The sequence below is a fragment of the Marmota monax genome, unplaced genomic scaffold, assembly GCF_021218885.2.
Source record: "Marmota monax isolate L192 unplaced genomic scaffold, Marmota_monax_Labrador192_F-V1.1 WCK01_AAM20220418_F8-fsc00006, whole genome shotgun sequence".
In the NCBI taxonomy this organism is placed as follows: Eukaryota; Metazoa; Chordata; class Mammalia; order Rodentia; family Sciuridae; genus Marmota; species Marmota monax.
Window position 1 is genome coordinate 20,638,374 of NW_026693712.1, and position 121,896 is coordinate 20,760,269.

General features: G+C 36.1%; 2 protein-coding genes across 14 annotated transcripts; one reads left to right on the forward strand and one right to left on the reverse strand.

The window, feature by feature from the left end:
* Positions 1-4,615: 4,615 nt before the first annotated feature.
* On the forward strand, positions 4,616-87,982 carry Fam13b (family with sequence similarity 13 member B). Of its 13 annotated transcripts, XM_046460060.2 has the most exons (25): positions 4,616-4,918; positions 19,949-20,115; positions 21,411-21,602; positions 22,034-22,246; positions 25,517-25,694; positions 25,988-26,129; positions 30,891-30,986; positions 34,153-34,313; positions 45,467-45,508; positions 46,154-46,309; positions 48,714-48,846; positions 63,485-63,549; positions 65,674-65,722; positions 67,074-67,221; positions 70,682-70,747; positions 72,780-72,990; positions 73,592-73,721; positions 74,772-74,853; positions 77,431-77,660; positions 78,824-78,907; positions 80,286-80,381; positions 82,911-82,994; positions 83,089-83,252; positions 83,982-84,083; positions 85,702-87,982. In XM_046460060.2, exons 3-25 carry the CDS (start codon positions 21,446-21,448, stop codon positions 85,823-85,825), a joined length of 2,913 nt encoding a protein of 970 aa, XP_046316016.1. In that variant the 5' UTR covers positions 4,616-4,918; positions 19,949-20,115; positions 21,411-21,445; the 3' UTR covers positions 85,826-87,982. The 13 variants fall into 13 exon arrangements, with proteins under 13 accessions (XP_046316016.1, XP_046316019.1, XP_046316020.1 ...); XM_046460063.2 differs by lacking the exon at positions 80,286-80,381; XM_046460064.2 differs by lacking the exon at positions 46,154-46,309.
* A 1,476-nt stretch (positions 87,983-89,458) lies between these two features.
* Pkd2l2 (polycystin 2 like 2, transient receptor potential cation channel) lies at positions 89,459-121,634 on the reverse strand. The gene is made up of 14 exons (XM_058584386.1): positions 121,604-121,634; positions 120,818-121,036; positions 117,748-117,881; positions 114,876-115,132; positions 111,797-112,018; positions 108,054-108,282; positions 105,020-105,190; positions 104,239-104,420; positions 98,055-98,175; positions 96,440-96,541; positions 94,768-94,832; positions 93,388-93,442; positions 89,925-90,037; positions 89,459-89,555 (listed from the first exon to the last, which is right to left on the reverse strand). The coding sequence occupies exons 1-14, from the start codon at positions 121,632-121,634 to the stop codon at positions 89,459-89,461; spliced, it is 1,998 nt and encodes a 665-aa protein (XP_058440369.1).
* Between the last annotated feature and the right edge of the window lie 262 nt (positions 121,635-121,896).

Genomic DNA, 121,896 nt, shown 5'->3' on the forward strand with positions numbered 1-121,896 from the left:
ACTCAAGAGGCTTAGGAAGGAAGACCGCAAATTCAAAGCCAGCCTGGACATCTTAGTGAGACCTTTCTCAAAATAAATAAAATAAGATAAAAAAGGGCTGGGGATGTAGCTAGGTGGTAGAGTGCCCCTGGTTGGATCCCCAGCATGGTTGTTGGTGGTAGAGGCTTTCGAGTTTCCTGTGTACCAGTTGTGGGCCATAAAGAGTTGCCAACATGTAGTGGCTTGGGAAGCTGAGGCAGGAGGTTTGTGAGTTCAAAGCCAGCCTCAGCAATTTAGTGCGGCCCTAAGCAACTCATCGAGACTCTGTCTCTAAGTAAAATATAAAAAAGGGCTAGGAAGGGCTGGAGTTGTAGTTCAGTGGTAGGTGCTTGTCTATTATGTGTGACTTGTTTATTATGTTTGACCCTCAGCACCACATAAAAATAAATAAATAAAGTAAAGGTATTGTGCCTATCTATAACTAAAAACATATTTTAAAAGTGTATGTGTGGGGGGCTAGGAATGTGACTCAGAGGTAAGCACCCCTGAGTTCAAAAAAAAAAGAAAGAGTTGCCACTAACCTAATATAGCACTATCAGAAAAAAAGCTCTTCTTCCAGACACTTTTTTTTACTTCCATCTATTGAAAAAGTCATATTAATTTGAATGAAACAATTTACTGACATCAGCAGGGAAACTGTCAAAATAAATACTTACACAAATCTATAAAGAGGAATATGAAAGGCACTCCCTAGGGTATGGAGAGCACAGTTTATACAACAAAAAGGGGTGGCCCCAGGATCTCTTACAAATGGACCAGAATGAGAGTTACCCAGATTCTATGTGACAGAGCCATTACAGAAATGATAGCCGTTAACACACAAGTGGTTGGAGGTGGGCTACCAGATTCCTTGAGGCTGAAAGGAGAAATATAAACTGCTGGAATAGTTTTCCAGATCAAGGGAATTATGGGTGAGAAACCACCAGCGAAGGGGGTTGATGGTGACATCTACAGTAACTATGAAACTATCCATGAGAAAAAGTCAGTTTTAGTTGCATGAGGTGATGCATGCATGTAATCCCAGTGACCAAGGAGGCTGAGGCAGGAGGATAGCAAGTTCCAGGTTAGCCTCAGCAACTTAATGAGGCCCTAATCAACTTATCAAGACCCCCCTCCCCAATAAAAAATAAAGATAGCTGGGGACTAAGCTTAGTGGTGAAGCACCACTGGGTTCAATCCTCAGTATCAAAAGAAAAAAGCCAGGGTTAAACATCTTTTAAATCCGGGAGTATTAAACCATCACCTGGAGGTAAAAGTTAAGAACGTTCTTGCTTTTTTTTCCTTTCCTCTCTCCCCTTCCCTTTGGCTTGTGTTAGCAAGCTGGGAGAGAAGGAGAAAGACTAGGTAAAGTTAGAGAAGACTATGCTCCTGTCTCCAGAACAAGCAGTGAGCCAGTTGTCCTCACCTGGAGAAGAAGGAAAGGTTTCACTCTTCGTGACTCCATGACCATAGAACTTTTTTTTTTTTTAAGCAGGGTTTAAACCCAGGGGCACTTAGTCACTGAGCCACATCCCAAGCCCTTTTTAAAAAAAATTGGTTTTAAAATATATATATATATATATATATATATTTTTTTTTTAAAGAGAGAGAGAGAGAGAATTTTTTAATATTTATTTTTTAGTTTTTGGCGGACACAGCATCTTTGTATGTGGTGCTGAGGATCGAACCTGGGCCGCACGCATGCCAGGCAAGCGCGCTACCGCTTGAGCCACATCCCCAACCCCTAAAAAACATATTTTAGAGACAGGGTCTCACTGAGTTGTTTAGGCCTTGACAAGTTGCTGAGACTGGCTTCCAACTCACCATCCTCCTGCCTCAGCCTCCCGAGCTGTTGGGAGCTTGCTTTGCATTGCCTGGTGACCACAGGACTTTCTATTTTTAGGAGAGACCATAGAACACATGGAATCTACTTGCGTTTTCAACTGGGTGTATGAAAGATCTATTCCCACTGGAATGAGTTTAAAGGGATGACAAGAAATAAAGTTCTTTTTAAAAAATTATACCCCATAAGCCCTATAAAATTGAACATTTTGGTTCTGTATCATCAAGTAGATCTACAAAATCTATCTTCCAAGAACATATATTTGCATTTTGGAGGGGGAAAATGGTCATTGAATCAATTCATTTGTTTTCTGAGAATACATACTTTGGGCTTAAGGCACTTAAATGCAAGGAAATCCTTGCCCTCTGGGAGCTTACATCTTGGGTTTCATGCAAAGTATGTTATGAACTTTAACAGTTATGTCAAAAAGGGACCTATGTTGCTTAAGTGGAGAAGAGTTAGGAGGGTTTTGATTCTAATGATTCACTCACAATTTTTACTTTTTTTTGGTGCTGGGAATTGAACCCAGGGCCTTGGGCATGCTAGGCAAGCACTCTACCACTAAGCCACATCCCTAGCCCTTATAATTATTATTTTTTAAAATTTTTAGTTGTAGTTGGACACAATACCTTGATTTCATTTATTTATTTTTATGTGGTGCTGAGAATTGAACCCAGTGCTTCCCATGTGCTAGATGAGCACTCTTACTGCTAAGCCAAAACCCAAGCCCCTAATTAAGATTTTGAAGCTATCATATTGCCCTCATTCTCCAAGCACAGAGTAAAACTTCTATTTGAGATGTTTAGAGAGAGATACAAGCCAAATGTACAGATTGCATCTTGACTGAGCTACCACGAAACCAGTCCTTAGTGGAGCAGATTTAAAAACTTACATTTCACTTCACTCAAGTTTAATCATGCTCCAAGAAATTCATTTGGATAAAACAACTTCATAATTCAACCCACTGAACAAAAGCCGATTTAGAAATCATGCTGTGAATTTATTCATTGATGAAGATTGTAGAGCTAGCACAATTAGTCCTACTAATGTGCCTTAGACAATCACTTCTCATCAGGTGTCTTGATTTACTTAAGAGAGCCTCTAAGTGATGAAAAGGCTACTTGCTGAAGTTTGGGATCAGAGTGTGGGCCTTTCTATGTTCATAAAGGACATACAAAATTTAAATTTGCTAGGATAAAAATTTCATGAAGGCAGAAATTTTATTTGCTGACATTATCTTAAGAGGCCAGAACACAGAAAGAACTCAGAATTTACATTTATATGTATGCATATACAAATATATACGAGTTATATATGCATATACATACATATCTTTATATATATATATATATATATATATATAGTTATATATATATAGTTATATATAATCTATACACACACACTTTTTTTTTTTCCTTCCCATCTCCCTGTTGCTGAGGATCAAACCCAGGGCCTTTCACATGGTAGTCAAGTGCCCTACCACTGAGGTATATCCCCATCCCCGAATTAAGACTGTTAATTGCCCTGGAAAAAGGTATTTGGACCTGGTCATAAGAATCAGTTACCTCTCTCTTGGACAGAGTGAGAGGCTTGCAACACATTCTTATTCAGATTCTGCTGGTTCTAGACTCTTTGTGGACCCCACCCTTCAGTTATGACAGCATCAATTTGGCATGTGACAATTAGGTTACAGATGATTTAGTCTCTCTGACGAAATTTGGGAGCCACCTTGGTCTCTGTAACACATTTACAGATCATCTCATAGGGTGACTTTTTATTTCTATAAATCTTGTCCCGAGTTCTGTGAGGGTTCTTATTTTATATTTTCCAGCTTACCGACTTGCAGCTCAGGCAGGTAGGGGACAACCGAATTGTGATAGTTCATATTTTTACAGACCCCCAGAGTTCTTTGTGCAGGTGTGGATCTACCCGCCCTCAAGGAGTCCAAAGGCGGAACACTGCGTTTTTCTCAATGGAAGATCTCAAAGCCCTTAACAGACTAAAGCAAAGAAGAGATTGGCTGACTATTCATTTGTTTGTGAGCCTGAGGGAGTTGCAGGGTTGGTCTGGGTGGCTACGTAAGCAAGGACAGACTTTTTTTTTTTTTTTTTTTTTTTGAGACAGGGTCTCACTAAGTTGCTTTGCTAATTTGAATTTGAGATTCTCTACCTCTTTTCGGCCCTGCCTCTGAAGCTCCAGTTTAGTATATGAAGCTCCCTGCGAGCATGCAGCTTTGCAACTTCCACATTCCGGAACCCTCTTGTTAACAGAGCTCTATGATCTCTGTGGAGTCTAGGTCAGGTCTTTGGGTGAACAGGGTGGGGGAGGGCGAGCAAGGCGCAGGTGCAGCCCGATAGTCCCCGTCTAACCCACACAGCTGGGAATGGGAACGTGAGTCACCACTCAGGCCTGCTAGGCAGCTTCCATACTCCTCATCAAGATGAGGGCGCCTCGTACTTTTCTGGCATTCTGAGGGGGGCAAGGTACCCTCGGCAGAGACCAGCCTTACCCTCAGACTTCCGGATTTTCCCTTTATCCCCCTACGTCCCCTTCCCAGTTTCCTTTCTCCTTCCCTCGGTCAGGCACGCGCCTAGCTTCTCACACCCTAACTCAAAAGTTCAAGTGTTGACTGGGGAAGTAACTCAATCCACAAGCCGGCTGACTGCGGCGCTGAGGCCAGGGAGCGTGGGACACTTAGCCGTCCGGGCGGCTCACTCGCCCCGCCCCTCCCACGCACGTCACGTCCGGCCAGGCCCCCGCCCTGCGTTCTCCTCTCGCTCGCCGTTAGGGAGGCTCTGCGCCTCAGCCGCTGCCTCCGTCGCCGCTCCCGCCCCTCCTTTCGCGTCTCCGCCGCTGCCACCGCCGGGGAAATCCGGGGGTTGCTACCGGGCTGGCCCCGTGCCATTGCCGTTGCTTCAGCTTTCCTCCAGCGGCCACCTCAGGAAGAGGCTTGTCGGCCGCGGAGTCACTTGGGGCCTCAGTTCTCGCTCTCTTGCTGTCGCTGCAGGTCCTGGAGAAGCGGCCGCGGCCGGGAAACGGGGCTTCGCGGTTCCAACGGTAGGTAAAAGGGCGGGTATTCGGATCTGCGCATGCGCGGGTCGCCCCTCGCTGCGGCCCTCCTCTCTTTGCCGCCCCCCAGCGCCAAGTCCCACCCGCGCGGGCTCCACTGTGTTGCGTTTTGGTGTACAGAACTGGGGCAGCGCCCTGCAGGTGGGCATTCGGTAGAGAGGACCCCGTTTCTGGTGGAGAAAGAAGAAGGTGGGGCTCCCGGGGGGGGTGTGGCAGTCTTCGATTTTCAGCCGTGGCTGTGCGCGTGAACGTCTGTGCCCCTCACCTCCTAGGTTCCCCAAAGTAGAAGACACAACGCCCCATGTTTGTTTGCTACCCTCCCCTGCCCTTAGGCCCTGCGCCACCTTGGTGCCCACTTCCTTCATGCTGGGCAGTGAAGTTGATGCAGGAAAAAAAAATGTGGTTTATTCCGGGCTCAGCTGCGCCCCTTTTAGAGGTCACGTGAGACCAGTGGTTGTTGACTTCCTTAAATCGCCTAGAGAATATATCCAAAATTGGGCTGTTGGTGCACTGGGGCTTCACGAAGAACGCAGTCTGCAGAAACCAGGCCAGAGGGGTCCCTTTGTAGTAGGGCATTACGTTTCAGATTGGGCGCCTGATTTCCTAGATAAGGTTTATAGGAATTGAATCAGTTGGCACACTTGTCCAGTGAGAAATTGTTAAACATTTTTTTTTGTAATCAATTAAAACCAAATTAATTTACAAAAAACGGTCACATAATTTTATTCGGTTCTCCATTACATTGTCTAAATCAGTGAAACAAAGTTGGACATTTACCATACTTTCAAGGATCTAAGCTAAAAATGGCATCCAAAACCATTGTAATGCTGGGGTGCGTTTGTTTCTAGAAGTAGACTTTTTTTTTGAATTTCGAATTATTTGACTTTCTCCAGCTGAATTCATGTGGGTTTATGTCTTCGTGTCTTAATCTTGAAATACTTGTTTGCCTGGGTTTCTCACAGGTACTCTGTACGTGGTAAATACTCGTTGAATGGAATTGAATAGTCATTTTTTGTATATCCGTTAGGTGCCCTTCTTACTTTCTTAATCTGTGTATTTTTTAATGTTAGGGTAATATTCTCTCCAGTTTAATGTCTTCCCAGTTAGGCATTTGTGTGTCTCAGCTTAAGTCCTTGGAAGATGTAGAAGGGCATATCACAATGGCATAAAATTCTTCATAGGGTGCAGAGACTATTGCATTGTGGTTTTATTAGAATGTCTTTTAAAGACAGAGTGGCTGAAATGAATATAGTGACTTGTGTTTCTCCACCAATAAAATGACAACTACTTTTTTTTTTTTTTTTTTGGTATCAGGGATTGAACCCAGGGGTTAACCACTGAGCACCATCCCCAGCTCTTTTTTTATTTTTTCTTTTAAGACAGGGTCTTGCTAATTTGTTCAGGGCCTGGCTAAATTGCTGAGGCTGGCTTTGAACTTGTGATCCTCTTGCCTCAGCTGAGCCACTGGGTTTAGAGGCATGCACCACTATGCCTGGTGACAACTACTTTTTTTTTTTTTTTTAAATTTTTAATTTATTTTTTAGTTTTTAGCGGACACAACATCTTTGTTTGTATGTGGTGCTGAGGATCGAACCGGGCCACATGCATGCCAGGCGAGCACGCTACGGCTTGAGCCACATCCCCGACAACTACTTTTATTATCATGTGCAAATAACCTTGACCCGTCTGTGCCTGGCTCCCCCAATGTATACCAATTTTAAAGTTGGGGGCTGTTTTGTGTAAATTGCCTTATAAATTGCCAAAGTGTTTTTTTTCTTTCCAGTATTGAGTATTGAACTCAGCAGTACTTTACCACTGAGCCATATCCTCAACAGTTTTTAAAAAATTTGAGTCAGGCTGGCCTTCACCTTGGGATCTTCCTGCCTCAGCCTCCTAAATTGTTGGGATTCCTGGCCTGTGTTAACTATGCCAGGCTAACTTTTAGGACTGGGGATGTGGCTCAGTGGTAGAGGGCTTCTGGTTTCAATCCCCAGTACTAAAAAAACTAAATTTTTTTTCTTTATTTTGTACCAGGATTGAACTCAGCGGCACTCAACCACTGAGCCACATTTCCAACCCTATTTCGTATTTTATTTAGAGACAGGGTCTCATTGAGCTGCTAAGTGCCTTGCCATTGATGTGGCTGACTTTGAACTCATCTCCCCAGCCTCTGGGATTACAGGCCTGTGCCACTGCGCCCTGTTTTAATTTTTTTTTAATGTGTTGCTGGGGATGGAACCCCAGGGCTTTGCATACTTAGGCAAGCCCTCTACCACTGAACTATACCCCATCCAAAATAATTTTTGAAAGAATTGTGGTAAAATAAAACCTAAAACTTTACCATTTATCGTTATTGTCAATCATTTATTGTGATAAAACACACCATACCATAGAATTTACCATTTTAATTCTTCCCCTCCCCAGTACCTGGGATTGAACTCAGGGCCTCACACATGCAAGGCAGGCACACTATCACTGAATTACAACTGCAGCCATGTTTATTTTGAGACAGTGTCTTACTAAGTTGTTTTGGCTTGCCTGAAACCTGTGAACCTCCTGCTTCAGTCTTGCAAGTATCTGGGATTATAGGTGTGTTATATTGCACTTGGCTTAACCATTTTTCAATGTATAATTCAGTGCCATTAAGTACAAAACAATGTGGTATCATATCACCATTTTGTTTTTTCAGTACTGTGGTTTGAACCCAGAGGCACTTTACCACTGAGCTACATTCCTGTCCCTTAAAATTTTTTTTTTTTTTTGAGACAGGGTCTCACTAAGTTGCTTAGAGCCTGCCTGAGTCTCCCAAGTCACTGAGATTATAGGCGTGTGCCATTTTACCCAGCTCCATAAGTTTTTTTATGTAGAAACTCTGTACCCACAGACAGTACTTTCTCATTCCCTCAAAAGTTACCCCTGGTAACCTCTGTTCTATTTTCTTTCTTTGTGAATTTGTCTAGGTTCTGTATGATTTAAAATCATATGATATTTATCCCTTCGTGTTATTTCTCTCTTTTCCTTTTTTTTTTTGAGTGGGAATTGAGTTTAGGGTGGGGTAATCACTGGGAGTCCCCAGCTCTCTTTTGTTGAAACAGGGTCTTGCTAAGTTGCTTAGATCTTGCAAAGTAGTTGCTGAGGCTGGCCTCAAACTTGGGATCCTCTTTCCTCAGCCTCCTGAGTTGCTGGGATTACAGGTTTAGGCAACCATGCCTGGGTCCAGCCCTTTTTAAATACTTATTCAGTGAGACAAGGTCTCACTGAATTGCCAGGGCTGTCCTTGAACTTGTGATCCTCCTTCCTCAGCCTCCCCAAGTCCCTGGGGAATTAGAAGTATGCACCACTGCTCTAAGCATGTTTTTAAGGTTTATTCACTCCCCCCCCCCCCCCCCTTTGGGCATGATAACCATACAGTCTACCACTGAAGTATAGGCCCAGCCCAGGCGGCCTGCCTCCACTTAAAATTGAACCCAGGGCCTCACATATGCCAGCCTCAGCAACTACCAAATGCTATATCACTGAGCTACAGAGGTATATTCCCAGACAGGCAGACAGGTTCATCTGTGTTTAAGTGTGTGTCAGAGTTTCCTTTTATCGTAAGGCTGAATAATTATTGTGTGTATGTATCACATTTTGTTTATCCATTCATCTGTTGGTGGATATTTGGGTGGAAATTGGTAATTGTGAATAATGTTACTGTCAGAATGGATATATGGATAACTTTTCAAGTTTCCGCTGTCAGTTCTTATATACACAGAATTGGAATTACTGGATCATGTGATAATTTTTATATTAAATATTGTTAAATTTATGTTGAGGGACTACTCTAAGCAAAAATAACCAAAACGGTTTTGACACCATTATGAAGGCACAAATAACTGGGACAGAAGCAAACCTCAAACAGATCAGCAAGCTTTCCTTTATTCTGCAGCGGAGTCAGTCAGTCAGGCACTGGAGAGGCTCACTTTCTAGGTAGAAAAATAGCCCTAGATTACAGGAGAGGTCTGAGGTTATATAGGTTACACACTGGGAGATGACTTAACCATTGAAGACTTTTAACAGAACATATCAATATGGGCACTCAGGAAACAGGTTGTGAGAATTTGAAATTTATTTTTATGGGCAAGAATAGAGGGTCCAGAGTTCAGCATTCAGTGTTTATCTCTTTCCCTCCAGGGTCTATTGTATTGTCACTGGGAAAGGATTTATTTGGGGAAGGATCAATGTTTTAGCTCCTTTTCAGAGACTCTCCTTTTTAGGCTTAATGGATATCTCTTTCCCAGGGATTGTCTTGTCACTGGGAAAGGACCGATGTTATCAGTGTGTTGCTTTCTTCCTCCTTCCCTCTTCCCAGGCCACACTGTTTTGGGGGTTGTCATTTCCATATCCTTCAACTACTGTACCATTTTTCAAAGTGACAGGACTATTTTTTATTCCCACCAACAAAAGCTTGACAGCTGCTACTTTGTTAATTAGTTTATTTATAATCCTGTTGGTTGTAAACTTGAATCTCCCACCCCCATCCTGCCCGAGTACTGGAGATTGAACCCAGACACTTGTGTTAGTGTGCTACATCCCCAGTATCTTTTACTTTGAAACAGAGTCTTGCTAAGTTGCCCACATGGCCTTGAACTTGTGATCCTTGTTCTTCCGGCCTTCCTAGTTGTCCTCACCAGTGTTTGGCTCTGGTAGTTTTGATTCGCATTTCCCTAAAGGCTAGTGGTGGGCATCTTTTTATGTGCATATCAATTACATATATATCCTCTTTGGAGAAGTGTCAATTCAGGTATTTTTGTTCAATTTTGAATTGGTTCATTTCATAGTTGTTGAGTTGTAGGTGTAGCTAGTCTTTTTTTTTTTTTTTTTGTGCAGTCCTGGGGATTGAATCCAGAGGTACTCCACTCTGAGCTATATCCCCAACCCTTTCAAAAATTATTTTTACTATTAGTGTTGTTATTATTATGGTAATGGGGATTTAACCCTGAGCTACATCTCCAGATCTTTTATTTTTTTGAGTCAGGGTCTTGCTGAGTTGCTTAGTGCCTCACTAAGTCACTAAGGGCTTCTCTTGCTGAGGCTGGCCTTGAAATTGTGATCCTCCTGTCTCGGCTCCCAAGTTGCTGGGATTGCAGGCATATGCCACCCTGCCTAGCAAGTTTTTTTTTTTGTTGTTCTAATTAGTTATACATGACAGTAGAATGCATTTTGACACATCACACATAAATGGAGTATAACTTCTCATTCTTCTGGTTGTACATGATGTAGAGTTACACAGGTTGTGTAATCATATATGCACATAGGGTAGTAATGTCCAATTCATTCTATTATCCTTCCTATCCACATGCTCCCTCCCTTCCCCTCACTCCCCTCTGTCTAAACCAAAGTACCTCTGTTCTTCCCTAGCTGCCCCCCCATTATGAATTAGCATCTGCATATCAGAGAAAACATTTGGCCCTTAGTTTTTTAAAATTATTACTATATATTTTTAGTTGTAGATGGACTCAATACCTTTATTTATTTATTTATTTAATTTATTTTTATGTGGTGCTAAGGATCATACCCAGTGCCTCACACATGCTAGCCAAGTACTCTACCACTGAGCTACACCCCAGCCCCTGACCCTTAGTTCTTTGGGTTTGGCTTATTTCACTTAGCATGATATTTCTCAGCTCCATCCATTTACTGGCAAATGGCACAATTTCATTCTTCTTTAAGACTGAGTAATATTCTATTGTGTATATATACTACACTTTCTTTATCTATTCATCTGTTGAAGGGCACCTAGGTTGGTTCCATAGTTTCATAGCTATTGTGAGCTGAGCTGCTATAAACATTGATGTGGCTGAGTCACTGTAGTATGCTGATTTTGAGTCCTTTGGGTGTAAACTGAGGAGTGGGATAGCTGGGTTAAATGGTGGTTCCATTCCAAGTTTTGTGAGGAATCTCCATACTGCTTTCCACAATGGTTGCACCAATTTGCAGTCCTTTTGAGTGTACTTTTTCCCCCACATCCTAACCAACATTTATCGTTTAGATTGTATTCTTGGTAATTGCCATTCTTCTGACTGGAGTGAGATGAAATCTTAGTGTGGTTTTGATTTGCATTTCTCTGATTGCTAATTGTTCAATTGAAAAATTGAACAGTTTTTCATATATTTGTTGATCAATTGTATTTCTTCTTTTAAGTGTCTGTTCAGTTCCTTAGCCCATTTATTGACTAGGTTATTTGTTTTTTTGGTGTTAAGTTTTTTGAATTCTTTATATGTCTTGGCGATTAATGGTCTATGTGTTAAAGATTTTCTCCCATTCTGTAGGTTCTGTCTCCACATTATTGTTTCCTTGGCTGAGAAGAAGCTTTTTAGTTTGATTACATCCCATTTATTCCTGTTTTTACTTCTTGTGCTTTGGGAGTCTTGTTAAGGAAGGCAGTTCCTAAACCAACATGGTGGCGATTTGGGCCTCCCTTTTCTTCTATTAGGCACAAGGTCTCTGTTCTAGTGCCTAAGTCTTTAATCCACTTTGAGTTTTGTGCAGGGTAAGAGGGGTTTAATTTCATTTTGCTCCTTATGGATTTCCAGTTTTCCCAGCACCATTTTTTGAAGAGGCTACCTTTTCTTCTATGAATGTTTTTGCTTTTGTCTAGTATGAGATAACTATATTTATGTGTTTGTCTCCGTGTTTTCTATTCTGTACCATTGGTCTATGTGTCTATTTTGATGCCAATGCCATGCAGTTTTTGTTACTATGGCTATGTAATATAGTTTGAGGTCTGATATTGTGATGTCTCCTGATTCACTTTTCTTGCTTAAAGGTTACTTTGGCTATTCTGGATCTCTTATTTTTCCAGATGAATTTCATGACTCTGGCAAGTCTGTAAAGTTATATTTTATATGAGTTGAATATTTTATTCAAAAGCCTAACATTTCTGAAAATGGATATAAATCTTGAGGGGGGTAGGGATTGAGTTCAGGGGCACTGTACCACTGAACTACATCTACAACCCTTTGTATTTCTTTTTTTTTTCTTTTAAAATTTTTATATATATTTTTAGTTGTTGATGGGCTTTATTTTATACATTCATTTATATGTGCTACTGAGAACTAAACCCAGTGCCTCACACATGCTGGGCAAGCACTTTAACACTGAGCCACAACCCCAACCCCACTTTGTATTTCTTATTTTGAGAACAGGGTCTTGCTAAATTTCAGGGGCTGGCCTTGAATTTGGGATTCTCCTGCCTCAGCCTCCTGAGTAGCTAGAATTATAGGCTTGAGTATCAGCCTGGCAATCATGGTGTTTTTTATTTTTTAAAGGGTCAGTAGTTGTGTTGATACATGAAGAGCTAATTTAGCATATAATTCTTTTTGACTTAAATAGAAAATCATGCTGAATTAGTGGATTAGTGACACCATAAGGCATATAAAGGAAGGGAACCCATTGGGAGCCATCTTGCTCTAGCACATTGCAATCTAATCCTTCCCAACACACACAAGATAACTCTTTAAGTAAGAAGACAAGACTTTTAATCGCCACCTTTCCTCATATCTTCATGAGTAGTATTAAGTAGAATGTGGTGGCACATGCCTATAATCTCAGTGACCTGGGAGGCTGAGGTAGGAGGGTTGCAGGTTCCAGGCCAGCCTTAGAAATTTGGTGAAGCTGTAAACAACTATATGAGGCCCTGTCTCAAAATAAAAAGATCTGGGGATGTAACTCAGTGGGAAAGCACCCTGGTTCAATCCCTGATATTGGGGGAAAACAAAACAAAACACAACAGTATTAAACATTTCCTCATTCTTCTAGCACTCTTTCCTGTCTTCCCTGCATCTGCCTGCAACATAATGATACGTGAACCATGTAGAACTCTACATCTGTCTATTGGCAAATATCTCAAGAGGTCACTTTTTAAAATTTATTTATTTTAGTTGTTGATGGATCTTCATTTTATTTATTTATTTATATGCGGTGCTGAGAATTGAACCTAGTGCCTCACACATGCTAGGCAAGTGCTGTGCCACTGAGCCACAGTGCCAGCCCATCAAAAGGTCATTCTTTGGGGGAACTTTCTTTGGATGGTTTTGGAGACCAAATCTATAGGTGTTCTACAGTCTCCTTAGGATTGTGAATGGTTTCTAAGTGGATATGTAAATAAAATTTTGCCTTTATTGTAGTTCTCATTCTAAATATTCTGGTTTCTTAAGATGTAAACTGACTTTCATTAGAAGGATTTTCAGAGGAAAAAAAGAAGGAAAGATTTGCAGATAGATCCAGGGACAATTTCTAGCATTTTTACAAATTCTGAAGTTTAGATGTGTGATTTTTTTTTGTTTGTTTGTTTACAATACTTTTATTTTTATTTTTAGTATACATAAAAGGGGAATAGTAATAGTGCCTGCTTCACAACATTGTTCTAGTTACAAGAAATAGCTTGTTAGGTGCTTGTAGAGATTCTCTAAGTAATAATTGCTTTACCATAGTTTTTGTTTTTGTTTTTGTGATCTTGGGGATTGAACCCAGGGATTAGAGCATGTTAAGTGCTCTGCCACTGAGCTGCATCCCCAGTTGTCTTCCTTCCTTGATTTATCTCTGGTTATTGCTGGAAGTAGATTTGGCACCATTTTTTTGATATTTTATTCAATTTTTAAAAATTTGAAATGTCTCTGCTTGTAAATCTTTTTTAAAAATATTTTTTAATTAGATGGATGCAATACCTTTATTTTATTATGTTTATGTGTTGCTGAGATCGAACCCAGTGCCTCACATGTGCAAGTGCTTTACCACTGAGCTACACCACCAGCCCTCTGCTTGTAAATCTTATTTTTGGTGTAGCCAGTATTTATTTCCTTCTCATTTATGTCTTTATTCAGTATATATTTTGAAAACTAAATTATGTGCCAGGCATTGTTCAATGTACAGATTGGAAAGCCTCAATCAAGGCCTCTGGGGATACAAAGATGAAATGACAGGGTCCCTGCCTTCAAGGATCTTTTATGAGAGACATGTTTTTAAATTCTATGGTATAATTGCTGAAAAAGTAAGAGTACATGTTAGCAATACAGGAGAGAACTCTCTGCCTCAGGAAATCAGGGATTTGCCTGACAAGAGAATTTGAAGTTTTGACTGGAAGATCTGAAGAAGTTTGGTGAACAAGACTGGGATGATCATGGTATTATGTAAGGGCTCCAAGCACAGAAAAATGGTAATGTTCAAAGTCTGGGAAGTATGAAATGTGAGCCTATGAACTTCAAGTAGTTAAATATTGCTAGAAAGAAGAGGGAGCTAGAGAAATGGCAAGAAAGGAGATTTTACTGGTAATTGAAGCACTTGTAGGTCATGCAATGCAATTTAGAGTTTATCTTGTATGCTGTAGTTTCTCAAAACTTTGTGTGCATCACAATCACCTTCAAAAACTTGTTAAATATACAGAGGCACAGGCCAGGCTTTCATGGATGCTGCATTTTGATTGAGGCCTTCCAGTCTGTACATTGAATAGATCCCTTTTCATCCCCAGATGGTTCTGATAAACACTGAATTTGGACGTCAATATTCGAGGTTACTGGTCTTTTGAGGTACTGGGGACTGGGGTTGTGGCTCAGCAGTAGAGTGCTCACCTATGCATGAGGCACTGGGGGTTTGATCTTCAGCACCTCATAAAGTCAAATGAAGACATTGTGCCCCCCTACAGCTAAAAATAAATAAATAAATAAGACATTGTGTCTACCTATAACTAAAAATAAAGAAATGAACAAATAATGATGCTTCTATTTACTTTTTTTTTTTTTTTTTTTAAAGAGAGAAAGAGAGGGAGAGAGAGAATATTTTATTTTTTAGTTATCGGCGGACACGACATCTTTGTTTGTATGTGGTGCTGAGGATCGAACCCGGGCTGCACACATGCCAGGCGAGCGCGCTACCTCTTGAGCCACATCCCCAGCCCCTCTATTTAGTTTTAATAAATGTTAATAATGTTTAAATAATTAATAATTTTTAAATGTTTAATGTTTTTAAAATGTTAATTTTTATGTGTGCTTATTATGTATGTAATACATATTACTGTATTGTTTTGTTTTACTTTAAAAACAATTTTTTTTTTTGTACTAGGAATCGAAACCAGGGTTGGTTTACCACTGAGCTCCACATCTTTTTACTTTTTATTTTGAGATGGGGTCTTGCTAAGTTGTTGAGGCTGGTTTTGATCTTGCAATCCTCTTGCCTCAGCCTCCTGAGTCTCTGGGTTTACAGATGTGTGCCACCATGAGCCTGGCTCGCACTTTTTAGAAATATACATAGATTCATGGAGACATGCTCATAATTTTTAAAAAATTTGAAATTAAGAAATTTATTATTAAAACAAATTCTGTCAATAACAAAATAAGAAATAATACACCTGAAACCAAAATAAATAAAATTAAAACTTTATTGGGACTAAGAATGTTTACCAATAAATTGCACTATTAAACTTGTTAATTTTCCTTATACCAGAAAATCCCCTGATGAAACAGACCTGGTGTATGCACAGAACTAAACCTTAAAGGAGGCTTGATATAGTTAAAATGAATAGCACCAACTTAACAAACATTTTAGGATCCTAGTATAAGAATTTGATTTATATAGAACTAACAAAACAGATATGGACTTCTCGTGGAATTTTGTAGTATTAGAAGCAGAAAATGAGTGTGAGGCCTATAATATAATAATTGGTAAAACGAGATGGGATGGTTATATGCCAAAATTAGCATAAAAACTTTTGAGAATTTAACATTTCTGTACTTCTGTTTTTTGAAATTATTATATTGAGCCGGGCATGGTGTTGAATGCTGAAATTCCCTTGGCTTGGGAGACTGAGGCAGGAGGATCATGAGTTCAGAGCCAGCCTCAATTAACAGTGAGGTGCTAATAAGCACCTCAGTGAGACCCTGTCTCTAAATAAAAATACAAAATAGGCCTGGGGATGTGGCTCAGCAGTTGATTACCCCTGAGTTCAATCCCCAGCACCAAAAAAAACCCCAAAAAACAAAAAACATGTATTCCCGTTGATAATAAAGACATAGGAAAGAAAATCATAAATTTTGGAGGTTTTTTTTTTTTTTTTTTTGTACTGAGGATTGAACATAGGGCCTCCTAACCACTACGCCACATCTTCAGCCCTTTTTATAGTTTTTTTTTTAAATTTCGAAACAAGATCTTGCTAATAAGTTGTTTAGGGCCTTACTAAGTTGCAGAGGCTGGCTTTGAACTTGCAATCTTCCTGCCTTAGGCTCTCATGCCACTGGGATTACAAGTATGCACATTACATCTGGTAAATTTTGGAGTTTTAATGCCTTTATATGAATTTCTGTTTTTGGTAGTTAGCATAAAGTCTGAAAATACATGATATTTAATAAATGTTTTTGTTAGTGATCAAGATACAATGCAATTTGTAGCTTTAGAATTTGTACAGAAATTAAGTTGAAGAGACTGTTAGTGAAACACTAGCAGATATATTTTTTGAAAGATTCAATAATTATGTTTTCTTTCTTTTTTAATTAGATCTTTATGGCTATACATAGTAGTTGGGTTCATCCCGACAAACTCAGGCATGCATGGACATTGATTTCAGTCCATGATCTCCCCTTTCCCTCCCATCCTCCCCACTCTATCCTCATACTTTTCTTCCTGATTTGGAGTCCAGAGCTTTACAGTGGGAAAAAATTGGGGAATATTGAGCAGAAGAATGTAGATTAGATTTCAGTGTTAATGACATCAGTTAGGAGACATGAGAGGATTTAGGCACTGAGGATTTTATCCACTTTTGTGACTATTTTGTTTTGATTTAAATTGCCTTAAATTATGACTGGAGGTTATAAAATAATTAACTGTGGCCATGAAACCCTTGAAAGTGTCTCAAAACTTAGCCACATAATCTAGCAATAGATTATCTCCAGGTGAAACTAATTTTTGTTTGACTGCTTTGAATAAGAACGGGATAATGAACTGTCTACATGAAATGCTTTACATTTAGTGGTATAACTAACACCATGATTTGGCAAATGTTGTCCTACAAAATATGCTTGATTCCATTGTTCATTATAGTTTTGTGGAATCCCCATGGAGGATTATTCCTGTAAGTAATATGTTAAAATGCATACAGGTAAACAGATTCTTAGGATAAGTATACCTGATATTTCCTCATTGTTGAAATAAATAGTTTACATTTTTTGTTTTGTTGTTTAAAGCAGAGAAATCTCCAGTTTTTTGAATAGTAGAGCCCTCTATTACTTTCCAGTTCTGAGTTCTGTGTTAGTATGTGATAAATTACTTAACAAAGTCAGTGTGAATTTAATAAATAAATTACTTAACAGTCAGTATGATTAAATAATAGATTCAAATGACTGTTTTCTAATCTAAGTAGCATCTGTGAACTTCAGACAAATAAGTGTATGTGTGGGTTGGGGAGGTAGGTAGCTCCGTGGCAGAGCGCTTCCCTAGCATTTCTTAGATCCCCAGCACTGCCAAAAAAAAAAAAAAGTGTACATGCAGTTGACATTTGCTTAGCCTTTGTATAAAATATCTCAAGACAACTTACGCTTTTATTAGTTTCTCAGGCCAGGAGAAACTGGCTGTTCTCTGTCTTTTGAGAATTTAATAATGTGATTTAGACGTTGCATTAGTTTTCAGGGTTTTCTTGACAAATCACTACAACTAGATGCCTCTAAAATGACTGATTTTTAACATATGGTTTAACATATTGGTTACATTTGTAATACCATCCTTGTTTAGTTTGAGTGAAAGAGGTGTTTGTTCCTTATCTACAATGATTTTTTTTTTTTTTTTTAATTTTAGAGCTATGCTAGTGAAAAGCTGAATGAATAGAGCAGGGATAAATTTTAGTTTTTCATAGTTTTGATTAAATTATGTAGAGTTAGACATAGCAATGTTCTACAAACTTAAATCTCTATTCTCAATATTTATCATTTTTATTGAGACCCACCTCCTAGTTTTTCTATCTTTGTGTACCAGTGAGTAGCCGTTTTAGTAATATATACAACTTCTTATTTAAAAAAAATTTTTTTTTTAGTTGTTGGACCTTTGTTTTATTCATTTATTTATATGCAGTGCTGAGAATCTAACCCAGTGCCTCGCACATTCTAAGCAAGTGCTCTACCACTGAATCACACACAACCCCAGCCCTACAACTTATTTTGACAGAAATTAAAAAAGTTTGTGGGGGCTGGAGATGTGGCTCAAGCGGTAGCGCGCTCGCCTGGCATGCGTGCGGCCCGGGTTCGATCCTCAGCACCACATACAAACAAAGATGTTGTGTCCGCCAAATACTAAAAAATAAATATTAAAAAAAAAAAATTTGTGTGTATATATATATATATGTACACACACACACATATTTATATATTTATATATGTGTGTGTATATATATGTATACACACACACACACACACACATATTTTTTTTTTTGCTGAGCATTGAACCCAGGGCCTTGCCTTCATGTGGTAAGTGTGCTCTCTACCACTGAGCCTATACCCCCAACTAACAGGATCTTCTAATGAGTCTTTATTTCATTTCTCATTGCAAAATCCTCCTTTTCTTTATGTTATATAGGTATCAATCTGACTTTTAATGTAAGTTTGTTAAATAAGTTCTTAAGGAAAACTTTTCTAAAGGATCTTTAATATAACTTAACTTTGAAGTTGTTTTTTAGATGAATAGATACGTAGATGAACTAACTACATATTTTAGCAGGAATTTCAGGCTGTTTTGGAAGTAATCATCTACTAAAGAGATTGGTTGGGGGAGTGTGGTTTTCCTTCCCCTCAAGTTTTGGTGTTCCTCACCAAGGGATATACCGCTAATAAGACTTCGAAAACTACACTGAATGATACTACTCTTCTACTTACCTGAATCTTAGGCAGAGTGGTTGCAGTGTAGTTTACAAAGCTTATTAAAGGATTTGTCTGTAGAATTTACAGAGGTTGATCAGACTAAACATTAAACACATTGCTAAACAAGTTTTTCCTCCTTTAGCCTATTTATGAGCATTTAGCATTATGCAAAGAAGACTGATTCTGTAGTACACACATATATAATTTACATAAATATATATATATATATAATTTTTGGGTTTTGGTACTGAGGATTGAACTTGACACTTTACCACTGAGCTATGGCCCCAGCCCTTTTTATTTTATTTTATTTATTTTTAAAATTTTGAGATGGGGTCTCACTAACTTGCTGAGGGCCTCACTAAATTGCTGAGGCTGTCTTTGAATCTGCAATTCTCCTTCCTCAGGCTCCTGAGTTGCTGGGATTATAGGTGCATGCCTAGCTCTCTACTACTTGCATGTATTATCTTAGTTTAATTTAATAGCCATGAAGGTATTTTATTTTATACAAGGAAACCTAGGCATAAAGACATGGAAGTTGTTTGTGGTGTGCTATATCTATAAAATGGTGGGTTTGGTAGTCAAATATCATAACAGAATTTTTCTGGTCCTCCCTTCCTCTTTATGATTCATTCTTTCATTTGTGCACGTTATAGAACCTCGGGTCTTGATGCATACTAGACAAGGCAGTCTTTCACTGAGCTATACCCCAGCCCTCTGTTCTTTCTGCTATTTTCCCATATGTACTCTTGGGTCTCTAAATCAGAAAGCTCAGATAGCCACTATTGTGTTGATTCTTCAATCTTCTGGAAATAGTACTGAGTAGATGAGGAATTAAGGAATGGGTTAGGGTGTTTGTGTCTAAATGAAGCGTCCATTGGAAAAAATGGATCAGTTGGTGCAATCTCTGTCAAAGATTCTCCCTTGCAATTCCTTTATTTATTCATCTTTATCAGAAAGATACTTATCCAGTTTAGCTATCATAATTTGAAACCTTTGCAAAATTTTGCCTTTTAAGTAGATTACACATTTTTTCAGGCCTTTCAGAATTAGTACCCTCCTAAATGATAGACTTTACTGCTTATTGTAGTCTCTCTTTACAGCTAAAAATGTGGGAAATTGAAATAATTGTTTTTCTTTCTAGATTAACTGCTGAAGTACTGATCGAGTTCTGCGTTTCTTCAATGAGGAACTACAGGCTGATCTTCTGCCATAATCTTAAACAACCATAAATGACAAAAGAATGCTTGCTCAGTGAGGGTAGCTGGTGCAGAAGCAATTTTTTAACCTTAGGTGTTTAAGTACTCAAAGGTAAGTTTTAAAATGGTACCATCTCATGCTCTATAAATTCAGAGATTTTAGAAGTTTGCCCTCTATAGCTGCCATTTTTTTAATAGTATCAGTTTGTCTTGTAGCTGCTATAAGGAGTGTTGAAGAATGGTTGCTGCTTGTCCAAAACTATGTAAATTTATGTCTTTTTCTTGTCCCTAAATGAATTTCTACTGTAACTATGAATTGGCTGGGTTGTTTCCTAATCATGTTGTAATCTTCTCTTGATGTAGGAGTATACAGTTGATCCAGTGGTGAACTTTAGAATCTTGAGAAGATACATATTTGTTATCTATAGTGTCTTTTTTCATTGTAAAAAGGTCTTTTAAAATTCTCCTTTCCTACATAAAATAATAAATGTTTATTGAATGAATCTTTATGGACCACTACTTTGTTTGGTACCAGGGCACTGGAGCTCTGAGCCACATCCCCAGCCCTATTTTGTATTTTATTTAGAGGCAGGGTCTCACTGAGTTGCTTAGTGCCTTGCTGTTGCTGAGACTGGCTTTGAACTTGTGATCCTCTTGCCTCAGCCTCCCGAGCCGCTGGGATTACAGCTGTGCACCATTGTGCCCAGCTTGACTACTATTTTTTTAATGCACAAATGATTGGAGCCGGTCACCTGAGGCATTACTTCCTCCTATTGCTTCGTTACTGATCCTAGTTCCTAGAAAGTTAAGGCAAATAAGTATTTCTTCTGAATGAGACTGATTCTGGAATTTTTTTTTTTAAATGTGTTATAGCTGCTTTGTCTTGTTGAAATAAGAGCCAATTAATCTTGTTCTTATTAGCCCATCATTTCTAAAAAGTGATTCTCGCCTGTTTGGGTGTTTACAAATTGAGGGCTTAGATGAGCTTCATATAGCAGATTCCAGAGGTGGATTAGGTTTGACTTTTTACCTGTTTCATTAATAAGGTTGGTTAGTAAAGGTCTTTCAGAGCAAGATTTGTCCCTTAATTTGTCTTTGGAACATTAATGCTTGTTGCTGAATTTTGGGTGATCAGTTTTGCCATTTGTTATTAAATGTGCAAACACTAAAAGCATTCAGAACTAACTTCGGAGTAGAGAAAATGCTTTCATAATTGTATTGAGTCAAATTTATTTGTAGAATTTATCATTGGTCGGTAACTGGAATATATTTAAATAGATGAAAACACATTCAGGTGTAAAGCATTTTTCTTTAATGTATACAGTCATATTGCCACTTGTTAATCATTATAGTCTTTTTTTTTCTTTTTTTCCTTTTTTTTTTTTTCCCTTGTCTTTCATTTGGCAGAAAAGACAGCTTTGATTTCTGGCTGCAAAAAAGATATGAGGAAGAGCTCCTCCCCTTCCTTGAGTAACTGCAACTCCGTTCTTGCTAACAAAATATTTGGAATTCCACTTGATGAGCTGCAGCAGGGAGGACATCCAGACAATGAGGTTCCGTTCATAGTCCGCCACGTTGTGGACTATATTGAGGAACATGGTATACATTTTCTTACTTTGAGGGCTAGCTTTTATTTTAATAAACACAACTTATCCCTCTTTGATCTTGGCTTAAAAATTTTTTTTGGTATGAAAAGTGCAAAACTGGATAAACAATAGAAATTCTTTTTAAGGTTTTAACATATGTTTCTTAAATTCATATACCTAGAAATGATGGTTTCTCAGCCTGGAACATTTTTTAGTGGGGGTGATAGAAATATTTTTAATGAATATAAGGGGTGGGATGAAATAGAGTATCCCTCAGAGATAGTGTGTTTCTAGGTGATTGATTTGACAGTTTTAATGAAAATCTGGGGAGCCAAGAAAGGCTTTCCAAAAGTATTAAGTATTTCAGGTTGATTGTAGAATGCATATATATGGTCAAGTAGTTGAAGTTGCAGCATTTTTAATTTTTGCTTTGAACTAATGTAGGCGGTCTGGAGCAACAAGGACTTTTTCAAGTCAATGGAAATGCTGAGACAGTGGAGTGGCTTCGGCAGAGATACGACAGTGGAGAAGAGGTGGATTTGGTTAAGGAAGCAGATGTTCCCTCAGCTATTAGTCTTCTTAGGTTTTTCCTTCAAGAACTTCCTGAACCTGTTATTCCTGGCAGTTTGCATATTCACCTGATGCAACTTTCTCAAGGTAAAATAATTCTTGTTAATCAGTTATTAATTTCAGAATCCTGGCCTTTTAGAAGTTTTTTTTTGGGGGGGAGGGAGGTTTGCTGAGAATTGAACCAAGGAGTGCCTTACTTCTGAGCTACATCCCAGCCCTTTTTATTTTGAGACAGGGTCTTGCCAGTTTGCTTAAAGGCCTTGCTAAATTATTGAGACTGGCCTCAAAGAACTTGTGATCCTCCTGCCTTAGCCTCCCAAATTGCTAGGAATACATATATAGTATTTCAGAGGTTAATTTCTTGTTTTCTCATTTGTTCTTTTGGGCTCCATGGTCTAGACAAGGAGATGGCAACTTCTTGGATCCCTAGTATTTTTTATTATTTTATGATTTTGTTAAACCAAAGTTAGAGGCAAAAGAGAAGGAGGAAAAGGATGGTATTACCTGTTTAGTCTTTTGGGAAGGTGATATATCTCTCCATTTATCATAGGTAAATATTGTTATTGTGTATTCATTCAGCTAACTCAGCTATTCATTGAATACTTTTTTTTTAATATTTTTTTTTTTAGTTTTTGATAGACCTTTATTTATTTGTATGCGGTGCTGAGAATTGAACCCAGTGCCTCACACATGCCAGGCAAGTGCGCTACCACTGAGCCACAGCCCCAGCCCCACATTGAATACTTTCTCTATGCTAGACACTATTCTAGATGCTGGTAGTGCATCACTAAACAAAACTAGTTAAAAATCTCTGCCCTCATGGAGATAAAATTTTAAAGGGGAGGTAGAGGAAAAATAGATGATAAACAAAATTATGTGATTATGATACAAGGTGATAAATGGCTATGCAACTGGAGAAGATGTTAGGTAGAATTTGTGTTGGTATAATCATTATATAATATTAATTGCTTATATTTCTTCTGGCTTATAATTTTCTTGTTTTTTTATTTTAATAAACACAACTTATCCCTCTTTGATTATTTTCTTAAAGAACTCTTTTCTGCTAAATGCTTAGGTTGTTAAATTTAATTTTCTACCACTTACATGTACAGGGATTTAAAACACATTAATCCAGGGACAGTTCTATTCAATTACAAGATCAAAGTACTGGCCCATTTGAATGGACACTTGGTAATATTACAAAGCATAAAGTTGTCATTGATTGCATTTTTAATGCCCCCCATAGACCTTTATTTTATTTATGTGGTGCTGAGGATCAAACCCAGTGCTTCACACATGCTAGGTAAGCACTCTACCACTGAGCCACAACCCAGCCCACATTTAAAATTTTAAGTAAAGTTCACATGACTATCATCTTTCCCTGATAAACTTTTTAGATTTGCAGAGATAGACAGTATCATGACTGTGGCCTTTTATATGTATATGTATATGTACATGTATATGTGTGTATGTGTATGTGTATATATATATATATATATATATATGTTGTTGATGGACCTGTATTTAACTTATTATATGCGGTGCTAAGAGTTGAAGCCAGTGTAATTTTGCAGAGATGGACATTTTCATGACCATCACTTTTTTTTTTTTGTAGTTGGTGATAGACCTGTATTTAATTTATTTATATGTGTTGCTGAGAATTGAGCCCAGTGCCTCACATATGCTAGGCAAGCACTCTACCACTGAGCTACAATCCCAGTCTGTGACCATAGCCTTTTACCAAGTTTTTCTGTGCTGGGCAATGATATTGACCAAATTATGTTGTTATATTGTGTGTATGTACAAATGTGTAACAACAAATTCCATCATTACATACAACTAGAATGTACTCATAAAATATGTGTGTGGGGGGAGTTTTTCTGTAAGTTAATTTTCAGGACCTGCAGAAATATACAAGATGAAATACTATTGGATTGATATTTGCTACTGGAGAAATTCTTTATTTTGAGAGTATCTTTGAGAAATTACCCATTCTCAACGGGACTTGAGATAAATCCCTGGGATTTAGTAGCCTGCTTTATGTTAGTGAAAACTTATTGACATGAAAAACACAAGGACTTGCTTCAGTGATAAAATTTACTTTTTCTGGGGGTGGGGGGGTGGTACCAGGGATTGAACTCAGGGGCACTAACCACTGAGCCCCATCCCCAGCCTTATTTTATTTAAAGACAGGGTCTCACTGAGTTGTTTTGTGCCTTGGTTTTTTTTGAGGCTGGCTTTGAACTCTCCCTTGATCCTCCTGCCTCAGCCTCCTGAGCTGCTGGGATTACAGGTGTGCGCCACTGCACCCTTCTCACTTTGTTTTTTACTTTATTTATTCTTTTGCGATATTGGTGTTGGAACCAGGAGTGTTCTACCTCTTAACTACATCCCCAGTCCCTTTTTATTATATTTTGAGACTGAGTCTTGCTAAGTTGTGGAAGGTGGCTTCCATCTTGCTATTCTTCTACTTCAACCTTCTGAATTGCTGGAAATACAGGCCGTGCCACCGTGCCTTATTAAGTTCCCTTGTTAAGAAAGAAACTGGCATACAGGGGCACAGTGGCTTATGCTTATATCCCAGCAACTCAAGAGACTGGGAGACTGAGGCAGGAGGATTGCAAGTTCAAGGCCAGCCTGGGCAACTTAGCAAAGTTCCTATCCCAAGATAAAAAGGGCTGGGGAGCCCCATTTCGGTAGTAGAGTACTTGTATAGCTTGTGTGACACTCCGGGCTCAATGCCACCCTAACCCAGCATCTATTTAGGGGAGAAAACTAGATGAGACACAGAAGACCTTTTAATTTAGTTCTATTGATAATATTGAAGTTAATTGTTCTTTCAGAATGTCAGGGGGAAGAAGAAAGATACATTGTCTTCTTGTGTTCATTCCTTGTTTTCTTTTTCATTCAAGTGGAAAAATATCACTGATACTATTAGTTTGTTGAATTGCATCTCTACTTTCCTCATTATTAGTTTGCATTAACTAGCATGGCCATTGTTTTTTGACTTCTTATATTTGGTACTAGTTTGGAAAAACAGGTATAGTCATGCAAGAGACAGTATGATGAGTACTTTTTAAAAATTAGAAAATTAAGGCCAATGAGTAATAGGTGAGGAAAAATCCCCTAGCAATTGAAAGCTTGAGTTCCTTTCTCCACCTCCTCCTTTCCAACACTTCTCCTACTTAATAAGTGAAATGCAAAGCCCTAAGGCATTTGGCCTCTAGTAGAGGAAGTGAAGAAGTTTTTGAGTTATTATAGTAAAAAGGTGATGTGGGTGGAGTAATGTGAATCTGGCAAAGTATCTGAGCTTTACTTTTTACTTCATTAAGAAAATCTGTCATTATGTTTTTATAGATTATAATAATGAAGACGAATTTGGAAGAAAGTTGAGATTCCTCTTGCAACAGCTTCCACCTGTTAATTACAGTTTGTTAAAGTTTCTGTGTAGATTTTTAGCCAATGTAGCATCACATCATGAAGAAATTTGGTCTGCAAATTCTTTGGCTGCTGTCTTTGGTCCAGATGTCTTTCAGTAAGTTCTTACACAAATATTTGTTTAGTTTTTAAAAATGGGTTTGTGGAAGAGAAGCATTATATTTTCTCTCAAAGATCATAGGATACTTGAGGAACCATTATCTTTTATAGTACATCTGATTAATCCTTGCATCGTTTTTATAAACAGTACAAATTAGGTAGGTTTTACAGATGGGAAAACTGAGGCACAGAATAATGCCGTAAGTTGCTCAGGTTTATAAGGTGACTCATTGGTTCTTTTCTAACTTTATGATTAATTTAATAACTCTCAATGTGGACTTTTCTTCTCAGCATTTACACAGATGTGGAAGATATGAAAGAGCAAGAAATTGTGAGCAGGATAATGGCGGGACTTCTGGAAAATTACTATGAATTTTTTGAAAATGAAGAGGAAGATTTTTCATCAAATGATTTGAGCTCAATTACAGAACAGGTGAGAAATTTTAAAATTTATTTGAAAATGAGAATTTTTGTTTTTAAGAATATTCTCTTTATGAGTTGCCATAAGTTTACACAGAATTTAAGTACTGAACTGGAGATGGTTCTCTTGATTAAAATATAGTCAGTAGGGTTTTTTTTGTTGCCTCTGAACAACTTTCTGTCTTCCATTTGGGCAATAGGGAAAAGTCATTTAGTTTCTATTTTAGTTTTTGCAGTGCTAGGGATTGAACCCAAGGCCTCAGGCATGCAGGCAAGATCTCTATCAGTGAACTGCATCCCAACCCTTTACAGACTCTCAGAAATTTGGAAATTTTTCTGGATTAAAATAACAGATCAAGATAGTATTGTAATCGTTCTCATTAATGGAAAGCATCTGGAAATTCATAGGTTAAGTTAGATAATTTTTTAATTCTGTTGACTCTAGAATATCAAAATCCATTTCCAAATGGTGTGGTACTGCATGCCTATAATCCCAGCGATATGGGAGGCTGAGGCAGATGGATCACAAGTTTGAGGCCAACTTTAGCAATTTAGTAAGACCCTGTCTCACCTTTTTATTTTTGAATAAAAAGCTGGACGTGGGCCTGGGTTGTGGTTCAGCAGTAGAGCGCTCTCCTAGCATGTATGAGGCACTGGGTTCAATCCTCAGCACCACATAAAAATAAATAAATTAAAGGTATTGTGTCCAACTACAACTAAAAAATATTGAAAAAAAATTTAAAAGGCTGGACATGGTAGAGCACTCCTGCAAGCCCAGCAGCTCACAGGGCTGAGGCAGGAGGATTGCAAGTTCAAAGCCAACCTCAGCAACTTAGCAAGGCCCTAAGCAATTTGGCAGGACCTGGTCTCAAAATTAAAAAGAAAAAGAAGAATGGGCTGGGGATGTGGCTCAGTGATAAAGGACCTCTGGGTTCAATCCCTAGTAAACCCCCTCCCCTGAAAATAAAAGGGGGAAAAATATATTTCTAAAGCTATTTTTTGTTCTTTGTTGTTATTACTATGCTCTGATGACTAGGTTGAGACTGTTCAAGGATCCTGTTTGCTTTTTTCCTTTCTGAAATGAGAATATTGAAGCTGAGTATTTGCACTTAGGTGGTTTGCCACCAAACTTCTGTTAAGTAAAAACTGTGAAGTTATTTATATTTGGGGTGGGGTTGATACTTTATTCTTTTATGGATAATAATGTACCTGGTTTAAAAAAAAGGTAAAATATACTGTTCCCTGTCTACTACTGATTTCTGATGTTTTCCCAGAGCATTTTAATGTAAATACAGGTACATATCTTCTCAGTTTAAAAAAAAAATTTTTAAATTTTTTTAGTTGTCAATGAGACCTTAATTTTTTTTATTTATATGTGGTTCTGAGAATTGAACCCAGTGCCTCTCATGTGCTAGGCAAGTTCGTTACCACTGAGCCACAAGGTAGCCCTTGACTCAGGGTTTTTTTTTTTTTAGTTGTCAATGGACCTTTATTAATTTATTTACATGTGGTGCTGAGAATCAAACCCAATGCCTCACGCGCTAGGCGAGCGTTCTACCACTGAGCCACAACCCCCAGCCCCCTCTCAGTTTTTTAACAGAAAAGTAGGATAGCACTACACTGATCTGTACCTTGTTTTATATCACTTAATAGTATGTCTTGTAGATTTTTCTTATCAGTATATAGAGAGCATGTTCTTTTATTTTTACCTCTGTGTAATTTCTATTGTATAGATAGAATTTTAGCATTTGATTTTATAGTCCTATTTCCACTTGAAAAGGTTTTCTCAGAACAGTTCTGGTTTATATCTATTTCTAGTATAATATTTAGTAACTCCAGCTGTCACTGTCAGATGTGTCCAGGTTTTAATGATAAATTGTATGACTATACTATTTGTTTAAATGAATGAATTACATTTTATTTATTTATTTTTGCAGTACTGGGGAATGAACCAGGAGCATTCTCTCTCTGAATAATATCCTTAGCTCTTTTTTAGTAATTTTGAGACAGAGTCTAAGTTATCCATGGTGGCCTCAAACTTAAAATCCTCCTGCTTTAGTCTGTCCAGTAACTGGAAATATAGATGTGCATCATCACTCTTAGGTACACACTATTAGGTGGTGGACATTTGGGTTGATTCCTTTTCTTTGGCTGCAATATTAAAGTAGCAGCTCTTGAAAGGTAGTTTATTATACAGATTGTCTTTTTTTTTTTTTTTTTTTTTTTTGTGGGAGGTAGTGCTTGGGATAGAACCCAAGGCCTTGTATATGCTCGCAAAGCACTCTGCCTCTGAGGTCTGTGTCCAGCCCCATCATACAGATTTTCATTATTTCTGATAGTTCTTGTATATGATTGTGTGAATTAGGAGTTTTATTTCTGAGTACTTATAACTTTTTTTTGTGTGTGGGATGTGGGGTACTGGGGATTGAACTCAGGGGCATTCGTCCACTGAGCCACATCCCAGGCCCTACTTTGTATTTTATTTAGAGACAGGGTCTTACTGAGTTGCTTAGCATCTTACTTTTGTTGAGGCTAGCTTCGAACTCGATATCTTTCTTCCTCAGCCTCCCGAGCCACTGGGATTTACTTACAGCTTTTGTTTAAAAGATTTTCTATTCTTTTGTAAACTTTTACTTTTTAACATTTGGGGTTCATACCTTCCTTAATTTTTAAGGTGAGCATTTTAATCTTTCGTTTTTCCTTCCCTTTCTCTCTTTTCCCCTTATTCTCTTCTGAATTCCTTTCCTTTTTTTTTTCTTCCTTTTTCTGTTTCTGCCTTTCCATCTCTATGTTTCAAGTCTCAGTGACTTTAAAGAAATAGTAACAGATGCCAGATAGCAGTCTGTAAGCTGAGAATGAAATCTCTGTGTGTGTATGTATAAATGGGTAGAATTTATGACCTGAACCAGTGATATTTAGACTTGACTTTTCTTTCTTTCTTTTTTTTTTTTTTTGGTAGTGGTTATTAAACCTAGGGCATTTTACCACTGAACTACAACCCCAGCCCTTTTTTTTTTTTTTATGTTTTTCTGTGAGACAGGGTCTTGATAAGTTGCTGAGGTTGGTCTTGGACTTGTGATCCTCATTCCTCAGCCTCCCAAGTCACTAGGATTACAGGCATATGCCACAGTTCCTGGAAGTATCTGAGGATTGAACCTAGGGCCTTTTTTTGTGCTAGGCAAGCACTTTGCTACTGAGGTATTATTTCCAACCACTTGATACTTTTTTTTTTTTTTTGGTACTGGGTATCAAACACTGGACTACATCCCCATCCCTTTTAAATTTTTTTTATTTTGTGGCACAGCCTCATTAAATTACCCAGGCCGGTCTTGATCCTCCTGCCTCAACTCCCAAGTAACTGGGATTATAGGCATGTACCATTGTGCTGAATTCCTTGATATATTTTTTTGAAAGTTTCCAGTTGTCGTATATAGTTCCTGACTTAAAAATTAAAGAACTAATGTTTCTCTTCTAAATTATTCTTGCTTAGGACTGGGGATGTAGCTCACTTGCCTAGTACTTGCCTGGGTTTAATTCCTAGTACCACCAAAAAAACCCTAAAAGATTAGAACTACTATCCAAATTATTCTTGCTTAAAAGAAAATGACAAGAAGATGACAAGTAGATAGATGTGCTTTAAACCTTAATGTATTTCCATGCCTGTAAGTAATCCCATCTGTTGAGAAAATTTGCATGTCATCTTTTTGTTCTTAAATTGTGTCTTAAGTCAGCATTTTTTTAGTAAATTAATGGCTGTTCAAAGTGAAATAATATACATATTTGAGTCACTAATTTTCTACATTTCTAAGATGATTTAACTTGTGAGAAATTGGTGATGCCAATTTGACCCAATGTCTTGACTCCTAAAATCTACAAGATATGCCTTACGTTTTATATTGTGGTATAATTATCATGTGGTTTCCTGATGTTGCTGAAATATATCTGTAGCTTATTTGTATTGCATCAGTGATTTTGTATTTTTTAAGCAGTAGTAAAATTGACTTAACATGTATTGTTTTATGTTAGAGTGAATTCTGCAGATTTAGCCATGGATATGAAAGAACATTTTTAGCTTTTTGAGTAGAATATGCCCAAGTAAATGGGATTGTGCCAGGGGTCCTAAGTGATTGTGATATGTGTGTGTGTGTGTGAGAGATATATATATTTAATCTAATCTTTGACTCATGTTGCTAATTACCAGAATTCATTTTCTTAACTATTTTTATTAATTTCTGAGTTAAAATGGGTTGCAAGTAACAAAAGTAGAGATTGTAAAGTTTGGTCTTTTTAAAGCAGATTTGATAAAGTAGATTTGTGTAGCAGAATGATCTGATAGTGTAGTTCTCTGAAAGTAGATGAGTGAAATAAAATATCCTCACACTTAGCATAATTTGCTTGTGTGTTTTGAGTTGGTCTAACTTAAATGTTCCTAATGTCTTATTCACATATTTAAAGATATAGGGAAACATGGCCCATCTGGCAGTGCTTTGCTTTTTCTCCTGATTTTGTATTTGAAGGAAGCAAAAATTTATGTAGCACTTCTTTTGGCATTTCATTCCACTAATACAAGTATTTGGCTGTTAAAATCCTGTCAGGGTGGTAGATATTTTTATTAATTACATGAGAGAGATGATTGGAGATGATTAATAGGTAGTGTTAAAAAAATGACACAGAGTCTAGGTGGACTTTATATGGAATCCTTAAATGAATACAAATCCAGTATAGTGATTTGAAGATGGAGGTGATAATAATGTTTCTTTGTACATTTGAGAAGGCAGGTAGCAGCGTTCTCCACAAACTGGAGTCTGGAGAGCAGGCATTTCACGAGGCCCTAGAGAAGGGAATTACAGCAGTCAAAGAAAGAAGAGATGTAAGTATGGATGAGGTTTTTCCATAAGTGAAGTTGAGGCTGCTGCATACAGAGGGCAAATTCAAAGTAACAGAATAGGGTGTTGGTAAGAAGGTCAAGTTGACCAGGCAAAGATCAAGAAAAACTTTGAGGATTCATGTGAAAGAGCATTTTACTCTAATGCTTACTCTTTTTAAAAAATATTTTTTTTTTAGTTATAGATGGGCACAATATCTTTATTTTTGTGTAGTGCTGAGGATTGAACCCAGTCCTCACACATGTGAGGCAAGTGTTCTACCACTGAGCTACAGCCCCAGCCCTAATGCTTAGTCCTGTTCAAAATAATTGAGTTGAATTCTTATAGAAGAAATTACATTAGAAGGCTGGAAGTTGGATTTGGGGAGAAGGAAAAAACACTAGATATTGTTCACGTCGTATCTTAGTATACTATTGGTAAAAAAATACCGGAGAATGTCAATTTATTTAAAACTTATTGAATATAATGTAATCAGTATAGTGGAGTAGTCTTTTAAGTTCTTAAGATCTATTGGCTGTAGGAACAAAATGATTTTAAAAAGTGTAATGTAACATATTACAATAGTAGTATCTATATAAAAAATGTGTGGACTGAATAAGTATTTATCCTCAGTTTAAAAAGCCATCTTTATTATTTTTTTTGATACTCTGCAGTTGTATTCAAACTTATTATTCAGCTGCAGTCATTCCCATTTTATAGTTGTGAAAACAGTATTTTCCCCTTCAGTATTTTTCTTGCTTAGGTTACCATGTTAATGTGTCTTAAGTACATTCTCTTGACTTTCACTAATTAATTAAATACGTAGATGAGAAAGAAGGATAATTTTAATTCTTTTAAAATTTTTTTTAAATATTTATTTTTTAGTTGTAGGTGGACACACAATCTTTATTTCATTTTTATGTGGTGTTGAGGATCGAACCTGGTACCTCATGTGTGCTAGGTAAGCACGCAACCACTGAGCCACAACCCCAGCCCAAATTCTTTAAAAATTGATTTGTCATTTTGAATTTTCATCTTTGTGTATAAATTATTTTTTTCTTTTTCTCTTAGTGATACCAGGGATTGAACATATGCAACATGCTAGGCAAGTGTTCTACCACTGAGCTATATCCCCAGCTTCCTTTGTGTATAAATCTTAACTTCTTGATTAATAACCACTTAGGCCAGTGATTATCAGTTTTTCCCATCATAGTTGTACATGACATGTGATAGATGAGGGGTGACATTTGCAAGCATAACAAACTTAGCAATCTGTTGCATATACTTTATATATGAAGTAAATAGTTTACAAAATGAGGTCATAAATTGTTAGAAGGGTCACTAAAAATTACTGACTAATGACTTTGATACACCAATGGTTTAGAGCTTTTGCTTATGGTTTAGATGGTCATTCTCTTCCTGCTGAAGTGTTTACATGTATTGTTTAATCCTTTCAATCCAGTTCTGTGAGGTAAGTAGTATAATATCTATATTAACTCATTCCTTGTAGCCACTATAACTTCTCCAAGTCTTAGGTATGAAATGGAAATATTATACTACAGTTTTTTCTGCCTCTGAAGCCTTTTAACTATCATGTTATACTTTAGATAGTCAATGTGTTTTTGATTAGGAATATCAGCATAATTAACTCTTTGGTTGCAGTTTTACTTTCTGACAGCATTCTACCAACTGTATTTGTATGTCCACCAAGTAAAATACCACTAATATATGTAGTAACTAAATTTATTCTAGATATGTCCATTGTGTTTGGCTAGAATGGACTGGAAGTGTACTTAAAAAAAAATATTGGTCCTGGGGATTGAATGTAAGGCCTTGCACATGATCTACCTCTGAGCTATACCCATAGCCCCCAAAAGTATACTTTCTTGCTTATATTTTTAATGACAAGTATTTGCTTATAAACTCTAAATAAAATACAAAATAGGGCTGGGGATGTGGCTGAGTGGTTGAGTGACCACAAGTTCAATCCCAGTTACCCCCTCCCCAAATGGATATTATGACCATGTATAGGTAATTTCTTCTTTGGGATAACTTCAAAATATTTCTCATTCAAAAATATTTAACTGATTTTCCTTCTTGAGTATTTTAGTGTGTTTTTATTAGAATAATTTCCTAATAGAGCCAGTTTGATGTTGGAAAACATTTTATAACTTGTGCTTAATGGTCAAAATCCAAGTTCTTCCTTGTTACAGTTCCAATTTATTTATGAAAAATTTAATCTGACTCATTTAGAAGTTTGCTGACAATTTCTAAAGCATAGCTAATACCTTAATGCAAAATTTTTGTGCCTTTCTATTTTCACACTTACTGTGTATTAAAATGACTTGTTTACTATACCTGGAAACCTGATAAAATAGAAGTCTTTTGTAACTAATTTTTTAAAAAAATATTTTTAGTTGTCATTAATCTTTATTTTGTTTATTTATCTCTGTGTGGTGCTGAGAATCAAACCTAGTGCCTCACATGTGCTAGGCAAGCACTCTGCCACTGAGCCACAACCCAGCCCCCTTTTTGTAACTATTATATTTACAAAACCAGTTAGAAAATGAAGCTTTCTTAATGTTAACTACAATGTGCAGGATTTTAATTAATTTGCAGTCTGATTCATGTGTCTAGTGATGTAGTTATTTAGTTATTACTTTCTGTTTCAAAATATTATATTTTTCTGGTTTATAATTTTATTTGTGGAATCAAACCTCGGGCCTCTTGCATGCTAGGCTGGCACTCTTCTTTGAGTCACTGTACCTCTCCCTACCACTGCCACCCTTTATTTTGAGACAGGGTCTAGAAACATTGTCCAGGCTGGCATGGAACTGGGGTCCCCTTGCCTCAGCTTTCTGAGTAGCTGGGATTGCACCCTGTTCCTACAATTTTTTTTTATTAGTTATATACATGACAGTACAATGACCTTGACATATCATACATTTGAATCACATGGGATACAATATCTCATTTTTCTGAGTATACAGGTTGCAGAATCACATTGGTCATGCATTCACATACCTACAATTTTTTTATATAAAAAAGTTGGTGGTCACTCCAAAAGAGAGATTAGTTTTAAGAAATGAAGAAATTTAAAAAGTTTGTGTTTATAACTTTCTTGAAGTGTTATGTCTCAGATATGTCATGAGTTTATTTTTATTCATATAGGTTAATGAACTTTCTGAGGAAGAAGAGGAAGATGAAAAGCTGGAACATATAGAAGAACTTCCAGAAGAGGGTACAGAAAAATCAAATGACGTGCCAGAGGTGGTACAATTAAGAATAACTGAAAACATCCTGGAATCAAGTAGTGTTACAGCATCAACAAGGTAAATATTTCAATTGATTGGACTTTACCTTTTGAGCATTTCCTTCTACACGTAGACTCCAACATGATATACAAATTATATCTACATGTAAAAGATTGACATTTTTGAATGAGAAACAAGAAGAAGAAAATTTAAGGAAGCACCCTTACTAAAGGAGTTTTCAGTTATTAAAGTTATACCTTCCTTCAAATATCAAACCTCTTTGGCCGAGGGTGTAGCTCAGTGGTAGAGCTAACATGTTTGAGGCCCTGGGTTCAACCCCTGGCAAAGTAAGAATTAAATACATAAATAAATATTCAGTCTTACATTTTTTTCATAAAATACGTTTTTTTATATTAAACTTGTTAAATATATAAAATTATAATTTTATATTAGCTTGGTAATATTTTGAAAATTCTACAGGTAGAATTGCTAGAGAAGCATATAGTAATTGAATTTACTTGTATTTCCAGCTTGTAGGCTACAATTAGGTTGAAGTCTGATTTTATTAAAATAGAGCTTTCTAATCCTTTTCATGATAAAACGAAAGTATTTACATGACAGGCTGAGTAAGTTTGGAAAATGGGGTAGGCACCATCCCATCAGATATCCAGGACCATTTTGTGCAGTGTTTAGGAAACTTCAGAGAATTCAAGAACTTCTGAAACATAGTTTTGGATTTGCTAAATTCTCTGCTAGTTTTTTATATGGCTCCGTGGTTTACTGATCCCTTTTAATTAAAAGGGCAAATCTATCTCTTTTGTCTGTTAGATATTTTTTTTTTTTATGTTTATTTTGATTCAATGCTGGTTAAAAAGCAGAGGAAATGATAATTTTGAGTCTGGAAAAAAATTGTCATTTAAAAATAACTGGTGGGCTGGGGATGTGGCTCAAGCAGTAGCGCGCTCGTCTGGCATGCGTGAGGCCCGGGTTCGATCCTTAGCACCGCATACAACATGATATATTCATCATACAACATGATGTTGTGTCCGCCGAAAACTAAAAAAAAATAAAAATAAAAAAAAATAAAAATAACTGGTAATGCCAAGCACAGTGACTCATGCCTATAATCGCAGCTACTTAGGAGGACAAGACAGGAGAATTGCAAGTGTAAGGCTAGCTTGGGCATATTAGAGGGATCCTATCTTAAAATAAAACAAAGGGCTGGGAATGTAGCTCAGTGGTGGATCCTTGTCTAGCATGCTTGAGGCTCTGAGGTCAGTCCTCAGTACTGCAAAACAAATAAACAAAAGAACACTGTTAGTAAGAATTTGGAAAATGAAATTGGCTAGAAGAACCAGTCTGCTAACAAAAGTGACTGGAAATTTGTTTATGATGGTCTATTTATTATTATTATTATTATTAATTTTTAACACAATACCTTTAATTAATTAATTATGTGGTGCTGAGGATTGAACCCAGTGCCTCACATGTGCTAGGCGAGTGCTCTACCACTGAGCTACAACCTGGCCCCTCTTATATTATAATTATATATTGAGGTAGTTATTCAGTATATGTGTATATATTAACTTAATGGTCTTTTTATTTTTTTGACATTTTGAGTTAGCTAGCTTGTCAATATTGTACTGCTACAAAATAAACCTTTGTTCATTGGCCCTTTTCTCGTTTTGAATTGTTTGAATGGATTCTTTGGCCTCAAGGAGTGTACCTTTATGGGTTTTGGTATTTCCAGACCACTTCAGAAAGACTTGATCCAATTTAAATTGCCCTTAGCAATACATCTACAGACAAAAACAGATATGTTCTACCCCTGCACCAACCATTGTGCTGGAGATTGAACCCAGGTGTGTTCTGCCTTTTTATTTTTTGGTTTGAGACAGGGTTTTCCTAAGTTGTGGAGGCTGGCCTTGAATACCTAGCCAGGCTAGCAGTATTTTCTTGAGGAAATGACAGCAGTAGATTTAAATGAGTGTTTTAAATTTAGTTAAGTTAGAGCTATGTTCTCCAATAAGGTATGTACTTAAACTAATAACAAGTGTATGTACTTAAACTAATTAGAATTAAACACAATTTAAATTAAAAAAATTTTTTTTTGGTACCAGTGATTGAACACAGGAGTGATTTACCACTGAGCTAACTCCCCAGCCCTTTTTTCTATTATTTTATTTATATATATATATATATATATGTGTGTGTGTGTGTATATATATATATATATATATATTTGTAGTTGTAGATGGACAGAATGCCTTTATTTTGTTTATTTTATTATTATTTTTTATAGTTGTGTATGGACAGAATACCTTTATTTTATTTGTTTATATTTTTGTGATGCTGAGGATCGAACCCAGTGCCTCACACATGCTTGGCAAGCGCTTTGCCACTGAACTACAGCCCCAGGCCTTATTTGTTTATTTTTAGTTTGGGTATTGAGGATTAGACCCAGGGATGCTAACACGGAGTCCCATCCCTAGCCCTTTTTTATTTTGAGACAGAATCTCACTAAGTTGCTGAGGTTGGTCTTGAATTTTGAATCCTGGTGCTTCAGCCTCCCAAGTTGCTGAGATTAGGTATACATCACCACACCTGGCACCCTTTTTATTTTGAGATGGGACCTTGCTTAGTTGCTGAGGCTGGCTTCAAATTTGGCAATCCTCCTGTCTCAGCCTCTTGAATTATCGGGATTACAGGCATGTGTCACTGTGTCTAGTAAAATATTTTTAATGAAGTGATTGTGACCCCTCCCCCAACTTGTTACATGTGTATTAATATCTTCAATGTCTGGCTTAATGGATTCTCATAATTTGTTCTGCATTTAATCTGTTGCTATTATGATCTGAATGTTGGTAACTTCTCAGAATTCTTTTTTTTAATATTTATTTTTTAGTTGTAGTTGGACACAATACTTTTATTTTACTTGTTTATTTTTATGTGGTGCTGAGATTTGAACCCATGGCCTTGCACGTCTTAGGCGAGTGCTCTACCACTGAGCCACAACTTCAGCCTGACTTCTCAAAATTTTTTTGTTGAGATCCTAATTGTCAAGGCCTTTGTATTAGTAGGAGGTGAGGCTTTTGGGAAGTGATTGGATTTGTTTTGGGTGAGGTAACCCTCATGGATGGGAACAGTGACCTTATAAAAGTGTCCTGAACGAGACCCTGCACTCCTGCTATGTGCAGTAAAAGGACAGCATGATTGGGCCCTCACCAGATACTGAATCACAATTTTGGTTATTATATAAAGTGGCAAATAACTTGACTGAATTGTGTTCATGTTGGTATTTTGTGGAAGATGGGACTTTAGAGCCACAATTTTGGATTTTTGGCTGAGGAACATCTAAGCAAATTTTTTAAGAAGCTGCATATTTCCTCTTGACTCTTTATAGTTATAATATGAGAAGAGAGAAATGAAGATGGAATTATTAAAAGGGAAACAACTGAGATTTGAAAAATTTTCAGCCTATCCATACTATAAAGCAGAGAATGCATGTTAGGGAGAGAACACCAAGCTTGTGGCCATACTACAATCTGATAAGGGGATTAGCTAGCTAAACAGAAGTGAGGGCCTATTGTCTAAGACAAAGAGAGAGGAAAAAACCCCAATTTCTTGGTATTATAAAGTTCATTTAAAGTGCTTTTAATGCCTTGTTAAAACCCAGAAATTAGAAAGAACAAGAAATTGATAATTTTCTTGTGGATTGTTGAAGCTAGGACTTGGTTCTTCTGAGTTCATTTGTTCCTGATGGTTCAACTTTTCTTTTCTTTTTTTTTTTAACAAACAAATCAATCTTTTTACTAGAGAGGCATACCTCTCACACGTGTATTATTCAAATGTACTAACACATGAAAGATCACATCACCTTGTTTATGGATACATTTAATATCCCTTACCCTTCCCGACTTTCAAAACATAATAGTATACAAAATATAAAATATCTTAAATATTTATAAAAATCGCAAGAAAAAAATAGAACGTATGAAAATATTTTTATCTGAGTTCTCCCTCGCTGTTGAGAGACAGCTTAGTTTGCCTTAAGTTCATAACTGCTGAGTGGGTAGGAGTACGCCCTGCCTAATACTATTCTGTCCCGAAGGAGCTTAAATAAAACATAGTAGTTGCAGAAGAGGATGAGAGCCATGGAAAGTGTGTGATTCCACTTCTCCGACTGCCCCAAGGAATAGGGCTGGTAGAAGACAACACTGCCCTCAATAAGGATTAGTAGATTTAACAGCCTTAATGGACGATGAAACAGGAAATAAAAACGGGTATGGAATACATCTGAAGGCACTGCCACGTTGTAAGGCCCTATGGCTCTATATAAACATCTGCTATGCTGCACCAGCACCCCTTGAGGCCATAGGGGGCAGAGTTGAGGCACTTTCCTCTACCCCCTGATGCTGTACCACATAATTATAGTCTGTGAGAAGAAGATGAGCTCTACTATCTTGGTGGAAACAACAGAGAGGAACATAAACACCAAACAGATAGCCAAGGAAGAGGAGATTAAGTACTGAATGGCTTCGAAAGAGATTGACTAGGGTCCAACAAAGTACCCATCCACACAAAGTGAGAATCACCAAGCGAGCTGATATCAGAACCATGTAGTGAATCATAGATGCTGCACCCGCATTGGTGGCTTCGGAGATGAGGGCCCACACAAGCCTCCTTGCGAGCATCACCGTGATGAACGCTGCCAAGTGATAATCAATGAGATGAGAAGTCAGTGAAGTACAAAAGGCAGGATGATTGTAAGGATACCACTACACGGTTTTATAGATGTTGATGTACTGAATGAACAGAGCAACCAAAAGGTAGATGAAGAAAAGAAATTCAAAAAGCAGGCTCCCATCCACAGGCAAGTCAGGAATTTGGCAATGACGCACAGGACCTGGGGTGATTAAGGCTGTGATAGGTGGAAGTGGAAGGCCAATAGTGCTACTATTCCTGTTTCTCAAGCCTGTTCCATTGCCACAGCCCCCACCAACCAAAGTCTGTACAGAAGGTAAAGCTGAACGGCTTAGCTGCTGCTGACTAGGGCCCCTCCTTCCACCGGGCATGTCCGGGAACCATTCTGCTCCCAGTGCCACCTGTAGTTGCAACCCACGTTAATGGTTGTCAACCTGTTTCAGCTGCATGGAGGAGGCCCAGCAAGTGGGGCGGGATCCCTGGGAGGAGGAGGTGGCTTTTTTTTTTTTTTTTTTTTTGGTTGTTCAAAACATTATGAGGAGGTGGCTTTAAAGACTGGACCCCAGGCAAGATAACTAGCTCTAGGTGTTAAAGCTCTCCAAACTAGCTGCCTGTATGCAGGCTGTCCCCGCCTGGAGGGTTGAAGCAGGGCGTCCAGGTTTCAGGCCGCTAGACCCAGACCCAGACCTAGACCGTGAGTCAGTGGCAGAACTAAAGCTAGAACCAGAACCCAGCCCTGTCAGCACTCATCCTCAGCCTCCATTACTGCGGAGCTCTCAACTTTTCTTGATCTGCCTCATTATTGAGAAAATGTGCTGTTAGCTGACTGGATAGGCATGTGAATTGTAGAAGAATTATTTTGCTTTTCTTTCATTCATTGAATCAGATAGCTTGTAAAATATTTCAGTTGATAGATTTTACTAATTCACTGTTTTTAAGTACCAGATCATGATCGACAGCTTCTCTCCTTCCCTTTTCTGCCCTATAAATGATGCATTTGATATTTCAAAGATTTGTTATACATGACTTATTGACCAGTTGTAGTAATGAGAAATCATCCGGTATTCTCTATCTCCTGTCACAGAGGACTCATATTGGTAGGCAGAGGGAGAAAAGGATTTTTACTTGTGGTTTTAAAAGGATATATGATTTTGTTTTATGTGTTTATTTTTTGAATCCACGGTTTTTTAAATGATAATTTTAGTGTCATTTTACTTGATTTATCTGAAGTCATCCAATTTTTAGACTTGAAAAATTAACCATTAATGCTTTTCAGAAATTAGATAATGTATTTTGCATCTATTTTATCAATTTTGTATTTGTGATAATTGTGTGATTAATGAAAACAGATTGATTTCTGTCTGTATTATTTTAGGCTTTGTATTAACCAACTTTTCATCATTATAATGAAATACTCATGATAAATAACTTATAAAAATAAAAGGTTTATTTCAGTTCATGGTTTGGGAGGTTCCAGACTGGCCCCATCGATTTGGCCTTCTGACAAGGTAGCACATAATGGTGGGAACATGTGCTAAACAAATTGCTCATCTTATGAGTCAGGCAGCAAAAAAGAGGGAAGAGACCAAGTCCCCACAATCCCTATGAAAGGCATGCCCCCAGTGACATAAGCAGGTATAAATATTTTTGTAGGAGTCCTAGCCAGATTCAGAATTTTTCCTGCCTCCTGAAAAGTTGCAAAGTAATTAGGATAAAATTTGTGGACAGTCAACTGGGTACCTCCTTGTCAGTGGTGACCTCACGTTGCTATCTCCTTACTGCGTAGACTGCAGAATATAGTGCTCCTCTCTTTTGGAGAACTCAGAAATGATTATTGCTCAGAAGTTTTTAAAAGCCCATCACCATCCTTAATTATATTTAAAGTGAATGTTTTTGCTGATATTTTTGTTGGGAGTTACAGGATATTCAGAATGAAGGCTCTATGTATTTTCAAAGTTGATTGAGGTTGAGCTAGAATTTATTCAAATATTGTTTGTAGCATTAAATATTTGGAATTGGGAAGCTAAAATTATGATCTTTGCATTTGAATTATAAAAATTAATAATTAGAATTAAATTATTGTACAGTAGATTTTCTGCTCTAAAGAATATGATGTGATGTATATGACAGCGTCATTTGACTTCATATCCTTAAAAGTTTAGCACTAGGTTTCTAATTTGCTCTGCTTTTACTTGCAATACTGTCCTGGTTTGTATTTTATAATCCTTAAAAAAATTGACATTAAAAAAAAAAGAAATGATGTGATTATAGGCAAATTTAAAATTAGAATTAACAGCAAAGAGAGCAAAGGTCAAGGAATGACTGTAGTCCTTAACATGATACTTGACTGAAGACTTTATGTCCTTTGTCATTTAATGTTTGATTTTTCAGACTGGTCTTCCTTGTGTGTGGGTTTATAAACACAACATTTTAAGGTACTTTTTATGGCATAGGTACTAGTCAGCATGGTCTTGGGTTTTTTTTTGTGTGTGTGTGTATCTTTATTAATTAGAATTCACGTCCTTGTTACAACTATGCTGTTTAGCTGCAGACACATAGCTATATCGTCAAGTGCTTTTACATTCATATATTTGTTGAGCCCTGGTTGTGCATGAGGGCTTTTATTCACAGAATATGGCTAAAATTTGAAAATAAAGAACAATTAAATTCTGTAAAATCTGTTTTTTGTTGTTGTTGTTTATTTTGGTACTGGGAATTGAACCTAGGAGCGCTTAACCACTGAACCACATCCTCAGACTTATTTTTTGTGGTGCTGGGGATTGAACCCAGGGCCTTGTGTATGCTACCAACTGAGCTATATCCCTAGCCCACTTTTTTTTTGAGACAGGGTCTTGCAAAGTTGCTTAGGGCCTCAGCAGAAGTTGATATAAAACATATAGCAAATAAGTTAGTAAAAAACAAATATTCATGTAACCACCACCCACATCTAGGAAAAAAAAAAGCCACTAATAGTACCGCAGAAATTGCTGAGGCCCTAAGTTGCGATCCTCCTGCCTCAGCCTTTTGTGTCACTGGGATTACTGGCATGTGCCACTATGCCTGGCAAAATTTTATAAAATCTGAAAACTAAATCAGTCCTTTGCCTTTCAGAAATTCAGAGAACAAACTTGTACAATCAGTTTTGTGTGTAGTCTTGCAGGTGGCAATCTGATTCTTAAAGGATTGTTTCATTTTACTGTAGATTTTGGGGAGGGGTCCTTATTGACACTCAAATAATTTTTCCTTTTGTTTTTTTTAAATGAAGTGGCCCTTATTAAAAGGGAGCTGTTTATTTGGTTGTCCCAGCATACTCTTCAGGGCTAATGAATTGTTACTCTTCTGCCAATAATCTAGCTCTCTCATTACTGCTTTTTTTTTTTTTTTTTGAGAGAGAGAGAATTTTAATATTTATTTTTTAATTTTTGGCAGACACAACATCTTTGTTTGTATGTGGTGCTGAGGATCGAACCTGGGCTGCACGCCTGTCAGGCGAGTGCGCTACCGCTTGGGCCACATCCCCAGCCCTCATTACTGCTTTTATATATACTTGTCTTTTTTCAGTAACAAAAGGGGTAGGAAGCGAAAAGATGAAATACCCTGCATGTGCATTCTATTTAAAGTCATCAGAACTTCTGTAGTTCATTTGAATAACTGAAGACCGGATATAGATCTAGGCCAGTGTTCAAACTTACTGTATGGATAAAATCATCATTGATACTTGTTAAATATGTAGGTTTTGGGGCCGTACCTTTAAAGTGTGAGGGGAAGACACTGGTGTCTGCGTTATTTTTCTTTCCCCTTTTAAGTTGGAAAATAAATCCTACATATAAAAATTGCTATAAAACATATAGCAAATAAGTTAGCAAAAAAGCAAATATTCATGTAACCACCACCCACATTTAGAATAGTAGCACAGTAGCTCAAAATTCTGACCTTCCTTCCTTCCCAGTTAGGTGAGGAAGTCATTTTCATCCTAAGTCATTCTGTTATACATCACAATTGCCCATTTTACCATTAGTGAGCAATTGGATTTTTTCACTTTTTAATTATTGACTAATATCATAATATAATTTTGTATAATGTGTTTTTACTTTGACCATTATGAATGATATTGCTGTGATATTTTGTATATATCTTTTGGTATCTGTGTAAAGATAAATACCAGTGTTTGGTTTCAGTTATATTGCTAGATTATTTTTCAAAGTGCTCATTTCAGTACTAGCAGTGTAAGAATTTCCATTGCTCCATGTCTTTGCAACACTTTGTTTGAACTAATGTGGTATATATGTAGTAGTATTTCATTGTCATTTTATGAAGGGTGTCTCCCGCATTTTATACATGTATTGATTTATTTCTCCTTTTATGAAATGCCTGTTCAGATTTGTTGCCTAATTTTCTATTGGGTTGTCTGTTTCTTATTGATTTGGATTTTTTTTTTTAGAGAGAGAATTTTTTAATATTTATTTTTTTCAGTTTTCGGTGGACACAACATCTTTATTTTATTTTTATGTGGTGCTGAGGATCGAACCAGGCACCCCGCGCATGCCAGGCCAGAGCGTTACCGCTTGAGCCACATCCCCAGCCCTGGTTTTTTTAATTATGTATGTCAGACATCTTTTTCCCACTCTCTGGTGTACCATTTCCTTCTCATAGTGTGATTTCTGGTGAATGACTCTCTTATAAACTTTTCTACGTTGTCAGGTAATTTTTAAAGCTCAAATGAGTATCTCTCTAAATTTAATAGAGACTGCAGATGTTAATGAGGAAAATCAATGATTTAACTTGTATTAATCAAAATAGCAACTCTTAACTAAAATTTAAAATATAAGCCTTAGATAATTGCACAAAATATCAAAAAAATATCCTAGTTGGCATTAAAACTCTTTTATAAAAGCCTCATTTATCTTTTTAATTTTCTACAGAAGTCACTATTTAAACTTTTAGCTTGCTACTAGAAATAGACTGTTGGCTGTACTTTTTTTTATGCACATGTATATGGTTTTTCTCCCCAGCTTTTTCTGATTTCAGAAATGAAGTTCTAAAGGACTTCTTTAAAATACATTATTAAGCAAAGTATGATGTTATGTGTATCAAACGAAAGATGGCTTAACTATGTTGTCTGTTGAAGCACTTTTGCAGTTTGCTAATGATATACTTTTCCAAGGCAGACCTGGAGATTTTGGGGTGAATGATAAATGTGAATCTCAGTGAATCATGGGAATATTAGCTTGATGATTGACTGTTCTTTTATAATGGTTAATAGATTGTATTATTATTATTATTATTATTATTATTTAGAGGATCTTCGCAGAACCAATTTAAACTTGCATAAAACAATGACAAGGTAGCTATAGATGTGGTATATAGGTCAATAGGGTGTGTGGTGCAAGGATCAATCCTTGAAATGACTAAGTGGTGGCTCAGATGTCCGATGTGCTTAGATATACAGTGTCATTTAAATATACCTTACCTCACATGATTAAAAAAAAAAAAAGCCACCTATGTTTATGAACTGCTAATGTAACTCCTATTTCCTTGAATCCAATACAACTGATTTTTCCTTCAGCCTTGGAATAGATCAATGTTTCTTTGAGTGAGTACCAGATGAAGTAGTTGCATATCCTATCCTCCTCCCACTAAATATTAAAGGTCTTTTGTGTGAAAAATAGTTTTTAAAAAATATTTTTTTAATTGTAGGTGGACACAATACCTTTATTTTGTTAATTTATGTGGTGCTGAGGATCGAACCTAGTGCCTCACATGTATGAGGCAAGCACTTTACCACTGAGCTACAACTTCAGCCCCTGAAAAATAGTTTCTTTAGAAAAATACTCTGCTAGAAATATTTATTCATGCTGTGCTGTTTTCTACTTTTGTTGTTTTTAATCACTGATTTAGTTTTTGAGGGCAAAACAGCATTTTTGTTAATAGCAGGTATTTTGGGGCCCCCAATCTGGTACTGTGTGCATTTGGGCCAGGTAATTAACATCTTTGAGCTTCAGTTTTATGGAAAGGGAGAAATAATTATAACTTCTAGCTATTGAGAGCTATTAAATGAGATAAACGCATGTCAAGCTCTGGCTCATATTAAATATGCAATAAATACTTTAAAAATTTTTGTCTTATTAGTGATACGTTATCTCAAATTTCTTTTTTTTTTTTTTTTTCTTGTTTTTGGTGGTACTGGGGACTAAATCCAAGGCCTCACACTTACAGGTGCTAGGCAAGTGCTTTACTATTGAGTCACAAACACAGCCCTCAGATTTATCTTTAATATTTAAAACATTTACCAACAAGATTCAGAAAATGCTTCCAACCTGATATGTAATTGAAAGCATGAAACTGTGTGTGCATGCTATTCTGGCAGTATCAAGGTAATGCAAATGTGACAATTTTTAGCACGTTGTATAGTCATTTAGTAGTGAAAAAAATATAATATTTTTCATGTACATCTAATTAGAACAAATTAAAAAATAAAATTTATAGTATTGAAAATTTCTGTAGCTTATTTCTTTCTTTGATTTCAGTGCCCATATATCTCCCACCAGCATCTTACCAGCCTCTGCAGAGTAAGTAATACAGAAGACAAATTTTTAAGAATTTAAAATATTACTAAGCTGTAGAGATGAGAATCATGTAGTTTATTGTGCTCACTTTAGAAATTACACGTAGGCAGTAAACTAATTACAATTTTATATACTGTAATAGGAACAAATGAAGAAGAAATTCTTACACTGATATTCAAAATAAAAGATGAGCTTTCTTCAGATGATTTTTTGTTTCTTTTGAATAATTGAAAAATGTTGATAGAGCTTTCATTAAGTTTTCTTTAAAAAGTAGAATTTATGTAGAAAATATGAGTAATACCCTACATTTTTTATAGCTGGGTGTTGGTAAATTATTTTGCCTTATCAGCTTAGGTTTGGAAAGTCTATATAAAATGGTTTTCTATATAGTGAGGAATGAATTATTGGGTTATTGTTCCAATAATCTAGTAATAATTGTGACATTATGCTTGATTGTATTGCATCATCTTTTTCATTTTAAAATTTAAGTTATTATTGTTTTCTTTTGCGTATTTCTTTTTATACTTTTAGCCATTTAAATGCCATAATAATTTGTTTTATTTGTGATAGGTCTTAATATTTAAGTTTATATGGCCATATACCCAGTTAGGGTGCCTGCTTCTCACTAACATGCATTCTCTTTTTTAGTGTTTTAGAAAGAACAATTAGAGCAGCTGTGGAACAGCACCTTTTTGATCTGCAGAGCAGCATAGATCATGATCTTAAGAATTTACAGCAGCAAAGTCTGATATGTAATAATGAAGCAGGAAGTATTAATTGTATTGAGGAAAGACCTAATAACCAGTAAGGAACATTTTAATGTTTTTTATTGAGTGTTATAAAATTTTTTTTCTTACTACGCTTTTTTTTTTAAAAAAAAATATTTATTTTTTAGTTCTCGGCAGACACAACATCTTTTTTTATGTGGTGCTGAGGATTGAACCTGGGCTGCACACATGCCAGGCGAGCACGCTACCACTTGAGCCACATCCCCAGCCCCTTACTACGCTTTTATTTCTTAAATAATGGAGTTTTTGCTTGAGTATTTCTGAAAATCAGTATAATAGTGACTTTGTAAATACTTTTGTGTAAATTATGTATATACTTAGTTAACATTGAAAATCTTATAACTCTTCCATACTAAGTTCATCATAACCAGTGTTTCTTCCTTGAACACTGGGTGAAACAATAAATTTTTTAAAGCTAAGTATATGTTGTATGTAGAATAACTTAAATAAATTGGACTCCTACTCTGTGTAAGAGATGGTCATGCTGTGATCTATATAGATAGTTACAGGGACAGCAGATTAATATTAGTCTAGTGCATATGGTCATTTTGTAATGGTGGACAGAAACATCCTTTGCTATTTAAATTGTTATCCTCTGCCACTAGCCTTTCCCCGCCCCACATGATAATAAGTGAATTTGTATAAAAGTACCATTATATATGATATCACGTCCATTGTTTATCTGACATTTTACCTATTGTTAACGTTTTAATGAAGGACAGACTTAACCTACTTTTCTGTCACCTCATTCCTATACTTAGGATATATGTGTACTTTGCTCAGAGACCACAATGAAATGATTTCATATTTTTATGTATTGTTTGTATTTTGGAGACAGATGTGTGAGATATACCCAAATTTGGAGTATTGTAGGAAAGTAAAATTTGTTAATTGGGTGGAGTGACTTCTTTGTTTTTGTGGTACTAGAGATTGAACCATGGAGCTACATTCCAAACCCTTTTTCTTTTTTCTTAATTGGTTTTATTTTTTAAATACATGATAGCAGAATGCATCACAATTCTTATTACACATATAGAACAATTTTTTCATACCTCTGTATATAAAGTATGTTCACATCAATTCATGTCTTAATACATGTACTTTGGATAATGATGTCTATCACATTACACCATCCTTGCTAATCCCCTGCCAAACCCTTTTTCATTTAAAAAAAATATTTTTTAGTAGTAGATGGACACAACACTTTTATTTATTTATTTATATGGTATTGAGGATTGAGCCTAGTGCCTCACACATGCCAGGCAGGCACTATACCATTGAGCCACAACGTTAGCCCCCCCTTTTTTATTATTTTTTTAAAATATTTTTTTGGTTTTTTTTTTTTAGCTTGTAGTTTGACATAATACCTTTATTTTATTTTTATTTTTTATGTGGTGCTGAGGATTGAACCCAGAGCCCCCTGCCCATGCTAGACGAGTGATCTACTGCTGAGCCACAACCCCAACCCCCCCTTTTTCATTCTTAATTTTGAGATAGACTCTTGCTAAATTGCTCAGACTAGCCTCAAACTTGCAATCCTCCTACCTCAGCCTCCTGAGTAGCCGGACTGCAGGTGTGTGCCACCATACCAGGTAGGGTGACTTGATTTTAAAAGTGCTAACTAGAATAGCTATTGAATATGAAAACCATGGTTGGAATTTTAGGAATACTGTATTGTACAAGTGCATGTGTGCCATGGGACACACTGCAGTTCTGTGTGATGATAGCCCTGATTTGTGTGCTTTGAGGACATAATTAGAGCTTATATACCTGGATCTATAAGGAGTACTTGGGCTGAATAGGAAAGGAAAGGTGGTATCTAAAAGCTGGAAATAGGAAATGTTTTAACGGATGTAATAGCAAATCCCTTGGAATTTGTTTTTAGCTTAGCTTGGGATCCTTGAAACTTGCCCTTTACTTAGACAATATTCATATTTTCACTACTGGGGAAATGACTCATGTTTCATCATTGGTGGCAGTATCATCTTTGTAAACCCAAACTGCAATATTTTGCATATTCTAAATTGTATAAGTTAGAAAATCTGCAGTAGAAGCTATTCCTGTTGTACTTGGATAAGGTGTTGAACACTATGGTCTCTAATAGTAAATATATATTAAATCAGGACAAATAGGTCAGTATCATGTAGGAGTGTGTATTGGAAGGGAATTTTTTTTTCACTCTTTCACACACACACACACACACACATATTTAGAAGGCATTTGACTGAAAATTTTCAAAGTCTCTGACAACATCCCAATAAGAGGGAAAAAATACATAAATTAGCAGATTTTATGATTTGAGTTAATAGGACAAAATATGGATTTTTATGCAAAGGACATTACTAATATTTATTTATTTTTTAAAGACAGTTATGCTTATCATTAACCTAATCTGATTTTTTTTTAATCTTCATTAATAGGGATGAGATTGCCGATGATATTATTAATGCCAGTAGTAGTAACAGAGACTGTTCAGAACCTGTGGCTGGCACTAATTTAGACAATGAAGTTATGCAGCAAGATTTTATATTTGAGGATGAAGAAAATAACCAGGTAAGAAATGTAAAAAAAAAAAAATGTTAGGCATGTTAGATGTATAGCTCTGCTTATATCACATATTCTTTTGATACCAGAAATTATAGTTCAATGTATTTGCTGACAAACTGATTTGTCATGATTTTAAATCTCCCAGAATATACATTCTTTCAGGAGAGTTTGGGAACCATCATTGAGTAAAGAAGTAGGTACAAAACCTGTATTTTAATGTATTTATTGAAAAGAAATAAAGTATGAGGTATTGTGGTTGAATTTTGTTATTTTTCAAAGTTTTTCTGTAGTTTTCAGTTTTCTTGAGGAACATGGTATACAGAAGAAAAATAATTTTCTCTTTGTAGTAGTTAGGGGAACCCCTATAACAAAAGAAAGATGAATGAGAAAAATGAGTATGTTTAATAACATGTATACCTTATATAAACATGGGAGATGGGGAAACAGTAAATCTCTAAGGGAAAGCTTAAATACCAGCATCCTTAAGATAAAGAAAGAAGGGTATGGGAAAGACCTAGTTACAATGAGATGAATAGGAAAAGCACCCTAAACAAAAGTAAGGTTCAATAAGCAGACTGATAAGAGTTTCTAGTCATTTATTCATCCTTCTCTTCCTGGAACAGAGGAGATAGCCTTACGAATGGATATTTACATTATATAGAAAATTTCTCTTAAAAAAGGGTACTGTATGGTGGGTGTTATAGCTGTATGGTAGTGTGCTGGTCTTGCATGTGTAAGGCCCTGGATTCAAACTTCAGCACTTTTGTGTTTGTAATTTCACAAACTAATCCGCTCAATATAATTGTTACACAAAAGAGGCATATTTTAGGATGGCACAGTCTGACCCCACTTCTGGGATCTTTACACAGAAATTAGAAAAAACCCATGAACATGTTTTTTTTTTTTTAAATTTAATTTATTTTTGTGTGTTTGTGTGTATGTGTGGTTGCTGGGGATTGAACCCAGGGTCTTTTGCATGCAAGGCAAGCATCATATTTTTAAAATAACTAAAATATTGTCACTGTCACATTTGTTGGTGGTAGCGTTGTTTTGTGAAATTATTAATTGCAATTAATTATTGCAAAAGTAATTATTGTACAAAAGCAGAGGGAGGGGAATGGAGGAAGCATGGGGTTAGAAATGATGGTGGAATGTGGTGGACATCTTTATCCAAAGTACATGTATGAAGACACGAATTGGTGTGAATATACTTTGTATACAGCCAGAGATATGAAAAATTGTGCTCTATATGTATGATATGAATTGTAATGCATTCTGCTGTCATATGTTAAAAAAAATTAATTTAAAAAAATGTACAAAGGCAGGACTTTTAAGATGTATTTCCAGGTGTAGTTTTGGTAAGTTTAACATAAGATACTAAATGAATAGATAAGGAAGTTTTCTTCACGTTTCCAATCTAATCCATACAAGAAAATAAGTATAATAAGGAATTTAGAATCAACACATTTGAATTTTTATTTTTAATTGAGACAGATTAATTTAGGACAATAAGGTGTACACATTCAAGGGAGAATGCAGACTTTTTTTTTTTCTTCTGGGTAGTGGTAGAAATTGAACCCAAGGCTTCACACATGCAAGGCAAGTGCTGTATCACTGAGCTGTATTCTAGCCCGATCTTTACAAATTAATAGCCTAATAACTTGTTACTTTGGCCAAGTTACCTGGCTTCTGAGCTACTTTGTGCTTTCCCATGAACAAGTGGGGGTAATACCTACATTAGAGAATTATTTTGAAGATAAAACGAAGTAAAAGTATCTGAGTGTGGTGATGCAAACCTGCAATCCCATTACACAGGAGGATTGTACGTTTGAGGCCAGCCTGGGTAACTTGGTAAGACCCTATCTTAAAAAGAATATCAAGGGTTGGGATATAGCTCGTTGGTAGAGTGTCCTGGGTTCAATTCCCAGTAAGAATGAGAAGGGAAAACGTGTATGTGTATGTGTGAGTGATGTGTGTGTCCTATTAGATTATTAACTAGAAAACTGTGTGTGTGTGTGTGTGTGTGTGTGTGTGTGTGAGAGAGAGAGAGAGAGAGAGAGAGAGAGAGAGAGAGAGATGTGTGTGTCCTATTAGATTATTAACTAGAAAACTATCCCAGAGCTGGGTGCAGTGACGCATGCCTGTAATCCCAGCAGCTTGGGGGAGGCTAAGGCAGAGGATCGTGAGTTCAAAGCCAGCCTCAGCAAAAAGCAAGGCTCTAAGAAACTCAGCAAGAACCCTGTCTTTAAATAACAAAATAGGACTAGAGATGTGGCTCAGTGGTTGAGTGCCCGAGTTCAATCCCCAGTACCAAAAAGAAAGAAAGAAAACTGTCCCTGAAGTTCAGCTGCTGTTGTTACTTCCACTGATTTGTATTTATTAGATTAATCCCTTTTTACCTATTCAGTTAGTGCTTTTTGTAGTTGTTCCCTTGCCCTTTTCTAGATTATCAGTATCTGCCTGTTTACTGAATCATCCATTGGTATAAAACAATGTTTTTAATACTGAAATCTCTCCCCTATTCAGGGGAAAACCAAAAAAACCCAAAAAACTATCTCTTGGCCTTTCATACTGATATAGCCTACATCAAGATAGCTGTTTCTGTTTATAATAAAATTCTGGAAGGGCTTGTCTATATCTGTGCCCTAAGGCACAGTGCAGTTTTATCTAGAATACATCATAGATAAATAGCATACTACTATTATTTATTTATTTTTTTGGTACCAAGGATTGAACCCAGGGGTACTTAACCCTATTGTTTATTTTGAGAGAGGGTTTCACTAATTTCTTAGGACCTTGCTAAATTGTTGAGACTGGCCTTGAACTTGTGATCCTCTTGCCTCAATCTCCCATATCGCTGGGATTACAGGTGTGCACTACTGTGTCTGGCTCCTCTCATTCTTTTCAGCCATAATTCTGCTGAAACTTCTCTTGGAAATCACCAGAGATGTTCATATAAAGTTTTACTTGACCGAATATCAAAATTTAATTCTGCTCCTTTGATAATCCTTCTACATTTGGCTTTCAGGATATCTTACTTTTTTTTTTTTTTTCCTATTTCACTGGCTATAACAAATCCCTTTGCTGATTGCCCCCCCCCAACCCACCCACACCCACCTTGCATAGCATGTGTGAGGCACTGGGTTTGATTCTCAGCACCATATAAAAATTAATAAATAAAAGTATTGTGTCCTGGGCTGGGGTTGTGGCTCAGTGGTAGAGCGCTTGCCTGGCATGTGTGAGGCACTGGGTTCGATCCCCAGCACCACATAAACAAATTAAATTAACAAAATAAAGGTATTGTGTCCATGTATAACTAAAAAACAATTTAAAAAGTATTGTGTCCATCTACAACTGAAAATTAAAATAATAATAATTTATTGAATTAAATTTGTATATTACTTTGTTAAGAAAGCAGGAGCTGGATACAGTGGTGCACACCTGTAATCCAGTGAATCGGGAGACAAGATCATGTGTTCTACCCCATCCTGGGCAACTTCAAGAGACCCTGTCTCAAAATGAAAAATGATAAGGCCTGAGAATGTAGCTTAGTTTTAGAGTGTCCCTGGATTCAATCCCCAGTGCTAAAAACTAAACAGACAAAAAATAACACAGAGACACACAAAAGAAAGCAAGAATTCTTTTAAAAATTGATTTTAGGATATATTTATGAATGATGGGTTCTTGACCTTGAGAAAAAAACCCAGCACTGGGCTGGGGTTGTGGCTCAGTGATAGAGTGCTTGCCTAGCATGTGAGAGGCACTGGGTTCAATTCTCAGCATTACATATAAATAAATAAAAATAAAGTTCATTGATAACTAAAAAAAATTTTTTTTAAAAAAACCTCAGCATTTCCCCATTTTCCTCCTACCTTTTCTAGCTAAAATACATAATAATTTTCTTAGTTGAATAAGTCATTTTAGTTTGGCATATTTTTGCTTAATGTAATATGCAATACTTGGTTACCTGAAAAATACGAACACATAATTAAATTTTTAATGACTTGATAATTTATATTGGACATGCATGCAGTTTATAATACTGAATATAACCAATGTTATCTTATAGAAGAGGAAAGAATTTCTGGCCAGGATAATTATAGAAGGCTTTTTGGAGGAGGGGGATTTCAGACACAGTCTTTTTGAGGTTGGATTTTGTTAGAAGTTTATAGGGGAGACTTAATGGATAGCATGAGTAAAGATTACAGGGAAATGTTGGATGTTAGTGAAACATTGGTGATTGTAGGGTTCAGGGCATTGTGGGAGGATATATTGTAGAAAATAAGGAAATATTGGTAGGTTTGCATGGATTTTCTCCACTGAAGGAAAAAAAAAGTTTTCTATAGAAAACTTTGAAGCAAAGGGAATGGTGTACCCAGATCTCTATTTTTAAGAAGGCGGCTATTGTAGTAAACTTATAGAAAATAGATGTAAGGAAGATCGGAGGCTGGGGTGGGGGGGGGGACAGCTAGTAGGTTTTTTGCGCTAGATTTGGTGAGAACGTATAATGGTTTGAAATACCAGCACAAGAGAAGGAAGGAGAATAAAAGCAATTACAAAGGTGAAAACAATAAAGATTTAGCTAAACTGGACATGTTGGCACATGCTGTAATCCCAGCAACTTGGGAGGCTGAGACAGGAAGATCACAAGTTAAAGGCCACCCTCAGCAATTTAGTGAGACCCTGTTTCAAAAAATATAAAGAGCTGGGGATGTACCTAAGTGGTCAAGTGCCCCTGGGTTTAATTCCCAGTACCAAAAAGGGGGGGGGGATTTTAGCTATAAACTTGGGTAAGGAACCCAATAAGAGATTGTAAAAGTGGTCATTTTTATGTAACTGGGATACAATACCAACATGAATAAAAAAGTTGAGTCTTAAACTTTGGTTGGTGATGGGACTTCTTTGGTTATGAGTGAATGGAATTGCCAGAGCAGTGACTTAAGAGAGGAAAAGTAGGTTGAGGAAACCCCAGTAATCTCTGTATTCTTTTTTTTTTAGTTGTAGATGGACACAATATTTTTATTTATTTTTATGTAGTGCTGAGGATCGAACCCAGTGCCTCACACATGCGAGGCAAGCGCTCTACCACAGAGCTACAGCCCTAACCCATCTCTGTATTCTTAAAGGAAGAAATAGTGATGGCCATAAAAGTTGGGAATGTCAAAACAGATTGTTTTTACCCTTAAGAATTTTGTGAAACTAAAAAGTTAAAAAAAAAAAAAAGGTGGGAGGCAAATGTGCACAAATAAAATAGGAAAAGTATGTTTAATTTTATTTGCTTACTAGTGAGGCTATATATAAGTCTAAAGTGGTGGTTTTCTTTGCCTCACTGTTGAAAAAAAGAATAATAAAGTAACCTGGGAACAATATATTTAATGCCGGTGAGGGCAAGTTGAGAATGGCAGTCTCATACACAGGCAATGGAAGTAAAAATTGCTACAGATTTTCCTGGAAACACATTTATAATAAGAACAAAAGATGTTAAACCTTATATCTAGAAATCTCAAAATCTTGGAGTATATCCTAAGGAAATGTACACAAATCGGAGATGCATGCAAAGATTTGCCTACTAGAATTCTCATTGTAGGTTTATTTGCAGGAGAAAAATTGAGAGACATTAAAAACTTCAATAACTGGGAAATAGTCAAATCATGGTATATCCATATAATGGAGCATTGCTGAATCATTTGATATTGTTTTAAAGATATGAGTAATAGTCATGAAAGTTATTTTTTAAAAATCCAAGTGTAGAATACTTGGCTTAATGAATTACCAATTTTTGTGTATATAAGAAATATGGTAGGGCTGGGGATGTGGCTCAAGTGGTAGCGAGCTTGCCTGGCATGCGTGCGGCCTGGGTTCGATCCTCAGCACCACATACAAACAAAGATGTTGTGTCCGCCGAGAACTAAAAAATAAATATTAAAATTCTCTCTCTCTCTCTCTCTCTCTTTTTTTTTTAAAAAAAAAAAGAAATATGGTAAAATATTTCCAGTGGCCATCTGGCTGATAGGGTTACAGGTGACCTAGATTTTCTTAGATTCTTTTATATTTAGATTCTGATAGTTTCTATTGATTTATAGTCAATCTAAACATAAAAATTTAATTCCAATTAAAGAAATTCATTGGATTTAGAGATACAGATTATTGTTAAAGAAAGGTGCTTCGTAGGTAGTGAATTTCATGGAAGAAAACAGATGTTAGTGATTGAGGATGAGTATCAGACAAGCAGATAGAAAGATAGAAGCAGTGAAGTGTGGGTTTTTTTTGTTTTTTTGTTTTTTTTTTTTGTACCAGGGATTGAATCCAGGGGTGCTTAACCAATGCAGTCAGCCACATCCCCAGCCCTTTTTATTTTGAGACCATCTCACTAAGTTGCTAGGGCCTTGCTAAGTTGCTGAGGTTAACTGTAACTTGTGATCCTCTTGCCTCAGCTTCCCAAGCTGCTGGTATTGCAGGCCTGTGCCAGTGCACCTGGCTGGAATGCTTTTTAGACAAGTACAAGTTTTGTATTGAAAATGAAGGAAAGAGAATTCTAATTGCATAGCGTGATTGTGGTATAGCTCTCCGACCCCCTTTTCTATCAAATGGTGATTTGTGTATATCAACAGTATGTTGAGAATCAACATAGATAGGGAAAGATTAAAAAATGTAAAGAAGTAGGATAATTTGTGGAATACTGCATGGTGGTGGCAGTGAGAAAGGGAGGAAAGATGATTCTTTCCTCAATCACAGGTTCAGTGATTATTTCTAAATAGGAAAAGTTGTTTTTAATCGGCAGTTGAAGGGAAGATACATAATGCTTTTGAACCAGGAGGTGATTTGGACATCTTATTTAAGATTTTTTTTTTTTTAATGAAATGCCTCATTTGCAGAGGGTGAAGAGATAGGAATAGGGTTTGTAGTTTGAAGAAAGAGGTAGTTTTTCAAGATCCTGCATGGGAAAAAAGAAATCAAATAGAACCATTGGAGGACTAGCTGAAGTTTGATGGTATGAGTTTGTAGTGAACTAAACTAGCAAGGTACATTGTGTGACATCTTCTTGTAACATTTTTCCACTGGAGGAAAGAAAGCTGATAATAAACTAGACACCACTGGGAAAGATTTTGATAAAATATCTTTAAAATAGTTGACCAGGGTGTAGAGTACATGTTAAGTGGGTTGGAAACTTGAAATGGGGCCTTTAGTATGACAGCAAGGTGAAGAAGTTGCCAGAAGAGGGAAATGTGAGTTGAAGAGGATGTATCAGTTTCAAGTGTCTTATGACATGGTATGATTCAAGTGGCTTAGGTAAAAATTAACCAAAGTCCAGGAACGTGTAAGGCTAATTAAAGTAGAGGTCAGCCAACTTCTTGTAAAGGGTCAGTCAATGTTTTAGGTTTTGTGGGCATATGGTCTGTCACAACTGTTCTGTTGTGGTAGCAACTAGAGAAAATATGTAAACAAATAAGCATGGCTGTATTCCAAAAAAACTTTATTTTAGGGCTGGTGGGGGTTGTAGCTCATTGGTAGAGTACTTGCTAAGTGTGCATACCGTCCTGGGTTTGATCTCCAGCACTGCCAAAAAAATCCAAAAAGTTTATTTATGGTCCCTAAATCTGATTTATTATATTTTTTATGTTATAATATATTCTTTTGATCTCCTTCCCCATGCACACACAACCATTTAAAAATGTAAACACCTTGTGCTCCATTGCAGTGGTGCAGCCTAATAATCCCAGTAACTCAGGAAGCCGAGGCAAGAGAATTGCAAGTACTAAGGCCAGTCTCAGAAACTTAGTGAAACCCTGTCTCAGATGAAAAAAACTATAGATATAGCTCAGTGGTAAAGTAAGGCTGGGTAAATCCCTAGTACTGGAGATGGTAAAAGTGTAAAAACCATTCTTACATTACTAACCATAAAAAAGTGAGACTGAACTGAATTTGGCTAGTAGCCTATAGTTTGCCAGTCCTGGATTAGAATATTGTAAAGAGACCAAGGTTTTAGCTACAAAAAATAATTTTGAAGATTGCCTGAGGAATTTTTCTCGGCTCTTGGGTACTGGGGATTGAACCCAGGAACTTGTGCATGCTGGGAAAGCACTCTACCACTGAACTACATCCCTAGTGAGAAGATTGTTTCTCAGAAATTGACTTGCAATATAAGGAAATGAGATTATTTTTAGCATTGTAAACAACGCCATTAAAATAAACTGAAGAATACTAGGTGCTACTCAGACCATAGTACCACAGTGGTTGTTGATTAGCCAATATGAAATTAATCTTGGGACCTCTAGTGATTAAATGTTGTATGGGGCTGTAGAGTATTCTTAACATGTGCAGTGCCCTGGGTTCAGTCCTTAGCACCAATTTTTTTTTTTTTTTTTTTTTTTTTTTTTTACTATTGTCATCCTCATTTATTTCAAAGTGAGAAAACTGAGGCACAGAGAGTTAAGTCAAGTGACTCAAAAGTGGCAGAGCCATGCTGTAAGCCCAGGCAATTTAGCTTCAGAATTCTTGCCCTTAATCATTGTGTCGGGTGTGTTTTGTTCCCTTTGCTGTCAACTTATTTCAGCAAACATTCCATGAGAGTATCCTTAAAATTTGCTCATGTACTATAGCACAAAAGATTCGGTTTGCTGTGGTAGAGCACTTGACTAGCGTGTGTGAGCACCTGGCTTTGGTTCCCAACATCAAGGTTAAAAAAAGAAGAGAAAAGGAAAATATTCTTAGGTAAAATATATAAATAAAAAGAGGGAAATAGGTGCTTCCACCTGCACCACCCTTAATTTAGAAACCCTACGAGGGGTGATGGGGGATTAGAAAAGATAGACACACAGAGAGAGAAAGCTGAGACCAGGTGGTTCATTACACCCTGAGGGAGATGTAATGACCCAGAGCTAGCTCAGCGTGTTTATTTTATAGGTTTTTAACATCAAAAGGGTTTTCTGTGAGAAAGCTGCTTCAAAGCAAGCAGGACCAAGGTTGAAGACTAGTGGCCCAATTAAAATCATCAACTTATGCTCATGATTCTTTACCACTGGCAGCTGGTATCTGAACTCAGGGTCAAGACTGATAGTCTTGTGGCAAACATGAACCTCTTTTGAACAGGGCGTCACCATGGCAACTGGGCAGTCTCACTCCTGTCTTTGCACCAAGAGTTCCCAGCAGAGGAACACTTTTGTGGCCAGACAATCAGATACCATAATTCAAATCATGGCTCCCGACAGATAGGGAGATGTAGATTAAAAGAGATATAAGAGGGCTGGTGCTGTGGCTCAGTGGCAGAGCACTTGCCTAGCATGTATGAGGCACTGGGTTCGATCCTTAGCACTGCATACAAAAATAAATAAAATAAAGACATGCTATCTACAACTACAAAAAAAAAAAAAAGAGAGAGAGAGAGAGATAAGAGAGGTAATGACCAATTATAATCCTTGTATTTTATTTGGGTTCATTTTCAAATAAACAAATTCTAGTTAAAAATTAAGACAACAGGGGAAACAAACCCTGACTGGGTATTTGATGATATTAAGGGATTACTGTGAAATATTTTTAGGTGTGATAGTGATATATGGCTTTGCCAATAGGGTTAATAGCACCAATTTTTTAAGAAAGCTTTATGTATGGATAACTGGTTTTTGTTTTATAGAGTTCTAAAATATTAACTTCTTGAAAAGATATTGTTTAGGGGCTGGGGTTGTGGCTCAGCGGTAAAATGCTCGCCTAGCATGGGCGAGGCCCTGGGTTTGATCCTCAGCACCACATAAAAATAAATTAATTCATTAAAAGATATTGTATCCAACTACAACTAAAAAAATATATTAAAAAAGGATATTGTTTAGATAGGAAAATTAAGTTTATTTGTATATATTTGTAATTTTGTTATGTATTTCCAAATTGCCCTCCATTGAACCAAGTTTATACTGTCAGTCACTAGCAATGTGTACTAGTATCTATTTCACTATGCCCTTGGCAGATTTTTTTTTATTACAGTCTGGTTAGTGAAAATTGTAAATTGTGATTTTTGTTTCCATTGACATTTTTGTATGTTTTTTTGGGCAGTGTTGCTGATCAAACTCTGGGCCTTGTGCCTGCCAAGCAAGTGGCTCTCCCATTGAGCTAAATCCCTGGCCCTCCATTGATATTTTTGTAAAAATGTTCAATGCCTATTTTTTTGAGGGAGTGGGTGGGTAATGGGGATTGAACTCAAGGGCACTAGACCACTGAGCCACATCCCCAGCTCTATTTTGTATTTTATTTAGAGACAGGGTCTCACTGAGTTGCTAAGTGCCTCACTTTTCCTGAGGCTGGCTTTGAACCCTTGATCCTCCTGTCTCAGCTTCCCAAGCTGCTGGGATTTACAGGTGTACGCCACTGCACACAGCTTCAGCGTCTTTTTTTTTTTTTTTTTTTTTTTTTTTTTTTACTTTTAGTTGCCTGTATACTTTTGACATTCTTCTGTTGGATGGTTGGATTTTCCCTTTTTGATTTACAGGCACTTTTATTTATTAAGGAAATATTCCCTTTTTTGTGGTAATCTAAACATTTTAAATTTGTTGTCTTTTGAGTGCTGAAGTTCATTTTTGGCAGTGTCAATTTTATCTGTTTTTTTTTTTTTTCCCCTTTAGGTTTTATGTCATAGTTGAAAAGTTCTTTTTTTAAAAAAATACTTCTGTGGCTTTATTTTTTGCATTGAAATATTTAACTCCTTTGAAATTTATTATGGTGTAAGATATAGAGTGAATTCTACTTTTTTCTAGATGTTTACTTAGTTAACACATAAATTTTTTGAATTACCTATCTTTTCCCCATCGATTTGAATGCCACCCATAGTATAATCTAAATGCCTACATAAATTTGAATGAGTTTCTCATTCATTTTCCAGCACAAATGAGAACTATACATCCTTGCCACACTGGATGTTGTTATAAGTGTTTTGGATTTTGGCTATTCTGGTAGGTGTATAGTGGTACATTATTGTTTGAATTTTGAATTCCCTAATGATGTGTTTCATGTGTTTATTTACCATGTGTATATTTTCTTTGGTGTGTTTTGCTCATTTTTAAATTAGGCTGTTTTCTTATTGTTGAGTTTGAGTTCCTTATATATTTTGGGTAACATGTTAGATATGTCTTTTATTTTATTTTAGTTTTAAATATTTATTTTTTAGTTGTAGTTGAACAAAATATCCTTATTTTTATGTGGTGCTGAGGATCCAACCCAGGGCCTCGCACATGCTAGGCGAGGGCTTTACCGCTGAGCCATAATGCCAGCCCATAATAAGTTATAAGTTAGGTACGCTGGTATAGCCACTCAGGAGGCTGAGGCAGGAAGAAGAGAAATTCCAAGTTTGCCCACGCAACTTAGACCTGTTTCAAAAGAAACATTTTTTAAAAGGGCTGGGATTTAGCTTAGAAGTACAGCACCCCTGGGTTCAAGTCCCACTTCCCCTCCCCTCAAAAGATACGTGTTTTACAAATCAGTATTTTTTTCAGATTTTCTTGTGAAATTTGTCTCTCTAGATTTTTAGTAGATGCAGCAAGTTGTACAGTCATTTGGGCTGTTTTAGGGATTTGCAACTGTGTGAAGATCAGTAGTTTGATCAGAGGGCACTTAAGAATATCTGGATTTATCAGTAAACGTCCATAAAACTCATCTATTTCAGAGTACATTCATTTGTGGTACTCCCTAAAGATTGAAATTATTCATGTATTGCAAATAGAAACTGCTAAAATGGAGTTACCTCATTTTTGAAGTGGAGGCCATAAGTTTTTGGGGGAAACTAGCAGGCAGCCAAGAGGAAGAAATGGCTGTCATTTGACTTTACTATAATGGGACCGCATCAGTTTTGATTATATTAACTCAGTAAAAGAAAGTGGACTAGGGCTGAAGCTGTGGCTCAGCCGTAGTATACTTGCCTGGCATGTGTGAGGCACTGGGTTCGAATCTCAGCACCACGTGTAAATAAATAAAGATCTATCAACAACTTAAAAAGGAAGAAAGAAAGTGGACTAGATTGAACTATCTTAGTATGCAGTTTATTATATATTAAAACATATTAAATGCACAGAGTGGATTGAGAAATTTTTAACCTATTTAAAAAGAAGTAACTAGCATGCTTGAGCAGAGCTAGGTAAGTGGAGATGGGAGAAAGCAAAACTAAGCAATGTGGAAGCACCAGTTATTGATGGCTAAGGAATAGGTAGAGAACAGTTTCTGGAAATGCTAACCAGGCCTTAATTAGTTCCTGGCAGTAAACACTGACAGCCCCTAAGATGTTGGTATTATGTCTGTGGGGCAGCTGCTCCTACTATTATCACTGCTTACCACAAAAGCTCTCTAGCTTACTTTGAGACCAGAGTAGCTTCCTTCCATTTGAGGACTCTGATGTGTGTGGAAAGGCACAATGGGGAGGGAGATATGAGTTATTTTGCCAGCTAATATTTTAGCAAATGACCAAGCTCTTCTCTACCCACATATGAATGAATATTTAATCTTTAATGAATTCTGAGGAAATAAATGTGATGAAACATACATTTTTACTAATATTTAAAGAAAGTATATATTTCGTTGTCTATAATTGAACTCTGACTATATTATGATCTGACTTTAATTTCTTTACCCTGAGGCATAATGTACAGTGCAGTTTGGCACCTGGTTTTTCATTTCATCCTACTTCCTTCACTGCTGGGCATTCAGCTTTTACTTCTGTCACTTTATCTTTTTTTTTTTTTTTTTTTTTGGTCATTATTACTTTATCTTTTACATTGCCTCCAATTGCCTTTTTGTTTACTGATTTTCACTATTTGAAAAGCACATTTAAGAATTATGTTGCCTAAAGCTAACTGCAGCATATGTGGATATTAATTAATATTAGTCTAAAGCTGACTACAGCATATGTATATATTAATATTGATCTTTGTATTTTGTTTCAATTATTTCATGATAAAAAATTACAGGATTGGCAATGGAATAGTATGACTTTTTAATATAATTTATTGATTTTAGTATAAGCTGTTTCTTTTGCTTCTCTCATAATAACTCTAAGGTAGACATTAATTATTATTCTCATATTTGTGATGAGGAAGTTAGAACTGGAATTTGAGTTTGGTTCTTTGAGTAAGATATCAAGGCTCTGGGGCTAGGGTTGTAGCTCAGTGGCAGAGCTCTTTCCTAGCATGCGTGAGGCACTGGGTTCGATCCTCAGCACCACATAAAAATAAACAAATAAAATAAAGGCATTCTGTCCATCTACAACTACCAAAAAAAAAAAAAGAAACTTTAAAAAAAAAATAGATACTAAGGCTCATTTTAAGCATTTATTCAGGGTAATATTTTAAATATTGGGTAATTCTTTTTTTAATGTGCCTAGAAACCTTCAGAATGTAAGGCTGTGTTCTAGAGCTTAAAGGTTGCTTGAAGTACAATTTTTACATCAGTACTCACACTTTGGGTCTTGGGGCCCCTTTACTATTAAAAATTATGGGGATCCCAAAGAGCTTTTATTTACATAGGTATATCTATCAGTATTTACCATATTAGAAATAAAAACAAAAAACTTTAAAAATATTAATTAAGCATTATAATAAAATATAAATAAGGTTGCTTTTTCTTTCCTTCTTTCCACCTTTTTTTCCTACTCTATTGCTCAGGCTGGCCTTGAAATTTGGTCTCAAGCTCTCCTGCTGCCTTAGCCTCCTTTGTAGCTGGAACTACAGACATATACCACCATGCCCAGCCACTTTTTTCTTAATAAACAACTATTCATAAAAATTTTGTAGTTTAAAGAGTTGTATTGTTTTATGTTTGCAAATATTAATGCCTGTCTGACTTAGAAGACACCTCAATTCTCACTTTTGCTTCTATTTTCAGTCTGCTGCTATAGATTATTTGAGACAGTTCAGCTTTGTGGAGATAATTAGTTAGAAAAGGGAAAAAGTAATTGATTAGCTTTTTTCAGATAATTGTGCACTTCATTTCACACTAAACAAAACTGGACAAGTGGTAGTTTTTAAAGAATCTGAGAAGAAAATTAAAATTTTGTTGATTTTAGAGATGATCATCAAAAATACCAAAAATTTAATATACCTTATAGTAATGCTCAGGGTATTTGCATTAGACTTGGGAGGTTTTTAAATTTGTGGGGGAATTATGATGATGGTGGTATAACTAAGCTCATTGGAAAATGGTATGTGTGTGTTGGGGGGAGGTGTTTCCTGTGTCCGAGGAGCACCCTGAGTGGAAAGCAGTTTTTATTTCATATGCACATGATAAAGGAATCTGGTGAAGTTCTCCAGGACTCTTCTTTTTCCTGTAGGAATTCACCAACTTTGGTTTGTGACTAAGGAAAAACAAAGCAAACAGTAGTAGACAAGAAAACTCAGAAAGGCCACCATTTTTTGCAGGAGAATAATAATATTGGTGGTACCTAAGAAATGCAGGATCCCTACTATGCTTAATATGATTCAGATTTTGAGGGATGATAAGTTACTGTCTGTACAAAGAAATGCCAGTTCCCACAGGTTGTTATTTTAAATGATAGCTAAAGAGGGTTGTTGTTATGACTAACCCATAATCTAGTATCTTAATTTCATTGGCCACTTTCTCTCATATATGAGTGTTGGGAGCTCCATTAATACAGTGGTGGTATTCTTTTTTCCAGTCTGTAGGTATACTATTAGAGCCATGCAGTGACCATGGTGATAGTGAGGAAGGCCATCTTGAGAGGTAAATATTTCTCTTGTTTTTAACTAATAAATCATTTTTATATTTATAGCTCTTTGCAGATATTTGGGTACAGTATTTAGATTAATCTATACTTTATGACATACAGTTTAGGCAATCTAAAAGAAATTCAAGCTTCTTGATTTAGTAGTAGGGATAAAACATTAAATGTCCAAATATTCAGGAGTTCCAACAACTTCAGACAAACATTAGTTATAACTTGGAAAACATTCAGTGGGAAGAACGCAGCCTTCTTGGAGACATCTAAAACTTGTAAGTGATTTATAGAACAATTGGGAATTTATTGATACTTAGAGTATACCTGTCAGTGAGTTAATTCATGATCTTGCAGCTGGGGCTAACTAACCAAAAGATTATAACATATTGGCTTCTACGGATAATGTACAGAATATTTCACTTCCTCTTTGAACTCATTCTTGGTGTGTTCCAAGAATGGTACTTAAGCAATGGTACTTGTTCATCTCTTTGACCAGCTATAATAGAGCAAGCAATGCCTGAGGCAATGAGATGTCAACCAGATGTAGAGTTTCGGTAGATAGAATCCCTTTGAGTTAAAGCTTTCTAGAGTGTTTCAAGGCACTGAAAAGGATTTGGGTCTCTTTGCATCATTCTTTCAGATATGCCAAGAAGTGCATAATAACTTTCTTAGGAAAGATGATTTGATATACAGAAAACATATCAGTAATGAAGTTGCAAACTAGATTCTAAATAATTGGAAATCCAAAACAGCATTACTAATTTGCTGATAGCCTGTTGGCCAGGGTAACTTGTGTTAATACCATTGTCTCGTAATTGTGAATAGGAAACCTATTCTCTGAAGGTAAGTAAATTCTTTGGAGCCATGTCTCTGGAGCGTCCCCATACTCTGAAGGTCCACAGATTTTCTGCTTACAGCAGTTCCTTGTGCTTCCTTTCAGGAGGCAGGAATGATCCTCTTCCAGCCCAGGGAGTTTTGGAGTTATGGGCTGAAGATTTAAGATTAACAGCATTTACAGGCATCCCCAGAATGATGACATCTGGATTTGATAGAACAATAAGGATCCATTTAGTGAGGACTCAATCTTTTTGGAAAAGTTCTTTCCTCTTCAACTTGTATAGGTTAGCAAACTTGTTTTTAGATCCAAAGAGTACCTTGCTTAGGTGGATTACATTTTGCATGTTTAACACTCTTGTTTCTCAAATTTAAGGGATTAAATTAAACAAGGGTCAGCTAGTCGTAGAATCTACTCATCCTACCTAAGCAAAGCAAGGCCTTGAGCTTTTCAGGGAATTTAATTCATTTCTTACACTCAGCATGAATGAGATGATTATGTATCTGAGGAGATGACTTGCCATATTTAGATCAAGTTAGAACTGGCACTTGCTTGTATTGTAAATTTTTACAAGTGTTTTTTGGGAAAAGAAGTTTCCCAAAGTAGGCATATTGATAACCTACTGCATAATAGCAAATGCTCTGTTGACTGGTTGAATAGGTAGAAATCATTTGTGACAGCTTGTTGTTAACACCTGTTCTTAATAGGGGTGAGGTTTTCTGGGGGAATAAATGTGATCTGAAAATTTTAAAAATTTCCTTTTTTTTATTCTACTCTTATATTTAGAGGAGGGAGCATTTTAGAACTAGTAACCTTTGATTACAATATAACCTTGTGATAGAAACAGATTTAAGGTAAAGAACATAGTTATAGTTATACCTTTTTTAAAAATTTTAGAAGTCGCAAAGTAGAGAGAATAAAGCTATTTATTTGGTTAAAACTAATATTTATTTTACAAAATACCATTATGCTTTTTTTTGTTTGTTTCTATTTATTGTAGATTTTAATTTCCCTTCTGTAAAAAATTTTTTGGGGGATGGTTTCATGTGTTGACAGGGAAGTGGGGAGCATTACTTAATTTTTCTAAATCTGAAGTGATTCTGTGGATCTTTTCAGTATTGTGTGATTTTCAGATATAGGGCTCCAAAGAATGGGCATTTGCCCAATGGTCATTTTCTCCTCTCACATTTTAAATGCTAATTAAATTGGGGAAGAGAGGAATCTAGGTAAGAAATATGTAATAATAATAACCTTTTTATTCTTAATATACTAATAACTTTACTTATATTTTTAGGAAAGAATATTTGTTATTTGACAGTGATAAATTGTCACACTTGATTCTGGTAAGAAATATTTTTATCTTATGGTTCTTATAATTGCCAAGGTTTAATGTACCAAATGTTCTCATTATTGTTATTCTTTTGCTTTATATTTCTGAGGGTTGAACCCAGGGGTACTGTACCAATTAGCTCTATCCCCATTCGTTTCCTTTTTTTGAGACAAGGTCTAAAAAAGCTGCTGAGGCTGGCCTTGAACTTGTGATCCTACAATCTCTCAGCTTCCCAAATTGCTAGGATTTTATATGCCAGTTACATCTGGCCTTTAATTCTTGTATTGGATAGGTTTAAAAGAGATGTAAATATAAATACTTTTATCAAATGTTTGTAGTTAAGTGGTAACTTATTTGCGAGTTTTAGTTATAAGATTCTTGGTTATGAAAACAGTTTTTTTTTGGGGGGAGGGGGGCGCAGAGGTTAACCAAGTGCTTTATCACTGAACTGCATCCCAATCCTTTTTTTTGGTACCGGGGGTTTCAACTCAGGGGCACTTAACCACTAAGCCACATCTCCAGCCCTATTTTGTATTTTATTTAGAGACAGAGTCTTGCTAAGTTACTAAGGGCCTCACTAAGTTGCTGAGGTTGGCTTCGAACTCATGATCCTCCTGCCTCAGCCTCCCGAGCTCCTGGGATTAAAGCTGTGTGCCATCATGCCTGGCCATCCCCTCCTTTTTATTTTTCATTTTGAAATAGCGCCTCATTATGTTGTTGAGGCTGGCCTTGAACTTAGGATCCTCCTACCTTACCTTCCCAAGTAGCTAGGATTATAGGTGTGTACTACTACACCCTTGAAAATACTTTTTTTTTTTGTGTGTGTGTGTGTGTGTTAAATTCAGTTTTTTATTTTTTTAGTATACATGACAATAGAATGTAGTTTAACATACATACATGGAATATAACTTCCCATTTGTATGGTTGTATATGATGTGGATTTTCACTGGTCATGTATTCATATACGAATACAGAAAAGTTATGTCCGATTCATTCTACTGTCTTTCCCATTCCCATCTCTCCTCCCTTCCCCCCATACTCCTCTGTCCAATCTGGTGAACCTCCACTCCTACCACACCCTCCACCCTGCCTATTGTGAGTCAGCATCTGCACATTCAGCCATTGGTTTTTTGGGATTGCTTATATGAAAATACTTTCTTGAATTTGAGTTCCAAACTTTGTTTCCCAATGAGACATTGTAATTGCAAGTTTATGTTTGAAAATAGTTTGGATAGTAGGTGTAGAACAATTAACTGTTTAAGCATAGTAGACTAATAAAGACATAAGGATATGCGCTGGTTATCTTTAAGCTGGGAATGGAAAACTTCATGGTTGTGAAATATATTCTTTATTTTAAAATACAGGATTGTAGTAGCAAGATATGTGATTTAAATGCCAACACTGAATCAGAAGTGCCAGGAGGTCAAAGTATTGGTGTTCAAGGGGAAGCAACAAGTGTTCAAATTCCACATTTAGATCTGAAGAATGTTTCTGATGGTGACAAATGGGAAGGTAACTTTACCCACATACATTATTATTATTATTATTATCAATACTATTATTTGTAACTCAGATAACCCAAGGAAGTAATGAGATCACTGCCCTTTTCTGGACAGTTTTATTCATTTTAATCTTTCGTTTTCTGTTTCATATGAGTTGAGTACATTTTACTTAGATATACTAATGAGATTATGGGGCAACTGACTTAATGAATTAGAATTTATCTGATCCATTAGCTTTGAATATGGATGTTAGAATTTATTTTTAAAATAAAATCACCCAGAATAGGCTTTCTAAAATTGTTAAACCAGATGCTATCTTTAATCTTTGAAAACCTGGTGTTAGCACTTGAGGACTTTCTCAGTTTGAACACAGAGCATTTAGCTTCCTTTTTTAATGATTATCAGGAATACTTTAAAATGATCTTCAAGGGCATGTATAACCAAATATTGTATCATATCCCTGTCTCTATCAGGTAATGAAAGTATGATGGGGGTGGAGGCTAACAATTTGCACAAAGAAAAGAAGTTTAACAAGCAAGCAACATGGGTGTATGCATTTCTCAAAACTTAGCAAATGTACACTTAAGATTTTTGCATTTCATTATATGTAAAGTTTTATTTTTACATTAAGAATAAGAAACCAAACAAATACTGACTTCGGTGAATGATTTGCCTACTGAACTTTTTATGGGGATGTATACCAATATCTCCAGTTTACTTTGAAATCCATTAAAAAAAGATGATTGGGGTGGGGTTGTGGCTCAGTGATAGAGCGCTCGCCTAGCATGTGCGAGACTCTGGGTTTGATCCTCAGCACCAAATAAAGAAAAATAAATAAGTGGAATAAAGGTGTTGTGTCCAACTACAACTACAACTAAATGAGATGGGTAAATGTTGTGAAGCAAATGTAGTAAAATGTTAATGATAGAATCTAGGTGATTAGTATATGAGTGGCTATTGTAAAATTTAACTTTGTTGTATTTTTTTTTGTGTGTGTGTGTCATAAGTTTTTTTTTTTATTGGTTGTTCAAAATATTACAAAGCTCTTGACATATCATATTTCATACATTTGATTCAAGTGGGTTAGAAGAGGATAGGAAAGATAGCAGAATACAACAGTCACTAGTATGGCAATATGTAAAAACGTGGATGTGTAACCGATGTGATTCTGCAATCTGTATACGGGGTAAAAATGGGAGTTCATAACCCACTTGTTGTATTTTTGTGCACTTTGAAGTAAAATGTTGGAGGAGGTAGGAAATGAGCAACAAATTTGTATCTAGGAGCCTTTCTGTATCATATGCTTTCCTAGGTAAAGAGAATGAGACAATTCAGGAATATTTATTTATTTATTTGTTTATTTGTTTGTTTGTTGTAGTTGGGCACCATATCTTTATTTTTATTTATTTGTTTGTTTGTTTTTATGTGGTGCTGAGGATAGAACCCAGGGCCTCACACGTGCTAGGCGAGCGCTCTACTGCTGAGCTACAACCCCAATCCCCAATTCAGGAATCTTAAGCCTAGTTACATATTGTTCAGTCAGATTGAAGATTCCTGAGTTATCTCACCTTTGGCAAGTTATCTGATGATATACAGTGGTAACAACAAGAGGAATTACAGTGCCAATGCTTTCGGCTCCTCTTGCCACTGTAAATCTGTTCCCCTGATCTTAGGAATGTGTACACGTGCGCATGCACATGCGTGTGTGAAGTCTTGGTGTATTTTTTTTTGGGGGGGGGGGTACTGGAGATTGAACCCAGGAGCACTCTACCACTGAGCTACATCCCCAGCCTTTTCTTTTGAGGCAGTTACTCACTAAGTTACTTGGGGGCCTCCTTGCTAAGTTGCTGAGGCTGGCCTTAAACTTGGGATTCTCCTCCCTCAGCCTCCTGAGTCACCAGGGTTATAGGTGTGTACCTCCACACCTGGCTAAGGTCTAGGTGTTTTTTTAAAGCTCTAACCAAAACATTGTCTGTACCAATCTTTATTTCTATTCTCCTTCCCTCCTTTTTAGATCTAGGTTTTTGGCCTGCCCAAGACATAAGTCTTAACTGACTAATCAAGAAGTTGTCATTTGATTGTCAGGTTGTTCTGGATTATTCGGGATTTCTGGAATTTATGAAGATACTCCCCAGAGTTAGAGGATATGTTAGCATACTGATGACAGTGAAGATTAAATGTCCTTTTTAGTTATTTATTGAGGCATAATCATTGAAAAGGAGCAGTAATTAACAGAGCATTTGGATTCTAAAAAAGTATTTTTGCTTCTTTCTCTTAGAAGATGCAGATAAATAGCCATTTATGATGTTTGACCTGGTGGGGGGAAGTCCTAATTCTAAATTTTAAGAATAGATGAGTAATTGTTTTCCATTGTCTGAGAGATTGGGCATTCTCTGTCTCTTCAGCTTTCTGGAAGCTCCTCCAAAGAGAATCTGATGCTGGACTGTCCCCCACCCCACAATGTCTGAATCCAACCACTTAAGTTGCTGAGGCTATCTTTGAACTCAAGAGCCTCTTGCCTCAGCCTCCCAAGCCACTAGCCAACCCCTATATCTTATTGTAGGGAAAGGAGGTTACCTATGGACTACTGATCCCTGATTTTCAGTGTGCAAGATATTCTCTTACCCATATGATTCAATGGTCATGACAAGTTTATATCTGTCTCCCACTGACTATTCCAAAAAGAGGGGCCAATGATCTTTAGAAAGTCAATGGTAGTAGACAGCTGAGTGTACTTGATGGCCACACATGTGCTTGGGAGACTGTATTGTTCCTTCAAGCTTTGCCACTAATAAGAACATTGACTTTTCACAGTTAGGTGTCATGATATTCTAAATAAAATGTCTTCCTTAAGAGAACAGATTACTTCATACTTCGGAATTAAAGACATTTTGTTTGATGTGGCTCCTAGGAGAGAAGTGGGAATGACTCCAAATAGAGGCCCCCACCTCATTCTCTAGTATGTGGTTTTTGTTTTTCTCAAAGGATTACCAGCAGAACACAGCAAACAGGTAGCAGCACATTATTACTAACAGTATGAATTTGTAACAGCTATTTTAAAAGACTTATCTTTCAATGGAGGTGAACCATTTTCTCTTAATTCTGGAATGAAACATAATAGTGGAATCTTTTGAAAGTGGGATTTTATTTTCTGTTAAATCAGTGACACTGAATCTTAACTAATACTGTTTGAAGCTTTTCAGTGTCACTGATTTAAGAGTAAAAAAAAACAAAAAAAACACTTTTTTTTTTCCTTTTATTTTTGCCTTGCTTGCTGAAATGGAAATGTATGTTTGCATTTGTTAAAGTTTGGTTAATAGTAATTTTTTTGAATAGTTTTTGAGCAAAATGCCTAACTAGTTTTAGGGAAATGTTTTTGGTATCTTTGGCTTTGTGTTATGTGTATGGTTTGTTCTGACTGTGCCGTGTGTTCACTTTAGTATTTTTTGCCATTTTTTCCATTTTATTAGCGTCATGCCCTATCACTTTTCCCCTCATTGATTTCAAAACAATGCATCTGCAGAGAGATGGGGAGGGTAAGTATGGTTCACCATAGTTTAGTTTTCTTGCCTTTTTATGGTTCACTCTGTTTGTCTTTTTTAGCCCTTCTCCTGCTGTCCCCAAATCTTAGGAATAATTGTTTGGATTAAAACTGATACCAAAGAATTGTTTTTGTTATTTCCTTCTTTCCTTAAAACAGATTTCTCATAAAACATTTATTATAAGTTTATTAATTTCTGGGACACAGGTACAAGGGTTGCTTTGAAATCACTTTATTGCTGGGTTTATTGTGGGATTGCACGCTCTGTACCCAATTTTTACTTATGAGATTGATTTGGATTTCAAAAAAGACTTAAGTTTTGTTCTTACTACCCTGTAAAACAGGCAGTGCTTTACATAGCTAATGCATAAAATTAAACAAAATTATTATAGTAGTGATATTAACTATTGTGAAGAACAAAGAAAAAATGACTTTTGAAGTTTGACACTGTTGAGCCATCTTTCCTTTTTTTTTGCCGTTATTAATAGCCATAGCATCAAGGTTTTAAATTTTAGTTACAGTCCAGGCATGGTGGCACACGCCTATAATCCCAGCAACTCAGGAGGCTGAGGTAGGAGGATCACAAGTTCAAGGCTAGCCTCAGCAACTTAGTGAGGCCCTAAGCAACCCAACAAGAACCTGTCTGAAAAAAACAACAAAAAAACAAACAAACGGGGATGTAGCTCAGTGGTAAAGTGCCCCTGTGTCAATCCCCAGTGAACTCTTTCCCCAATTAAAAGAATTATTAGTTACAAGTAATGCAAATGTGTAGTGGCAAAGTATTTTTTTTTTAATTTTTTTTGCCCCTGAGTTCATTGATATTAAAATTCATTTTATTTTTTTTATTTGGGTTATATTTGTGGATTATGTGTATGATTTTTATATGTTCTATGTGTGCAAAGATACCAGTTATATTAACATGGTTTCTTTTGAGAGCATTCAGGGTAACTACAATAAGATATATGTGCTTATAAAGGACTAGCACTGTTAAGTTTTTTCTTTATGATGCTCTTGTGGGTGTTTAGTACATGTTATACATAGGAATCCTATAATAAACGATAACCACTACAGTTTCATGTTAAGAGACCAGATGCTGACAGGTGACTTAGCTCCTCTTTTAGAAATGTTAGAATTTGGGCTGGGGTTGTGGCTCAGTGGTAGAAGTTCTTGCCTCACATGTGTGAGGCAGTGGGTTCAATTCTAGCACCATATATAAATAATTGAATGAAATAATTATCCATCAACAACTTAAAAAAAAGGAGAAGAATTCTTATGGAGTCAGAGTAACTCCATTTCTGAGTAGCATAGGGAAAAGCTTCCACATCTTAACATAGCCTCTTGATAATAATGGACAAATCTTACACCTGGCAGCATTTGACTTTTACTTTATGTTCCTAACTAAGGATTGTTGAGTAGTCACTGTTTCGAAATAAGACTTTTTTCTTTACTTGAAAAATAATATTTTTCCTTATGTTTAGAATATTTAGAATTATATTAAATAATGTCTCTTCCATTCTTTTCTTTTCCTTTCTCTCCTTCTCTCCCTCCTTCCCTCCCTCCCTCCCTCCCTCCCTCCCTTCATGGGAATCAAACCCAGGACTTCCCCTATGCAAGCTTTCCACCACTGAGCTACATCCCCAGCCCTTTTTGAGACAGAGTATTGCTTACTTTCCTAGATCTCCTTTGAATTTGGAATCCTTCTTGCCTCAAGTAGCTGGGATCACACCAAATTAGAATTAAATTTTAGAGAGCTTGACAGTGTCCTTTCTTGTTTTGCCACTGGGTTCAGTAATTTAAGCTTTAGCTCCTTTTGTGAAAAGAGAAAACTGAGCTAAATCTTGGATAATTTTAAACTTTAGTTGGCATCATGAAGATCCTCATATCTCTTGTTTCATTAAAAAACATGTGTAATAGATATTTGAAACACTACACAATGATACAATTTAAAGAACCTATAGATTACATTTTGTGACTTTTCCCCCATATGGACTCAAGAGACCCATCCTACTGTTCTTTATGTTTTACAGAACCATTTCCTGCTTTTAAGTCTTGGCAGGAGGATTCTGAGTCTGGAGAAGCTCAGCTGTCTCCACAAGCTGGAAGAATGAATCACCATCCCATGGAAGAGGATGGTCCTCCAGTATTATCACACCGCAGTTTAGATTTTGGACAAAGCCAGCGTTTCCTACATGATCCAGAAATGCTGGATTCCTCATCTAAAGCACTTTCTTTTACTAGGTATATGATTTTTTAATGTATTTGTAAGAGGTGATTTCTATTAGGTACCCAGATCCTCTGAAAGATTTAGTTTTCTATACCTATAGGTCAGAGCCTTCTCCCTATAATCCCCATTTCCTGAAGCAGGTTTTGCCCTGCTGTTGAATTCTAAATTCATTGAGGTATATGTGGTGCTTGAAGTTTGCTTTCAAATGGACATTTCCATGGTGTTTGTTTGTTTATTCATTCATGACTGTGATACAGAATTGAAAGGGAAGCAGTCAGTGAAACTGATTCCCCTAATATTTTTGTTAAAACTTAAAGTTGATTGTAAATGCCAAAAACTTGTTTTTCCCCCAAGTTGAATACTTACAAGAGCTCTAAGCTGCTAGGTTTCTTTATTTATTTTCTGCCTTTGTCCAAATAAGTTTTAAATGATTCTACCACTGTGTTCACTAATTTTGTGGTGTGTAACACTGTAGGTTTTTTTTTTTTTTTTTTTTTTTTAACCAGTTGTTCTTTACTATTAGGGACTTAACTTCACTTTCAAGATATACTTACTAGTAGTTGTGCTGACAGTTGAAAATTTAACACAGACTATTGGCCTGTCATTTAAATTCAGGATTAGAAGATCATCCTTTAGTTCAAAGGATGAAAAAAGAGAAGACAGAACACCTTACCAGTTGGTTAAGAAACTTCAGAAAAAAATCAGACAATTTGAGGAGCAGTTTGAAAGAGACAGAAATAGCAAGGTAAGTTTGTACCATTGCCCAGACCAAGCTGTATCTAATTGGGTGCTGTGGCACATGCCTGTAATCCCAGTGACTTAGGAGGCTGAGGCAGGAGGATTGTAAGTTGTAAGGCCAGCATCAGCAATTTAGCGAGACCCTGTCTCAAAAGGAAAACAAAAGAATAAAATGTGCATGTAGCTCAGTGAAAGCACCCCTGGGTTTAATCTTCAGTAACACACACACACACAAAAAAAAAAAAAGAGTTTTTTTTTTTTCTAATATTAGAACTGGGAGAAAGGGCTTGTAGAGCATCAGTCCAGCTCTTTCCTGAGAACAATCTGAGATGCCCAGAGAAATAGAGACCATATAAACTGGGTATGGTAGCACATGGTAGTACTTGGGAGGCTTAATCAGGAGGATTGCAAGTTTAAGGCCAGCCTGGGCAACTAAGTGAAACCCTGTCTTAAATTCTTTTTTTAAAAAAAGAACTGGGGATATAGCTCAATGCTTGTCTAGCATGTGCAAAGGCCTTGGGTCCACTACCTGGTGCTGCCACACACACCAAAAAAGTAATTATATAGATCTGAAAGCAAAAAGATCCTTGGCCTTTTGATTTCTAGGTCAGTATTCTTGCCATTGCAACTTTGTCTCTATTTCCCTTTGTAAAACAGCTTTTAAAATTTTTAAAGCAAATTCTTTACTTTTAAAAATGATGCTGTTATTTCTGCTCTGTGTAAAAGTTACAAGTTCCAAGATAAGAGCTGCTGAAGAAGTGAAGGAAGAAAAGGAAAAAGAACATGTTTTAATAATTAGAACATGTGAAGTAGAAAGAGTCTTATATTTAAAGATGGAGACCCATTGTCAAATCTGCCTTCAGCCAGTTATCTAACCCTGTTCTGGGAAAATTTTTACTTAATATTCTGCCCTGTATAATTAAGGTATAATTAATTAAATATGGATTGAGGATTGAATGAAATCTGCAGTGAGAACTATAAGATATTATGTGGGCACAAATTAATGAAACTATTGCTTACTACAAAAATGTCAATTATTCTGCTTCTTAATTTTCAGCCTTCCTATAGTGATATTGCAGCCAATCCAAAGGTATTAAAATGGATGACAGAGCTTACCAAACTGCGGAAGCAAATTAAAGGTATAAGTATGCCGTTTTATAATATATTTGCAGTTTTAAAATGTTCTGTGTAATTTGCTTGAGAATTATAGTTGTGATTTTTGATACTTTTAAATCTTGGGACTTTGGGCAAAAATAGGTGTCCTTTTTTTCTTTTTTTTTTTAGTTAAGGTCAAAATTGCATACTAAGAGATGGGATTTCTGTAGTACTTTATCACAGTCTGTCAAATATCCTTTCTTTTTAGGTGAAGTGGCACATGTCTATAATCCCAGCAAGGGGCTAAGGCAGGCAAGTTGGAGGCCTGCCTGAGCAACTTAGCAAGACCCTGTCTCAAAAATACAAAATAAGAAGGGTTGGATATATATATGGCTTAGTAGTAAAGCATCCCTGGGATCCATCTACAGTACCAACAAAAAGTTTTTTGTTATTATTGTTTTTATTAGTATTTTTTTTTTAGTTGTCAATGGACCTTTATTTATTCATTTATATGTAGTGCTGAGAATCAAACCCAGTGCCTCACATGTGGTAGATAAACACTCAACCACTGAGCCACAACTCAGTGGTAGAATGTTTTTTTATTAGTATTCTTTTGAAAGGTACCCTGCATATATATATATACACACACACACACACACACACACACACAGGTGAACTGGTGCTATACAATTTATCTGAAATATATTGTAGAAATTAGTAGTTTGGGTTTTTGAAGGTATTAAAATTTTTTGGTATATATTTTATCTAAAGACTAAAAGACTAGCTAGTCAGGGACTGGGGTATATAGTTACAGTGATGGAGCACTTGCCTAGCATGTGGGAGGCCTTAGGTTTGATCCCCAGTAATGGGTAGGGGATATAGTCTTAGTGAATTGTTGACACTGTAAAGACTAAATTGTAAGTCTTCTTGACTCATAAACTAGGCCTTGTATTTCTGGTTGTCTGCCTAGCATAAGCTGTTGTTAAGGTATATTTATTCTGTGTTTAGTGAATATGCTTTTTAATGATTTTTAACCATTACCTGTGCCAAGTATAGCTTATAATTTGGATAACTGTTTTGATTTATTCATTTGAACTTATTTGGTGAAATTCTTAATAGCTCATAAGTATCAAGTACTCAAACATCATCCCTACTATCATGGAATTTTTTATTCTTTGGTTTAAGATACTTTCTCTTAAAAGAGGATTTCATGCATAATGTATTCTGCTGTTATATATAAATTTTAAAAATGAAAAAAAATGTGTATTAGGCATTTACATTGGATTGCCTCCATGTTAAGTGAAGTACCAAGAATACCCAATTATTGTCATCTGATGTATAGCTTCATTCATAAACTGTTCTACATCTCTCCTCATTTTATACACCCATGAATAAAAAATAACCTCATTTTATTATTTCATTAAAAAAAGAGGATTTCATGAACTGAAATCAATTTCCATGCATGTATGAGTTTGTTGGGATGAATCCAGCTACTGTGTGTAATAATAAAGCTCTAATTCAAAAACAAAACCAAACTTTTTTTTTTTTTTTTTTAGAAGATTACTTCCTCGCTACCTACAGTTCTGCAGAGCATTGCCTTGTTTAAATTCTGGTTTCCAACCACCAGTAGTCATTATTAAATTAATAGGCATTAGCTTCCTAGTTTCCCAGTTTTCTTCTTAACTGTTCTATAGTACATCCTCTGCATAGCAGCCAAAATTATCTATTAAAAAATCATGCAAAAATGATAGCCATTCAGTAGAACCTGTATATATACTGGGGTTGTAGCTCAGTGTAGAGTGATTGCCTAGCATGCGTGAGGCACTGGGTTCAATTCTCAGCACTGCATACAAATAAACAAAATTAAGGTCCATCAATAATGAAAACAAATATCTAAAAAATAAATCATGTTACTCCCTTGTTAACACTGGGCTGATATCCATAAATGTAAGGCCTAGTTTATGACTCAAGAAGACTTAAAATTTCAGTGGGTTTCCCTTTCCACTTAGAATTTTTCTGAGTCCAAATCTTTACCATGACTTTCAATGGCTTGCACACTCTGGCAGACAAGACAACTCTCATTTTCTGTTCCTCAGACATGTAAAACTGAAGGGCCTCCGACATGTAAAGCTGCATGGGCTACTTTCTCAATTGGGGGTGAATGTTTTTCCTCTAAACCTTCTATGCTACATTATTTCCTTATCATTCCATGTTTAACTGGAATGAGACCATTCAAAAAAGCCTTCTTTGTCGATCTTATCTAGTGTAATTGCTCCTCCACAAAGCACACTACTTTTAGTACTGTGATTCTATCCTGTTATATCTTCTTTATAGCACTTAGCATTTTTTTGAAGTTATTTCATTTATTAATCTGATTATTTGATTATTGTTTTTCCTTCCCTGCATATTTACATATGCTCCATGAGAACAAGGACGAATCTCTTTTGTTTACTACTGTGTATTAGAGTGTCTTCTGTTGTAGACTTTCTATGAATTTTGATAGAATAGAAAGCTTTCTTGCTGTACATATAATTTGATTACTTTGTTACTTTGAAATATTGCTATTATTGTATACTTGATAAAATCAATTGTTAATCTTTCCTCTTGTTTCTGAAATACAGATGCAAAACACAAAAGCTGTGATGGAGAATTTGTACCTCAGACACGCCCACGTAGTAACACTCTTCCAAAAAGTTTTGGCTCTTCTTTAGACCATGAAGATGAAGAGAATGATGCTGAATCCAGAGTTATTCAGAAGGAGAAGAAGTCATCTAAGGAAGCAACCCTTGAACTTATTCTGAAGAGACTGAAAGAAAAACGTGTTGAGAGGTGTCTTCCAGAAGATATCAAGGTAATGTTAACCATGATTTTTGTTCAGGCTGGCCTTTAGAATCCCTGAAACAAAGCAATTACCATAACATGATTAAGATACCTGAGTAGTCCAACTGGCCTACTTGATACCTACAGATTGATAAACATGTTTTGTTGTTGTTTTTAAAAAGTACTGGATTGAACTCAGGTACTTGCACATTAGGCAAGCACGCAAGCATTCTACCCCAGCCCAGTGATTTTTTTTCTATCTCTGATTTCACTGTAGTAAAAGACGGATAGTATTGACTAATTATGGAAATAAGTAGGTTTTATTTGGTATAGTTGGAGAGTATTCTGGAACATTGGTTCATTGAAATGATAACATGTGTATATCCCATCTATGTATATCAAAGTGCATTCTACTGTCATGTATAACTAATTAAAACAAATAAAAAATTAAAATAAAAAAAGAAGTGATAATATGTGATCCTATGAAACAAAGGGAAACGCTCTGTGGAGTTCTGCTTATTCTACCTTATACCATACTGAAAGGTATGATGAGTGTATTGCAGTGTAAAGAATGCACCATCTCAATTGGAAGAGAAACTGAGGTCAGGGTAAAGTCTAAGGTTACAAATTAACATTGTTGAATTTCTTTTAGGATCTTTCCACTATACTGCTGCAGGATTTTCTTTAAAAGGATATATAGACAGATTGGATTGTAAAACCTGTGTATGTATGTGAGAGTGTGTCTGCATCCACTAGTCTTACTGCTAATAAAAGACTGTAAGGTTAAGTAAAATAAGAAGCATTTATATATGCCTGCTGTGTGTTGGGTAGGAATGTTATAAATGTTTTACATATATGAATGTCCTTATTTGAATTCTTTGAGGTAGAATGAAGTGTTCTCATTTTATACATATTGGTATATTAAACCTGAAGAGGTTAAGTAATGTACCCAAGCCAGTATTCGTAATTTATTCAAATAAAATATAAATCAAGTTATCAAAGGAGTTGCCACCTATGTATTAGAATACCAGATTCTTCAGGACAAAAAATGTTGCCTGCAAATGAATAAGCAAAGATTGCATTAGCCTATGTTAGACTGGTGATAGCCTGCCCTTTCAGCTTAATTAACTTACATTGTTAGAAGTAAGGAAAATAATAATGATGCCAATGGATTTTTTCCCCTCCTAATTCTAGAAAATGACAAAAGATCATTTGATAGAAGAAAAAACTTCTCTCCAGAAAAGTCTTCTTTACTATGAAAGTCAACATGGAAGGCCGGTAATGTTTCTCTTGATAAAAAACTTGATTTATATAAGAGCTTGGATCACTTTTATTTTTTATGTTTTTATTAGAGTATTATGACATTATATAGTAGTTGGGTTTGTTTTGATAAAATGCATAGAATTTGATTTCAGTCCCTGTTTCCCCTCCTCTCCTCCCTCCTATTCTCCTTCCTCTACCGATCTTCCTTTCTCTCATTTATTTATTTTTGATTGATACTTTTCTACATACACATAAAGGTGAAATTCCCTGTGGCACATTTATATATACATATATAACACGGTTTTGTTATTTTTCTTTCCATTTTCCCTCCTCCCTCCCTCTCTTTTGATTTCCTCCTACTGCATGATCTTCCCTATATATTTATGATGTCTATCACCACTTCCACCTTCTTTTCCTTATTTTTCTCTAGTTTCCACATATGGGGAAAAAAAAAACACATTCAACCCTTGATTTTCTGAGTCTGGCTTATTTATCATGATATTCTCCATTTCTATCCATTTGCTGGCAAATGCCATAATTTCATTCTTCTTTGTGGCTGAGTAAAACTCCATTTGTATACATATACCACCTTTTCTTGATCCATTCATCTGTTGACAGGCATCTGGACTAATTTCATAATTTGGCTGTGGTGAATTGTGCTGCTATAAACATTCAAGTAGCTGTATTACTATACTATGCTGATTTTAGTTCTTTTGGATAAATACCAAGAAGTGTGATAGCTGGGTCATATGGACGTTCCATTCCTGATTTGCAGTCCCACTAACAATGTATATTTTTCCTCCCACATCCTCACAAGCATTTATTATTATTTATGTTCTTGGATAATTGACATTCAGATGGTATCTTTGTGTAGTTTTATTTGCATTTCCCTGGTTGCATTAAATTTTTTCAGTTCTGGATTTTTTTTTTTTAAATTTATTTGTTGATGGACCTTTATTTTATTTATTTAGTTTTATGTGGTGCTGAAAATTGAACCCAGTGCCTCACACATACTAGACAAGTGTTCTACCACTGAGCCACAACCCCAGCCCTCAGTTCTGGATATTAATCCCCTGGCAGAGAAGCAGCTGGCAAAGATTTTCTTCTATTCTGTAGCCTGGCTCTTGATTAATTTTTAAAACTTTATTTATTTATTTGTTTGTTTTTGAACTTCTGTTGAAGAAATCAGTACCTGCACCTATAGAGCATGAATCACTTTTGAGGCTTCCATTCTACAGAGCTGTTTTATAGAGCCGTATTTCTTATAATTGGGAGATAACTAACTTATTTAATATAAAATCTTCAATGTGGGGTAGGAAGATAAAATTGCTTAATGTTTTGGACAAAATTATTTCTGATGACTAGGGGACTTCCTTTTTATTTTTGGCTTCAGGTAACCAGGGAAGAAAGGCATATTGTTAAACCTCTCTATGATAGATACCGGCTTGTTAAACAGATGCTGACAAGAGCTAGCATCACTCCCATTCTTGTAAGTAAAACAAACAAATATTTCTCTAGTTCATTTTCTCAAGATGTACTTATCTAAAAAAATTTATTTTGGGTGTTATATTGAAGAAATTTATAACCAAGGTAGAAAGAATAGTAAGTTGAGATTACTGATTTTAAAAGGATAGGAAACTAATAAGAAGAGCCTAGGATTATTTGGCAGGCACATTTGTTAGCATTTTGTGTATATGATTATGTCAGTAACTAAGTGAGACACTGTCTCAAAATAAAGGACTGAGGATGTAGCTCAGAGGTAAAGTACCCCTGAGTTCCATCCTTAGCACTGTGGGTGAGGTGGAGAGTATTGGGACCTTATCTTATAAATGGATTATAGATCTAAATGTAAAAGCTGAAACTAAAGAACTCTTAGAAAACATGAGTGAATCTTTGGACCTTGGGTTAGGGTTTTATTTGTTTGTTTTTAAGATACAATACCAAAAACGTAAGCAACAAAACAAAAAAATGAATTTGACTTCATCAAAAGTAAAACCCTGGGCTGGAGGTATAGTTCAGTGGTAGAATTCCTTCTTTGAATGCACAAGGCTCTGGGTTTCATCCCCCAGTACTGCCAAACAACAACGAAGTTAAAAACTATGTGCAAACACTTGTGAAAAGACAAGCCCATAGGATGCAAGAAATATTCAGAAATCCTATAAGGGACTTATATCCAGAATATATTTAAAAATTCAAGAATAAAAAGGTTTGAACAGACATTTCTCCAGAGAGCATTTATAAATGGCCTGTGAGCAAACAAAAGATATTGAACGTCATTAGGGAATGCAGATAAAACTACCTTGAGATGCCATTTCACACCCATTCGTATGACTATTAATGAAAAAGATGATAACAGTATTGTGGTGAGAATCTGGATAAATCGAATCACTGCTGGGTGGGAATGTAAAATGGTATAGCTACTGTTTAGTAAATACTCAAAAGATGTGAAAATGTCCACAAAACAGCAGTATTATTATTAGTTCACAGCAGTATTATTCATAATAGCCTAAATGTCTGTCAGCTGATAAATGGATAAATAAAATATGGTATATCCAGTATTCACTAGAATATTATGCAGCAAAAAGGAATAAAATACATACATACATATATTTTATATATATATACACACACACACACACAAATATAAATACATGGGTGCAAACCATAAAAATATGCTGAGTGAAATTAACCAGACACAAAAGGCCATATTATATAATCCTATTTATATGAAATTTTAAGAATAGGCAAGCCCATAAAGACAAAATGTAGATTAGTATTTACAAAGGGTTATGGGGCAAGGCAAATGAGTAAAATCTAGTGGGTTTCTTTTGCAGTGATGAAATGTTCTGGAATTAGTGGTGATGGAACTATCCCTTTTTAAAGAATTAATGTTATGATATGATTTAATAATTATTTTAATAAAGTTGGGTTTTTTTATGTATTATTTTAGTTGTAGTGGACACAATACCTTTATTTTATTTATTTATTTTTATGTGTTGCTAGGCAAGTGCTTTACCACTGAGCTACAACCCCAGCTCATTTTTTTGAGTGAAGAACATTCTTGGGACAAAAAATATTTGACAGCTATTTGTTTTTTAATTTTTTTAATTCTAATTAGTTACACATGACAATGCATTTCAGCACCTCATATATAAATGGAGTGTAACTTCTCATTCATCTGGTTGTACATGACGTAGAATTTCACAGGTCCTATAATCATACATGCACATATGGTAATAATATCTGATTCATTCTATCATTCCTTTCCCCATACCCCATTCCCTCCCTTCACTCCCTATATAGTTCCAAATACCTGTGTTCCCCCCCACTGTGAATTAGCATCCACATATCAGAGAAAACCTTTGGCCTTTGGTTCTTTGAAATTGGTTTATTTCACTTAGCATGATATTCTCCAGTTCCATCAATTTACCAGCAAATGCCATAATTTCATTCTTCTTTAAGGTGAGTAATATTCCATTGTGTATATATACCATAGTTTCTTTATCCATTCATCTGTTGAAGGGCACATAGGTTGGTTCCATAGTTAGCTATTTTGAATTGCTATAAACATTGATGTGACTACGTCACTATAGTATGTTTGACAGCTATTTTTAAAAATAAAATTGCAACCAGTTAAAATATATGTGACACTTACTTGTTTAGAATAGTAAAACACTATTGAATGAACTCTTTTAGACTTTTCTAAATATAATTATCACCCTTATGCATAAATAAAAAGAAAAATGTAAGCAAAAATTAAGAACCTCTAAAAATATTAAAAGTATACGCTTAAGATTTTGAAAATAAAGTTTAATATTTGTACCATAATGAAGTGAAGCTTCACTAAATACTTTAAAACTGTATTATTGAGACTGGGGTTATGGCTTAGTGGTAGAGTGCCTGCTTGGCACGTGCAATGCACTGGGTTCAATCTCAGCACCACATAAAAATAAAAAAAATAAAGATATTGTGTCCATATATAACTAAAAAAAAAAATCTGTATTACTGATTGTTATAGGGATCTCCCTCCACCAAGCGAAGGGGTCAGATGTTACAGCCAATCATAGAAGGAGAAACTGCACATTTTTTTGAAGAAATCAAGGTAATCCTTTAAAGAACTCATTCTTTAATTGATTTCCTAAAGGGAAAGTTGAAAGCCATAGCCTGTTTGATTCTCTGTTTGGATATCATTTTAGGAAGAAGAAGAAGATGGTGTTAGTCTATCCTCTGAGTTAAGTGATATCTTGAAAACAGCTGTACATGCACAGACTTCATTGGAAAATTCAGAATCTGATGTTGAAGAAAATCAAGAAAAACTGGCTCTGGATCTCCGTTTGTCAAGTACTCGTGCAGCTTCTATGTATGTAGTCTAGTTTGATTTTAGCCTATGTGTATAATATTGAGAATTTTTTGTAAAATAATTTGAGCACTTACAAGGGATTAATACAAGTGATTAATTAAGAATTAACCACAAGCTAGATACACCCTTTAAAAAGTGATTTACAAGTACATGTTGTCATTTCCATTTTCTTTTATTAAATATGGTGTGTTTCAGCGGGGCATGATGGCACACTCCTATAATCTCAGTGACTTAAGAGGCTGAGGCAAGAGGAGCACAGGTTTGAGGCCAGCCTGGGCAAATTAGAAAGACTCTCTTAAAATCATGAGGGCTGGGGTTATAGCCACATGGTAAAGTGACCACCCCCCACTGCCCAAAATAGTGTGTTTCAAAAAAAATTTAAAGTAAAATCTTATATTTGATATATAACAAAGCATGCAAACCATCTGAAGTTTTCCTTTAGTTTCTTCTTTATTACCCCAAGAAATGAGTACAGCAAAGTGAAGATGTTCTTAATCCTGAGTTCACATCACAATCAATTATTAAATTTTGTTTTTGTTTTAAGTACTAATACTAATAAGGCCTTTCAGCTATTCTAATTTAATTGGTCTGGAGATGGAGTAAGGCATTAGTATGCTCTAAAAACCTTCTAGCTGATTTTAATTTTTAGCCAGGGCCAGAACTACTGTTAAGGAACATAATGAATCACCTCTGTGCCCTTTTAATGTTTTCTTTTCATTTCAATTTTAGGCCTGAATTACTGGAACAACTTTGGAAAGCCAGAGCTGAAAAAAAGAAACTCCGTAAAACATTACGGGAATTTGAAGAGGCATTTTATCAAAAAAATGGAAGGTTTGTCAAGTGTCATAATACTGTTATCTTTCTCTGTTAACTCACGAAATGTCCATATGTTAAAATAGTGGAATACATAGAATTATAGATAAATTTTGCTTATGAGATGTTAGCATTATTGAAAATTAAGTTGTATAACATTTTTCAGTGCTCTGAAGCCCTGCTATTATTAATTGCAAGGAAATTCAGAGCTGGAAGAAACAACATTAGATAAAATATTTCACTGTGCACAGTGGCATGTGCCAATAATCCCAGCAACTCAGGAGGCTGAAGCAGGAGAGTAAAATTCAAGGCCAGCTTCAGTAACTTAGCAAGACCTTGTGTCAAAATAAGAATTAGAAAGGAAAAAAAAAAAAGGCTCAGGATGTGGCTTAGTGGTTAAATGTCCCTAAGTTCCATCCCCAATACCAAAAAAAAAAAAAAAAAAGAAAGAAAAGAAAAATATTAGGGTTGTCCTCAGGAGTCTGGTTTGAATTGCAGTGGTGTGTGTGTAGTGCTGGAGATCAAACCCTTGCACTTTCTTGGGAAACACTACACCACAGAGCTATAGTGATTTTTGTCTTTATTCTACATTCTTACCCTTTAGGAAATGGTTGTGAAATGAGATGTTTTTCTTTTTAATAAGGGTCCCCTAATAGGAATGGTATTCTCAACGAGTTTGGATTCTCAAAATTTTTATACTGATAACATTGTTTTCAGGCTACATGTTGGGTCATTCCAGGCTGCTAGTTTCTAAGATGTGGCAGGCATGTGCCTTTATCTAACAAATATGTATACTTGATCGAAGGTTTTTTTGTTTTGTGTTTTTTGTGTTTAGTTTTTCCAGGGGTGGGGGCAGGATTGGGGCTGAAACTCAGGGTCTCGCACCCGCTAGGCAAGTGCTCTACCACTGAGTACATCTCCAGCCCTTTTTTAAATTTTGAGACAGAATCTTACTAACTTGCCCAAACTGGCCTCAAACTTGTGATTCACCTGCCTCAGCCTCAGTTACAGGAGATCACCACCATGGCTGGATCCTAGAGGAGTCTTTTAAAGTGAGAAAAATATATTCAATTCAGAAATGCTTTTCCCAATAGTAGCTCCATTACAAATTCCAAAATGTGTTTAATTCTGGGAATTAAGATAATCATGTATACCAACCTATACAAAAGACTAAGAAAATCTGAAGTGCAGGAATGCATTTTCCAGGTACCTTCTACTTCTCTATATTATCAGAAGAAGAAAATTTTGCTTATAATTATGGTTGGGATGATACCACATTTTAGCTGATGATCAAACCAAATTGCATTGGCTCATAATATAAAGTTAGTAAACTGTGCAGGCACAGTTAACTAAATTTTTGTTTTGTTTTGTTTTAAGTAAATATATGAAATGACTCTGGGTGGTTTTCTAACACTAGACACAGACCTACCTGGCAGAGTTTAGTGGACAATGTTTTGTGAAATATTGATCATTGATAAAAGAAGTCTAGCAGTTTTTAATCTGTTAGCAGAACAATCCATAAAAAATAGACGTATTTTAGGAATGTTCTTTGGGAATGAGCGAATTAGTCCAATAACCCTTTTTCTTGCAGAGCAACTTTTTATTTGAATATATAATTAGTGATTTTCTTCCTTAGGAATGCCCAGAAGGAGGATCGTGTTCCAGTGCTTGAGGAATATAGGGAATACAAGAAAATCAAAGCAAAACTTAGGCTTCTTGAAGTTCTTATCAGCAAACAGGATTCTTCAAAATCCATATAAACTATGCTCCTTGAAAATTCACATCATAAAGTCACTTGTATTCCTTGAAGCTGTCATCATGTGTACTTGGCTGGTACTTGAGTTCATTTTGTCAGGCACTCAGAGAATCTCATTTTGTACTTGATTGTGATGCCACTAAACAAATAATGCAAGGGTAAGTAGGCCCTCTCTAGGGAGTATGATATTCCATACTAACCACAGACTGTCCTCTCCACCTTTTGCAAACACGCAGCTTCTTTCATTGTTTTGTACTACAGATACATCCTGTTAGCAAAAGACTAGAATTTTATCCTTTCAACTTCAAGAACTTTGGAAATACAGAATGTTTTGTTATTACTAATTTTTTTTTCATTACTGAAGAAAATTGAGAGGAAAATCTTCACACTGAATTCTTCGGTTGCCTTTTTCTCACAGAATGACTGAAAATTTGAAAGAAAAGCCTATACAAGTGCACATATGCAACTGTGTTGTTCTCCTAGAAAACCAAAATCAAACTGAAATTTTAAGTCCTACAGTGGAACACGTTTCTGTTTAATTCCCAAAGTGACACCTCACAGGTAGTATGTTAGAAAATTTTATAATTCAGTGGTCACACAGCTCTTGGATGAAGATAACAGTGGGTAGACCAAAAAGTGACCTTGCTTAGAGAACACATACCACACATCACATGCTGCCTATGGGACTTAAGTTACTGTTGGTTCCTAAATTAGTGTTTATCAGCTGGTGATGATGTGATTTGTTTGAATGGGATTCTGTACTCTTACCCTCCCCACCCACCTCCAGATAATGTGAGAAAGTAGCCATGTCAGTATGTAGGAACTCTGATGGTGCTCAGATTTGTATGTTTAATCAAATGGGCCTAAATTGGCAAAATAATCATTATGCCTAAGTAAATCTGTTCTTAACAAGGGCTATACCACTGCATTTACCTTCAAGGGGCTACATTTTTTTTTCTTTTTTTTTTTTTTAAATCAGCAAAATCCATAGGAAAAACATTCTCTAAAAATAGAAACCACCTTTTCCTCAATTGTTTAAATGAGGAAAAAATGCTGTTTAAAGCAGCCGTTTACAAGATATGTGGTGGTATGCCCCTTGTCATATGCTCTTAGCATGTCTTATTTCTCTTGCTTTGCATGGCTAATCATTTTCATGGAATGGTGATATCATTTTTGTTAAAAAATATACAATAGCAGATTTGTGTCAGACTAATCTAAGTGTTAATTTTTTTTCCTGGTGCTTATTTGGATTGATGAGTATCTCATTTTGTGCCCATGTTTTGCATGCCTTGACTCATGCATGGTTTTCTTAACTAGCTTATATTAAAAATTTGTTTTATACAAAATTGGAATTTTACAACATCCTTTAATAAGGTGAGGGAAGCATGAACCTCAAACTTTTAGCACTATCACATAGTAAGCACATGAAGTAGCTTGAAAATAGTGTTTCTAGTATTTCACATTTCACTTGTGTGTGCAATGCCTTTTTTGGGAGGGAGGAAAAATCCAGTGGTAGTAAACATGTAGTTGAGGAATAAAGCACTAAATCCAGCCCTTTTTGTGTGTTTCCTTTTGATGAAACTAGATTATTCATAATGTATTCCTGGTAAAATTGAAATGCCAAAAGATGTATCACTTTTATTTGAATCCATTATGCAGTGTACATTTCAGTTAATTTCTTTAGGTTCCAGACAGGGGTCTAACATCTAATTTATGTGCACTGTATATTGTTTTTTTATGAATGTTTTATTTTATATACCACATGCAAAAATGTCCATATGCACTATTTAAATGTTTTAAATAATATATTCCTTCTTTATAATGCTAAATCTATGTGAGTACCATATTATTTTTATAAGTCGGTGCCCTGACTGGTTTCATTTTAGAATTAACAGCTGCTTCATGATGTTGGTTATTGAGTAGAAATAGGTAAAAGTGGCATGGCAGCACTTACTCTGTGTGATAGTATTGTGTGTCATGGTTGAGCAGCAGTAGGTGATACAATTAGGCAATTTGTGATAGTTTTACTTTGGTACAAATAAACACTGTATATCTATATACAAATATTATATAGATATATATGTCTATCAGTATAATTGCATTACTGTGTCTGACGCTTCATTGTATAAACTTTTGTAATAAAAGAACTTTAATGTTCTAAGTCATTGTAAATGTGTTTTTCCAGTAGGTGGTAAAAAAGAAAAAAGCTGAGATCTTAAATGTTTCCTTAATGTTCTTAGTCTTGTTAGAATTACCTTACCCAGGGACCACATCAGGGAACACTAATTATGGGGAGTGTAAGGCAGGGAAAGGCCACTGATTGCTTTCCTTGGGAAATCTATGGAGAAGCTGCAGAATAGTGTATTGCAATGAATTATCCTAATAAGAAAACTCAATGCATAGTGAGTCTCTTTAAGTTACATCCACATCTTGAACTTTGAAATCCTCCTGCCTCAGTCTCCAGAGTAGGACATACCTATCCAGCTATTTAGGAGTCTGGACAGGAGGATTGCAGTTTTGAGGCCATCCTCAGCAATTTAGCAAGACCCTGTCTCAAAACAAAATACAAAAATGTCTGGGGATGTGGCTCAGCACCCCTGGGTTCATTCCCCATTACTGCAAAATAAATAAAATTCCTTTATTCTCTGGGCATGATGGCATATGCCTGTAGTACTAGCTAGCTACTTTGAAATAAATAAAATTCCTTTATTCTCTGGGCATGATGGGATGTGCCTGTAGTACTAGCTACTTTGAGCCTAGGAGTTGGAGGCTAGCCTAGGCAACATAGAGCAACCCTACCTCAAAAACAAACAAGGAAAAAAAAATTAAAATCCCTTTATTCGGTTGAAGTTTTAAAATTCAAGGTCTTTTGAGCACTGATGTGTAAGATGGGTGCTATGGCTAAATGATATAAGAGTTTCCCTCTATTTCATGTAATACCAGTCATACACAGTTTTCCAGCCATAGAAACATGGCACTTGCAGCATCGTTTACATTTCCCAAGCATGACTTCTTATGACCCTGGTATAGGTGAATTTCCAGTTTGAAGATAGATACCAGTGAAATTTCTGTTCTTGTCTGGGAAGTTTGTTCTTCTGTACTTAGGCTTATTCCTGGATACTTTAAATTCTGAAGAATGGAGAATTTTTTTCACTTAGGAGTAATATAATGGTCTAAACCTTTATTAATATATCTGTGGCCCAACAAAGTCAGAACATAGTGATATGCTTGAAAGGGAAAAACTGTCTTTTTCCCTGTACTTATATTGAACTGTTAAAAGAGACCTGACCCATGAACTATAAGCATTATTTTACACTTTCTCTTCACATTTGTAGAATTGAGTAATAAACCTCATAAAAATTTTATGCATGAGCCAGGCATGTTGTAATATATGGATTGTGTAGTGGGTCATATTTGGTAGCACTTAATTCCTAGAAATCATTTATTATAAACAACCCTGAGGATAATTCAGTGATTTGAAAATTTAGTGCTTTCAGTGTGTCTGAAATTAGGGCAAGTTTAGGAAATAAACTTGCACAAAACCTGCAAAAGGGGCCCAAGGGGCATTTACACGTCTAGCAGAGTAAGTCTGTCAGAAGTAACCTTATGATTGCATCACAGATACTCACCTCTTGTCTTATTTTTGTAGAGCTGAAAGCTTTCTCATCACTCGGTTTAGCTTTAAACTGATATAGTGTAATTCCTTCTCCAGCTCCACAGCATATAAAAAGAGTCTAAAAGATAATTAGAAGTTAGTGGAGAATGAGTCAGTAATACACCTTGTGTTTAAAGACCACAGGTTATTAGAGTAAATTGCTCTGACAAGGAAGATAGTATGGTGAGCTAAACATGCCTTATGTAGCTAATTGTGGCTCTGACATTCTAAACCTGCATGGAAAACAGTATCTGTGGCAGTTTCTATCATTTAGAGATGTAGGGATAAAAACAATTTTAAGTAAATAGAGTCACATGCTTTGATTTTAAAACTGGGTAGAAAAATTTAAAAAAAATATAAGTTCTAGCTTCAGAAAAATAATGTGACATATGTCCTGAATCCCTATGTCATGATGCCTGATAGTATCCTGGTTAAAACAAATGCTTACTCTTGAAATTCTTGTTGAGTGACAGGCTGGTAGTCATCTTCAATTTCTGTAGAATAATACTTCTTCTCAAGCCGCTCTTTCCATTTTTTCATTTTCTCTGCTCTTTGAATCTCCTGTCAATTTAGAGGACAAGTATAAGCCTGATTGACTTTTTGCCCTGCAAAGGCACTTAAGAGGACTTGGTATAAGAACTATTTAGCATTTTTAGGGAAGTTTAGGGGTTTTTGATTTTGTTTACAAATTTTCCTCATTACATTGCCTTTCCCTTTTGCCATCTTCATCTGAGTTGCTTCCTGTTTTATCCTTGGTGTCAAACCTGAGATGTTCATTCTGTATGTTTGTTCTTTATTCCAGTTTTTTGCAGTGCTAGGGATTGAACCCAGGCCCTTGTGCATGGTAGGCAAGTGCTCTACCACTGAGCTACATGGCCAGCCCATATACCTCTAAGTAATTACTGTGTTACTCAATCTGCATACACTCTATCCATGTATTCCCAAACAAGTACCTCATGCCAGAAAATTTGTGCTGCTGGAACAAAAGTATTTTCATCTGTATAAAGGATAGTTCCATCCTAGTAAATGATGGCTTGAAATAGTTATTTTATGGAATTGCAAATGTACATGTTAAATAGCCAGAAGAGTAGATTGGGCTATAAAGCTAATGTCTAGGAACTCAGAATTTTACCCTCTTAAACTCTGCTCTCTGTTGCTTGGGTCTTAGGCTTTGCACCCCTCATTCTCCAAACTTTTGCAAGCTGGATTTCTGTTAAGATTCTGCCAGTATTTAGGGAATGTAGAGGAGAAGGGTCTTTCTCGGATTTTTTGTTTCTAGTAGTACTTCTTATGCAATTTCCAGCAGCAATGTTAGCTCAAGGCTGCAGCATGTAGCATCTTTTGGCATACCCAGAATTCGCCTCATCACATTCCTTCAGAAGTAATCAGCAATAGCATCTTTAAAAAGAATGTTCACATTTTCCCTTATCTTGATTTTGAACATGCACATTAATTTCTGGGCATTATTTACTCTTGTTACCATTGTAATTTTTAATAAACTGATGTCTGCATACATGACATGATAGTATTTATATAAATTATTTCTCCAACTATTTTATTGAATGTTCTTACTTTTCATTTTAATTTTCAGATCATCATATATCTAGAAAGCATATCTCAAATAGAGGCAGTTTTACCTCTTTTAGATTCTTAAATCTCTAATGCATTTCTCTTACCTAATTGTTTTGATTGACCCCTTTCAATACATCAATATCTTGTCTTCAACATTTGGGTACTCAGTTGTACTTGTTTCTGCTAGGGTATTATTTCTTCTCGGCTTCTCATTGGACAGAGATAGTAGCAGGGAGATATCTATTCCTTAATGTGTTTGCCTCACATGCACAAGGCCTATTAAGGAATTCCAGCAACTTAGGAACCTGAGGCAGGAGGATCTCAAATTTAAGGCCAGCCTGGGTAACTTAGACCCTGTCTTAAAAAATAAAATGAGGGGCTGGGGATGTAGCTCAGTAGTAAAGTGTCCCTCCGGTTCAATCCCCAGTACTTTCATTTTGTTAATTTCTCTTTAAGATTGAGGTTGAAACTTATTAAATACCCAGCAAATATGGAAAATGATCATGTAATTTTCCTTTTAATATAATTATGTTGATTACCCAATTTTGAACCATTCTTTCATAGAATAAGCCTTACATGAATTATGATATTTGTGTGCTTTTTTTGTTTTGTTTTTGGTTCACTGGGGATTGAACTCAGGGCCTTGTGCATTTTAAGCAAATGTTCTACCCTTGAGCTATATTGTGTGCTATTAGATTCTATTTGCTTATATTTTACTTAAGACTTTTGCTTCAAGAATTGTGAGATTAGCTTTTTTGTCTTTTTGGTACAATATATAATTACTGTAAAAGAATAATGTAGAACTTTCTCCTTTTGCTCTGAGTGGCTTAAATAGCTCAAAATTGTTTCTTAAGTAGGGTGCAGTGGCGGGCACATGCCTGTAATCCCAGTGGCTGAGGCGGCTGAGTCAGGAGGATCAAGGATTTGAAGCCAGCCTCAGCAACTCAGCGAGGCCCTAAGCAACTCAGCAAGACCCTATCTCTACATAAAATACAAAATAGTGCTGGGGATGTGGCTCAGTGGTTGTGTACCCCTGAGCATTTAATCCCTGGTACTCCCCCCGCAATTCCTCACAATTTTTTTTTTTTTTAAACTTAAAAGCTACAAGAACAATTCAAATACATTTTTTTCCCTGAAGTCTTTAGGGGTAAGACATGAATGTTTTATTCCTGAATACTTCAGTATGTATCCTAATACAACAATCAGAATCAGAAAATTAATATTGATAAATTATTATAATCCTCACTGTCCCATTCAAGTTTACCAGTCAATGGTCCCAATGATGTTCTTATGGGAAAAGGATCCAGTTCAGAATTATGCATTGTATTTTTACTTGTCATTTTAATCTTATTTACTGTGGAATAGTTCCACATGTTTACAGTGTGACCCTGATACTTTTAAAGAATACAGGTCAGTTATTTTGTGGAATGTCCTTCAGTTTAGGATTGTGTGACATTTCATTATGATTAGATACTGGCTATACGTATTTGACAGGGATGTTGATTTAATGGCATCCTATCAGGTGGCATGATTTAAATTTGTTCCAGTACTGATGATGTTGCTTTGTGATTGTTGAAGATGCTCTGGGGCTGGGGATATAGCTTAGTGGAGTGCTTGCCTCACATACACAAGGCCGAGGGTTCAATCCTCAGCACCACCAAAAAAGATGGTATTGGTTAGACTTCATCCTAATATTACTGCTTGTCTTGTGTGCTTTAAACAGGTCTCTGTTCTTCTTTGAACAGTTTTACTTTCTGGCTCAACAAAATATTCCAGGCTCATTTGTACTTTCCAGGCTACAATAAGTAGGGTCTCCAAGGAGTCCTGCCTCCTTTTAGCAGAGAATGGTATTTGGAAACTAAGATTTGGGTACTCAGTTGTACTTGTTTCTGCTAGGGTATTATTTCTTCTCGGCTTCTCAGTGGACAGATAGTAGCAGGGAGATATCCATTCCTTAAACTCCACATATATATTCCTTAAATTTCATATTTATTGAGTATATATATGCTATAATTTTTGAAATGTTAGAATCATTGGAATAAGTCATCACATTAATAGGAGAGAAATATAATCATTTTATGTACTCTAAATAAATAATGCTACAGTGAGTGTACACCTGGGGACCAGGGGATCTGGCTGAGAGTACTAGGAGAGAGGAAGCACCTGGGATCCAAATGGTATGTCTTAAATAAGAAAGGATCTCAATTCTGGGAAATATATTTAGAGATAACTACTACTTTTCTGAATAAAGAAAATCATTACAGTTCCTAACCAGAACTTTTTTGTAAGCAGATTTCGAATAAAGCTACCACTTATTTATGAAAAAATTTAAACCTTACATTTTCATCAAAGCCTTGTCTTCTGGCTTCTTCAGCCAATTCTCCACTGCTTTTGCTATGAGAAATACAAAATAAAAATCAGAGGCATACAAAAGTAAAAAGGGAAGTGATACTGTGAAATACATTCTGATTGATAGTAAGGATATGAATTGTATTCTTGTTTTTTATGATAATAAATCCTAATTATTTGGAAAATGTGATCAATAAGAGGTTCACATCTTTTGCTGTTTTTTTTTTTTCTTTTTTTAAGAAAGTTTACTTTTTTTGCCAGAGGTCTGGGTTTGTGAAGCATTTTGACACACATCATGGAATAAATGTGTGTAAAATTAAAAAATAAAATTAAGTATGAGTATTATCTGCAAGTGTTGTGTGTAAAATATTTTCATTTTAGATAGCTAAATATGTTTTCTCTCATTATAGGACTCTCCCAACTTCCTTTAAAGTTTTTTCTCGGGCTGGGGAGTTCAGTAGTAGAGCAGTTGCCTATGGTACACAAGGCTGTGGTTCAATCCCCAGTACCACCCCCCCCCCCAAAGAAGCAAGAAACCTTTATCTGAGTAGTGCATTATATTCAGTTTGTTTGGTGATACCAGGCATCGAACCCAGGGCCTCATGCATGCTAGACAAGTACTCTGCCACTGAGCAACATGCCAGGACTACTACATTAATTATATTTTATTTTTTTGTGGTACTGAGAATTGAGCCCAGGGCATTTTACCACTGAGTTATATCCCTAGTTTTTGTTTTGTTTTGTTCTGTTTTGTTTTTTTTTGAGACAGGGTCTCAGTAAATTGCTGAGGCTTGCATTCCCCCGGCCTCAGCCTTCCGAATCACTGGATTATAGTGAGTATGTGCCACAGCACCTAGTTATGTTAATTTTAAATTAGCTTAAGAGTTTCATGACATTCTCAGAAATTAGGAGGCACTACTGAATGTAATGACAATATATTTAGAATCACTACATTGGATGGTGGTAATTTTGAAATCAAAACCTTAACTCTCATTTTTTAAGTTTCTCCTATAATACAGATGGTTTCTGACTTAACCATGGGTCAATTTATTATTTTTCGACTTTATGATGATGTAAAAGTGATATACATTCAGTAGAAACTTTAAATTTTGATCATTTCTACAGCTGAAATGCTAAGTCATCTTACTATGTTGGGTAGTGGCAGTAAGCTGTATCTCCCAGTCACAAAGAGAGACAACTGAGTCTAAAGTGTGCTATGTTGCCAGTGTTTTTTTGGATCCAGGTATACAATAAACACTTAACTATAAAAACAGCTTTGTGTTAGATGATTTTGCCCAATTGTAGGCTCCTTGATTCAATCCCTGGTACAAAATAAATAAATAAATAAAATTTAAGAAAAGTCATCTTACATATTTACGTCTTCATCTTCTTGAGCTTTCTTCAGTTTGAGTTTCTCAAGTGCATTAAAACAACCCTGTACATAATTAAAAATAGTTTAAAACTTCACCAAAAATATAGCCTGTATTAGTAATGTTTAACCAAAGTAAATTAAATATGAAATATTTATCTCTAGGGACTGCTGTCCTAAAGAAATGTCATGATTATCCTTTCACGTTGCTATCATCTTTGGTTTTTACCTTTGTGAAAAAGCAAAAGGGGTTAATTCTCATGAGGGCATCACACTTGAAAAAAAATCTTTTATATGTATTAATATGCATTAAGGATATTAACACTTTTAATATTTGCACCAACATCATACTCCAGATAAAGGATGAAAAGTAATCCACAGTTAAGCTCTATGCAAGGGGTTCTGTCATCTTAATAGTTTTCTTTTACAGATAAGTTCTTGGAAGAAGTTCTTAAGCCCCACTAACCCCATAACTACTAGGACTTTTTCTCTGTGAAGTGCTATGCTTGGACCCATGGGGTATGTAGAGATGTCTAGAGAAAAGGCAGATTCCACTTCATCAAGAATAGAATGTTGGCAAGAAAGCCAGGAGCTATGAGAATATTTCAGCATTAGCAGAATACGTGAAAGCACAGTGCTCAAATTACCTGGGAAATAGGTGATGTAAAAAGGGCTTAAATAACTGTAGTTAATGAAGATGGATTGTGACTATGAGGCTTGACAAGGGCTTGGAGTATTGAGTAAAGACTTTGGATCTATTTTGAAAGGTCCAGGGAAACTGATAGGATCAGAGTAGGAATTGCATGGGAAGAAAGCTAGAACAGTTATGAAGAGCTGCCATAGGGAAGGTTGGTGAAACCTACAGAAAGCCATAATCTAGTGGTGGCAGTGAGAATTCCAAAAGATTCTTGAATTCCACAAAGACTAGTAAGATCTGTAGGGAGAAAATACACATGGGCCATATCAGAAGACTATATGAAAGGGAAGGAAATAAGTCTTGAGCCAGGAGTGACTGAGAATAATATTACAATTAATGGAAACAGGAAAGTGAAGAAGACAGGGTACATGGAATTCTCAGTTTATATTGTGTAGAAATTTGCCAGAATCTAAATTGAAAACTTTTGAGAGGGAAGAAATAAAATAATATTAAGTAATCCTATTTACTATTTGATATATGGAGCTCTGAAATAATTTCAGCTACTTTTTAAAAATTTTTTGTTTTAATTAGTTACACATGACAGTACAGTGACCTTGACATATCATACATTTGAATCAGATGGGATATAATTTCTCATTTTTCTGAGTGTACAGGTTGCAAAATCATATTGGTCATGCAGTCACATATATACACACAGTAATAATAGTGTCTATTTCATTCTACTATCCTTCCTATCCCCCCATCCCCTCTCCTCCCCTCCCATCACTTCTCTCTACCTAATCTAAGGTAACGCTATTCTTTTTTTTTTTTTCCTCACATCTTCATACATGTATTTTAAGCCAGAGAGAACACTTCACGCCCCTAGTAAAGTAGTGCAAATATGAGTAACACTGGGTCAAGAAACAAAACCCCAGGAAGAAAGACCACCACCAGTTGGGGGTTTAAGTGTTTTTTGACCCAAGAACTAGGAATACAGTTTGCTTTAGAATTATAGTTAGAAAAGAATTTGACATACCTTTTTAATCATGTTACCAAGTTCAAAATCTGGTCTTCTGCCTATTGAATAATCAGCTTTCACTTCAGAATAGGTGTCATTAATTATTGCCAAGAACATGTTCTAGGGAGAAAATTCACACAATTATTTCAATAGATACTTTTGCTGTTGTTGCTGTACTGGGTATCGAACCCAGGGGCACTCTATCTCTGAGCTACATCCCTAGCCCTTTTTATTTTTTGAGATACACAGTTTCTCTAGGTTGCTGAGGTTGGCCTTGAACTTGCACTCCCCTACCTCAGTCTCTCGAGTTACTGGGATTACAGGCATATGCCACCATTGCTAGGCTAAAGCTTAGTTTAAATGTTAGTGATTTTAAAGCAGATGTAGTAGCACATGCCTGCAGTCCCGGCTATCTGGGAGGCTGATGTAGAAGAATTGCTTAAGCCCAGAAGTTCAAGACCAGCCTGAGCAAAATAGTGAGATTTTGTCTCAAAAAAAAAAAAAAAAGTGACTTTAAAAAGTGTCATGTCATGGAATTTGGGGGTGGGGTTATGGCTCAAGGGTAGAGTGCTCGCTTAGTAGTCTGAGGCCCTGGGTTTGATCCTCAGCACCACATAAAAAATAGATAAAATAAAGGTATTTTACAACTAAAAAATATATTTTTTTTAAATACTGGAATTTGTAAAATTAGATTCAAGTTTTAAATTAACCCATTTGGGGCTGGAGATGTGGTCTAGTGGTAGAATACTTGCCTCACATGCATGAGATCCTAGGTTCAATCACCAGCATTGCCAAACCAAAAAGTAACCCATATACTCAATAACAAGTGGCTATGCAGAGTACAATGGAACACATATAGCCTGTGGATACAGGCAAATATGATAAATGAGAAAGATAGCGTAAAATAGTGTCTGACCTGGTTACTAATGTTATAATTTATCAATATTACATATCAGAAAAAAATTTAGAGTAATTATATGTTCATAAGGGATTTGTTGTTTGTTTTTAAGTTCTATGAAATTGCTTAAATTTCCCATCTGACTGCAACTACTAATGGCCAGATAACACAATAATATTGTCGCCCCTAGTCCAGCTTTCCACCTTTAACTCTGTCACCCTGAGGACTCTTGAATATCACTGGGGAATTACTTCTATGCATGACAAAAAGTATTTTCATGGAAGACATTAACAGTGCCTTGACTGGGAGGCAAGTTTCCTTTAATAGGAAACTCAAAGAGACTTGTTCTGAGTATGTCTGAGAGGCCCATCTTAGTGACTCCTAGAAAATCACAAAGGGATGAGTTTTTAGCCATAAGAGCTGTAAGCCATTGAAATATGGGAATGGCTGAATTCCCTGCCTGAAAAGACATAGGACCTTCACATTTTGTTTAAAGGATTTAGCACATTCCTTGTTAAAATAAGCACCTATTATGATCCCATTTCCCATTAACAACTTGAAAATATTAGTAGTCACTAGTCTACAAAAATGGATTATTAGGAATCCATGCCATTAATAAATGTCAGTGTTCTTAACAGGTAGAAAGTAATACTACAATTTCTTTTAAATGAGTAATTCCATTTTTAAAAAAATGTAGGGAAAAAGGCAGAGGAGAGAATATATAGTTATTCTTACCAGCAGGACAAAGAACACAAAAAAGATAAAAGTGATGAAGTAAATGGGTCCCAAGATCCAATTGGCTTGCTGAATACCAGCAAAATTAAAATCTCCAAGAACAATTCGAAATTGTGTAAATCTTTGGTAAGAAGAAAGAAGAACATTAGAAAATATTACCTCCTTTTCTGTACATACATGACAACTGTTGGGAGTTGTCTTTAGGAAAGTAGCTGCATATACCCTCTGGTTTTAATTATTACTGCAGAGTTCTATAAAATGATGTGGAAAAGTCCCCTTAAGGCAAGACTTGAGTCACTTGCCTCAGTTGCTGAACAGGTAGTTTAGGAAATGATAGATTTCAATTTGTTTAACCAATGTGAATTCAGTGTTCATTTACAACATTTGAATCTTGAGATAACTATTTACAAATGGTTTTGGCAGTGACTTCCTTGACCATTTCTGTGCCCTTCTAGAAGTGAACACTTTTAGTTTACCAATGATTTTCAACCCAAGAGCCCTAAAGGTTCTAATGTCAACGGTGTGTTTAATTTTTGTCTTAACTAACTCGACTTTTCCAACAATTTGTCTCTTGGTAGTCTCAAAGTGCTGGTAATGATCCTCAACATGGTCCTGGGGTTTATTTTATCCTTACTCTAAGAACTCAGTTTCAATGTGAAATACCATTTAAAATATTACAGACCTTCATTTTTCTCATTTTAAGAATGAAAATTAAGAAATTGAAGGGCTGAGAAAATGGGTCAGTGGTAGAGCACTTACCTAGCATCAGGGATGTATACTCGCCTTTACATCAGGAGTATAATTTATAAATTGTGTGTTTCTTTAAGGGTTAATCCTGGAAGCAAGGGTTTGGTTTGGTTTGGTACTGGGGATTAAAGCCAGGGGCACTTAACCACTGAGCCACATCCCCAGCCCTTTTTTGTATTTTATTTAGAGACAGGGTCTCACTGAATTGCTTAGGGCTTCACTAAGTTGCTGAGGCTGGCATTGAAATTGTGATCCTCCTGCCTCAGCCTCTGGAGCCACTGGGATTACTGTAAGGCACCACCATGCCCAGCCAGGAAGCAATTTTTAATAGTATGTTAAAACTCTTCATGATTATTCAGTTGGTCAAAAGGGAGGCAGTTTCTCTTTTTGCTTTTGCCAATCACATAAAAGGAAACAAGGCTATCTACAATAAAGAAAGAAAACACATTGAAATAAATGGGCTAATTGGAGTCCTAGGACTCAAACGTCTGAATTTCCTCCCTAGTACCTAGGTAAGACCTGACCAAACCATACAGTATTCATCCTCCCCTTAATACTGGTTTGTAATGTTCTACATAAGGTAGAGAAAATGCTGAAATGAAAGAAGACTAAATAGTTTTTCCTTTCTGGCATAGGAGAATAAGAAAATTGTTTTAGTGTTTCTAATGTCATTTTTAAAAATCTTCTAGTTAAAGGCATCATTTCTCATTCTTTTCTCCTTTCCAGAAATTAGCTCAATAACTAAAGCTCCATTCAGCCCTTTTCTACCAGGAAAGTGTTTAGATACCTCTGTTCTGTAGAAAATGATGAGAATAAAAACCTAAGCAGGGCTGGGGATGTGGCTCAAGCGGTAGCGCGCTCACCTGGTCTGTGTGTGGCCTGGGTTCGATCCTCAGCACCACATACAAAGATGTTGTGTCCGCCAAAAACTAAAAAATAAATATTAAAATTCTCTCTCTCTTTCTCTCTCTCTCTTAAAAACAAACAAACAAACAACAACAACAAAAAAAAAACCTAAGCAATCTACCCAATGGTTATAATCACATAGGAACTGGAGACTCCAGACACAAAAGGAGTATTTGCCCCTTTTCTCCTATTAATTTGGAGCTTATGCGTTTTTTCTGTTCCCTCTCCTTCCAAGCTAAAAGAAACAAATGTTGCCTCAGCAGAGAGGGTTAATTGAGTGAAAATACTACTTTGTAACTTCTTGACACCCTTCCTAACTTTCCAGAGTTCTTCCTTACTGAATTAAAATAACTACCAGATTGTTCAGTAGTAGTGTGCCATTTGTCATTAATGTGACCTTTCAGTCTCACTTAGAAGCATTGATTTGGTAGTAGCTACTTCTAAGCATTCTCCAAATATTCTCTTTATTCCACTCTCTGCGCTCTTTTGTGACTCAGATTCAATGTATATGACTTTCTCATTCTATTCCTTATATCGCATACCCTCTTTCAATATTTTGTCTTTCAGTAATACACTTTTGATCATTTGTTCTGATCTGTTCTGCTTTTCTCATCCCTCTGTGTTTTATTTGCTGTCACCTTATCAATGGAGCTTTTAATCTCAGCTACTGTGGTTTTCAGTTCTAAAATTCTACTTTTGGTATTTTTCCAAATATGTCACTTTTTATATTGTCTCCTTTTCTGAAGACATTTTTTGACTTGTGTTCTTTCAAAATATAAGTATTGTTTAATAAGTATTTCAATTTCTAAAGTCTTTGAAGTTTGTGTTGTCTGTTATATCTGCTTGTCTTAATGATGATTTTTCTTCTCCCTTATGTACCAAGTTATCTTTAATTGTGAGAAGCACATTATATATGAAAAAAATTACTTGTAGAAGTAATTTGTGGGTTGGGGTTATGGCTCAGTGGTAGAACACTTGCCTAGCATGCATGAGGCACTGGGTTCATGCAGCACATAAAAATAAAATAAAGGTATTGTGTCCACCTACAACTAAAATATATATTTAAAAAAGAAAAGAAATAATTTGTGACCTAAGAGGAAGGTCAAGTAGATGGAAACATTCTAGCTTGGGACCATCTTAAGTTCAAGACCATGATACCTAGGTGAATGAACCCAAGCTTCAAGTCTCTATCATGGATTTACCTTTAATTTGAAATTACAGTGACTCAAGCTTCCTATTTGATGTGTGGAAAGATGATCAGACAGACCTTCCCTAAACACACACATTTTGTTCAGACTCTGGGCTTTGCTTTCTGTCTTTTCCTGAGAGTTGGCCAGAAACACATTTATTTCGTCAGCTATTTCTTCTAGATCAGCAAAAAATGCCTTCAGGGAAGGATTCTGGGAAGATGGTAGAGATGGAAGTGCCCAGAATCTGTCCCCCACTCCACACACACCTAAATAAAAATTGTACTGGAAAAATCTGTCTAATGTAACTGTTTTGAAAATCTGGAGTCTATTAAAGAAGTCCTGCAACTTTCATAATAAGACTTGAACAGTAAATTGTGGTTAATATTTGGTTTGTTTCAGTTCAGCTCAGCAGTAGCTATGCATCCCCCAACCCAGTCTCAAGCTGGTATCCATGCACATGTTTCTGGAGCAGCTTTATATGCAACTTGCAAAGGACAGGATGGGGAGTAAAGACCATGTCCTCCAAATATTAGGGCTTATGTTCCAATTGTTTGGTGCTAATCGAAAAGACGCAGATACAGAGGTGGGGAACCATTGTTGCCACCTACTCCGCATTGCTTCAAGTATCTTTTCTGACTGAAACGTCCTTGGAATTTTAAAGGGCTGACATCTTCTCCCTCCCACTCTGTATTTTTCTTTTTTCCCTTTGGGGAACAGGCATTAAAGATAGAACAACCAAAAGCAATTGCAAATACAGAAGTTATAAAGTCAATGTGCAATACAGAGAAAGACACAGGCTCAGAGAAAACTAAGATCTTATGTTTATAACTCAAGCTGATTCCCAGCATGGAAATAGATAATAGCAGCTAAAAAAAAAAAAAAAAAAAAAAAAACAATAAAAATACCAAAAAGAAAAAAAATTCTAGACCTGAAAAATACAAAAACTAAAATGAAAATTTCACTAGAGGCATTCAAAGGCAGATTTGAGCTGCAGAAGAAAGAATCAGTGAACTTGAAGGTAGGATGAATGAGGTTATTGAGTCTGAGAAATAGGAAAAAGATTGAAGAAAGATAAACAGATCCTTGGGGACCGGTGGGACATCATCAAGCAAGCTTGTCATATACAATTGTGTGAATTCCAGAAGGAGAATAGAGAGGAACAGAAAAATTATTTGCATAAATAATGGCCGAAAACTTTGGTGAAAGATAAGAATATCTTCTTATCTCAGGGAACTCAAAGAGCTGAGCACAGTGGCACACACCTGTAATCACAGCAGCTCAGGAAGCTGAGGTGGGAAGATCACACGTTCAATGCCAGCCTCAGCAACTTAAGCTCTAGGCAAAATAAAAAGGGCTAGAGAAATAGCTCAGTAGTAAAGCACCCCTGAGTTCAATCCCCAATGCTCAAAAAAGAAGAAAAGGAAAAGAAAAAAGATAAATTCAAAGATACCCACAACAAAACATACTGTCAAACTATCAAAAGGCAAAGACAATCTGGATAGCAGTGACAAAAGCAACATCACATATTGGGAATTCTCAGTAAAAATATCAGCATATTTCTCATCAGAAACACAGTGGACTGGTATGTTCAAAGTTCTAAACGGAAAAACAAAATAAATTGAACAAGAATCCTGAATCTGGCAAAACCGTCCTTCAAAAGTGAGAAAGAAATTAGGTAATTTCTAGATAAGTAAAAGCTTAGGGAGCACATTACCACTAGACCTGTCTTACAAATCTGAAAGGGAGTCCTACAGGTTGAAATGAAAGCACACTAAACCGTAACTTAAAGGCATATGAAGGAGTATAGATCTCAGTAGAGGATAAATATGTGGGTAATTATAAAAGTTATTGTTGGCCAGGAGCACACCCCTGTAATACCAGCAGCTTTGGAGGCTGAGGCAGGAGGATCATGGTTCAAAGCCAGCCTCAGCAAAAATGAGGCACTAAGCAACTCAGTGAGACCCTGTCTCTAAATAAAATACAAAATAGGGCTGGGGATGTGGCTAGTGGCCGAGTTAAATCCCTAAGTTAAATCCCCGGTACCAAAAAAAAAAAAAAAAAGTTATTGTTGTAGCAACAGTTTTTAATTACATTTTTTAGTTTTCTACATAATTTAAACTTTTCAAATTATAGGTCATTTAAAGTTGAAAGGACTTTGGGGAGTAGTTATTCCAGTTCCTTCATTTTACAGATAAGAAAATTGAAGTCTAGAAAATATAAGTACCTAATGGCAGAACTGGAAACTAGAATTATATTCTTTTGGTTTGTAGTAAATTATTTTCATTGCTAATTTGGTAAAAGGTTAATTCAGAAAAATGCTATAAAATTTATACATTTTTACTTCAGTTATTTACATGTGGCTTGAAAAAAAGGCAACCTCAGACATTTCTTTAGTTTCTCAAAAATTTAGAAATGGACAATTAATTAATTAAAGCAAACAAACTTATTGCAGTACTTCTTAGAGCCAAAAGTAAATATACACTGCAAATATCCAAACTGTTGACGCAAAATTTCCCAAACTTCCTTAAATATAAAGCCATTTCTCCCAATTTTGATCTAGAATTCCAACAGAACAAATTTTAAGAATTGATTAACATATTTTTTTCATACAGATTGTAGTTGCTTTGTTTACTCAAAGTAAATCTATGAAAATATTTTGTTCTTAATGAAAAGGCTGAATGCTTTGCTAGAAATTGTATCTAGTCACTTTTATAAACTTGTTGCCTATTTTTTACTGCTTTATGCACATAAAGCTATTTTTAAAATACATATTTGGCAGATCAACATAGGACAATCAAGTCGATATCAATTTTTTAAATATTTTTTGTTTTTTAGTTGTAGTTGGACACAATACCTTCATTTTTTTTTTTTTTTAATGTGCTGCTGGGGATTCGAACTCAGTGCCCTGCACAAGCTAGGTGAGCGCTCTACCGCTGAGCCACAACCCAAACCCCTCAAGGTAATATCAATTTAAAGATTAAGATGGAGGGGCTGGGGGTGTGGCTCAAGAGGTAGCGCGCTCGCCTGGCATGCGTGCGGCCTGGGTTCGATCCTCAGCACCACATACAAACAAAGATGTTGTGTCCGCCGAGACTTAAAATAAATAAATAAATATTTAAAAAAAAAAAAAGATTAAGATGGAGCCCTTTAATACTTAAAAATGGATATCACCATCCATTGGGATCCTTCAATCCCAAACCTTACTTTGAATATGGCAGTTAGTCTTCAATGAAAGTATTGAACCAAGTTTAAATTAATAATTCTTATATTACCAATAATCATGGGCCTTGCCATGATTTGGGGTTACATATACAGAAAATATAATTACACTAAGAGCTTACATGGAATTTTGAAAAGTGGAAAAGTCGTCAACCTGTGATCCAAAAACAAGAAATCCTAACTGGGCGTAAGCAAAGAATATTATAAAAAACATGATGGCAAATCCTACTATGTCTTTGATACAGCGAGACAAAGTTGATGACAGCTGAGACATTGTCTTATTAAAGCTTATGAATTTGAATATCTGAAAAAGAACAAATTTAATTGAAATAGTAGAATCAAATTTATTAATTACTTAAATTAATTTGAGAACTGTGCTTCAAATTAAATGGGAAACTTAATGATAATCAAGGGTGTTTGGGCTGGGGATGTGGCTCAAGCGGTAGCGCGCTCGCCTGTCATGCGTGCGGCCCGGGTTCGATCCTCAGCACCACATACAAACAAAGATGTTGTGTCCACCGAGAACTAAAAAAATAAATAAATATTTAAAAAAAAAAAAAAAAAAAAGGGTGTTTGAGGATTTCCAGCCAACATGGAAGTCCACACTACTTTTTTTTAATAGTTTTTTTTTAATATTTTTTATTAATTGTTGATAAAGTTTTTATTTTATTTATTTGTATGTAGTTCTGAGAATCAAACCCAGTGCCTCACACATGCTAGGCAAGCGCTCTACCACTAAGCCACAATCTCAGCCCAGGCCAAACTACTTTTAAAATCACTTTTTCAAAACCAACAAACAAAAACAATCACTTGTTCAAAAAATACCTTTTTTCCCTTTATCACTTCAAGTTGCTATTATACTACTATAGTGTTGTCTTATGTAATCTAATAAAATACAAATACCTTTATCCATGCAAAGAAGATGGTAACAGCAATTATATTGTTATAATAAATGTGCCAGTATGCAAGAAAATAGAAATCTGAATATTTTTCAGTATTTTCCAATAGCTGTCCAAGTAAGAGAAAAAGTTGTATATTACAGTATATGTTGAAGGAAACAGCTGTAAAGCACAACTAAAAAATGGAAAAATAAGAAAGGTTAAATTAGAAATTATTTCTACTTCTAAATATTGCCAGCTTATGAAGAAATACTTGAAAAAGGTCAGACACAGTGGTGTATGCCTGTAATCCCAATGACTTTGGAGGCTGAGGCAGGAAGATCACAAGCTTGAGTCCATCCTCAGCAATTTAGTAAGACCCTGTCTCAAAATTTTAAAAAAATAATAAAAAATAAAAAGGGCTGGGGATGTAGCTCAGTGGCAGAGGGCCCCCGGGTTCAATTCCCAGAACAAAAAAATGTTAGTAAATTTTGAGCAATTTGGGAGGCTGAAACAGGAGAAGGGCATTTGACGCCAGCCCAGGCAACCTAGACCCTGTCTCAAAATTAAAAATAAAAAGGGCTGGAGATGTAGTTTAGTGGTAGAATGCCCCTGAATTCAATCTCCAGTACTGAAAAAAAAAAGTTTAATAAAAAGTGAGGGACAGAGCATATACATTTTTACAATCCTTAGTGTACAGAAATTGAAAGTAGTATAATTCTCATAAACATGAAGACATTCATTCCCTGGACCATCCTAATTTACCTACCTGCTTTTTTTAGTCATAAAGCACAAGTGTATAAAAATGATGTTACTCTGCATAGGCCATAAGGGTTTCTGATCTATATAATACCTAAAAGTTGAATATTTTCTACCATGTAATATTACAAGGGAAAAAAACTGCAATTACAAAAAATAAACCCTTCTAGAATGCCTTAACAACCATTTTAAAAGCAGGTTTCAGGTCCAGATTATTTTAGGCAACAGAGCTTCATAACTGCCATGAAACAATTCATTTGCTTTTCTTGCTTGAAATACCCATATGGTTAAACATTTAATTCTGTGCCCTTTGTTAGATATTACTGGAGAGATAGATGGTACACTATCTGAGAAATATTCAATCTGGTTTTGGGAAACAAGCCTTAGATACTAGATTGGCTATAACTACAGGCCAAAAAGGGAAAAGATCAGATTGTAAAAGCCGGACATATTTGTTCATTGACTATTCCTAATTTCAAGCTCATAACATTGTGTATTGTCCTGCTTAAATCTGTTTATTTTAGAACATTCCCATCACTAGACCTGGCAGTCTTTAGTGGGTTTTTTAAAAATATTTTTAGTTGTAGAGGGACATAATTCCTTTATCTTAATTTATTTGTTTTTATGTGGTGATGAGGATCAAACACCAGGGCCTCACACATGCTAGACAAGCGCTCTACCACTGAGCTACAACCCCGGCCCAGTCTTTGGCATTTCTTAAGGGACTATTTCCCAGTCCTGGTGCGTTTGTGCCCACAAGGTATCCTCTGGTTGCTCAAGCCCCCTCCTCACCTTCAGTTTTTGCCTAGTTTTGTCTTCACCTTACTTTCTCAATTTAGTGTGAGGAGAAAAGCAAATTTAGACAACGTCAAAGAGTACATTTTAAAGAAACCTGGAAAAAAATTGCTCAAAAAGATTCATGATAAATGAGACATGAGGGCTTGTAAGGGATAATTTTTTTTTCTTTTTCTTTTTTTTTTTTTAAGAAGTCTTACTCACTCTGTTACCCACATCTGCTTCATCTTGGACTCAAGTGACTCTCTTGACTTCATGCTTTCAAGCAGCTGGGACCTCTAGGCACTCAGCATCAAGTCAACAAAAATACTTTTATTTTTTTGAGTGTGGGTAGAGAAACCCACTATGTGCTCTAATTCATATTTATGGACTCAATCACCTTGTTCTAGGGATAAAAAAAAAATTTTTAGTTGTTAATGGACCTTTATTTTATTCCTAAATTTAAGCACACTGCTGAGAATTGAGCCCAGTGCCTCACACATACAAGGCAAGTGTTCTACCACTGAGCCACAACCCCAGCTCTGTTCTAGGGACCTTTGTTTTGTTTTCTTCTTTTCATGTTGGGTTTTTTTTTTTTTTTTTAATTTGTTTAAGTTGTTGCTGGACCTTTATTTTATTCATTTATTTATATGTGGTGCTGAGAATTGAACCCAGTGCCTCACACATATGAGGAAAATGCTCTACCACTGAGCCACAAACCCAGCCCTCTTTTCATGTTTTTTATTATTATTTTTTGGACTCGGGATTGAACCCAGGTGCTCTCTTCCACTGATCTACATCCCGAGCCCATTTTTTTTTGTTTTGTTTTGTTTTGAGACCAGGTCTTGCTAAATTGCCCAGGCTGACCTTGAATTTGTGACCCTCCTGCCTCAGCTTCCCAAGTAACTGGGATTACATGCTTGTGACATCATGCCTGGCCCCAGGGTTATTCTGGTTTCCTTTCCTCAAAAGTACTAGTGTGGGATGGTATGCCAGAATCTTATTGTTAACAGATGTCAAATCTATGGTATAAAAAACAATCACTACTGAGCTACATCCAGTCCTTTTTATTTTTCATTTTAAGATAGGGTTTTGGGGCTGGGGCTGTGGTTCAGCAGTAGAGCACTTGCCTGGCATGTGTGAGGCACTGGGTTTGATTCTCAGCACCACATATAAATAAATAAAGGTCATTGACAACTAAAAAAAAAAAAATAGATAGGGTCTCACTAAGTTGCTGAGACTGACCTTTGTATTTGTGATCCTCCTGCAATCTTAAGATTAGAGGCATGCACCACTGTGCTTAGCACCTGTTCTAGGTTTATGCTGGCCCTCCCAAATACCAATTAAAAAAAAATTCTGCCTTTTAGGGGCATATTATTAGTATGTGCTGTACAATTCATTTTATGTTTGATACTTCTAGCTTTCAAAATAAATCCCAGGTGAATAGAAATTCTGTTTTTTACATTTCCCTCATTGGTAGGTTCATATGTGATCCCCTTAGATGATACATATGAATATATACTCACCACCAAAAGTAGTAATTCTAGCCAGTTCCAAATACTTTTTAAATAAGCAGACTTAAATTCTTTTATTTTCTTGATTTCTTGTGTTGTGAAAACAACAAGAAAAATGCAAAATGTGACTTCACAGGAAGCAATAAAATAATCATAGTAGCTAACATATCTGAGGAGCTTCACAGAGTAAAACTGCCATGAAGTAAGTATTCCTCCAGTTGCAGGGAATTCTGCCACCAATCTGTAAAATCAGGTTTGTGAAAGTATGCATTTCAAGTAGTTGTATTTTAGTACTTAACTCAATGTGAAATTTCTAATCTATATTGATGCATTCTTTAATGATAATCGTATATTTTATAGATTTCCTTGAGGTCGTAAGTTCAATTTAAAATTTTTCTAGATGGACATTATGGCACATGCCTGTAATCCCAGCAGCCTGGAAGGCTGAGGTAGGAGGACTGAGTTCAAAGCCAGCCTCAGCAATTTAATGAGGCCCTAAGCAATTCAGTGAGACCCAGTCTCTAAAAAAGGGCTGGGGATGTGGCTCAGTGGTTAAGTGCCCCAGAATTCAATCCCTGGTACTAAAAATAAAAAGTAATCTAAAATAAAAAGATGTGATTTTTAGCCAGACTTTTAGTCTACTTTTTATTCAGATTGCTTGTTCATAACTGGAAATACTAATTTATCTCCATAGGAGGATGAGATGTTGTTCAAGAAAATGCTGTACTGTAGTTATTGTTATTAGGTAGGACTCTCTTCATAATACTTGAATATTTCAAAAGAGGGAAATAAATTTTCCCCTCTTCAGTTTATCAGAGAAAACTATCTTCTAAATGTCAAGGTCATATATTCTACTAAAACAAATATTTTCTGTTTACTTTAGGCATCTGATGTTGAAATATAAAGATTTATGTAAACAGAAGCACAAAAACTAATTTATGGCTGGGGTCATAGCTCAGTGGTAGATGCTTGCCTACCATATTCAATTCCCAGGACTTCCCCTGTCAAATTAATTCCAATATTAATATATTTTGAGGTTGTTCACTGGATTACTAATGTAGTCCAAAACCTTAAGTAATTAGGAATTTGCAATAATTTAAGGAACAAGCATTTCTCTCACAATGTTACAGTGCAGTTATTACTACCTAAAGATACTAGCAAAATTTATTGGTAATGGAATAAAATGCTTCTAAAACAAACACAAAAACCAGACAAACAGAACTGTTAACATCTTGTACATGGTAGTTTCATGTTGGATTGGTGAGTGAAATCAAAGAAATTCAATATTATGATCTGAAGTGCAGAATAATAATGAAAAATTGTTTCATTTGATACAAACGGATAAACAGATATTGTCTTAGTGTAGACAATATGCTTCTATAGTTAACAGCTGTTTACATGTGACTTGAAAAAAGAAGGCAACCTCAGACATTTCTTTATTTTCTCAAAAATTTAGTGAAAGATCATGGACAATTAATTAATTAAAGCAAACAAACCTATTGCAGTATTTCTTAGAGCCAAAAGTAAATATACACTGCAAATATCCAAACTGTTGGTGCAAAATTTCCCAAACTTCCTTAAATATAAAGCCATTTCTCTCAATCTTGATCTAGAATTCCATAGAACAAATTTTAAGAATTGATTAGCTATCATGTTAACTATCATGTTAACAGCTTCAAAATCTCCTGAAGTTTCTAAAAAATAATTTTTAATAAAGGTAACAGAATAAGTATAACACTTAGAGTACTTCATTTAACTTTAAGCCAGTTAACCTAATGATGCTTCCACTCTCATTTGGAACATAAATGTGATTATATGCTTTACTTTATCCTGACCAAGACTATTGGGAGGGTGATTGATATTGGTAAAAACTTCTGATTCTCTGAGGAAAAAAACAAGAATTACAGTATGAAAGACTATGTGGAGAGTTCATTTGTTTTATTCATTTATACAAATTTTAACAGTGATGATGTGTTTTATGAGGTGTTTTTGTTGTTGCACAAGAGCAAAATTCCCTGGTCTGAGAAAATTCTAATTCCATATTCCATTCAGAACAACAACAACAAAAAAGTAAGACCTATTAGAGAAAAGTAGATCACTAAAATTTTGCTTCTATAGTGGTTATTTTCCCACCCCTTCTTTCTAACAGAACCCTAATTGTATTCAGTCATCCCAGATGATTTAGGGGAAGCTGATTAAATCTCCAGACAGATCTAATCATGGTAATCCTATTTCCTTTGCCAGTATTTCATGCTAGAGTCTCATGAGTTCCATCAATTAGCATGGTCCAGGTTGGGAGGTGACCTAAGGTAACCAAATCAGACAAGCAGAGAGAATTTTTTTCTCTTTGGTTGGTATTTTCCTTTAAAGATATGAACAACATATAACCACTGTTGCTGCCTGTACACAACCATCTTGGGGAAGCTTAATACAAAAGAGCACAAAACTGCAGCCACCTTGGGGCTGGGGCTGTGGCTCAGTGGTAGAGTGCTCACCCAGCACCACATAAAAATAAAGGTACTATGTCCAACTACAAGTAAAACAGGATATTTTTTTAAAAAATTGCAGCCACCTCAAAGAAATGAAGCAAGACCCTTGAACTTACTGCAAAAGGTATTTTCCTGACAGTGAAATTGCTGCTATATGGCAGAAATAAATTGTTATTGTTTAAGCTAAATTAAGTTGGTGTTTTCTGTTAAAACCAAAAGCCTCTTAAATGACTTAGTGGTGAAGAGCTAAGACCTAAGTCAATTAGCTTTTACTAGATAACAATCTATCAAATGTTGTGGCTTACAAAATGTTGTGGCTTACAAGCTGAACTTGATCCATCTCAGCTAGTTTGGTATTATATCTGCCATTTGCCCCTGGACCCATTCATAATCTTTGAATTGGCTCCATTATATATGTCTCTCATCCTCCTTCTGGTTCCAACAAGTCAGCCCAAACATATCCTTCCATGGCTACTACAGAAGTGCAAGAGAGCAAGTTCTAATGTACCAACTCATTTCAAGCTTCTACTTATATATGCTAATCTTTCATTGGTCAATGCAAGTCACATGGTTAAACCCTGCATTATGAGCTGGAGCAGTGCCCGCTGCCCAGGGTGGCAGACAAATATATGAAAAATTGAGGCCATTTTTGCAATATGCCACAGGTTCTAATAATTGCTGGGATGCTGACAACTATATTACATATAGTTTGAAATTTAAGTTGCTCATTCTTTTTAAAATTTTTTTTTTAGTTGTAGATGGACATATACCTTTATTTTATTTATTTATGTGGTGCTGAGGATCAAACTCAGTGCCCCATGCATGGGGGGGAAAGCGCTCTACCACTGAGCCACAACCCTAGCCCAAATAGTTCACTCTTGAGACAAAAATGAATAATTTAATAAATAAGCTAATTCTGAAGGGAAGCCAAAAGATTTTAATAATCTGATAAAAAAGAAAACTGTCAACACTGCATGTCAGATTTGTGCAACTACAGAATTATAAGAAATTAGACTATATTTTCTTAAGCAATATGAAACTAACATATTGTATGTAATTCTCCATCTTCCTAGACATATTCTGAAATAATGAAACAACAAATGCAATGTTGCTTCAACTTCTTTTTCATTTTTGGCATAGAACTACATTATATTTAAAGCTCATGATTTTAATATCAGCATAAGTATGTACGAACTGGAAACCCAAGTGAGGGCTCTGTATGCTTTTTCAATTCAATATGCTAATATAGAACTTCAAGTCACTCACCTGATGATGCAAAACAGATTTACATTAGCATTGTATAGTGAAAAATCAATAAAAATAACTCTGGTCCCTCTTGTGATCCAGCTGTTCAGTCGAAGGTCAATGAACTTGTTTTTGGTTTCAGATTTTGATTTTGATAAAGTGAAAATAAAGCCCCCATTTCGGTAAACACCAACAAATCCCCAATGCCAAGGAGAACTGGTATTAGAAGTAGAATACGTCCATCTGTTAGACATAAAAAAATTAATGAAGAGAAGAGAAAGCCTAATTGAAAAGTCTTCTAAGAATTTAAACTAATCTTTCACCTACAAAAAAAAAATAAAATAAAAAAATAAACTAATCTTTGATTCACATGTGGCAGTTTTTTAAAAGTTCTAGTAGAAAATTCATTAAGTATTAGAATAATTTTGAAGTAAGACAATGAGTTAAGGATTAAGTTCAAAGGACTAGGTGATATGAGAAAATATTTCAAAAATCATCTGTTGCCTGTTGGAACTTAAAAATCTACAAATGAGAATTTTTTTTTTTTAAACATGCTATACCTGTTGTCTTATGAGTCGTTTAGTCTTTGAGTGGGACAAGAATGTGGGTAGTTTGTCTTCACAGTTTGTCTCATTAAAGTAATATACCATTATAAATGCCAATAAGTAAAAATCTCATTTTAATTAAAGTACACACATCATGCCCAGTGTAGTGGTTGGGGGTACACCTGTAGTCCCAGCCCCTCAGGAAGCTGAGGTGGAAGGATTGCAAATTCAAGGACTGTCTGGGCAATTTAGCAAGACTTTGTCTCAAAATATTTTTTTTTTAAAGAAAGAAAGAAAAGAACTGGGGGTGTGATGTAGCTAAGTAGTGGAGAAAGAAATTGAACCCCCTGGGTTCTACAATACTATACACACCAAAAAAAAAAAAAGAACACAAAATAAACTGCAATGTGTATAACCAAATTTTATTCCCTCAAAACATATTTCAAAGGTTATTCAAAGATTATTGCTTAAATTGCTTAAACATATTTTTCATATTTTTCTAGTAATAATACTGTTTTTTGTGGGGGAGGGTGACACTGATACCATTAGGAAAATGTACTTATACTTTTATAAAAGGTTCACAGTTGTGTTTTTTTTTTTTTGAGTACTTTCTGCACATGACTGTTAAACTGAAACAGAAAATTTTGCTACACCCACTCTCTACTGGTGTCCAATTTTTAACAGATAATATTTTCAATTAATGAATTTTATGCTTTAGATAGACAAACAAGCACAAATTGTTTCTTACTTTGGTTGTGGAAGAATGACAGGTATTAACTCACAATTTCAGTTAAGTACAGGGATTATCCAAAACATGCTTGGTATTTAAAGTATTTGTAGTTGTTATGAAAATCTGAAAAATTATAATTTATAACTAAAAGATTGGTCTTAAGATTCCAATTTAATATGTGTAATTAAATAACTGATTTGTAATTTTGAGTTGAAAGGGGTGAATAATACAATATTTAATAGAATGCATCATTATATCATGAATTTATTAAATTTATAAGAATTATACAATCCCTTAAGAATGTCCAAAACTCATGTAAGGAAGAAATAAATAATTCAACAAAAACTACAAAGCAATTGTCATTATTATTATTATTACTATTAGTTTTTTGTTTTTTATTTATATATAGCAGTGGAATGCATTACAATTCTTTTACATATATAGAGCACAATTTTTCATATCTCTGGTTGTATACATAGTATATTCACACCAATTCGTGTCTTCATACATGTACTTTAGATAATAATGATCATCACATTCAACCATCATTAAACCTAGGGCGCTTAACCACTGAACTACATCCTCAGTCCTTTTTATTTTTTATTTCGAGACAGGATCTCACTAAGTTGCATAGGGCCTGGCTAAATTGCTGAGGCTGGCCTCGAACTTGCAATCCTCCTGCCTCAGACTCCCAAGCTGCTGGAATTACAGCCGTGAGTCACAACACCCAGAACAAAGCAAGTATTCATCCTAGGGGTTCTGGGGAAGTTGTTCAGGAAAGGAAATATAATTAAAATTTATAACATAAATATTGACTAATGATTAAAAATAGTCATGGTATAACTATATTGAGAGACTAAAATGAGTAGAATGTGTGTGTAGAGGAGTAGCATATGAGAGCTACATGAAAAATTGCCTTCCAGATGGCCTTACAGATCCATAAACTGTAAAATCAAGTAATAGCAGTGCAAGGATGCTATTTGGAAACACGTATACAAGAAACAAATAAAAGAACAAAGAGTACCTGTTTCTGGAGGGTAGACCTTTGTAAACGTTTGTTATCACTTTGAAAAATACTAAACACAAAAAAGGTAGGGCTGGGTATGTAGGTCAGAGGAAGAATGCTTTCTAGCATATTTGAAGCCTTGGGTTCAATCACCAGTAATTAAAAAAAAAAGTTTATTCTTTCTACAATTTTCATAGGACAGACAAAGAGAGGTGGTGGTGCCAGTGGCTTTGGGCTTCCACATTTTCAACATAAAGTGTAGATGGAGCATTAGCCTCAGCTACTTTGGAGAATAAGGCCACAGAATCTTTGTCAGGTGTCATCAGATGTAGCATCTACAGAGCAAAACTACATTATTTTTTTAGTGTGTGGGCAGACACAAAAGATATCACTGAAGTAAGTAAGAGTGAGGAAGGAGAAAAGTGTCAGAGATATTTCCTAAGGATCCCACAAAGTTTTGGGGGTATGTTTGAGGGCATCTGGCCAGAACCAGAAAAACTGACTATTGGAAAAGCAACAAAATGATGTTTTACCCTGCATGCACTATAATTAAGCATTTCATATACTAAAGCCAGGAAAAAAATGAAAATGTTTTGCATCCTAAGGTAAGCAAACAACAAACCCCAAAACCCAAATAGGTTCACTCCCCTTTTTCTAAACACTGCTATATCCAAAAGTCTACTTTTGAAACTATTGTTATCACCTTACCTGCCAGACCCCAGCCTATATTACTTGGAAAATACACATATTTTTACAATTTGAAAAGATGCAATGGTTATCTGCTAAAAAAAAAAAGTTACTATATAATTTTATACTTACTCAGTATTAGATTGGAGGCCAAAATCAGATAGGTCTTCATTTTCAGCAGTATATTTGTCATAACATTCAGTAATCAAAGACTGAAAGGATGAATAGACCTTGCATGTGTTATTGCGGACTTTTAGTTGTCGGACTCTGGGGACTCCTAGAATTATGTTCTCATAGTAGATGCGACTGCTGTTCTTCAAATTATACAGCTTCTGGTTAGTATACCATGAGTCCCAGTACAAACCTTCCAAAAGGGGTCCTTCCATATACTTCACAAAGGCAGATAAATGGCATGGGGATAATATTTTCACATTAACAGAATCTACATTCATAACATTATACATAAGGGTATGAAAATTATTGAACATTAATATTAATAGTAATGATAATGATGCTTCTGTTGGTTAACATTTATTGAGCACTCACTATGTACTAGGCATTGCTCTAAGCACCTTATAATGTAATCCCATCACCCTTCTCTCCTTCCATATTAAAAACTGTCCATCAGCTTGGCTCAGGGGTGCACAACTGTAATCCCAGCAGTTTGGGAGTTTGAGGGAGGAGGATCACAAATTCAAGGCCAGCTTCAGCAATTTAGCAAGTTCCTAAGCAACTTAGTGAGATCCTGTCTCAAAATAAAAAATAAAAAGGTCAGAGGATGTCGCTCAGTAGTAAACCAAGGGTGGTTTAAACCTTAGTGCCATTAAAAGAAAAAAAACCTGTCTTCCTATACATGAGTATCAGAGTTGGTCATAGTCACACATCATGACTTTACCCCAAAGTTGTCTGTGTCCTCCCACCATTTTCCTCCCTAATTCTGGCCATGATGATTAATCTGGCTCTGTCCCTGTCTCCTCATTCTAAGGGATTCCAAGCCCAGAGTTCATTTTTTTTTCTTTTCTTTCTTTTTTTCTTGTGCACACACGTGCCCCAGGGTAAAGCACCCAGGGGTGCTTCACCACCATCCCCCGACTTTTAAAAAATTTTGAGACAAGGTCTAAGTTGTTTAGGGCCTCACTAAATTGCAGAGGTTGGCCTTGAATTTGGGATTCTTCTGTCTCAGCCTCCCAAACCACTGGGATTATAGGCATGTGCCACTCCACCTGGCTCAGGGTTCATTTTAAATTTCCTCCCTTTGTCTTCTTTGCCATTGACCACATACAGGTTTCAAGATAGCACAGTAAAAACAAGGCAGGATGAGCTCCACTAATTCTCCTATTGTTCTTTCGTATTTCATCTGGTCAAAACCAATGATCTATTATTTAGACTTTATCTCACACTCTCACTCTCAGGAAATGACCTTGGCTTCTTGATAAGTTTCAAATTCATAGTATGGCATTCATGATGTGAACTCTGTCCAATTCATAATCTAGTTTTTCCATTTCCATATGCCCACAATGCCAAACAGCTGCACAGGGAGGATTACTTGTAGCACATATTAGTTCCTTTTTCCTAGAATGCTCTTCTTTTTATTCATCTAGGATGCTCTTCTTTTTATTCAATACAGAAGATTGAACCTGAGTCTCCTCACACATACCAGGCTAGCACTTAACCTCTGAGCCTCACCCCTAGACTTTTTTTTTTTTTTTTAAGTAAGGTCTTGCTGTTACCTAGGCTTGCCTTGGACTTTCAATCCCGTCTCAGCCTTCTGAGTAGCTGGGATTACAGGTGTGCAACACCACACCCAGCCCTTTATTTAACCTTTAAAACTCAATAGCACTGTTATCACTTCTGGGAAGTTTTCCCTAATTGCTTGGTCTGCATAAATGTCTGTGACATGGGGTACCTGAAATTGCTGTTCCCTTAATTGTTTTTTCTTTGTAAGACGAGCATCTTGCTTTGTTAAGTATAGGAGGAAAAATAAGTTTATTCCAATGCTGAAGGAATGATTCTCTTTTGTAATTAAAAACAATATAAATTAAATATCTACATAATTATTTATTGACATTACTGTAACATATGGGGGGATACACAAATAGGGAAATGCACCAGTTGCATATCAAAATCATGTATATTGCACTTTCTGTGCAATTTAAGAATTTTTAAAAAATATTTTTTAAATTGTTGATGTACCTTTATTTTATTTATTGATTTATTTATATGTGGTGCTGAGAATTGAATGCAGTGTCTCACACATGCTAGACAAGTGTTCTACTACTGAGCCACAACTCCAGCCCCAATTTAAGAATTCTTAAGAAGAGCAACTGTCATTAATGTGAATTATATACACAATTATAGATTAACTTTAGATCCTAATCCTCACATAAAAAATTGTCTTGTACCTTCCAGCTAGGTGTGGTGGTACACGACTGTAATCTCAGAAATTTTGGAGACCAAAGCAAGAGGATCTCAAGTTTGAGGCCAGCCTTAGCAAAGCCCCAATAACTTAAGACACTGTCTCAAAATGTCTCAAAATAATAAATAAAAAGGGTTAGGCATGTGGCAGAGTGGTTAAGTGACCCTGGGTTCAATTCCGTTACAAAAAAAAAAATTGTCTTGGGCTGTGGTTGTGGCTCAGGGGTAGAATGCTTTTCTCCCACACGTGAGGCAATGGGTTCGATCCTCAGCACCAAATAAAATAAATAAATAAAATAAAGGTATTGTGTCCATCTACAACTAAAAAAATATTTTAAAAAAGTCTCGTATTTTCCAAATGAAATGGGACTGTCTGCAAAAACATCAAAGTTTTACAGTTACGAGAACAGCGTCAGTGAAAATAATCAGTTCTCAATACAATAAAAACTAAATATGAATTTGATTTTAATAATAATGGTAATCATTTTTATTCATTCATTCAATGAATGTTTCCCTAATGTTTACTATGTGTACCAAGGATTTATGGAATACCTAAAACTACTTAATCCACAGTCACATGACACCTTACCTTCCAAAAATCAGTTGTGCTGCGAATAGACTTAAAGTTGGTTCTTTCATCACCAGATACAGAAGTGTCCAAAAATAGAGATGACATAACCTTGTTTAAGTAATACATGTGTGGGTTTACCATCCCAAAAGTCACTAAAGAGAAGAATTTTTTATTTAAAAATTTATGCTTAAAAATTCAGTTTAATGTAAGAATTTAAAATGTTAACAATTTGTTCCCAATTTTCTTTTGAAAAATTAACTTTTGTCTAATTATGAAAATATTAATTTAAAAAAATCTAAAATAGAAATATTCAAGACAAAAAGAAGTTTCTTATAATCCCACTACTAGAGTTATGTGGGACCTAGATTCACTGGGTTTCATGCATATACACTTGAACAGGAAATAATTTTATCTCTATAAAAATGAGATCAAAGCAGGGGCTGGGGTTATAACTCAGCGGTAGAGCACTTGCCTTGCACATGTGAGGCAGTGGATTTGATCCTCAGCACGACATAAAATTAAATAAAATATTGTTTCCATCTTTAAAAAAAATGAGGTCAAAGCATATCCACTATTCTGCAAGTTGGCTTTTTCCCCGTGTTGAGAATAGGCAGGAAGTATGGTAAGCAGTCAAGGCTAAGGACTTTGAACCAGTCTGGTAAGGATTTGAGTCCTATTGTAGATATAATATCTCCTACTTCCTAGTTTTGATGTGAGAGATTAAATGGTGCTAGAACATTTAAAAAACCATCCTTTGGCACATAGTATGAGTTTTAAAATATATTACCTAGTATTCTTTCTATCTTGGGGGTTGGTGAGTTTTAGAGTAGAATATAGACTAAATATGTCTTTGTGGTTGTTTTTGTTTGTTTTGTTTTGTTTTTGCCAGAGCTCTTCATTTTGTTTGGGGTGTTTGTTTTGTGGTGCTGGAGGTAGAGTCCAGGACCTTGTTTATGCCAGGCAAGCACATTCCTAGTCCCAGAAACCCTTAATTTTTAAAAATCATGTATCTTCAACATCATTTCATGGCACACATAAACCTAAAACAGCCTAACAGTTGCATTTATTTCACAATGTTAAATCCACTTATTGGGAGAGATTCAGTTTGTTTTCAATTTTTATTTATTATAAGAAAAATACTAAAAATATCATTTAAATGGGTTGTGGGAGGCCAAACTAGACCGTGTCTGTCTCCCCTTCGGATTGGTGTGGCATCATTATAGGCCACTCTGGGTTGCCTAGGGAACCCAAACGTAGCCCAATCTTTAGGGTGCTAGCGACTGTGTCTTTGTGCATGGGCGTGTCTTCCCACATCTCCATGGGTGGAGCTATGCTCACCTGTTCCTTTGTAATATTTCAGGCCTGAGATTTCTATCCCTGTTTGGGATAGAATGTTCCATGGAAGTGCCCTTTGTGTGTCCCCTTCCCTTACTCTGCCCTTGGGTGTGGCCTATCTAGATGTCAGTCAACCTGCTGTCAGCAGACATCATGAAGCTAGGCTCAGCCCCCTTAAACCTGACCCCTTGCCTCATTTGAATAGGTTCTCCTCAATAAAAGGGGTCTGCACGTTTTCTCTCTCTCTTTCTGCGATGGACCCTTAAGGTTAGAGGAGCCGTCACAGCAACCCCAAAGAAAAAGGTATTTCTGTCTCTTGTGTGGTTATTTCACGTGGCCCAGTTATTTCAGTTCCCCTGGAGTGACCCTTAAGTGTTTATGTCGCCAAGAACACGACAGTGAGCCACGTATGGTTGCCTGCACTTGTAATCTCACTGATTTAGGAAGCTGAGACAGGAGGATTGCAAGTTTGAGGCCACTGTGGGCAACTTAGTGAGACCCTGTCTCAAAATAAAAATTTAAAAGGCTGGGAATATGTGGGTGTGTGTATATAAAATCTTAGTGGAATTATATTTTTTCCATTTTTCTAAATGTTCTGTAATAAGCATGTATTTTTTTTTTGCAACTAAGCTTTTTTTTGGGGGGGGTACCAGGGGTTGAATTCAGGGGCACTCGACCACTAAGCCATGTTCCCAGTCCTATTTTTTGTACTTTTATTTAGAGACAGAGTCTCACTGAGTTGTCTAGTGCCTCGCTTTTTGCTGAGGCTGGCTTTGAACTCAGGATCCTCCTGTCTTAGCCTCCCCAGCTGCTGAGATTTCAGGCCTGCACCACTGCACCCGGCTGCAACTAAGCTTTTATAAACTTGTCTACCTTCATTTATAAAGTTGATTACAGTTGTCTTTAATTAAGTTCTGACCCAGACTTTCCCCTGCAACACCAATTAATTAATTAGTATACTACTCACAGTATGCGGCACATAACAACATGAGATAAATCCTGTGAGGTTACAGCTACTAATGTTGGGTGTCCTAAAGACAAATTGCTATTTAATAGGCTCTTATTAAGTCAATGCCATTGACTCACAAATAGGGGGATGCAGGTTGAGAAGTCTTCCCAGTCCTCCTCAAAGATTTGCATTGATTCAGCACAAGCATATTTTACTGTTGATTATGCAACAAGTCACTAAAAAGAACAAAGTTAATGGCAGACACCAAGACAAAGTTCTGTGTTTGGTCTTATTTGTACTTCATGAAACTGAACTAATGCACCTATATGGCTATAAAAGAAATCAAATTATAATTGCCAACCCAAGGCATTATGTTCAAAATAGATCTGCCAAATAAAGGGGATAATTATATTCAACCAATATTGACTATGGAAACATATTATGACATTTGTGACCTTAAAAAAAAAGTAACAAAGTTTTTCCCCTTAAAAACTAGAAATACTATCAATAATAGGATAATAATGTCTAAAATGGGTCTCTGTTTTTTGAGAAGTTTTGCAACAGCCTATGATTTTACAGTCATTTATTTTTTATCTCCACGTTTTTTTAATATTTATTTTTTAGTTGCAGTTGGACACAATACCTTTATTTTACTTATTTATTTTTAGGTGGTGCTGAGGATCGAACCCAGGGCCTCACACATGCTAGACGACTGCTCTACTGCTGAGCCATAACCCCAGCCCCTTAGCTCCACATTTTAACTTCTAGTTCAATCAGTATCTCTGTCTACATCTGTGTACTTACATATACATAGATTTATTAAAAAAATAAAGTAGAGTAACAACTCCTGAAGTGTCGTTCTAATTTCTACTTCCTTTCTGTAATGTAGCTTAGGCTTCGAAGTCCCTGTGAGATACAAAACAAATTTATTATGCCATTTATAGAAAATATGTAGGTAACAACGATGGAAAAACACAACTATTTTTAGTTGTTGCACTGTGTGAAGGAAAGCTGCAATGGTTTTAGGTTATTTTTAAATTCTCACTTTAATGGGGCAGGGATAATTATGGAATTTTCCTATTGGGGTAAATGGGTAGTCATTTTATAGGTTATAGGTAGTCATTTTTATAGGTTTTATATCACGGTTGTTTCCTCACCAGTCCTGTCTTAAAATAAAAAAGTAAAACAAAACAAATCAAAATATACAACTCCCTGTTCAGTCCCTAGTAGCTTTCTCCACCCATCAATACTGACTCTTGCAGAGGAAGGCTTCCGCAGGGAGTGGGAAGGGGGCGTCGGGCTGGAGTTCTGTAAGGCCACGGATCCCTGGAGCAACCCAGCACTTGGGAGATCTGCCTAGTGACGGTCATCGTACAGCAGCAGAAGGGCCCAGTTAGAGCCTCGCAAGGGACGAGTGCCGGGTCTTTTCAGGGATTCATTTTCCATCTGTGAAATGGTTCTGTGACTCCCCGCTTCTCTAAGGGAGGGTGTGAGGGCTAAAATTGCTGCGGTCATATCTCAGATCTGGAGCTAAAGAGGGCCTTTCCGGGCATTTAAAGTTGTCACACAGGCCTTAGACACATCCCTCACCTCCTCGGTGCCACCGGGACGCCTCAGGCATGGCGGACCCCGCTTACATTGCCAGTTCGCCGGACCCGGGTTTGTAGCGCCTGCGCTATAATCCGGCGGCGTACACTACCTAGTTCAAGCGCCTGCGCGAGCCCCGCTCCCTAGGGACCAAGTTTCTGGACAAATTGCAAGTGCGCATGCGCAACGACGCTGAGGCAGCTCTTCTTCCGACGTGGGTTGAGGGTTATTTCTGTCTTCTGCTGCGGAAGGTTAGTTTGTTGTTCACTTCTCTGGACACAGAAAGGAAATCAATC

Excerpts from the sequence above, each read along its gene's own strand:
- Fam13b (XM_046460060.2), top strand. The coding sequence starts at position 21,446 with ATGAGGAAGAGCTCCTCCCCTTCCTTGAGTAACTGCAACTCCGTTCTT. Across the intron at positions 26,130-30,890 it reads TGAGCTCAATTACAGAACAG|GCAGGTAGCAGCGTTCTCCA; the intron begins GTGAGAAATTTT and ends ACATTTGAGAAG. Across the intron at positions 48,847-63,484 it reads AGGATGAAGAAAATAACCAG|TCTGTAGGTATACTATTAGA; the intron begins GTAAGAAATGTA and ends TCTTTTTTCCAG.
- Pkd2l2 (XM_058584386.1), bottom strand. The coding sequence starts at position 121,634 with ATGCCTGAGGCGTCCCGGTGGCACCGAGGAG. Across the intron at positions 115,133-117,747 it reads GCACAACTGATTTTTGGAAG|TATATGGAAGGACCCCTTTT; the intron begins GTAAGGTGTCAT and ends GCCTTTGTGAAG. Across the intron at positions 93,443-94,767 it reads GAAGATGAAGACGTAAATAT|CAAAAGCAGTGGAGAATTGG; the intron begins GTAAGATGACTT and ends TATTTCTCATAG.